The sequence below is a fragment of the Canis lupus genome, chromosome 32 (genome assembly GCF_003254725.2).
Source record: "Canis lupus dingo isolate Sandy chromosome 32, ASM325472v2, whole genome shotgun sequence".
NCBI classification, from domain to species: domain Eukaryota; kingdom Metazoa; phylum Chordata; class Mammalia; order Carnivora; family Canidae; genus Canis; species Canis lupus.
In genome coordinates this window covers 33,637,887-33,774,866 of record NC_064274.1, presented here as the reverse complement: position 1 = coordinate 33,774,866, position 136,980 = coordinate 33,637,887, and the positions used below count along the sequence as shown (strand labels likewise).

General features: G+C 36.8%; 1 protein-coding gene and 1 pseudogene across 5 annotated transcripts; both read left to right on the top strand.

Moving 5' to 3' along the window:
• Positions 1-25,620: 25,620 nt before the first annotated feature.
• Positions 25,621-25,969, top strand: LOC125754213 (60S acidic ribosomal protein P1-like; annotated as a pseudogene).
• Positions 25,970-27,932: 1,963 nt separating this feature from the next.
• Positions 27,933-103,835, top strand: ARSJ (arylsulfatase family member J). Of its 5 annotated transcripts, none has more exons than XR_007407859.1 (3): positions 27,933-29,643; positions 98,951-99,031; positions 101,394-101,518. XR_007407859.1 is itself a non-coding variant. In XM_025465991.3 (2 exons), exons 1-2 carry the CDS (start codon positions 29,252-29,254, stop codon positions 102,796-102,798), a joined length of 1,797 nt encoding a protein of 598 aa, XP_025321776.1. In that variant the 5' UTR covers positions 29,102-29,251; the 3' UTR covers positions 102,799-103,835. The 5 variants fall into 5 exon arrangements, 1 of the variants encoding a protein (XP_025321776.1); XR_007407858.1 differs by lacking the exon at positions 98,951-99,031 and adding an exon at positions 81,750-81,836 and having other exon boundaries at positions 27,934-29,643; positions 101,394-101,528; XR_007407856.1 differs by lacking the exons at positions 98,951-99,031; positions 101,394-101,518 and adding an exon at positions 70,852-70,914 and having other exon boundaries at positions 27,934-29,643.
• Positions 103,836-136,980: the final 33,145 nt, after the last annotated feature.

The following is a 136,980-nucleotide window of genomic DNA, read 5'->3' as shown; positions in this document are numbered from 1 at the left end:
TGTGAGGAGTGTTCCTTAAGCCCTTTCCCTCCCTCAAGCGTGCTCAAATGTCTTGTTTAGGATGCTGGCATTCACCAATGGAAAGAAGGACAAACTCTCCCACCAGCCACCTAAATAGCCTTCGAACTTCCAACTTAGTTAGGGTTGGCATTCGTAACATAAATCGTGCGGCTTGGGGTACAGCTCTTAACAACTTGCTTGGCGCTGGGAGGGCAGGATGTTTGGAGGAGTAGGGTCCTCACCTCACCCAGCCCCACAACTTACCTAGATAATTTTCAAACCATCCTGCGCACCTATAAATTTGACCCGAGATTTTTTTTTATGTTTATTTATTCATGATAGTCACAGAGAGAGAGGGGAGGGGGCAGAGACATAGGCAGAGGGAGAAGCAGGCTCCATGCACCGGGAGCCCGACGTGGGATTCGATCCCGGGTCTCCAGGATCGCGCCCCAGGCCAAAGGCAGGCGCCAAACTGCTGCGCCACCCAGGGATCCCTTGACCCGGGATTTAAAGAGAGAACAGCCAGAAGCTACAGAGAGAAGGGTTTTCGCTTCTAACAAGGTAGGAAGGCGGGAAAAAATTAAATAAAAAATCCAGTGAAGGAGGGACCCCCGCACGGAGCCAGGCTATGGCAGGGTGGCGAGAGCCTCTGGGACAGGAGAGCTCAGCCCCGAAGAAGCAGGAACTTTTACAATCTTCCTGGATGGAAAGGTGCTCACAGGGAACTCGGGCAGGATCCCAAGAGTGGCAGTGGAGCCTCCGGTATCCCAGGTCACTAACAGAGGAAGGACCCCGGGGGGAGAATGCACCGCACACGGTGGGCCGAGCGCGGTAAAGGGCTGACGCGCCTGGAGGGGCCCCGGGGAGAAAACAGGGGGTCAGGTGGGGGCTCCGGCGGAGGGGGCTGCACCCTGCTGCCTTCGGGAGCCGGGGCCCCAGGAGCCGATTCCAGCAGCGTAGGCCCCGGATCCCAGGGCAGCGGGGGACACAGCCCAGGATCCGGTGCTCCCCTCGGGACAGGTGGAGGTGGGGAGGACACAGGACAGCAAGGAAGCTCCTTCCCCCGGCGCGCCCGAACTGTGGTCAGCTCCCCCCGCCCCTGGAGCATCCAGGCCAGTGCAGACTAGAGCTGTGGTAGTTACTGCGGGAGCTGACTCCAGGGCTGGAGAGCTGGCCACTGCCAGTGGGGTTGTTCCTCCTGGTGTTACCCCCTATGCCTGGGAGGGTTGGGGCACCAGGGAGCAGGGGCCTCACAGGATAAACAGCTCCCACTGAGGCGTGCACCTGGCAGTGGGCTGGGGCATCTCCAGTCAGGTGCACACACCTGAGAGTCAGTACAGCAGTCCCCTCCCCCAGAAGACCAGCTGGAAGGACAGGGGAAGGGCAAGTTCTGGACAGAGCATTGCTGGAAAGCTCCAGGGGAAGTCGAGGAATTTACAGTATATAGAACCAGAGGATACCCCTCCTTGTTTTTTTCTTCCTTTTTCCAGTACAACTCGTTTTTGTATCAGACTGTAATTTCCAATATTTTTTCTCCTTTCCCACCTACAATATTTTACCACCTCTTCATTTTTAAGATTCTTCCTTTTTGACTTTCATATTTCTACAATTACATGTCTTAGATATATTTTCCACTTCTAGATCCCCTTCAACATACTCAACTTATTTTTGGGAGACATACAAGATATGTTTTTTTGTTTGTTTGTTTTGTGTTTTTTGTTTCCTCTGCCTCATTTTGTTCTACAATGGTGGAAGTTAATACCTTCTAAACATGACCAGCATGCACCGAGAACCAAGTGGTATACCATGCTGACTTTTTCTGTAAGATTCCTAATTCTCATTCTGCCCCCCTCTTTTATCACATTTATGTTTTGGTGGTAAATGTTGGGGCTCTCTACAAGTATTTCTAGTTTATATAAATTTGGGACTGAGCATCTTCTAACATACAGAGCTTAATATACTCAGAACCAAGAGGATCACCCTCTAGAACCCCTCAGGTAGACTATATTCTCCCTCCACTACAATTTCATCACCACCACCATCTCCCAGTACCCCCATTTTTCTTCTCCTATTTATTTTTATTTTTTCTTTTTTTCTCTCCATTTTTGGGATTCTTGGCCTATTATTTTTTACTACTTTATTTTAAAATTTGTTTTTCACTTTAGTGGTCCTTTTGTTTTATGTGGTTCCGATCTTTATTTTCAATTTCTGGTCTCTGACCTTGCCAGAATCATCTAGGGTGAAATTTACTTACGTCGTGGTTGATATTCTTGACTCAGCCAACTCATATAGTCACTCTGCACTGAGCAAAATGACTAGAAAGAAGAACTCACCACGAAAGAAAGTATCAGAAATAGTACTCTGCCACAGAATTTGGATTACAATTCCATGTCAGAAAGACAATTCAGAAGCACAATTATAAAGCTACTGGTGGCTCTGGAAAAAAAAAAAAAAGCATAAAGGAATCAAGAGGCTTCATGACTGAAGAATTTAGATCTAATCAGGCCAAAATTAAAAACCAATTAAATGAGATGCAATCCAAACTGGAGGTCCTAACAACATGGGTTAATGAGGTAGAACAAAGAGTGAGTGACATAGAAGACAAGTTGATGGCAAGGAAGAAAGCTGAGGAAAAAAGAGAAGACTGATTAAAAGACCATGAGGAAAGGTTAAGGGAAATAAATGATAGCCTCAGATGGAAAAATCTACATATACTTGGGGTTCCAGAGAATGCCAAGAGGGACAGAGGGCCAGATAGCATATTTGAACAAATCATAGCTGAGAACTTCCCTAACTTGGGTAGGAAAACAGGCACTCAGAACCAGGAGATAGAGAGGTCTCCCCCACACAAAATCAATAAAAACCATTCAACACCTCAACATTTAATAGTGAAACTTGCAAATTCCAAAGGTAAAGAGAAAATCTTTAAAGCAATGAGAGACAAGAGATCCCTAACTTATATGAGGAGAAATATTAGATTAACAGCAGACCTCTCCACAGAAACCTGGCAGGCCAGAAAGGGCTGGCAGGTTATTTTCAGGGTCCTAAATGAGAAGAACATGCAGCCAAGAATACTATGTATAGCAAGGCTCTCATTCAGAATAGAAGGAGAGATAAAGAGCTTCCAAGATAGGCAGAAACTGAAAGAAAATGTGACCACGAAACCAGCTCTGCAAGAAAATATTAAAGGGGACCCTGTAAAAGAAAGAGGAAGCCCAAAGGAATAATCCACAAAAACAGGGACTGAATAGGCATTATGATAACACTAAATTCATATCTTTCAATAGTTACTCTGAACACGAATGGGCTTAATGATCCCATCAAAAGGCGCAGGGTTTCAGACTGGATAAAAAAGCAAGACCCATCCATTTGGTGTCTACAAGAGACTAATTTTAGACCTAAGGACACCTCCAGCCTGAAAATGAAAGGTTGGAAAAACATTTAGCATTCAAATGGTCCTCAAAAGAAAGCTGGGGTAGCAATCCTCATATCAGATAAATTAAAGTTTATCCCAAAGACTGAAGTAAGAGATGAAGAGGGACACTATATCATACTTAAAGGGTCTATCCAACAAGAGGACCTAACAATCATGAATATTTATGCCCCTAATGTGGGAGCTGCCAAGTATATCAATCAATTAATAACCAAAGTAAAGACATACTTAGATAATAATACTCTAATAGTAGGAAATTTCAATACAGCACTTACTGCAAATGACAGATTTTCTAAGCACAACATCACCAAAGAAACAAGAGCTTTAAATGATACACTGGACCAGATGGATTTCACAGATATATACAGAACTTTGCAACTGAATGCAACTGAATACACATTTTTCTCAAGTGCACATGGAACTTTCTCCAGAATAGACTAGATACTGGGTCACAAATCAGGTCTCAACCAATACCAAAAGATTGGGATTGTCCCCTGCATATTTTCAGACCACAATGCTTTGAAACTAGAGCTCAAACACAAGAAGAAATTTAGAAGAAACTCAAACATGTGGAGGTTAAAGAGCATCCTGTAAAAGATGAATGGGTCAACCAGGAAATTAGAGAAGAATTCAAAAGATTCATGGAAACTAATGAAAATGAAGATACAACCATTCGAAATCTTTGGGATACAGCAAAAGCAGTCCTAAGAGGGAAATACATCACAATACAAGCATTCCTCAAAAAATTGGAAAAACCTAGCTAACCTCACACCTAAAAAAACTGGAGAAAGAACAGCAAATAAAACCTACATACACCAAGCAGAAGAAGAGAGTTAATAAAGATTCAAGAAGAACTCAATGAAATAGAGACCAGAAGAACTGTAGAACAGATCAACAAAATGGAGTTGGTTCTTTGAAAGAATTAATAAGATAGATAAACCATTAGCCAGCCTTATGAAAAAGAAGAGAGAGAAGACACAAGTTAATAAAATCATGAATGAGAAAGGAGAGATCACTACCAACACCAAGGAAATACAAACTATTTTAAAAACATATTATGAACAGCTACACGCCAATAAATTAGGCAATCTAGAAGAAATGGATGCATTCCTGGAAAGCCACAAACTACCAAAACTGGAACAGGAAGAAATAGAAAACCTGAACAGGCCAATAACCAGGGAGGAAATTGAAGCAGTCATCAAAAACCTCCCAAGACACAAAAGTCCAGGGCCAGATGGCTTCCCAGAGGAATTCTACCAAACATTTAAAGAAGAAGCAATACCTATTCTACTAAAGCTGTTCTGAAAGATAGAAAAGGACTGAATACTTCCAAACTCACTTTATGAGGCCAGCATCACCTTAATTCCAAAACCAGACAAAGACCACACCAAAAAGGAGAATTATAGACTAATATCCCTGATGAACACAGATGCAAAAATTCTCAACAAGATACTAGCCAATAGGATCCAACAGTACATTAAGAAGATTATTCACCATGACCAAGTGGGATTTATCCCCGGGATGCAAGCCTGGTTCAACACTCACAAAGCAATCAATGTGATAGATCATATCAACAAGAGAAAAAACAAGAACCATATGATATCTCAATAGATGCAGAGAAAGCATTTGACAAAATACAGCATCCATTCTTGATCAAAACTCTTCAGAGTGTAGGGTTAGAGGGAACATTCCTCAGCATCTTAAAAGCCATCTATGAAAAACCCACAGCAAATATAATTTTCAATGGGGAAACACTGGGAGCCTTTCCCCTAAGATCAGGAACATGACAGGGATGTCCACTCTCACTACTGCTATTCAACATAGTACTAGAAGTCCTAGCCTCACAGCAAATATAATTTTCAATGGGGAAACACTGGGAGCCTTTCTCCTAAGATCAGGAACATGACAGGGATGTCCACTCTCACTACTGCTATTCAACATAGTACTAGAAGTCCTAGCCTCAGCAATCAGGCAACAAAAAGAAAGGCATTCAAACTGGCAAAGAAGAAGTCAGACTCTCCCTCTTTGCAGATAACATGATACTATACATAGAAAACCCAAAAAACTGCACCCCAAGATTGCTAGAACTCATACAGCAATTCGGCAGTGTGGCAGGATACACAATCAATGCCCAGAAATCATTGGGATTTCTATGCACTAACAATGAGACTGAAGAAAGAGAAAGTAAGGAGTCAATCCCATTCACAATTGCACCCAAAAGCATAAGATACCTAGGAATAAACCTAGCCAAAGAGGTAAAGGATCTCTACACTAAAAACTACAGAACACTTCTGAAAGAAATTGAGGAAGACACAAAGAGATGGAAAAATATTCCATGCTCATGGATTGAGAGAATTAATATTGTGAAAATGTCAATGCTACCTGGGGCAATTTACACGTTTAATGCAATCTCTATCAAAATCCCATGGACTTTCTTCAGAGAGTTGGAACAAATAATCTTAAGATTTGTGTGGAATCAGAAAAGACCCTGAATAGCCAGGGGAATATTGAAAAAGAAAACCAGAGCTGGGGGCATCACAATGCCAGATTTCAGGTTGTACTACAAAGTTGTGGTCATCAAGACAGTGTGGTACTGGCACAAAAACAGACACATAGATCAATGGAACAGAATAGAGAACCCAGAAATGGGCCCTCAACTCTATGGTCAACTAATATTTGACAAAGCATGAAAGACTCCACTGGAAAAAGCACAGTCTCTTCAATAAATGGTGCTGGGAAAATTGGACATCCACATGCAGAAGAATGAAACTAGACCATTCTCTTACACCATACACAAAGATAAACTCAAAATGGATGAAAGATCTAAATGTGAGACAGGAATCCATCAAAATGCTAGAGAACACAGGCAACACCCTTTTTGAACTTGGCCACAGCAACTTCTTGCAAGATACATCTATGAAGGCAAGGGAAACAAAAACAAAAGTAAACTATTGGGACTTAGTCAAGATAAAAAGCTTCTGCACAGCAAAAGAAACAGTCAACAACACTAAAAGACAACCTACAGAATGGGAGAAGATATGCGGAAATGACATATCAGATAAAAGGCTAGTATCCAAGATCTATAAAGAACTTTTAAACTCAACAGCAAAGAAACAAACAATTCAATCATGAAATGGGCAAAAGACATGAACAGAAATTTCACAGAGGAAGACATAGACATGGCCAACAAACACATGAGAAAATGCTCCACATCACTGGCCATCAGGGAAATACAAGTCAAAACCACAATGAGATACCGTCTCACAGCAGTGAAAATTAACAAGACAGGAAACAACAAGTGTTGGAGAGGATGTGGAGAAACAGGAACCCTCTTGCTCTGTTGGTGGGAATGTGAACTGGTGCAGCCACTCTGGAAAACTGTGTGGAGGTTCCTCAAAGAGTTAAAAATAGACCTACCCTACAACCCAGCAATTGCACTGCTGGGGATTTACCCCAAAGACACAAATGCAATGAAACGCCGGGACACCTGCACCCCGATGTTTATAGCAGCAATGGCCACGATAGCCAAACTGTGGAAGGAGCCTCGGTGTCCAACGAAAGATGAATGGATAAAGAAGATGTGGTCTATGTATACAATGGAATATTACTCAGCCATTAGAAATGACAAATACCCACCATTTGCTTCAACGTGGATGAAACTGGAGGGTATTATGCTGAGTGAAGTAAGTCAGTCGGAGAAGGACAAACATTATATGTTCTCATTCATTTGGGGAATATAAATAATAGTGAAAGGGAATATAAGGGAAGGGAGAAGAAATGTGTGGGAAATATCAGAAAGGGAGACAGAACGTAAAGACTGCTAACTCTGGGAAACGAACTAGGGGTGGTAGAAGGGGAGGAGGGCGGGGGGTGGGAGTGAATGGGTGACGGGCACTGGGGGTTATTCTGTATGTTAGTAAATTGAACACCAATAAAAAATAAATTAAAAGAAAAAAAAAAGAAACGACAAATACCCACCGTTTGCTTCGACATGGATGGAACTATAGGGTATTATGCTGAGTGAAGTAAGTCAATTGGAGACGGACAAACATTTTATGGTTTCATTCATATGGGGAATATAAAAAATAGTGTAAGAGATTATAGGGGAAAGGCGGGAAAATGGGTGGGCAATATCAAAAAGGGTGATGGAACAGGAGAGACTCCTAACTCTGAGAAATGAACAAGGGGTGGTGGAAGGGGAGGTGGGCAGGGGATTGGGGTGACTGGGTGATGGGCACTGAGGGGGGCGCTTGACAGGATGAGCACTGGGTGTTATACTGTATGTTGGAAAATCAAATTTCAATAAAAAAATACACAAAAAAAACCCCGATGAACTCTGAATAAAATATGGAGTTCTGTTGATACTATCATGAAAAAAAAAAACTTGTTTGGCTAACTGTGCGATATGAAATTGACATGTACATTGTCTTCTATGTAAGTTGACTTGAACAAGACTTCATTTTAAGTTTCCAAATGGGGATGAATGGGTAGGGATGGCAGGGTTATTTTTCAATGTGGTCTCCATCCCCCTATAGAGGAAAGAATCTCTGATGGGCCAACAAAGCGGCACATTAATTCTTTAACCCATCCTTTCTGGAAAGGAAACTCTTGTCTCAGGTGAGCAAGCCCTTGACTAAGGAAATTGGCCTATGAGTCAATGCACAATTGCATTCGGCCACAATATTGCCAATTGAAAAAGAAGACTTGGCTAAATAGTTAGAACTCCATCACCCTCTCTCTATTCAACTGTTTACCATGATATACTTCTTAAATATTTTTGAGTGGAAATAAAAAAAGTAAATTAATAAATATGAGAGTTAATTTATCCTAGTGTTCCTGTGAAAGAAAACAATTTTTTTTCAGCCAGATATTTGATGGAATTTAGCAGCATCAGAAGCTTCCCAACCAATCTCTCATTTCCAAAGGTGGGGATGGGAGTTTAACTGAGACATTTTTAGAAGCTAAGAAGAAATATCAAATATCCCAGAACTTTGATATTCACTGAAGATAATTAGACATAATACAGGAAGGAACTCTGTTTCATGCAACATCGATTTCTATGGCTCCCCTTTACCTTCCACTAGTATGTAGTAAGTATTTTGTATGGAACAGGCACTGTGGTAAGCCCTGGGCCTAAAGTAGTGAACAAAACCTAAACTAGACCCTAATCCAGTGTAGGGATAGGCATTAACCAAATATGCACAGTGTCTAAATAAGCTGAAATCAACATTCTGGACAGAAAGGAATATGAAGTAAATGGAGGGCAGGACTGGTGTATGATCAGATATGCAATTTTTTTAAACATAATTGCTGAATGCAGAAAATCAGTTGGAGGAAAGCCAAGTGATTACGCTGTAGTAAAATGTTCTGATGTTATTTTGTAAGGGAACTGACTTTTCATATTAGTTAACACAAGTACACAGAGAAGAAACCTCATTTTATGTGCACTTGTCTGGAACTTTGAAAAAGAAACTTTATATTCTATGCGGGAAAACATGTGAGCTGGGTAATGTTCAGGCAAAGCTACTCTATGTTCATGGTACTTTTGATGTTTTCTTGGGTATTCTTTTCATGCATGTTTTAACTGGAGTAGAGTCTGAGTGGGTGGCAGGCAAGCACACTTTGTTAAAACTTGCTCCACTCATTTGCTTCATAAAGTTTCAGATTATGGCTACCAGTGGGACTAGACTCAACTAGTTATTCTTTCTGAATCAAAGTACTAGGTCAACTTGGATACTGAAAATAAACCATAATATAAAATATGCCATTATAACAGATTCCTCTAGTTACTTCCAGAAAATAACAATGACAGGATATTCCGCTAACAAACAGGATATAGAAATATTAAATTAGAAAAGTATAAGAAAATGATAACTGTCTACTGAAAATAATTTAAATAAAATATATTTCAAAATATTTGAGACAACTCCCCCATCTTTATCTTTCCATCTTTATATAATACATATTCGTATATGTACTGTCTCTGAAAATTCCATTATTCTTCCACTACTCCTCTATGACCTTTTCCTATTTAACTTCAAATTATTTGAAACATCACTACTTGCTTGCCACTCCCTCTACAGTGTAAACTTCAGAAAGTCTCTAACATTATATCTACTTCCTTCCCTCTCATTTTGATATTTTCTACTTCACAAGGCATGAACTAGAAATACTCTCATTATAAATGTTATCAAAGTTTACCACACTGAGGGAAAGTATGCTTAACCAAAATCAGAATTATTTTCTACCTATAAATATGAATTTGAAAAGCATTCATCACACTAGCTATACGCATAAAATTATTGGTTATTTTATGTCAATTCAAGTACATGTAAATTAATTGGATAGTTCCACAAATGATTAAATGTACATTTACATGTAAATTTTTACAAAAATTATTATTATTATTTTTAAAGATTTTATTTATTTATTCATAGAGACAGAGAGAGAGAGAGGCAGAGACACAGGCAGAGGGAGAAACAGGCTCCATGCAGGGAGCCCAACGTGGAACTTGATCTAGGGTCTCCAGGATCACGCCCTGGGCTGCAGGCGGCGCTAAACCCCTGGGCCACCGGGGGTGCCCCAAAAATTATTAGCATATTGTGATAAAGTACAGATTCCTTAAAATCATACCAAATTTATGAATGTTACACAACTTATTTTGCTATGGTATTAAACTGGAAGAAACAAAAACATTCAATTTCTTTACAAAGGTTTTTAAGGAGCATGTCAGGTTTTTTTAAGATTTATTTATTTCTTAGTTGAGAGAGTGTGAGCTAGTGGGGGGAGGGGCAGAGGATGAGGAAGTCTCAACATACTTCCCACTGAGCGAGGAACCTGATGTGGGGCTTAGGATCCTGAGATCACAACCTGAGCCAAAATCAAGGGTCGGACAGTTAACCGACTGAAACACCCAGGCGGCCCTAACGGCATATGGTTTATAAAACACTTTGTGGATCAGAATCCTCAATATGCTAATATAAACATCTTCAGAAAATTTTTTTTATTTATTGTGGTAAGTAAACACAAGATAGAGACAAAGGGAAACATGTCTTATAAAACCATTTTATTATGAGCCAGATCTTAGATATTAAAAGGAAATTATATCAATTGCAATAACATTTAAAGCACTGAAAGGCCTTTCTTGTGAGATCATTTTAATATGAAAAGCTGACAAATGACACTGTTTAATAGGGAATGCTGTTTAAAAAGGCATTTCATAAAAATCTTACCAGCAAAATTAGTGCTCCCCATCTTGGACAAGAAATATTGCATTTGTTTTAATATTGCCAAAAGATGGTTTTATTGCTTCAGTTGACCCATTGACTTAAAATCAATGCTTCCTAAGAGGTGAAGTGGAAAGGCTAAGCAGGAGAGAGAAGGAGAGGTTCTCCTCAAGAATCCATCATAATATGAGAGCATATTGTTTGCCAAATCTACTTATTTTCTGAAAATTAAATTCCTTCTGAATAACTGAACATAAGAATTGACCTTACTAATCATATATGTATGGAGTGCTATGTTTTAATTTTTTAAATTAAAATCCTCTGGCCTTTAATTTTATTTTTTTATTTTTTATTTTTAATAATTTTTTTAAAATTTTTATCTATTAATGATAGTCACACAGAGAGAGGAGAGAGGCTGAGACACAGGCAGAGGGAGAAGCAGGCTCCATGCACCAGGAGCCCGATGTGGGATTCAATCCCGGGTCTCCAGGATCGCACCCTGGGCCAAAGGCAGGTGCCAAACCGCTGTGCCACCCAGGGATCCCTAATTTTAAATAAAAAAGAAGACATCTACTTTAAAAAATAATCAAGAGCATGATTAGCAAAAACAGCAGAGACAAGAGGCCTGTACTTTCATTGACTGTTTAGTCACTGATTTGCTATGTAACCTTGAAAAGTCAAGGAACGACTTGAAGCCAGCCTTTCTTTACTCATTTATGAAGTGGATACATGGTAATGATTACCAGCTGTTTCTAGGATTGATGAGTTTGGGTGTGATCCTCCCATGTTACAGAAATACACCCCAGCTAGGCCCCACTGAGCCTATTAACAAAAGGGAGAAGCGATATCACAAAGCATCAGGGCTGAGCCAGGCACCACACAGGATGCCATATGGCTGGAGGTGGTCCAAGATGGTGACTATGAAGATCCTGAACTTGCCTCCTGCAGACATACAAGTCTACAACTACACATGGAACAATTATCTTGGAAAAAGACCTGAAAACTTGCTAAACATTTCTTTCTCAGCTGCAAATGAGAAAAAGGGGAAGAGAGGCTGAGCTATGGTCTTGTCGTATAATCCAGCCCCAGCACAGCAACCCACAATCAGGAGGGAACTTACGAATCCAGAACTTCTCTCTGAAGAGCGAAAAGTTGGTACCCCACATCAGGAACCCTAACTTTTAGGTTCTGCACCTGAGAGATGAAACCCTGAAATATCTGACTTTGAAAACCAATAGGGCTTTTGTCTACAAGACCCAAAGGGCTGTAGCAAACTGAGAAACTGCCCTTAAAGGCCTCATGTGCAGACTCACTTGCCCCAGGATCCCAAGCATAAGTGGAAGTTTGAAAAACACCAGTCTATATGTGAAGGAGATTCATTTGCTAATCTTAAAGTGTCCACCAGATGGGTAGAGGCCTGTGAGGATACTCTCTCAGGACTAAGGTACAGGCAGATGTAACTTTTGAGCTGTCTTTCTTCCTTGTAAAGCCAAGAAATGTCAGGCAACTTTTTTTTTTTAAATCTTTGGGGGTGCTATCTTCATGCTCTCCCTCTGCAATGTTCCACAATGCCAGTACCCCTGGAGTTAGGGGAAGCTTTTATATACACAGCTGATGCCCTGGTTTTTATGTCTGGTGTCCCAGTTTTTGCAGTTGCAGCCCAGGTAGTACCCTTTGATCTCCTGGTTCAAGTGGTGAGGGAGACTTGCATTTCTGGGTCCCATGAAACTGTAACAATCAGAGAGACAGTTCTTAGCAGACTACCACACTCAGGGCACTGCACAGAATAACTAAAACATCCCCCCCCCACTCCCAGTTTTTCTGATAAAGAGACCTATTTGGTTGTCTGAGAGCTATGGCGGGAAGGGCAGGCTTCCGGTTGAACACACAGGAGCCTGCAGATGTGCTCTGAGGGAAGGAGGCCAGTGGATTCAGTCTTTGTGCTTTCCCTCTGCCTTTCTCCTTCTCACTGGTATCTTTCAGGAATGAGCTTATACATTTATATGATGCTCTGATTTTTGTAGCTGCTTCCAGGAGACACCTCTACATCACTTGGTTCTGGTGGCCAGCATGGCTTATGCTCACAGGTCCTACAGGACTATGTATATTTGCATACTTAAAAGTTTGGCTGGCTTCTGGCTTCTAATCAGCCTGAAAGTAGGTGTTGAGATCTCCCCCTTTGGGACACCCTCATAACTGAGAGCTATGAAAAATAAAATAGGCTGCTTAGACAAAGATCCAAGAGACTACCAAGAGCTAGAAAAGGTTGAATGACTGAATAAAAATTACACTAGTGGTGTTCAACAGCAAACTGGATGAAGCAGAGGAAAGGATGCTATCAGACAGCTTGGGTGAGTTTGCAGAGAATGAGGTTGGGGGCACTGGAGATAGGTCCTCTCCCAGTCACTGCAGAACCAGGAGCATAGAGGGCAACAGTGGAAGCAGGGAGAAAAAGATAGAAAAAAAAGGAGAGAAAACTAGCACATCTTGAGCACCTACTATAAAACGCAAATAGCCATAGTACTACTTCAGGGTGAAATTATGAGAATTAAAGAACTAGACTTTTTTTGGAAAGACCTTAGCAAAATTCCTGAAATACAAAAGTGCTAAAAATTTGTTGGTTTTATAGAAGTGGCTTGGGATCCAGACTGACTAGGTTCAGATTATTATTCCAAAATATTATCTATGTATCTAATTAATTAACTTCCCTTTGTCTCAGTTTCCTTAATTATAATATGAAAGTAAAGATATTCCCTGCTCGTAGGGCTGATGCAAGGATAAACATGTTAATAACCACACAGCACAAAGAACAGTGCCTGGCACCTCTAAGCCATTCAATAAGTATTAGAGTAACAGTGTGTTCATCACTTCCTGCCAGGTTCTGCGCATGATGCTTTCACAATATTGTCTCATTTTCCATATCTAATTAACGTTCTCGGAGGCAAAAATGGCGATATGGTAACTTGCATTCTCTTAGAGAAAGATATCATGAGGATGGTATTCTGTTTATGACCCAAAGAAATCTAATATAATTTTTAAAATAGATAGCACTGTATAGCATGCTATTACTGATCTTGAAATACCATAATGCAAAATATCTTCTGTTGTTTTATTTACTCCACAAATATTTACTATTTACTCACTATGTGCCAGACATATGTTGAAACTCTATAAGCAGAATACTAAAGAGATTTCTTTTGAAAAGTTCTTTTTATTGCCTACAAAGGTTAAGATCAGAATAAACTTTCTACCAACTATATTGTATTCATTAATTTTACTCCCCTCTAGTTTTGTGTCTCCTTTCTAAGAAGACATCCAGCTTCCTGTTTTTGTTTCTTTTTGGTCCCTGCAATCAATCCTTGTTAGTTTTTCCATTCCCATTTCGGGATGCTTCTTCTTTAGGAAACCTCCATCAATTCTGATCCTTTCTTGCCCGGCTTTGTATCATGGCCAGAGCACAGATAGGGCCAAATTAAGCATGGCAGGAGGATTGTTGTTGTATAACAAACTATACCCAAACTGAGTAGCCTGAAACCACAGTCACTTAATTTGCTCATAATTCTGTTACTAAACTGGGCAATTCTTATCTGGGCTAGCTTAATGGATCTCTACAGTCAGATGGTAACTCAGCTGGGACTGATGGTCTAGAATGATCTTATTTATAGCTAGGTGGTTCTAGTATGCCTCATCTTTGGGAGAAAGGATAACTTTCTTTGCTTCATATAATTTCCTATCCTTCAGTAGGCTGTTCCTGATTTCTACCCACAAGTTCTGAAAAACAGAAAGAGAAAAGGCAAGTTCCCAGATACAGCCTCTTTTTAAGCCTCTGCTAATATCAAGTTTACTTGTCCTACTGGCCAAAAGAAGTCACACAGTCAGGCCCAGATCCGAGGAGAGGAAAAATAGATTCCTCCTCTTAATTAGAAGCAGTTTTGCAAAGAAGCAGTATACAGAGATGGGAAGAATTTATGACTAGTGTGCACAAGAAGGTAAGCCCTAAAAAAAAAAGGCAAGAGATCACAAATATTTGAGCAAAATAAAATTTTTGATATTTGAAAATTCAAAAAAGCATAAAGTGATTATAATGAAAAAAATTAGTACTGTTAGGTAGCCTTACACTTATAATGATATAAGATCTTGAGTTTTATTTATTTTATTAAGATTTTATTTATTTATTCATGAGAGATACAGAGAGAGAGGCAGAGACATAGGCAGAGGCAGAAGCAGGCTCCCTGTGGTGAGCTGGATACGGGACTGGATCCCAGGATACCGGAATCACAACCTGAGCCAAAGGTAGATGCTCAACAACTGAGCCACTCAGGTGCCCCAAGATCTTGATGTTTTAAATTACATACGAAGCAAACGTGGGCAACAATTTGTTTTCATTACTTAGTGTCTTAGTCTATTTGGGATGCTAAAACAAAATACCACAGACTGGATGGTTGGGGTCCTGATTGCTCCCACACTGGGTTAGGACCTCTATTTTAGATTCTCATAGATATACATCATCTTCATTAGTGCTCATTACAATTGTGACTACTATCAATTCTCCCAGTAAACTGCAATCTCCATGAAGGCATGGATTATGCCTATCTTGTGCCGTATTATATGTGTCTCCAATAACTGACCAATAAATAATGGACCTTTGATGGGGGATAGCTGAATGAATGGCAAAGCAGGAGAGAAGAAAGAATAAAGAGATATGTATACAAACATATCTTTGAAATTGATTGAGAAGATGTAAGGTGAGTAAGGGAATAAATAGTAGAGAGGCCTGCCTGCACAAGTTAACAAAGGAAAGACTATACACTGAGAGAATGATAACAAATAAAGATGTATTTGGTAGGAATTAAAGTAGAAGAGGGCATGAGCAAAGATTTCCCATTTTGATGATTAGAAAGCCCAAAGTGAAACTGAGCCCGGGGGTGGTTACAGTGGAGGTAAGTAGGACATTGGGCAATGAAAGAGTTTGATAAATCAAAAAGCCAGAAACAGTATAGTAGACCTGGACAAGAGGGGCCCCTGCCCTGGGTTTCCACCCTATTCTCTGGCCCCCCTTCAGTCTTGTTCCTTCCCTAAGTCAGGATGCCCACCCAGAGTCCATATACCTCCTTTTAGATCATATCTGGGGCCCGAAAATTTCATGTAGAGATCACTCTACATATCTGTCCTCCTGAGGGTGGATCACATAGCTATCGTATACTCTCTGGATCAAGGGGAGAGCAAGACAGGACTCTTTAAGGGCAGTTTGGCCATGTGGTCTGGAGTGTCTAAACACTTCTACAAGGGTCTTGCGGAGCAGGAGCAGGGGCAGAGAGAAAAAAGAGTGAACATGGTCTGGGGTCCACCTAACCCACCAAATAGTGACACGGGACTCTGACAAGGTCCAGGAATTCTAATCTTGAATCAGGCTTCCAGCTCTCAAGTTGTATCTCTGTTTCCCATGTATATTTCTTTGCTCTCCCTATCGTAAAAGAAAATGCAGGCTTTCTAGGAGAGAAATAAGTTGGACTCCAGCTAAATTGATGAAGTCAGAGTTTCAAATTAGGTTTGACTTATTAGCTTGACTTATAACTATTAAATATTTAAATATATGACACACAGACCTCCATTTTTAATCTTGACACCAGCTCTGCAATGTTAGGGGCAGGTCCAGCCAGGATGTTTATCTTCTACTAGAAAGCTATGATTCTGAAATGATCTTTCACTCTGGGTTGATTTTGGCTGGTTATGGACTTCTTAGTATCCATAACTCTTATTTTTATGTGAAAAGTTAACTAGACTATCCCACAACAATTGCCTTAAGTTTAGAGTTCCACTTACTCTTTTCAGATGGACACTGAGTAATGTATTTGGTTAGGAGTCCCTAGAGGCTAGAGCATCTTCTAAACTCGGAGAAATGAAGAAAATTAGGGAGACATGAATAGCATAAAGGTATGTGGTAGTTGATGATTTCAAAACCCGTTCATGTATATTATCCTAATTTGGTTCTTAGAACCACCCTGTAAAAATAGATAGGGAAGATATTACTTCCTCACTTGACAGTCAAGAAAACAAACTCCAAGAGCTTGCACCATGATGGATAGCAGAATTAGAATTTGAACCCAGGCTTAAAATATCCTTTTATTTTTCAAATTAGGAAGGAGGTGACATATTTACCAAATTTGAGGGTTTTTTCTTAACAAAATAAAACATGTAAACCTGCAGTGAATACATATATGTGATCTCATCATGAGAAGAAGGTGTAGCACTTTTTGAAAAGATACAAAGTCCTCTGGTTGGCTTCAGTTTGAAATCTCTCTGATTTCATCAGTTTGGCAGGTGTCCAACTGGCTTATGCCCTAGAAATCCTGTGCTTTCTTTTATTAAGGGGAAAGAAAAGGAACAAAAAAAGGGAAACAAAGGATATAATTTTAGACCTAGCTTTCGTCTAAGTCTTTATTTTTATCTGAGGTCACTGCAACTCAGAAAAGTTAAGTGAGTTGCCATAAATCTCCGAGAGATAGAAGGAAGAGCTAGACCATGAAACCACATCTGATTCAGATCTCTGAGATTCCCCTCTCTTGGTGTCCTGTGTAATAGTCTTTACTCTCTCCGGTTAATTTTATTCTTTCTTTCTTAATTTCTCATCACCTTCTTTTTAATGTAGTCTCTGCTCAGTTATTCAAACCTACTAGTTTGAAACTATATACAAGATATGCATACATATATCTTGTGTGTTAACATATATATCTTGATTATATAGTTCTGGTGTACAAAATATTTCACATTATTATTTTCACTGTGCATTACATTAGATGCATGTTCTATGTCCTTTAGTATATCCATAATTATCATTTCTAGGGGTCATAGCATTGCATCAGGTTGATGACTCCTAATTTATTTAACCCATTTTCCTATTACTTAACATTAAAACTATTTTAATACTTTCTATTATGGATAGTGCTCCTGTGACCATTTTTATCAACTCTTTTTCTATTCTACTGAATTGTGTTTTTAGGATAAATGTCAAAGAATGGTATTATTGAGCTAATGTGTAGAGATATTTGTGTGGTTTATATATGATACTGTGATATACATTGCCATATTATTTTCTGAAAAATATATATCAACTCAATGCTTTCACAAGAGTACCAGTTTCAATCCAATCTTATAAATATTATATACCATATATTATTCATTTTACTAGTTTAATAGGTATAAAAATTATGATAGTTTGTTTTATTTTATATTCCTTTCATTACAAATAATATAAATATTTTACTCTCTTTTGATCCACTTCTATTTGCATTAATTGTCCAAATTCTTTACATATTTATTATTGGATGTCAAGATATTTTTCTTAAAAATTTGAGTGAACACTTTTCTTGTTATATTACTAATAATATCTTCCCAGATTATTTTCCTTTTTGACTCTAGTTTTATAATTCATTTTCACACAATTAAAATTTCCTATCTAACTGCTACTGTTGAACAAGCAAAACCAGTAGATTCACACAACTTTGTTTTTCTCAATGTCTCTAAATTCTATGGGCCTGGTTTCTCTTGCCCTTCAGACTTCTAGTCAATCCTAAAGAACAGAGAGTCTTGTGATCTCTCTATTTCACAAAATCTGATAGCAATTCAGAATTAGGATGCCCAATAATGTATAATTATGAAAACTCTGAACTTCATTTAACACATGTGTTTTGTCCTTTCCCCAGATCAGAACTACTTCAGCCTGGAAACCTAGAGTATTTCTCTAGTTTACTGCTCCCTGCCTAGTACTTCTACCCTTCCTTCCCTAGTTTGTTAACCTCAACTTCTCCTCCAGGTTGTGTATGCAGGGAGGGAGAAAAGGTGAGAGAGTCGAGTAAGTCCTTAAATGACCACCAGTAGGATGCACTCGGGGCCTGGCAGTTGTTCAAGGGTAACTTTTTCTCAGATGTGCCCCCCGCCAACTTTTGACAATTTCCTAACTGCAGTTCCTTTGACATGAGGACAGGTATGTCTAGGCAGAATCTGGAGAGTCAGCCCTTCAGATTGGACAGCTATCTCTTGATTCTTTTTGTCTGATTGAGACTGCACTCCTGAAATTCCTGAATAGGACCAAAGACAACTCGCTTCTATTCACTCATGGCCCACATCTGATTCCCAGGAAGCCCTGAAGCATCCTTTGTCCTGTCCAACTGTGGGAGACCTAGCCAGTCCCTGTGAGCCCCTCTCTTCCTTTGACTCATTGGCAGACAGTCCTGAGGCTTTCTCAAGCAGCAGCCAGACACCAGACCACTTGAATCTCAGGAGGTTGGCCCCTCCCTCCTCAGGCCCATGTAGGCAAGGTTAGGAGTTCTCAGGGCACACCAACCACTTATGAAAATGTCTCTTCACATATACCCTCCAATCTCCACACACTCTGACCCTTTTAATACCTTTGCATAGGTAAGAATGTTAAGAGTTGTCAAACTGGTTTTTAATAATCTCCTTTTGAAAACTGGCATCTTGCTCTGGCACACCTCTTTGGAAAATCATACCTTTGAATCTTGGTGGCTCAGTTACAACTTCTGATTTAATAGTCTGTTAAAAGTATTTTATAATCATCTGTCATTGAAATTTCTATATCATTTAAAAGTTAGAAATAGAAGAGTTTGGGCGGCCCGGGTGGCTCAGCGGTTTAGCGACGCCTTCAGCCCAGGGCCTGATCCTGGAGACCCGGGATTGAGTCCCATGTCAGGGGTCCCTGCATGGAGCCTGCTTCTCCCTCTGCCTGTGTCTTTGCCTCTCTCTCTCTCTCTCTCTCTCTCTCTCTCTCTCTCCCTGTCTATCTCTCATTAATAAATAGATAAAATCTTTAAAAAAAAAAGAAATAGAAGAGTTTCCCTACATATATAGTAAATTAAATTTTCTGTTGGGCTTTAACTTCTTTTTCATTTAGCTAATTTCAACTAGATATGTTTTTCTCTTGATATGTGCTATAAGATATGGGTTAGTAAATATTTTTATGTGGTTTTATAATTACTCAATTGTTATGTTCATCATTCTAAATGCTTACTTCCTTTTATGTTGAAAAGTTTATTTTCACATATTATTTTCTTATAGCATTGGATCAGATTTTGGCCTCTCCTTTCTTTCACTTTAATCAGTATTAAATTATTGTTGTATAGTAAGTTCTATCTGGTTAGGTAGGACCTATATGTCATTTGTTAAGAGCTGATCATGCATATAAGAATAATTCACAAACTGGGAGCTTTCGAACCAACAGTGGAATGAGTCTCAGAGGTATATTCTTATCAGATAATTTATATAGCGACAGTGCAGAGGCAGTTTGTTCTTTACAATGACTGGTTATAATATTACAGTTTTCTTAGTGACAGGGGATAGGTTAAAAGTGGTTACCTTATGCTAATTTTGGAGAACAACTTGTTTCGTCTATGTTACTCTTCTTATAAATATTATCTCACATGTTGAGTTCTGAATTATCATTAGAATAAGGTTTTATTGGAATGACATTACACTGAAAGTTAATTTAGGACAAATGACAACTTAAAACAAGCCTTAATACTGCTTGCAGTGGACAAAAGCTGTTCTATGTGCTTTCAAATATTAACTCATTTAATTCTCAAAAGGACTGTGGTCGATTTAATTACTGACTCCATTACATCACCTCTTCTGGCATCAACAACTTTTTTACAGCCTCATCCTGAGAGGGATGTATTTCCCACCACTTAACTCTGAGCTTAGTTATAAGATTTGCATCACCCAGCAAGAGGTAAGCAGATAAACAGAGTCTGGAGATGTGGCTGCTTGGTATAGCTTGATTTCTTGTGCTTCAGCTATGCCCTGAGATGAATTTGTGTCCATCCCACTGATCGCAGGAGGAGATGGGAAACAGTTGGAGCAGAGCTAGCCCTGCAAATCCTCAAATCCATGAGAATTGTGGATTTTTGTTGCTTTAAGCCTTTGAATTTTGGGGTAGTTTGTTAAAAGCAACATTGTTTGGTGATAAGTAATACGCCACACCATGAAGTAGGTATTATTATCATCCATATTTTACAGATGAGAAAAATGAGGCAAAGAGAGGCTCAGTAACTTATTAGCTAGCAAGTGGGCAGGCAGTATGATTCCACAGGGCATGTTTTTGATCATCATTACAACACTGAGTTCTTAGTTTGGAAAACAGTTTACTCAAAACTGTGTATTCAAATATTTTCAACTCCCAATCTAAATGTATACTTTTCTTTATAAATACTGCACGTGTCTCATCTAGTTCATCTAACATATGATTTGATGATTATCAGTTTCTATTTTGAGTTAAAACCCTGTTTTATTTTCAAACCTACTTTGTTCATCAATACTTCAATATTATAGAGCTCTATCATTATCTATGTTGGTAAATTCAAAGAAAGAAAAAGTTTTACTCAGGTATTTATGGAGACCTTATTCCAATGAATGAACACTTACTATGTTCCTTATCTCACCATCCTCTTCACTCTTTACTTTATTGACCTTTCTCACTTCCTGTTGTGTTAGTTCTCTGGTTCTTAGCTATTTGATATTCTGTTCTCTTATGATGTCCTTCTCTTGTTTTCCATCTTTTTATATAACCACCTGATGTAACTTAACCTTTATTTCACATATAAAATGATAATTATAGCATCTATCTGCATAAGTTGTGAAGAGCACTGGGACAGTTCACAAAAAAGCACTTAGCACTGGGACAGTTCATGAAAAAGCACTTAGCACATAGCTGGCACCATGCCATGACTGATAATGTTTAATAAAAGTTGCTATCTTGCAGTTATATTTCTCTTGCTATTTCTTGGTTTCCTTATGGGTCCTATTTCATCTTCCCTATCTTTAAATAGTTTTGTCCTAAGCCCCTTTCTCACTTCTTATTCTCCATAGTTCCTTAGGAAATTTTACCCACCTTAACTAGATGTGGATACAATTTTCTCTCCTCCCTTGTTCTCTGAGGTCCGGACCCATATATCCACCTATCTACTGTACTCTCCACTGGGATGTGTTTCACATATCTCAAGTTCAACACCAGAGTAATTTTTTCCACCTAGTCCTCAAACCTGCTAGTCCTTTCATGACTTCTACCATTATAAATTGTCATTCAGGCAATTTCCTCCAAACCAGAAACTAGGTATAACCATTTATTCCCCCCTCATTTTTATTCTCCAATCACCAACTTCTATTGGTTTCATCACTCTGTCTTAAAAATTCATATGATTTTTATTCTTATGATTTACATTATTCTTATAGTCTTTTTGATTCACATGATTTTTATAAATCCGTATAGTCCAAGCTTGGGGATATGCTACTTTCTGAATGCCAGATCAGGCACTTACTCTTACTGAGTAGGCTTGACTCTAGATTTCACAGCTATCGAGCCTCATTGAGACCAGATACTGAAACATTCCTGTCTCAGGAGGTCAGTGCCTTAGACCTTTGGCCCATGCCACAGGAAGAATACTACAAATCCTGCCTAAAGGCACCACTATAGATGAACTGGATTCAGAACTTAACTTTTCCTTCCCGTCCTTCCTTTCCAGTGCATCTGAATCCAGCAGTGCCTGCGTGGGCTGGCTATTGCCCCTGTCACTCACTCGTTTAAGCTTTAATACCTTTCCCTTCTTTTTTTGATCCTGTTGGCCTGGCTATATCTCAACTTTATTCTTCCTGCCATCTTACAGAAACTCACTGTTTAGCCCTCAGCTGTTCTGACTCTAGATTTATCCAACCATTTTTTAGCTGTGTTTCCCATATTGTATTTGATAAATGGCACCAATCTCATCCATTAAGTAATCCTATTAAAACTTGATGCTGCAGCTTCTAAGTCAGTGGTTTTTAAAACCCTATACATGCCAGAATCACCTGGAGAGCTTTTCTTAGCATAGATATTCCCAAATTCTGAAATTTTGATTTAGGTCTTGGGTGGAGCTGGGAATTAAAAAAAAAAAAAAAAAAAAAAAAAGGCCCTAAAGGAATCTGATGAGCAGCCAGGTTTAGAAATTGATATTCTAAACAGAAAACTGCTATGTAAATAATAAAGAATTTTACTTACAATTTAGGCAGTAAGAATGGATTTTAAACTAGTAGAAACTACCAGGTTTTCCCATTGTAAAAATTCTATTTAAAAGTCTGCTTTCAAACATTTGTTTAATGAAAGATCTCTTCTTTGACAGCTCAGACTTTCTGAGTTTCTAATGTCAAAAACCGTGTTACTTTTGGGTAGCTATGTTTACACACTCTTGAAATTTTAGTGTCACTCATATTACTCAAGTTATTACAGCTTATTTCAACAGAGACTTCCCAAGAAAGAGAAGTAATCTTTACTTAACAATTACTAGATCAGCTACTTAACCACCCTAATCAGAGAGCCCTTGTTTCTTCAAACAATAGCTCAAAGCAGTCTTAGTTCTATAGCCTAATAAAGAGTTAGTAATGATGAATACGGAGTTGATTATATAGAATGCATATCAAAATGACTATACTAGGACAAATGTTTCTTTTAGACTGCATGAATATATCCTTGGTGACTATTCCCTCATTTTTAAGTACTTTAATGTACGTATAAATGCAAACAAGCAGCAATGGAGTTTTAAATCTTTTTAATAGTCTATAAATCCCTGGAGTGGCTATTTTCACAACTTTTTAAGCCTACATTTAAAAATTAGAAGTATCTTTTAAGCATCTAAGTACATGTTTTGTTGAAAATAAATGCCTATAAAAGAAAGGAAATAGGGTGGGAGGCATGCTTTCTTACTAAGCAAAAACAAAAACATGCTCTCTTACCAAGCAAAAACAACTTATCTAGGTGTATGCAGTAGTAAGCTAGGGCATTTCTGCCCATGCATACTGGGGGCTATGGAAATGTCTTTATGGTGAGGATTAACATTGATATTTCAAAGAAATATTGTGCAACTATCCATTTTAGTGCTTGTGAATTTCTTAGCTTCTGTATTTACAGATTGGTTGGTTCCTCATATCCACTCCTTCATTCTACCTGCCATCCCTGGGCATCCTCTACCCTTGGTATGTCCCCTAAAGAGCCTCAGGCCACACTGTGGTGCTTTATTCTGATCCTCCTCTCTGATGGTGACCTCCCTGGCAATACATTCTATTATTTCTTTTCTTTTTCCATCACCCAAAGAAGGTCCATATTGGGTCCCTGGTTCCTTTGTCACTTGTTTTCTTCTGAGGTGATTAATTACTCCTTTCCAAACTTTTAACAAATACCCCTATCCCAGAAGATGATGTAATCATAGCATATTTCTTTAACTTAAGGAATATATTGCTGTAGAAATTTCACACCGTGGCAGTTGTGTGATTCTAGTCTTTACTCCCTCAAATCTCTCCCTAAAAATATCCTGGGATATCTTTTCCTATATTTTCATCATGTCTCACTCTTACCAAAAATCTTTAATAGATTCAGTTGCTCTCAGGGTACAATTCAACTCCTCAAATTTTTATGGACTGAAGCCACTTATTTGTAGCTTCTATGTCTATAAATCCATCCCAGAAAGGACCTTAATATGATTTAGTTAAGTACTTTTCCATGTTATGTCCTGTTCAAAGGACCTCACCACTCTTAATGCTCCCCAAATCAGTCCCAGCCCTTCATACCTTTTCAAAGCTTCTCGATATCTGGTATGATCTGAACTTCCTAACATCATTTGTCATACTCTCCCAGTCCAAATTTTTCTCAGCCAATTGGTCTTCTCTTTCCTTTTACCTGAAGTGCCTTTCCTTTAACTTCCTCTCTTCTTTTTTTGTCTTTTAAGATTTTATTTATTTATTCATGAGAGACACACACAGAGAGAGGCAGAGACATAGGCAGAGGGAGAAACAGGCTCCCTATGAGAAGCCCAATGTGGGACTTGATTCCAGGACCCAGGGATCACGACCTGAGCCACAGGCAGAAGCTCAACCACTGAGCCACCCAGATGCCCCAACTTCCTCTCTTCTTTCCCAAATTGTGATTGTCCTTTAAGGTATAGCTTCAGTCCCACCTCCTGATCAAGCCTCACCTGAATAATCAGTCCACACTAATGTTATCCTTAAGCAATTCTATTTCCTCTTTCTCTCTCTTTACTGAATCAAATAGTACCTTTAATTTTTATAATGCCATTCCATAACTAGAAGACTTACATCTAAGCCGAAATAAACCTACAGTGTGGTTCCATAAGTGAAGCTGATGCCTGAACGCCAAAAATGCTGGCTTTAAAGTCAGGAAAAACAGCTAAGTTATAGAGGGTCTTTAACCTGGGATTTCATGAGGACGCTAAAACTACTGCTTACAGTGCATGAAACACAATCCTATAATGAGAAATGCGAAATTTATGTGCTTATAATACCAGTATATGTACAGTAAAGCATAGGGCATTCAACAGCCTCTGATTTCACTCTCAAAGTATTCCTTATGGATGTGGGAATAACCATTATCCATTTCCCACTTTGGCTAGTGTACCCAACCAATGGATTTTCCCTTTGAGTCACATCTCATTTGGTCTGCTGTAGCATGACTATTCTTGTTTCTTGGCTCTTACTACTAATTGCAAATAGTTCTTAGTCTCCCTTAATATTAGTACTGCTTACTCCAGAAATGGCATTTTTCGGGCCAGAATTTTGCCCTTCTGTCCTGAATGTGGAGAACATGCATACCTTCTGTGAAGATTAGAATTCTCTAACTCTGGCAGCTGTGTTGTCTTTCTCTGTGCTGTGTGGCTAGAAAAGATCTTAATGTCCATTTGTAGGAAGATTATCTTTTGAAAAACATGGGGTTTTGAAGACAGACGTATCTGCCACATCTCAGTTTGTTTCCTGTAAAAAAGTGGTAACTGCTTTTACTCAGCAGCCTCTAAGGTGCTCTGTCCTCCCATCTTTCCTCGGAAACTAAGGCCAGGATGGGTGAGGCCCTCACTTCATCCTATGACTTGCACCTTGCCTGGCAGCACCCACTCAGCACTAATCCACACCATGGCCCCCAGCTGGGACCTCACCTGTTTCTACTCAGCCCTCATCCTGCACAACTCAGCCCTCATCCTGCACAACATGGTGACCATCACAGAGAATAAGAGCAATGCCCTCATTAAAGAAGTGGGTGTAAATGTTGAACCTTCTGGTCCAGGCTTGTTTGCCAGGCCCTGGCCAGCGTCAATACCAGGAGAGCCTCATCTACAGTGTAGGAGCAGAAGGACCTGCCCCAGCAGCTGGTACGCCACCAGCAGAAGATCCTGCTCCCTCCACCACTGCTGCCCCAGCTGAGAAGAAAGTGGTAGCAAAGAAAGAAGAATCAGAGGAGTCTGATGATGACATGAGCTTCAGTCTTTTTTTTTTCTTTTATGATTTTATTTATTTATTCATGATAGACACAGAGAGAGAGGCAGAGACACAGGCAGAGGGAGAAGCAGGCTCCATGCAGGGAGCCCGATGCAGGACTTGATCCTGGGTCTCCAGGATCACACCCTGGGCCGAAGGCAGGCGCTAAACCTCTGAGCCACCGAGCGATTCCTGAGCTTCAGTCTTTTTGGCTAAACTTCTTCTGATCTGTTCAATAAAAAGCTAAACTCTTAAAAAAGAGGGGTGGATAACAGAAAATAGCATCTCCCTCAGTTTAAAGGTTACTTCCCTGTGCCACCTCACCCACTAACTGCACCCAGTCTAAGTCAGCTTTCTTCCTTCTAAAATTTCTTTTGATTTTATTCCTTTGCTTCAGAATACTGCAGAATAGTAGAGAACTTTTGGAGTTTGAGATGCTTCATTGATGAGCATATCTATTGCAGTCAACGGTAAGTTCCACAAAAGCAGATGCTGTGGCTGATTTAGTTAACCATTACTTCCCCAGCTACTAGCATTGGCCCAGCTCCCCAGATATTTGTTGAATAGAAGAATACCTCATAAAATTGGAAGAGAAGGAAAAGCAATAAAGTGTGTAAAGCACTATATATATACTATAAGGCAGATGTGGGTGTGCAAGTATTCACTCTTGCTTGAAATCTGAACTGAAAAGGGTCCTCTTTCTTGCAGAGCAACATGGACACTTCCTGTGCTATGTCATTCATTATCCCCAACTAAAGTAGCCCATCTATCTGAATGTCTGTTGACACTCAAGCCCCTTGTTAGGCCTACATAGCTGAGGGCCTTACCACAGTGCTTTCCAAACTCCCAATATTCAGTTCACTCATTACATATTGGTGATTTAACTTACAGAATTGCCAGATCATATTTTCAAGTACGCTCATCTCTCCACAGATTAGTCTCCATAGACTAATCAAAATGGCCTCAGGGAAGAAAATAAACTGGTAGAGGGCTACACATGTTAGCAAAAATAACTGTATGAGGCACACTGCAAATTTCAAAGGTGCTGAGTTTCCATTTTACAAATGTTTTGCCTAGAAACTAAATAGGAACTTTAGCAACAAGAGGAATTAAAAACAAATGGCTAAGTGAAACCTAGATTTATGCATAGGCAATTGGGAGGATCTGGCTTTTTTATGTGCCGGCCCATAGTAGGTGTTCAATAAATAACTTGAATAAATTTTGGGAAAGCAAAAACGTCTCAATGGCTCTTGGCGTTGACTGCCTCCTCTATAGACACCACAAATCCCTTTCCTGACTGAGCAGGGCTTTAAAAACCTGTGACTCTAGTAAAAAGCAGGCATATCTTCACAGTCAGGACAAGCTTTTACAATAGTTTCACTCTACATGGTTAAAAATAATAATAAAACAAAAAAACTGATGCAGTTCCTGGAACTCTTAGATGAGAAATAGTTTCTCTACTGCAAGAGTGCAGACTGGGCTTTCAGTTCTCGAGAATGAAATGCGGAACTCCTCTTCGCCCCTCGTTCTTTGCTGGAGATGCCCGGTGGGTAAATCTGGGGGAGAGGACGGGCGGCCCGGGTGGCGCAGCGGTTTAGCGCCGCCTGCAGCCCAGGGCCTGATCCCGGAGACCTGGGCTCGAGTCCCACGTCGGGCTCCCTGCACGGGGCCTGCTTCTCCCTCTGCCTGTGTCTCTGCCTCTCTCTGTGTGTCTCTATGAATAAATAAATAAAAATCTTTAAAAATTTTCTAAAAAAGAATAAGAGAGGACAACTTCAAGACCTTCACGTAGGGAGAAGCTAACGAGGAAGTCAGCCTGTAAAGGCCAGCAACAGCGAAAGGAGATTCAATTTAAAAACTTGTAGTCGCGACTGTTAAAAAAAAAAAAAAAAAAAAAAGGAGAGAGAGAGAGAGAGAGAGAGGCGGGATAAAAGGAGTAGGAAAAATGGGGGGGGGGGGGAGTGGAGGGAAGAAAGCAGCAAAGGAAAACCAGAAGAGCGTTAGGAAGAGTATGCGCTACGCAGTTGTTTCTCGGCTCTTCCTCTCACTCCCTCCAGAAGCTCGAGGAAGTTTGCAAGCGCAGCGGTCGGGATGGGCGGGAGGGCTCCCGGCTTACGGAGCCGCGAGCACTCGCGCCCGCCCGCCTCGCCCCCGGCGACCCGGCCCGCCTGCGCCCTCGCCCGCCGCGGGAGCGCGGCCGCCGGAGCCCGAGAGCCCGAGAGCAGCGGGCGCGGCGGACGCCCCGGGCCCCGCACCCCGAGCAGGGCGCGCACCTTCGCGCCGCGGGCCCCGCCGAGCCTCCTCTCCCCCCTCCGCGCGGAAAGGAAAAAGGGAAAGGCCGAACCTCTCAGCCAGGACCGCACCCTCCCGCCTTCCTGGACGAGCCAGCGCCGAAAGTACGGGTCTGCGATTCACGGACACAGGAGCGGGAGGCGGCGGCGGCAAGGAACGGCCGGGGCCAAAACCAAGCTCGGTTGCCGGCACCGCGCGCCCGTGCGTCCGCCGGCTCCGCGGGGGCCGAGGGGGCGCGGCGGGGAGCGGCCACCAGGCCGGGCCGCGCTCCGCCCCCCACGCGCTCCCGCGGCCCGGAGGACCCGGCGCTCCCGCCGCACAGGGTGGTTGCCGTGGAGAGAAGTAGGGGACCGCGCTGGTTTGGGTCCCCCCTCACTTCGCCGCCCGGTGTCGGGGAGATTGGCCGACGCCTTGGAGAGGAGCGGGAGAAGTAGAGAGCCCCGGAAAAGTGGAGGAAAGTGGTCAGGAAGTCGGTCCGCCGCGGGCCGCGGGGTGTCTGCCGGGGTGCGAGCGGGGCGCGGCGGCTCGGCCTCGCGGAGCTTTCCCGGCGAGGGGCCCCCGGAGCGCCCCGACGCGCGCGCGCGCCCCCGGCCGCCCCGTCCCCAACCTCCAGGGCGCTCCGGCCACAAAAGCCCCCACCCCCACCCCCTCGGGGATTCCCAATTCCTTACTAGACTTTTCTCCCGAGAACTTTGGGGTGTTGGCATTCACTTTTGGGTGTGCGTGCGCGTGCAAGCTGCTCAGGGGAGCGAGGAGGAGGAAGTGAACTTTGACGGAGAAGAGCGACTGTTTTTCCGACGTCTCGGCGCTCGTGGAAGGCGCAGGCTGTTGCACGTGCAGACAGCCGCGAGCTGGAGCGCAGGACGCCTTTCCGGGTGGAGGCAGCCGCCGCCCGTTCGCTCCCCCCCTCCCGCGTGCATGTGTGCGGCGGCGGCGGCGGCGGCGCGCGGGTCTGCGCGTGGTTCTGCGCGTGGAGCCTCAGCCGCGACCCCAGTGAATGGCCCCCGGGGCCCCTGCGGGGCCTGCGCCTCCGCCGCCAGCCTGGGTCGGGCCGGGAAGGATGCTAGCGATGGGGGCGCTGGCAGCCGTCTGGGTCCTCAGCCTCCTCACCTACGGTTACCTGTCCTGGGGCCAGGGCTTGGAGGAAGAGGAGGAAGGGCCCTTGCGAGCTCAGTCTGGAGAGATCCCGGAGCCCAGCACAAGTGCCACCTCCCAGCCCCATCTCATTTTCATCCTAGCGGATGATCAGGGATTTAGAGATGTGGGTTACCACGGCTCTGAGATAAAGACGCCCACCCTGGACAAGCTCGCGGCCGAAGGAGTTAAACTGGAGAACTACTATGTCCAGCCTATTTGCACACCGTCCAGGAGTCAGTTTATTACTGGAAAGTAAGTGTTACCACTTCCTATGTTTGTTCCTTGGAGAAATGTTAAGCATTTAATTGAGACCCAGCTCCTAATTGAAAGGAGTGACAGACAATATGGGAAACGAGTGGATGAATGAAATGTGGGTATTGAGCTGTGGTGAGTATTAAATGGGATGCCCTCTTCATGATCTTGAACGTCTCCTCTCTGGTCTAGTAGCATTTTGCTTATTCTCAGGAGCCCGCTGTGAAGTGCCTGCCCTCCACGTTTTCGAATGAGATCTGGACTTGTAAAGTCCCACCTACCAACCAGATGTCTCCAGAAGGGGTCTCCTTTTCCAAATCTATTTTGGCTTTTGAGCATGCCCAGATTTCTTTCAGGCGTCACAATACAATTCACAAACACCATCGTTGATAAGAAAGGTGTGCAACTCTTGGTTTGTTCTTAAATCTAGAATTGAGTCATCAAAGTCTTAGGTCTTCGCGGACGTAAAAGGGGCCAAAGAAACAGAGGGAAAGCAATGTAAAATCTGCCTACAAATGACTCTCTCTGGGTCTTTGATAGGTAATTTTATCTAACTGGATCAGTGAAGAGGGCCTTGTGTGATTGATTACCAAGGCAGTTCTCAAGTGCAAGGAAATTCAATGATAAATGTTCAACAGGATTCAAATTTCATCTAAAGTTTTCTGCCATTCCTCACGTCTGTGAATTTTCTGTTTGAGAGAAATCGGGTTATTTGGGTGCTTAAGGAAAGCATTTTTAATATTGTTGCCTTGCTATATAGCTAACCTGTCACTTAAGGCATTCGCTCATTTTCATATTCTAATTCTATCCTATTAGAATATAGGTCACTGTTGCTGATTTGCACGTCCAAAGTTAGCCTGTGGAACAGAGATAGACTGGGAGGTCTGGAGGTCAAGCTACCACTGGACACAGGTAGAAGAGAAGCCTTAGTGGTTCAGCATATATGTCCTGTGATTTCAGTCTCAGAGAACTCTGCTTCAGTGAAGTTGTTCTTGGAATTGGATCCTATAAAAGTAGCCAGTATCCATTGGAAAAATAAAGATTATTTTGTAAGAATCTCTGTCTTAGAGAGACTTTTGCTTACGGCATGATTTCCATTGCTTAGCAAACTGTCAGAACTTAGCATCACTGCCAGAAAGGAAAAGAAAAAAATCCTGTCCTTTCCTTTCTTGAGGAAGAAAGATTAAAAAAAAAAGTCTCCGTGTACTTCAGAATCATTTTAAAGGTTATTTGTGGCATCAGAAAGTCAAGGGCATTTGATATTCATGAAAGAGTGGATTTTTGGCTGGAAAATAAGTCCATCTGGTGGCCTGCAGGTCAAGTTGTTCATGTCTAATCCCAACCACTCTTATTTTGGCTTATGAAATAAATGTGTCATAAAAGCTCACTGAACCTCTTCAACTAGTTGAGAAAGTTTAGATTTACTGGGACAGCCAATGGTAGCTGTAAATATGTACGTGAATTATATGAATTTATCTCTCACAGTAGGGCATATGCTTTAAGGCTTTAGTCTCTGAACATTTAGTTCCTAAACATTATTTTTGCACTAATAAAATGTCTAGGTTTTATCTTTTAATCTTTGTTTACTTAACGACGTGAAACAGAAAATGAAGTTAGAAATAATTCCTAACTTTTGTCTCTTTTAATCGAAGATGATATACAATATTGCATTTGTTTTAGACATACAACATATTGATGCAACAACTCTGTACATTATGGTATGCTCATCACAGTGTAGATAATTTTTCTCTTTTGTCAAACCTTGACCCTCTTGTTCTTTCAATGCAATCAGACATCTAATGAAAAGATTTATTCTCCTATTAAAATTTTCTATTCGTGCAACAAATTGTGTAACTTTTATAGACAGAAATTAAAATAGATGCTATAATTTGATTTAAATTCTTATTTGACTAAACAGTTGAAGACATTTTCAGTGCAGTTCTCTTTTTTTTTTAATTTTTATTTATTTATGATAGGCACACAGTGAGAGAGAGAGAGGCAGAGACACAGGCAGAGGGAGAAGCAGGCTCCATGCACTGGGAGCCCAACGTGGGATTCGATCCCGGGTCTCCAGGATCGCGCCCTGGGCCAAAGGCAGGCGCTAAACCGCTGCGCCACCCAGGGATCCCGCAGTTCTCTTTTTAGACTGAACTTTCCTTTAGATGAATACAAATATAAAAAAGAAAGTAGTTATAGGAGCCTAGTTGTGGACCTAATATTAATTGTGCAGAGCCAGGGATTTTGGTCATTTGTCCTCTCCATGAGCACATGTGTATACTCTCTGGATCTTCTAAACTAAAACAAAACAAAACAAAAACAAAAAGCAATAAAAACCTGACTTATTATGTAAAATATGAAAGGATTCAAATGCTTTCATGTTTATAAAGAAAGTTAAGTGGATTAAAACTGAAGCAATTTTTAGTGCTATTAACAAAACAAGCCTCCTTTTATATTTTGCTGGAGTCAAAATGTAAAAACCTATTCCTTTATACTGCACAAATGTGTAACAAATTCCAGATTTCTCTAATAATTTATTATCATACACGTCTGGCAATGCTGAATATCACACTGTCAGCAAGCATTTACTGTATGCAGATCCCTGTATTGGAGCTCTGAGGAACAAGAGGTAAGCCTTAATCTCTGAATAGTGGCCTTCAAATTCAAGTCTACAAAAATAATCACTCAAAAGCCTAGTTAAAATGCAGATTTCCAGGCCAAACTAGCAATTCAGCTTTAGCAGGTCTGGGGGTGAGCCCAGAAATCAATAGTGATTTAACAAACACCTCATTTCTGATGTTAACATTAATACAAATTAAGGGTATTATTATTAAGTGCTAGCAGCCACTATTCCAGGATAATACATTTTTATCTCATTTCATCTTTATAACACTGTAAGAGATAACTGCTGTTGTTATCTTCATTTTTATAGTTATAGCGAAAAATTTCAAGAGAGGTAGTAAATGCAGGGGTTGCATCCTATGTGTTCAAAGTTGGCGTGGTGATAAAAAGGTAGACTGAGCAAGTGGCTGCCTATGTTTGATTCATTTCAAAGTAATTTTTCTCACTTTTTGTTTTGTTTTTCACAGTTTTAACAAATAAAGACATGGGTAAATGACATCATTTCTTATTAAAAGAGAATATAGTAAAGGCTTCTGGAAGAGAACTAAAAGTTTTCCAAAATTTAGGGGTGCCTGTGTGACTGAGTCAGTTGAGCGTTTCATCCGACTTTTGATTTCCACTCTGGTCATGATCTCAGGGTCATAAAATTGAGCCAGGCATTGGGCTCTGCACTCAGTGTAGAGTCTGCTTGAGGATTCTCTCTCTCTCTCTCTCTCTCTCTCTCTCTCCTTGAGGATTCTCTCTCTCTCTCTCTCTCTTCCCCATCTCCCACACACACTCTCTCTCTCAAATAAATAAATCTTAAAAAAAGAAAAAGGTTTTGCAAATTTAGACATGCATTTTATGCAGACTTTAAAGTAGGAAAAATTGGCAATCTGAACTGCATTTATATTTTTGCAATAATTTTAGTTTTTGACTATTTTGTTATTGATTTTTCTACCTGAAATATCATGCTTTTTTAAAAAAAAATATTTCATTTATTTATTCATGAGAGACCCAAAGAGAGAGAGGCAGACACATAGGCAGAGGGAGAAGCAGGCTCCATCCAGGGAGCCTGATGTGGGACACAATCCGGGGACTCCAGGATCACGCCCTTGGGTGGAAGGCAGACGCTCAACCTCTGAGCCACCCAGGGATCCCCTTTAAATACCATGTTGATCTCCTTGAAATACCTTTATAAAGCAAAGGTAACTCAAATGTGTATTTGTAACAGGATATTTGATAAATTCATTTGTGTTAAAACAACCCCTGCTTCTTGCTGAGGGTAATCACTCTCCCAACTTCTAACACCTCAGGTTAATTTTTGGCTTTTTTTGAACCGTATTTTAATGGAATTATAGAAAATATACTCTTTCATGTCTGACTTCTTTCTCTTAACATGTTTGTAAAACTTTTCCATGTTATTGCCTGTAGATATAATTCATTCATCCTCATTACTGACCAGTGTTCTTCTGTATAAATATAATACAATTAATTTATCCATTCTACCGTTGACAGACATTAGGGTAGTTTCAAGTGTTGGGCCATTATGAATACTGCTGCCATGAATGTATTTGTATGTGCTTGTTGATGAACATATGTATATGTTTCTCTTGGATAACCATCAAGAACTTTGATTGCTGGGTTATGGGAAAGTGTGTTTTCATTTGCTGTAGCTGCTGCCCAACAGTTTCCCAAAGTGATTCCACCAGTTTACACTCTTATCAACACACACTCTTAGCAGTGTATGGAGAGTTGTATTTGTTTCACATCTTTGTCAACATTTGATATTTTCTTCTTCAATTTGCTCATTCTGGTTGTTATGCCCTGGTATACTATCATGGATTAAATTTGCATGTCTCTGATGACTAATGAAGTTGAGTATCTTTTTGTATTTTTATGACTACTTGAATTTTCCCTTTTAAGAGATATTTATTTAAGTCTTTGCCTATTTTCTCATTAGGTGATTGTTCTTCCTTGTTGATTTGTGGTAATTATTTATATGTTCTGTTTCTTTGTCAGATATTTGTACTGCAGATGTCTTCTTCCATTCTGTGGCTTACTTTTTCACTCTTAATAGTGTTTTTTGATGAGCAGAAGGTTTTAATTTTATTGTAGTCAAAATAATTATCTTTTTCTTCTTCTGTCCTACTTAAGATATCTTTGACTAAATCAAGATCATGACAGTGGTCTTTTTTTCCTAAATGTTTTATTGTTTTATTTTTATATTTAGATCTATAATTCATCTGAAATTAATTTTCTCTTATGATATGTCAGGGTTCAAGATTATTTTTTTTCCATGTGTACCTCCATTTGGCCCACACTATTTATTAAAAAGACCATACTCTATCTACACTGTAGTGTCACTTTTTCATAAATCAGAAAAATGTAGATGTTTGGGTCTATTTCTGGACTCTGTTCTGTTCCATTAGTCTCTTTGTCTATCCTTGTGCCAATAATACATTCTTAACTATTAGTTTTATAATATTGATATCTGGAATGTAAGTTCTCGTACTTGTTCTCCTTCAAAATTGCCTTAGCTCTTCTTTAATAGTTCATTCATTTTAATATAAAAGAAGGGAAAATATGGATGTACAAATGCAAATAAGTTGGAAGATTCGGTTTTGGAGTATGGAGTAGTTCTTTTTTGAATTATTCTACTTTCAAAGTGAAATAACAAATGAGGTCATTAGCTGAGAATAAAGATCTGGAGGTTTAAATACAGAAATAGAAAATATTCCTCCAGGAGAATGAGAAAGTGAATTAAGTAGAGAAATGCTATACAAAAACAGGGCATTCAACTGAGCCCACTTGAGATTTGTGGTCATAAATTTAAACAGAGACAAGTCATAATTTGTTTGTTTTTCTTGTGCCATGGCCAGGTGCTGTGCAGAAGAAGCGTCATTGAAGAGGTAGATTCAACTAGATTTGGGGCTTTGCCAAATGAATTAAATAGAACCATGGACTCTAATTTGTCAAGGAAAAGGGGAAGACAATAAGAGGTTTATGTTCTCTAAGAAATTATCAGGGTCAATGAATTGACTATCTGGCTGGGGTTGAAGTGAGGACACTATAATAAACTTGGAATGCTAGATAGATAATGGTAGTTGGAGAAGTGCGTGCTTAGAATCAAAATTGTGTGAGTGGTACAGTTTTGGGCAATTACAGGGGAATGGATGCTAAGGTGAAATAGAAGAAAACATCTTCAGAAATGAGGAAGGCAACATTTTAGAAGGGCAAGGTGTTAGATCACTTCAGTGTACATTAAAATCATTAACAACAATGGGAGAAGCAGTATTGAAGAGGATGGTGAACCAAGTGGTGGAATCATTTATGACTGGGAGGTAAGGGGCAGGGTTTGGAAGTGGGTGGGTAAGGGAGTAAAACAGAAGAAATAGTCTATAGTCTGCTACTTTGCTTTTCAAAAGAGTTAGGCTTTTAAAAAGAGACAAGAGCCAAAAATGCCAAAAGTGCAAGTGAAGAACTAGGAGGACACTCATCCGTGCTTCAGGCTCTGTGATAATGGGGTAGGGGTAAAAGAACAGCCCCAAATTGAGAGGATATCAGGGATGCCCAGCAATCAACTAAAACAAGAAGGTGGGAAGAAAGTCCAAGAAAGAGAGGAGGTCATAGTAAATTTTGCCAATGACAGATTTTCAGTAACAAAAGTCTTCTTGGCAAGGGTTAGGGAGTTAGTAGCAGAGAGGGGTTGATGTAGAGTAGAGATGTACAGAGATATATGGAGATTAGAACCTGAATGAAAGAAGATACATTGGGAAGATTGAAGTTAGAGCGAAAACATAAGTGGCGTTGAAAGGCATGGTACAAGTTTTTTCCAGATGATCTCCAAGGAAATGATGTGTTCAGTTTTAATTATGGTCTCATTCTGGAAATTGACTGAGCTCCTGACCCTTCATCACCAACTACTGCAGCCATACTGTGTACAGTCAGGCATACTGTCAGGAGCCCTGGGACCTCATTTGGTCCAGGAAGAGAGGATCCATATAGGCCTTGTCTGTATCCTGCAATGGGCTGTACAGGCAGGGAAACATGTCTTTTAGGAGTTTACAAACTATTTTTTCTGGATATGAAATTATCAATTAACAATTATTTTAGTGTTGAAAACTCTGAAAAAGTAATTGAATTCTTTTAGCCACTCTCACAGAGAAAGATTCAAGGACACTAAGGGGATTAGGATTTGACTATTCCATTTCATAGGCATGTGGGTACATATACACATTTCCCCTCCACTTCTATCGTAAACATAACATCGTCATGCATGCTTTCTCTTCCATCCACTTCTTTTATCCAAAGCCTGATTTTAAGTAGTGTTCTATACACTGAGAGTACACAATAAATATCAGTTGCTAAGAGTTCACTTATTGCATTTGTAAATATTTAGTTAATGCATAAACATCTAGAGAAATGTTTATGGTTAGAAGTTTAGAAGAAACAATTTTTTTCCAAGGCTCACTTTAGCTTTGGGAAATGAATATAACAACAAATGGAGAGGATGGCTTTAAAGCCTCACATATCCATTTCAAAAAGAACAGCTCTGTTGAGGAGACCATTCAACAAATAGCTTGCCTATTCCTGTTTGACCTCATGGGTTTTTCTGACAGTAGAATCATGGTCAAGTAAGCTATTGGCACACTCTTGTGATCAAAGTCCCTAATTTTAAATGAGTCTTTTAAAAAAGATTCCCTTTGAAATGAACCTCTATTCAGGTAATCCTGGATGAGTTTCCTGAGTGGCTGTTCTGAAAGCTGGAAATTTATCCAGGTGTGGAGAGTTGAGAACATTTTGTTTCATCCAAATGACCTCTCCCAGAGATCAAAGGTGGTAGAAGCAAAAGACTCAGAGCCCCTGCTTCTAATATGAGCTCAGTATGAAAGCCTCTTTTATTTAAAAGTTTGGTTTCATTCAGATTTTGTCTCACAGCAATATTCCAGAATTAATTCCACTGTAATCTTTTTCTGTATTTCACTTTGATATAATTAGAATATGTTGCAATGTTCTTTTATCCTTCTAGATAGTAAATAATCCCGGTAGTGTTACCTCTTTGAGACCATCATTCCCCTGTGTGCTCAATGGCAAAAAAAAGACTTTTTACCTCTAATCATTTACTCCTTCTGTCTTCTAATTTGCCCAGCATATTTGCTTTACTCAGACATGACTCTCATTACATCACCAGCCTTAGTAAACATGCTCCCTGGTTCGCCACTGACTACCACAGAATGGGAAAAGAAATTGTTTACTGACACTTATTGTGCCATTCACTTTTCAAACATCCTGTCATTTGATCTTCGCACCTTCATTGAGGTGAAATATTTTTATTATTTTGGAAAATATTTATGAGATGTTTAATAAATGTCTTCCTTCCATGGACCATATATAAAAGTTATAGAGAAATATCTAAATTGATCACACAGCTTGTAAGCAGCAGAGCCTGTATTTAAACCTGAATTTGTGTGGCTTCAAAAAGACCACTGGTGTTTTCATCCCCTCATTCTGCCCAATACGAAAAGTGTAAGCACCTTTGTCCAGTCTGTAAAAAAGTTTTTAGCTGTGTTTTCTCCTCTCAACCTTCACACTCCCCTCCTGCAAAAAGGATGATTCATTGTTTCTTGAACACATTCCACACTTCACTTTCTTCCTCCTTTTGCCCATACAGTTTCCACTCCTTGGAATTCATGCCCTATCTCTCTTTGCCCAAATGCTAGCTGCTCAGACTCACCTAAAATGCTATCCATCCTGTACAGCTTTCCATGATTCCTTATCCAGAAAGAATTTATTCCAGTGATGACCTTTCATAATTCTTTCTATTACTGTCTTACTACGCATGATTTCCACGTCATTCATAGCTGTCACTGGCCCTCATACCTCCCTTGCCAGTCCTCAGAGCAGACTCTGATTTATAATCTCCCATGAATCTCACAGTGTTTCGTACTAATAGGCAGTAAGTATACATGTGAAGAATGAACGAATGAATGAATGAATAGATGAATGATTATGTATGTCCCTCTGACAGGCAATGTGATAGAGCAGAATAGCATAGAATTTATAGTAAGGAAAATCTCACTATAAATTGATTCAGTGTTGATTCAGTGAACAAATTCCTGACTGTGTTATCCTGAATAAGTAGTTTAATCTAAGACTCCGTGGTTTCACTATGGAATAAGGATATTATTTGTATTACCAACCTTAAATTGAGGAAATTTGTGAAAACAGTCCAAAAATTTTTAAAGATTTTCATAGCTTTTAAGTAAAAATTCTTTTAAATTTAGAGCTACGGCTCCATAATTTTCAACCATATACAAACTTTAAAGGAACTGTTTGTTCTTTTTAAAAGTTTTCTGTGATACAGTCCTATCTCTTTTCCAATTTCAATTGATCAGTGCAAAGAGTTGAAATTAAATCCCATATGTTTTAATTTCTATACACAGATTTTTTTTTCACATGATATTGTTAGTTCTGAGATGTTCAGGAAGGTTATTGGGGCTTTTTTTTTTTTTTTCAATTTCTGTACTTGGAGATTGTGTTATTGTCCTTGTGCTTGGAAGAATCTGAATGAACTCTATAAGCTTGTGACTGCTGAAAGCAAATGCATCTTTAAACAATGACATTAAGAGTATAACATACTAAATGAGAATAAATGAAAATAGGGTAATGAAAAGGCCAGTGATTAATTTCTTCAAATCCTTCAATCAACAATAGCGTTAAAATTTTATTGAATATCATTAACACCTCTCATTCAAATTTGAATATCAGTTCACCCTAGGGACTACCATTCAGCAGGTACTCAATAAATAGTTTTGAATTAAGATGTTGCTCTTGGCTTCATGGGAATTGGAATTTTATATGCTCTATGACCACTATTTCAGTCACACACACACCCCCCCCCCAAGTGATTGTATTGCCTGCAGCATCTGCCTCGAACACTAGGACCTGGTGAAATTTCAACACAGTTGAAATCATATCACTCCCTTGGTCATAATCTTTTAGCAACTGCCTTGACCTGTAGGCTAAAGTCCCATTCTATAAAGAAATCCCTAAGCATTTCTATATTAGAATCTTCAACATAGGGCTTCTGATAAGGTTCTGGTGCAATCTCCTAACACGTTCCGATTTATATCTTTTCTGGATTGTCACCGCCAAGGTACTTGTACTTTCCCACAAGGGCTATGCCCTCAACTTCCCTGTTTCCGTATAAGCAGGTTTCTCTTACTAGAATATCACTTATTCTCTTCATTGCATCTCTCCAGACCCTCTACTACCTTCATCTCCAATCTTTCTCTGACCACTTTCTTACCTCACACCAGGCAGAGTCAACTACAATCTTCTCTGTCCCTACAGCTCTCCTCTTTATGTTTTTATAATATTTGTAATGATTTATGTACCTATTTCCTCTCAATTCCAAAACGTACAAACTTCTGCTTTTTAAAAAAATTTTATTTTATTTATCTAAGAGAGAGAGAAAGAGAGAGAGAGAGCAGGGGAGGGGAAGAGGGAGAGAGAATCTCAAGCAGATTCCACACTGAGCAGAGAGCCCAAAGTGGGGCTCGACATCACAAACCTGAGATCATGACCTGAGCTGAAAGAGTCAGACGCTTAACTGATTGAGCTACTCAGATGCCCCTAAACTGTAAACTTCTTACAACATAGTTTGTTTTTTTGAAAAAACATATCCTATTGATTAAAAGGAAGAATCCTGTAAGACATCAGACACATAACTTAAGTTTTATATGCCTCATTTCCTCATGGGAAAATGGCCATGATAATTATATATAAAACCTTGATCATCTTGGTTATTATCTTCATGCTGGACTTAAACTATCCCACAAATAGTGAATGTTGATAAGCAGACACTCAATAAATATTTCTTCAATGATTGTACTGAATCAAGTGAAAAGGTCTTAATGAGAAGATATTCAAAAATATGTTAAGTGCTTTATGGGTGACGTACATGAGTTTATTCTAAATTTTAGGAGTTTCCATATTTTTCAATGATTAGTACTGTGGCTTAAAATTTTAAAGGAATGTTACAATTTAAAAATTGTCAACATCTGCATCACCATTGCTGATCAACTGAGATTTGATACTATATTTCATAAAGTTAGGTGGACATAAATATTTAGATTGGTAACATTTTAACAATTGTTCAAGTGTAATTTTAAACTTTATCATGTTCACAGAAAGCAGCGATGTTAAGTGGAAGATATTTGAGAAGCAGTGTGCAATGTGGAAAGAACAGTAGGCATAGAGTTGAAGACCTAGGTCTAAATGCCAGTTTTCACCTATGGTGAAACCTTTGGTAGGTTACTTCATCCTGTTGAGTCTCCTCATCAAATGAGAGTATAGGAACTAATTCTCAGGTTTGGTTATCATATTAAATGAGACCATGTTGGTGAAAGCACATAGAATATTGCCTGACATATAATATAGATGCTCAATACATTCTAGTTTTAAGTTGACTGAATTCTACAGGGCATTTATTTTGAACAAAAAAGGAAAAATTTTTTTCTAAAGTCTCAACTACTGTTTTAATTTTTTTTTAAAGTAAAAGATTTTATTTATCTATTCATGAGAGACACAGAGAAAGAGAGGCAGAGACATAGGCAGAGGGAGAAGTAGGCTCCATGCAGGGAGCCCAAGGTGGGACTCCATCCCGGGACTCCAGGATCATGTGCTGAGCCAAAAGCACTCAAACACTGAGCCACCCAGGCATCCCTACTCTTTTAATTTTTTTCCAAAGTAGGGATGTGTACAGCCTTACCAAAAATTGTGACAATACTCACAAACCTTTTGCAAACGTTTACTTTATATAGGCTTTATACACCTTTTCTTGAGTATGATATGATATGACAGCCAACATACAGATAGAATTCTTAGAATTCAAAGGGGTGTCACACATAATTTTTTTCCAACCCCTTCACTTTATGACAATGAATAGGACTCTTCTTTCCACTGACTAAACAAAATCAATAATATCACATCTCTATTATAATACCAACACCAATCTGCCAACCACTTTGGCCTAGTAAGAGACAAGCCAGAAGATATTCACTAGGTCATTGTCCCCTTACTGAGGAGATATATTAATGTGCTTTTCTCAATATTTGGTTGTTCTCAGACTTGATTGGAGAGGTTAAGGGAACCAGATTTGGATGAGAAAGAGGCTAAGGAAACTAACTGGACCCTATGGGAGTTCTGGATTGTTCTGTGCACAGTGTCCAAACAGGCTTTGTGAGCATGGTTTGGCAACATTTTATGTCCAATAAGGTCCACCCAAGAGGTACACATAGCAGAAAGAACATAAGTGGCAATCAATACTTGAGTAAATCCACGACCACAAATCCAAAATAGGCACTCAAAAGTGTCCAGTGATTTTTTTTAACTTCCTCTAGTATGTGTTCCATTCTTTAGAACTACTATTTCAAAATTTCTCATCTCCTCAGACTGACAACATCCTCTAATCAGCTCATTATCTTATTTCAAAATTCCATTGACAGAAGCAATAATGAATAATCTATGCCATAATATTAATGTATACTATAAATTATCTATAATTTTAACATTTTTAACACATCTGTAATTTATCAGAAATTTATAAAAAGATTTGCCATAATCTTGGATCTGAAGACCTCAAAAATTTTTAAATTGTTTTATCAGACATTAAAAAATTATCTTTGGGGTTAAATATTTTAAGATTAAAGACTGTGTTATATCCTTTGAACACAGCAGGTTCTTGCAAAGAATAAGGCTATCATAAAAGAATGTGAACTGAGTGTATCAGACTCATCAGATTAAGTCTTTTTTAGTTTAGGGCACATGGATGGCTTAATTGGATAAGCATGGCTCTTGATTTTGGCTCAAGTCATGATCTCAGGGTTGTGAGATCTAGCCCATGTCAGGCTCCCCACTGGGCATTGAGCTTGCTTAAGATTCTGTTTCCCTCTGCCCCTCCCCACCATAGGGAAAATTTTGTTAGTTTAGAAATTATTTAACACACTTGAAAATATAAGCTCAAATACTTGAAATCAGTTGTCATTTGTTTGTTTATTTATTTTCTGGTTTGGTTCTAGTTTGTCTTTCAGTGCTCTGATGTGTAATTTAATCGTAAATTTTTCTAAATAAAAGATTTAGTTGAAGATAAAATCTTGGGAATAGAGATATATCATTTATTTGACACTAACAATTGTTAAAAAATATATGTATGTATGTATATATATTATACTATAATATACATTCTCTAATTTGTCTATGTATGAATATTTCTCCTTCTCCCAATATGTATATAGGCTTCATAACTCAGGGGTAATTATTATTATCCACATTTTATATATGAAGAAATCAAGCTCATAGAAGTAAAATATTTTGGCCAAGATACCATAATAAGTAATAAGGCTAGAATTCCAACCCTAACACTATGATTGTTCTATTATACTACTCTGATTGTTGACAAGGTGGGGTTTAGTATAGCTGCATACCTACTCTTTAAAGTAGAAATCAATAAATACCTTATTCTTGCAAAGCCACAATAGGCTAAAATAGAGCCTTTCTAAAAAGCAGGAACTAATTTTCAAACTGGCTTTCCCATACAATTTGGGGAAAATTGGAATAAGTTCTTATTATTCATTTGTTTCATATCTAAATTAAGGATGACACTATTAGTTTACCTTTCAAAATTTGTAATACTTATATTATTAATCAAACTACACTTTCTCATATTGAGAGGAAACAAAGAACTTAAATGGTCCACAAGGGATTTAAAATATAATCCCAGCTCTATTTTTGTTACTATGTTTTGAAGCAATAGTGTTTAGTGCCTAGTAAAAGGTTTTGTTTAAATTCAACTTTGAAAAGTTTTAAGGAATTTTTTCATATGTACTGTTGACCCTAACCTCTTAAATATTAACAGTTAGACATTTAGAATTGTAAGATGTACATGATAGTGCAATGCATAAGAATCACCTGGAGAATTTGTTAAAAATTTCATTCCTCTAGGCTCCACCCAGAAATTTTGTTTTAGAAGTTTCTGGGTGGTGCCTGAAATTCTTCATTTTCAGTAAACAGCCTGATGATAATGAAGTTGCTGGTCTGGGGACCACAATGAGTACTGAGTTATACTGCAATACAGTTTTCACCTCTAAAGCTCCATGACTGTTTATTACCATCTTTACTTCTTTATTTTTTAACCACCATTTAACACCCACTCTATGCATAAGACTGTTTAATTTAAATGCCATCCAAGGAGCAAGTGCAGTTAATTCATGTGGCTTTCTTTATATCCTCTACAGTTGAAGGCTTGTTTCAGGTTACATAGATCTGGCTCCTGGAAGAGAGAGAGCTTCTCTATTAAGGTGCTTCTGCTCTCCTACAAAATGAATGATAAAAAGATTCCTATTTTGGGCAAAGTAATTGGCTCAAGACCAAAAGCAACTGAATTTCTGAGAGCTAAATCATGAAATTAAAGGTGTTAAGAAATACAGATATTTTAGTACATTGTTCTCTTTTAGAACCTTTACCACAATGCCGACTTAGAGAAAATGGACATTTATTTCGAGGTCTTGTTTAAATCCATAAATTAAGAATTTGACCTAGTTTGCATCAGTTTCAGGATGAATAAAGATATATCTTGATTTTGTAAAGTGTTGTAGCTGGTCTGAATTAGCTGAGGAATACCTTTAAATGAAATTGGGTCATTTGGTTCAGTAGTCAGATTTGCTAAAATAAAGCAGTGATTTGACTTTAACAATAGAACTTCCCAGATTCTCTTTTCTGATATGGCTCTGAATAACTGCAGATGCCAAAATAACAAAACAAAATAAGTAAATAATTTAAAATCGAGTTTTTTAAAAAAAATTTTTAGGACAATGTTAAGCCTCAGCACAAATCTATGAGGAAGGTAAATGTTAATATTTCTCAGAAGTCTTCCAAGGTTAAATGCATACCCTTAGAAGTTCTGTAGAGGAGAAACCTATACATTGACTAGCTTGTCACACTCATGTGTAAACCTTCATGAAGCTTTCCATTACCAGTTAATGGTTTCTGAGGTTATCACCCTTGATTTCATTGGGTTTTTTATTTTTATTTCTCTGATTTCTCTGAAATTCATTCAGCATTCATTCATTCAACATTGAGCAACTGCTCTTTGCCAGATACTGTTCGAGGCACTGGGAAACGTAGCAGTCAACACAACCTACAAAAATCCCTGTTATCCTGACTTTTATATTTTAGTGCAAGGAGATACAAATAAGTGAAATATAGAGAATACTAGAGGACATCATGCTCTGTGAAGAACAATACAGCAGGAAAGGGGATGAGAGTTAAGAGGGCAATATTATGGAGGTCACAGAAGGCCTCATTAAGAAAGGAAGTGAAAGAGAGAGTCTTGTATATTACTGCTCCAGGCAGGCAGAACAGTAAATGCATTGGCCCTGTGGTAGGAGCACCTTTGATGTGTTCAAGTACCATTAAGAAGGCCGACTAGCTAGACTGATCAGAGGGAGGACAGGGGAGAGTAAGTGGAGGTGGGGTCAAGGTGGTTAAAGAAGCCAGATTCTGTAGTGCCATGCAGGCCTAGGCAGGACACAGACTTTCACTGTGAGCAAAATGGGAGCCATGGAAGGCTTAGAGTGGAGAGGTGACAAGACCTAACTTAGTTTTAACTGAATTGCTTTGGTGCTTGTGTTGAGGCTAGATTGTAGATGTAAGGTTTGCAGCAGGAAGACTTGGCCCTGAAATCATCCATTAACCTAGGGGGAGATTACAGGCTTGGAGAGGAGTGATGGAAAGCAGTAGGCTCTGAGTATATTCCACAGGTAGGCAGACAAAATATTTTTATGGACTATAGATAGGTTGGGAGGAAAAAGAGGAGTTGAGATGTCAGGAGTTGACCCTGACAATGTCAAGGTCATTCATTCTGCTATTAGCAGAAAAAAAAAATGTGCTCATTCAAAAGCAGGTAAAGTTACTACTGATTACAAATCACAGGACCGCTTTCAGCAAATACATTTTATACTTCAAAGCCCACCAATAAATTAGAGCCTTTGTATTTTTTTATTTAGCAATATGGTCCAGGGAAGAGCATAGTAGGTAGGGTTAGAAGATCTGAATTTGAATTCTAGCTCAGCCAGTTAACTACTAACATTTCAACGGAAAGATAAAGCAGCACAGGGGAATGTGGAGGAGGTGGCTATGTCAGGGCAAGAACCGGGGCTTGCATTCTTGTTTGGCCCCAGAGACCCAGAATGACAAATTCGCTATTCCCATCACTTTGCCACCTCAGACTTGCAGACACAAACCCTGCACATTATTAGTACAGTACCCATTATTAGTATTAGAGTTGCTCAGATGGTTGCTGAAAAAAGGAAACCCACAAGCACAGCCAATGTATAAACTGGACATTCCTCTCCATTGTCATTACACTGAAAATGTTGCTACTTGAGACGGATTAAATGTCAAGTGTATACACCACAAACACACATACATACTATGTGCATGTTTCTCCCTTTCTCTTGGATTAATGTCAAAGCCAAAGAGTCTGAGTGACACTTGGTGGTTGATTCTTCACCTGCATTTATGGAGTTATGACTTTTAAGGATTTATTTCTGGTAAGAATTTTTTTTTTTTAATTTGAGGTATGGCTTATTTTGTTTCTTAGTTTAAAAATGGCTAAAAGTAGAACATCTGCTTTTATATTTAGAAAACAGTCGCTTTAAAAAACTTTTCCACATTGACAATCTCTTCTTTTTGTTCTCTGAGTTAATAAAATTGTTCTCTAAACAATTTATGAACCACTCTGGGTAAGTTGTATCACTGCTTCTGTGTTGCTTTCTGGGCCAAAGAGTTAACAGCTGCACAGATACAGAGACAAGCTTTAATGAGATGAATGTTTGTGTCAGTGCATTCATTCATTACCCCCTGGTATTGATATCGAAAGGTCCGCCCTCCATCTGACATGACAGTGAGCCCAAACTTTCTCTTTCTTGGATTTTGAAGGACATGCGTTGTCAACAATTTTATACTGAAGCAAAAGAAATTTTTAAAATTATTTCTTAAAGAACACTGAATCTCAATCTTTTACAATCTCAAATTTCTCCTCAAAATCTCTTCATTTTAAGTATTTGTGGCTAACTTTAGTGAAGCCATGCTGTCCTGTCCTGTAAGTTACCTTACTTCCCGAGTGCTGAGGCTTTTCTGGGTAGGAGTAGGGCAGTAGTGTCACGCCTCCAGATGTCTATGCAGGAGCCACACAGTTCCTGCTTTGTCTCAGGGCTTCCTTTTGACCTGGAGGAGCTAGCCAGTTCACAGATTTTCTGCCACATGTAAATTGATTTATTTCCTTGCTGGACTTGAAACTTGTTCTGTGACTTACAAACTCTTTTTCTACTTGGAACGTTTTATTCAAGTGAGGTCTTTGAGGGAATAGCCCAGTATATAAAACAAATGAAAGTGGATAGTCTGGTAGAGGTTTCTAGCCTCAACCCCTTCCTTCTAAGGCAGGCTCAGGGACCCTCTGCCCAATCTCCAGGGTTCCTGGGTCATGGCTTGAGATACTCAGGCCTATTTTATCTACTCTGAGGATAATTTTCCGACAGGTCAAGAAAGATACATTACTGACTTAATACTACAAATGAGTACTTTGTTGACAATGCAGCCATTCTCAAGAATAGGGAATATAGGCATTTGGTTATAACATGTAAACATTGTGACACAACAGCAGCAACCACAAAAAACCACCTATCTCTTAAATACATCTTTTACAAGTAAATGCTTTGACAACAACCGTTTTTTTGTTTTTTGTTTTTTTTTTCTTTTTACAAAGTATGCTGTTTGTTGTGATACTTTTAAAGAATTGATCATAGGTTTTAAAGATGAGGCAGTTAGTAATAATCTTAAAGTATTGTAATGCTACAATGCAGGGGCATGAAAGACTTTAATATCCAAACAAGGGTACATGGAAATACGAGGAAAATAATAATAAAGCAACAATATCTGTATGGTGGAGAAGACTTTCCAGATAATATCAGACCTTCAAGGGTATTTTTTTCTTGTCATTTCAATAGCCCATTAGACAGGACAAGGAAGTTAGTAACTAAGTTACAGGTAAGCATGTTGCAGAACAATTATTGAGAACTAATACTTAAAGTTTGTCCTCTTTCTATGCATAATCTATAAAATATCTACTATGATTCTACTGCCCATTACTATCTCTCTAATTCTGTATCAAGGAAATCAGTAGGAAATTGTTTAGATGAGAAATGAGAAGCTAGAAAGACATAATAATAAGAATGGAAAAGAGAACAAAACTTCAAGAGATAGTATTAGAATGCACACTGCTGAATCCCCAAATGAACATAGCTTGAAATGAAAAGAGGAAAAACTGGAAGACTTTTGGACAAGTTCTCGTTGGGTGGCTGGTAGAACATATAACATTAAGCAAAGTAGACATTAATCAAAATGTAAGGTGGCAAATATTCTGACTTTTAACTATACTTTTTTTCTTTATATTTGCATTCTGTCTTTCAGAAACCAAATGCCTTTTGACAATGTACAATCATATAAACACATTCTGGTGCAACAATTAATCCCTCATCATTGCCAAATAGTCTAAAAAATCATAGTAAATAAATATAAACTGAAACATAGCAAATGTCTGTAAAATTTTTGCTTAAATGCTACACATGATCATTGTAAATCCTACATAACTAAAAAAAAAATACAGCAAAATGAAGTTCCTCTAGTAAATGTTGAAATTTAGAAAAGATAAAGCATGAAAACAGTAAGATCTTATTTCTCTCTTACCATAGCCTCTCATAAAAGCTAAAAATTCTGTCTCCTTTGAGACTGTGAAATTGTTCACAGGTTCACATATGTCCCTAACATTTTAATAGCTAACTGTCTCGGAAAGCTTTACGACTCTGACTCATGTTTGGCCAGAATGATTCAATATTAGGGAATCAATTCACTAGATCAGAACTAGTCTGTGCATTTGAAACATTAAACAGAAGATTTTTTTTAAAGGAAATGTTATACATATTTAGAAGTAAAGCTGTTAACAGAACAGAACTCTGGACTGAGGGTGAACAGAAATTATTTTCCCCCACAGTGTGCTGTTGGCTTATGAGGTTTATGTTCTGTGTGAGCCACTCAGAAAGATGTCTACAGCAATTTCAGGCAGATTACTTAATTTAACATTTGCCTGAAAAGAAATGTTCTTTTTAGACAGTTCTAGTTATTATTAAAATTTTTATAGTGCTTTTAAGTTGCTATTTTAAGAAGAAAGACATCATTTTTATCACACCTTCCCCAGAAAAAAATTAAAACCACAAATAGCTCTGATTTTGGAAAGGTTACTAAAAAGGGTTGATGGAATAGAAATGGAGAGAGTGGTATAATCTGTGAGAGGAGTTTGAAACAAAGGCAAGAGATAAATATTCTGGTGATTTAAAAAGTAGCAGGTTCAAAGAGGGTATTTTCAAGGTAGAGAGACATGTAGTTGAAGATGTGGGTGAAGGTAGAACAGAAAATAAAGGGGAGCTTAGGGGAAAGTAAATCTTTAAACAAATGGAAGTGGTACATTTTGATCATGATTGCCCTCTTCTTTTGCCGATTTGAAATCTTACTTATCCTTGAAGGCCCCGATTAAAGTCTGTCTTTCTCCAAATCCTCCTCACCTTAAGCTCTGTTATGCATGCATTTGGATATATATATAATAGCTAACAATAAAATACTCAGGTTAACATCCATAGAGAAAAAAAATGTAAAAGCTATGATGTAAGGGCCTGATATTTGTCAAAGTGTGAATGGTTTACAGACCTTCTATGATCATCATAGGTGTCTGGTTTAGGGAACACAGTACAAATAGAAAAATAATTAATGGATTTCTTAATTTCCCTACACACAGGGAGATCTTAGAGCACATTTTATCTTTAGTCAGCGTTGATAACACTGTTTGTACTACTGTTATGCATATAATTTTTTATTTAACACTAATTTTGCCTCTATCACTCTCTCCCTAATTAGACTGGATTTTCATAGAGCAATGCCTTATATACAGGGAGATTCAGTAAGGTGGCTGATTTGTCATCTCCTTTTTCACCAGACCACCTCACTGAACTCAAGTTGCTTCAGGAGCACTGCTGTTCAGTTTCTTTTTCACGGTAGTTTGGAAAGAGCGAGTAAGAGGAAATAGAGGCTCCAGGCAGTGGCAACAGCTGGAAGGCATCTCTAATTAGATTCCAGGCAGACTTCAGCCACATTTATAACTTTCCATATGCTGGCTTATAGTTCCTTTTAAAAAGGTTCCCAAAACAACATGCAAATTTAAAAAGATTTGCTGCACTTGTATGTCATTCACTATGAAGTAGTTTTCCTTGAGCACCTTAGTATAGAACATAGAAATGTAATCACCTAATGCTAACTTAAAAGATGTTATCCAGAAAGGAGTCTTAGGAGGTCTGTGTGCTTGACTGATAAGTTATTTACTCAAAAAGTTTTAACACTTCTGTTACCTCATAAAATCACAAGATATAAGCCTAGCTGCTCAAATTCTATCTAATTTTTACAGTTTTTTTCTCACAGAAATGATTTGGAGTCTCTCTTGTAAGTTACTGTTGCAAAAGAAGCAAACCATTGTGTTCAATATACAAACAAATCAGTGGCCGTGAACTATGAAACATATGTTGTGCATTTGTGATTATAGTGTTGTACTCAACGGTAGAGGGAAGGTTTAGGGTGGTTGGGTTTTATTTTATTTTTTTAGGGTTCTATACTGGAAAGATTGATTTAAAATTTTCCTTCTCAAGGAAATTGAAAGTTACATTTGTTGCAGAAGATCTTTAAAGACCTGTTGCTCTTCTCAAATAAATGATTAGGCCACTTAATTTTAGATTTTAAATTTTCCAATAAAATGTATTGCTTATTACTTTTGTACTTGTGAAGGATTCGTTTTTGTATTTGTTTTTCTCCAGAGAGGTCTCTAAAATTAACTTAAAAAACAAAAGATTTATTTATTTATTTGGGGAGGGGTGGGGAAGAGGGAGAGAAAATCTCAAGCAGATTCCACACTGAGCTCGGAACCCAACATGAGGCTTCGTCTCATGACCTAAGATCACAACCCGAGATCACGACCTGAGACCACAACCTGAACCAAAACCCAGAGTCACATTTTAACTCATTGCACCACCCAGACACCCCTTAACATCTTTAAAAATAGAAGAAACCCCTAATGTTTAAGCATGTTAATAAAGGTATGTAAATGAAATGGTGGTAATACCTTCTGAAAAGCTGAATGTAAAAGAGCTGCCACCATCCCAAGGCATCTGACATCACATTGAAGCCTTTATTGCTATTAACTTACTATGTTATCTTTGAATCTTCTGCAAGACCCTACTCTCCAAACCTTAGCCTTACCTCAAAACATTTCATATTTATGAGCTGCCCACAATTGCTAAAAACATTAATTATTCTAAAACAAAATGATTCTCTAATTTATGACAACATAGATCATTATGTAGTTTCATCTTGCCCATACAATTGCAATCACTTGTAAAATGGTCCACTGCCACCAGTCTCTTCCTTCCACTATTTTCCTCCCATAAGCCACTGCAATCGTCTTTGTAAATCACCCATCAAATAGGTAATGCTCTTGACAATGCAGAGACCACACTTGGGCACAGAAGACCCCTTACAAACCAGCCCCTCACTCTTTCTGGACTCCTTTCTCACTGCTCCTCCAAGTACCCTGTAATCTATGTACACTGGTCATGTCAGCATTTTGAACTTACCTCTTTCACATACCTCTTTGCCTTTCCACAGGCTTTTCCTTTTGAGGTGTTCTTTACCCCTCTCTCATTTTATATGTGATTTATCCTTCAGAACTCAAATCAGGGTGCCTGGGTGACTCAGTTGGTTAAGTGTCTGCCTTGGGCTAAGGTCATAATCCCAGCATCCTGGGATGGAGCCCTGCATCAGGTTTCCTTCTCAGTGCAGAGCCTGTTCCTCCCTCCTACTTATGCTCTCTCTTGCTCGCCCTCAAATAAATAAATAAAATCTTTAAAAAAAAAGAACTCAAATCAAATTTTACTCCCTTCACTTACTCCTATAGATGAGTTTCTTTTTTTTTATTCATAGATTTTATTTATACTTACCAATACTGTAGCACTCATTGCCATATTCTCCATTGCACCCTGAGCTCTTCAAAGGCATAGACCTTGTCTTATAAATTTAAATTCACCCTGTACCTAGCATTACATGTCATAGAGTAAGTAGTCAATAAATATTTATTAAGTGAATGTGTGTTCCCACTGATTTCTAGCATATTTGTAATACTTCTTAGTATTTTTGCTTTCCCCTTAGTATTAAGGGGATCCTTAGATCCCCTTCTCTTTATTTTTTCCATTAGATGACTGATAACCAACTCTTTAGGTTCTAAGGGAACAATACATTACCTATACCCTGTAAGAAGGGGAAGCTCCTCTAATCATGAATAATTTGGATCCTAATTTTTTGTTCTAAATACATGTTTTCATAAAGAAGGCTTTGCCTCACTTTCTTTCAAAATCAGTACAAGCTCTATCCTCAATATTATCCTTATATTTTTATACAAGGAAATTAAATACTGTAATCTTTTTTTCAGCTTGGACATATAGCTGAATGAATATTCAACTTCTCCAGTGCTGGTTTGAAAAATTATTATATTTCAATACAAGTCTGTTTTGTTACCTTGTCCTATCTGCTATTTATCCAGTCTTGGTAGAGAGATGGTGTTCGATGAATACTTGGTTATAGCTTACATCTTGGTTCTAGCAGCTTATGTCAAGTCACATGGGAACATAAAGACAAAGAGAAGAGAAAGGGAAAAGAAAATTATCATCACACTGTAAACCAAACAGCTATCATTTGGGAATAGTTGTCAAAGAAGCATAAATATATGCTATATGTTTTTTAGATATTTTTTAAAAGATTTACTTATTTATTCAGAGAGAGAGAGAGGGAGAGACACAGGCAGAGGGAGAAGCAGGCTCCACGCAGAGAGTCCGATGCAGGACTCGATCCTGGGTTCCCAGGATCACACCCCGGGCTCCAGGCGGTGCTAAACCATGGCGCCACCGGGGTGGCCCTATTTTTTAGATATTTTATATCCATTCAGGTTTGACCATTAATATATCCTGTTGAAAAATAGTTATCCTGGGACACCTGGGTGACTCAGCAGTTGAGCGCCTGCCTTCCGCCCAGGGCATGATCCTGGAGTCCCTCGATCGAGTAGGGCATCAGGCTCCCTGCATGGAGCCTGCTTCTCCCTCTGCCTATGTCTCTCTCTCTCTCTCTCTGTGTCTCTCATGAATAAATAAAATCTTAAAAAAAAAAAAAGTTATCCTATATCTCTACCAGAAATTTCAAATCAAATCTTTCCTTTAAAGTTATAAAATTGTTTTGTTCTTCCTGAATAAAACCGACTAATTTACTTATAAATTATTATGTAAACAGAAATTAAATATTAGAGATTACTTGTTATATTACCTTGATGTATTAATTTTCCAATCAAAATCAGGATATAATAAGCAGAGGTTGAATTATCTTCTTTGTCATCTTTTTTTTTTCTACCAAACTAGATTTTATTTTTTTAAATTTTTTAATTTTTTAATTGGAGTTCAATTTGCCAACAGATAGCATATCACCCATTGCTCATCCGGTCAAGTGCCCCTCTCAGTGCCCATCACCCAGTCACCCCAACCCCTCACCCACTTCCCCTTCCACTACCCCTTGTTCATTTCCCAGAGTTAGGAGTCTCTTGTGGTTTGTCACCCTCACTAATATTTCCCACTCATTTTCTCTCCTTTCCCTTTATTCCTTTTCACTATTTTTTATATTCCCCGAATGAATGAGACCATATAATGTTTGTCCTTTCCTGATTGACTTATTTCACTCAGCATAATACCCACCAGTTCTATCCACGTCGAAGCAAATGGTGGGTGTTTGTCATTTCTAATGGCTGAGGAATATTCCATTGTATACATATATACAGCTTCTTTATCCATTCATCTTTCAATGGGCACCAGGCTTCTTCCACAGTTTGGCTATTGTGGACATTGCTCCTAGAAACATTGGGGTGCAAGTGTTCTGGCATACAAGACAGGAAACAACAAATTTTGGGGAGGATGTGGAGAAAGGGGAACCCTCTTGCACTGTTGGTGGGATTGTGAACTGGTACAGCCACTCTGGAAAACTGTGTGGAGGTTCTTCTTTGTCTTCTTATAAGCAAAATATATTAGTACCCTAGAATAAATAGAAAATAAGTTTTATTTCCTTCTGTAATAGTTTTGGATATAGTCCATTTGCTTATGTTAGGTTGGATTTACATGATAGCTGAACAATCCCCAATTTTCATTCAAAAGTTTTCATTAAAAAAAAAAAAATTCTGGAGAAAAAAATTCCAAAGCCACCTTTTAAAAAGTCATGGTTATTTTCAACCACATAGGCAGGAAAGTTTTCCTTCATAACCAGTTTTAAATTCCAGTTAATGTTCTTCTATCCTTCTTCATATTCAGTGGAATTAGAATACTTATAAGCTATCATTATCATAACTTATAAATACCTTAATTCATTCTTTAGCTTTTATTTCCCTGAGCTTTTGTTTTTGTGGAGTGTTGTTCTGTTTCACATGACTGGATCACACATGTAATGAGATCTTGATGTGAAGTGAATGTTAGCAAAGTACATCTGTTTTCATAAGTTATATAATGCTGAATAAAGATATGCTATAGTTTTTATGTAATAAAGACATTTTTGTGACACACAACATTTTGTGACACCAGCTAATCTCTCAACTTAAATAGGGTAGAATGGAATAGATAAAATAGAATATAATAACCCAACTAGCATTGCATTCCTAATAAAAGTGAATTTACACGAAATTTTTTTACATAGAGGAAAATACATTAATGAAGATAAACAGGTTAAATGTGAATATCTTAGATCAAGTTCCTGATGTTTGTGCTTTTTTTAACCTATAAAAATGGTACTTTTGTACCTGATACTTACATTAATAAAGTGATGATACAGTGCCAAGAAATGGTAGATACTATGAGGAAAAACAAGGCAATTTAAGGAAAAAGAGAGTAAGAGGAATTGGCCTATTTCTATAGGGCATTCAGGAGATGTGTCTGTGAAAAGGAAACAATTGCAACCTGAATGAAATGAAGCAAGAGCTAATATATAATTAGTCTAGGCTGAGGAAGCAACGTGGCAAAGGTCCTGAGATTCGTGCTGGCTTGGCACGTTTGAGGAATGGGTAGTTGGCTGGTGTGGAGAGAATGAGCAGAGCGTGGAAGGAAATGAGAACAGAGACACAATCTGTCTTGCAGTCCCTGGTAAAGACTTTGAAACTTAACCTAAGGGTGAGGAGATGCCACTGAAGGGTTTTGAGAAGTGTGACATGATCTAATTTATATTCCAAAATGATTTTTTGTAGCTCTCAGTACTTCAGTCAGGCTATATGAGGCAGAGGGCTACAGCCTCCTGGATAAGGGATAGTGTGTCTCCCAGGATAGAGTGGAATTTGCTTTATCTACCTGTAGCCACTTGGATTTAGGGCAGGTCAAGAGGAGCTGGTGAATTTTAACTACCAAACTCTACTGTAAAATGTGGACTCCTACACCTGCACAAATGCAGTCTGACTTCCCATGCTTCCAAGGCCAGCTTCCCCATTTCTGCCTGGAGCCCAACCCAAGTGTTCAGAAGCAGGAAACACCACCATGGTTCATCACAGGTTCCAGGAGCCTCCATAGCGTATTCATTTTAACACTGGCCAGCTAGTGAGTGTGGGGCTTTGTCCCTGATGCCAGTGTACTAGAATTTGGTAGAGTTATGGCAACATCATAAAAAGTAGCTATATAGGTCATTCATGGACCTTTCATGGAGGCACCTGCACTGTATCATCCAAGGTTTGGTGAAGACTGAAAGTACATTTATTTTGGCCTTTAGACAAGATCAAAATCTATAAAAAAATAGTTGTTAATTCCATTCTTTGTTTCTGAAAATTACTGAAATGCCATTTGCTAATGTTTAAAAAGTAGCATTCTTATTTTAGCTACTCAAACTTTACAAAAATATTCCCTATTTCAATCAAACATTTTTGCATGTTGTCCCAAACTGGAGTGAATATACTTGGCTTTAAAATTTGAGACAACTGTCTTCAGCTTTTCTTGAATGTTTTTACTATAAGAAGCATTTTTATAATTAAAGACATGGTTATCTATTTTTCCCTCTCCTAAATGAATATGTATCCTTTATCTTAAGTCTAGAAACACTGATAATTGGGACAGCACCTTAATCAAAGGTGATCAAAATTAGTGTGCCTTGAAACTTTATGTCCTTAACACATTGTTTTAAATCACTGCTCTTCGTTCTGAGGCATTACATTGCTTATGAGTTGTTGGCCCGTTTATGTAGAGCACATGGCAGTAACCATGAGGATCCTTGAGAGAGGTTCTAGGGTTTTTCTGTGGCTGCAGTCTACCCAAACTGCAAATTTCAGTACATTAAAAAAAAAAAAAAAAAAAAAAAAAAAAAAAAAAAAAAAAAAAAAAAAGTTTGGTCACAAGTGGAACCAAATTAAAATGTTTAATAAATTTCAATAATATTTTCAAATTTTCAGTTTAAAAATGCTATTTCCATAGTTCAAATGACTTGGAAATATTATATTCATAAATTATTAGACCACAGCCCATATCATTGGAAGATACTAAAAGACAACAATTTCTAAAAATAACATTAAAAAGTATAATCACATCATTACTGTTCTTACAATAAAAATTTGTGAAAATGTTCCAAACAGAGGCAGGACACCACAGTAGAGCTAACAGTAGATTTGGAATTTAAAAAACCTCGTTTTAGAGTAAAAAGTTATGGCTTACTCTGGAAAACTGTGTGGAGGCTCCTCAAAGAGTTAAAATAGATCTGCCCTACAACCCAGTAATTGCACTGCTGGGGATTTACCCCAAAGATACAGATGCAGTGAAACGCCGGGACACCTGCACCCCAATGTTTATAGCAGCAATGTCCACAATAGCCAAATGGTGGAAGGAGCCTCGGTGTCCATCGAAAGATGAATGGATAAAGAAGATGTGGTCTATGTATACAATGGAATATTACTCAGCTATTAGAAACGGCAAATACCCACCTTTTGCTTCGATGTGGATGGACCTGGAGGTAAAATATTTGTTGAGTAAAATAAGTAAATTGGAAAAGGACAAACATTATATGGTCTCATTCATTTGGGGAATATAAAAATTAGTGAAAGGGAATAAAGGGAAAGGAGAGAAAATGAGTGAAAATATCAGTAAGGGAGACAAAACATGAGAGACTCCTAACTCTGGGAAATGAACAAGGGGTAGTGGTAGGGGAGGTGGGTGGGATGGGGGTCACTGGGTGAAAATAAATAAATAAAAATAACCAAATAAAAATAAATAAGTTATGGCTTAAAACATTGTCTTTTGCTATGTGAGCATAATGATTTCATTTTACCACCTTAAGCCTTTGTTGCCTTACCTATAAATGAGGATTATAGGCCAAGCAAAGCAATGTGTAGAGTGGAAAACATTATACAGATGTTAATCATTATTATTTTCATGGTATTTATCATACTGTATCCATATGGATTTGGTGCTTGAAAACAACAAACAAACTACATCCTTGTGTTTTCCGTTCAATACAAACTATGACACTACTCCTCCTGGGCTTCCAGGTAATTCTATAGATTTTTTTTCCCCAAATTTTCTGTTTAATTATGTAATCATTTAGATGACCATGAGTCCATGCAGATTTAGAACCTAAAAGAAGTTGGTTAATTGGTTGAGTTAATATGTAAATAATAACCTGTTTTCCCACTCATGTTGATAGACATTGATGAGAATTTGGGGGACAGGGAGGTGAGTGTAATGTAGCTGCCACAATTGCTCAAAGACGTTCTCAAACTAGATGTATGCAGTGTCACTGGATCTGGCAAGACTTGGAGAAGTGGTTTAGTGTGTTCCTGACAATGAGGGTCTCTGGCTTTCAATTCTACCCTTCCATTATCTCCTTCCTGTGTTAAAAGTACCTTGATCTCCCTTTCCTCAGATTTCTCCAATAATTAATTTTCGTCCATCTGGCATAGACTCAGAAACAGATGCTGTGTGCTCACATATGCTAAAGAAAACAGTTAAGAATTTGAGAGGAGGAATAAAATAGAACACAGCTCTGTTTGTAAGGGTAAAGAATGGGACCAAAATAACAAAAGACAGATAAATGTACAGAGCATAGCAAAGGGGAAACATTACTGCATTAGAACAAATTGGAAATCATTTCTAAGAGGTTCCAGACATCTGGCTCCTGGGGTTTGGGGGTTGAATATCCATAGACCTTTCTTGGAAACAGTGGAAATTTAAAAGGCATGGCTCTATTTTCAGCAAGTGGGCCTTTGGTGGATCGCTGCCCAGTGTGATCTGGCTTCATCTGTCTCACTGCTATGAGATAAATTCCCACCTATTGGCAATACCCATACATCAAAACATGCCTATAACTGGGAATCTTTGTCCCGGGGACATTTTGCACTGTGAGTTATAGAAAGTACATGTGGACTTCTAAAGTACAATCTGTGTTTAACTTTAAATGAAATAAAGGAAGATATTTAGGTTTTGGAAGCTGTGCTTCCTAGGTATTTTGTTTGAGGCAGAATTTGAAATAAACGTTTCATTTATTTTCTTTTACAAGTATTTAAAATCTGTATTTTCACAAAGAATGAAAACATAAACAAGAACATAAATCTAAAATTTTAAGATCAGAGAAAGCAAAAAAAAATAAGATCAGAGAAAGCTATTATGGAAACATTATTAATTTTAATGAAAATTCTGTGTTAATTGCAAAGAATATATATATTGAGAGGGAGGAAGACAAGGAGGAGGGAGACAATGGCTAATAGATTTCTATAAGTTAACATAAGTTCTAGGATGCTTCTAATATATATATTTAGAAATATTGCCTTTTTGAATCTCACATTTCTTGAAACAATTTTATTCAGACTTATGTCATGTATCTTTGATATCAGTGACCTCATCATTGCTCCTGATACCTTTTTTATCTCTTTTTTCCCCACAGCACTTTATCTTTACTTGTATCTTAAGTTATTTAACATTCAGCACTTCTAAAATTCTTTTCTTGTGCTACCACTGATCGTTGCTTTTGATTTTACAGATACTAAAATTGAAAATCTTTTTTTTTTACCCTTTAAAATATTTTCTCCCTTAATTAATGAATTAGCATTTTCACTAGGTTGATCTGGTGCCACATATGTATGGCCAGTATTTGGGGCCAAAAGGTGCACGTCCTGTTTGACATTCAAATTATTATTATTGAGGATTCTCATTGGTTATATTTGGTTAACTCCCTTGTACTAAACAAAAAAGCCATATGTTATTTTACAAAGTATACGTTTGTCACAAGATTTTGAAGAAAATAGAATGTACTAAGAGAAGATATTTTGTTTACATCCTTTTTAAAAAGCAGAATGAAATTCAAACTGAGGGATTGATGAAATACACTGCCAGCAAATAGTAGTATGAGACAAATGAGATATGTCTACACTCCACAGATTCTAAGGGAGATTGCCTAGTCTTTAAAGCTGATTGTCACACCTTTTGCCACGCTGTGTTCCCCAAGTTCTAATTTTCCTAATCAGGAGACCCTACAGTCTTTCAGCATAGAGAACACAAGCTTCAGAGTTCAGCAGGCCTCATTCTAAATCCCAGGTCTTCCACTTTAGTTTCTTAATCCATAATTTTCTTTGTCTGAAGTGGGGATGCTATTACTTTCCAAAGGTTATTCCAAGAGTGAAAGATATTGTTGGTTTAGTGCCAGATGATACAGTATTCAATTGTAGGTATCATTGCTGAATCTGTGCTATTTTGATCTTAGTTTTTAATATAGACTTCAATCATAACACCAAGACTCCTAGTGCCAAAGCTATTTTCTGATATCAAACCTCCTAAAAATGTTGTTATTGTCGTGTCCTCCCACTGAGTGCTGACACAGATCCCTCTTGATCATGTCCCAGTTCCAGGCCAGTTCTTATGTGAACCATATCTAAACTAGAATTTTAGGATAGCCTAAGAGGTTTGCCTTTCCTACAGGGGGCTGGCTTTCTGTAACCTATAGATCTCTTGGTCCTTTTAACCAGCTGTCACTCACTCCGGTCCCTATTTCTCAGCCCTTTATTGCCCTCTAGTGATTACTTTCAGCACTACCTCATTTGGTGGTTTATCCTTGTTCTGAAACTCGTTGACCTGGGTTCAAAGACTGTAAGAACAGTCAGCTGAATTGAGAATCCACAGTGGATTAAATTACATTCCATATTTTAAACATTAACATATGTGTGAAAAAAAATTGAAAAGCAGCCATAACAGACTCCCAAAAAGAGAAAGTATCAAAATATTGAAGATGTGTAGGATCTCAATGTCAAGAGTTGGGATTAGAGGAACAAGACATTAATTGGTTATCATGCCCTGGATAAAAAATTCTACTTGACTGGGAAATGATTGTTATTGAGTAAGTTAGTAAGGAATCAGTGAGTAAATCAGTTAGTAAAGGAATCGTTAGAATCTTAGATTCATTGAGAAGTTATGCCCCCCAAAATATCATTTACTTTTCTTCTGGCATGCATGCCATTAGTAGTGGAAGTTATAGGTATACTATATCTCAGTTTCAACAAAGCCCATAGAAAAGACAATTCGTTTAAAAAAATTAGATTGAGTGGTAAGTGAAAAGTTGAATGAGTCATTCAAAGTGAATTGATTAATAAATCAAAGTTAGCCTGAGGGCAGGTCTCCGGTAACATTTTATAAGGCTTTTATGTGAGTTAGTGTTGTCCCTTCAAAATCTTTAACATGTGATTCAGATGAAGACATATATTGCCAAAATTAGAAGAAGAGGAATAGGTATTGGATGGCAAAAGCACAAGTATCTTCTGGTCTCTAAATGAGCGAAAACATCAAAAAATGGAAAATTCTCTGTGTAAATTAACAAATTAAACTATTCTACAAAATACAGGAAACCTGGCTTAAGGAAATATACAGTAAAAAAAAAAAAATAATGTAGGGCTTTAGCTGCCTGCAAGCTCACCACGTGCCAACAGTGTGATTAACTGCCAAATAAGCTAATGTGAGTCCTAATAAAGTGTAGAGTTCAGATCAAGGAAAGTACTAGTCCCATTGAATTTCTCACTGTTCATACCACATCTGGAGTATTATGTTCAATTTAAAGTGCCAGATTTTAAGAGGGACACTGACAAACTGAAGCTCATGCCAAGGAGATCTGGCAAGCACAGAGCGTGAGGATTGGCTGAAATTGCTGAGATGACTCAGAAACATGGTAGCTGTCTTCACGTATTACAAGAACTGTAATGTAGAAGAGATTCTGTATTTATTAAGATTCCAGACAAGTAGAGCCTGGATCAATCCAAATAAGAACCTTCTATTAGTAAACTCTTCAGAAACAAAATGAGCTGTCTGGTGAGAAATTGAACTCCCTGCCACTCAAAGCGGTCTAGAAAATGCCATAGGACTAAAAACCAAGCATGGCTCTTTATAGCTTTACTGTTTGAGGTGTCTCATGCCTGCCTTATAAATCTTTAACTTTTATGATTATATTTATTTTCCCTCTCTTATATTTGTTTCTTCAAACGTAGAAGCCTTCATTTATTTTCTTTTACTCTCCAAGTCCCGCCTCCCAAACTTGGTGCAAAGTTGGACAAGGCAGTGCCATAAACAGAATTACAACATATCATGGCCAAGGCAGGATGCCAGTGCTTCAACTGTATGCAGATTTCTTGAAGAATAAGATGGTGTCTCAGAACAGAATCCAGAGGAAATAATTCCCATTTCTATCCCCGGTTATGGTATAATCAGAAAAGTGTAGCTTCTTAATGTGTAAGCCTTTATATTTGGTGGCCATAAAAACAAAGAGAACACAATCACTTTAGCATAAGCCTAAGAAGCTTATGTGCAATGTTTTAATATTCATATTACAGAACCAAGTAGGATTTATATAACTTCAGAATTTGCGGGCCTTTCAAAGCAGAATCAATTCTCTCTCCCTCGTTCCTTCTTTCCACTTCTCCTTCTTTTTTTCTGTCTCTTTCTTTCAAAATTTATCTCACAGCTGTTGCATAGTGTTTCTCAGTAGAATGATTGAGTGTCCCGTTCCTATGTTTTTCTTGAGTTGTTTCCTTATTACCAAACCAAACTGACTGCCAGGTCCAGAGCTCATCTGGCTGGTGCCTCCTACATCTGCTGCGCTAGGAATAGCTTCCTCTTCACCAGCTGGCAGTAAAGCAACCATGAGGGTGCAGAGGGAGCAGGTTTGGGGGGAGCATCAAAAGAACGGAGAGGATGTAGAGCAGAAATGTCTTTTCTTCTCTTTGATGGATTTCCTTCAGGGCAGTTCTAGACAGCTGAAATCTCTTCAAAGGAAGGGAAATAGAGAAGCTGTTCTTTCAGAAGCAGGTTTCTCCTTTCAGATGGCCTAATATTACTACTTCTATGTAATTACTTTTCAGTACCTTTTATTAGAAATTATTTTTATTTCCTGAGAAATCATGTAGTTTGCATCTGTATAGCATGCATTTCTGTGGACCCCTAGGGTCTTGGCATTTCCAGTGTCTGATTCCATTCCCAGATGAAAAGTTGGGAAAACCTAGAAAAGAAAATCTCCACACTTTTTTTTTTTTTCCTCCAAGGAGTCTTTAACATCAACTGCAAGAGAGGCTGTGAACATTAATAACAAAGATCTCTTTCTGCTGTGCTGGGGTGCTGGGAAGCATCAGGAACTAATGTTCTACATATGGAATAGAATACAGATTTCAAAAGTATGTTAATAGTGATGAGACTATCAGCATCATCCCTTTATGCCTTCATATCTCCATATTTAAATGACACTAATAGGTCTATCCCATAGGGTAATTAGAGGAGAAAACAGGAAGGAGGTAAAATCCTTAGCCCAGGGACTGGAACAGAGTAAATCCTCAATAACACTCAGCTATTAATTCATTCCTGTCTATTTTTAAGTAGGGCAGTGAAGGAACCATCAGGAAATACCTGTGGAATGAAGGTGGGGGCCATTGAAAACCCGTGTTTCAACCCATTGAAAACACAATGTGTGCAGATCTTGAGCTTCATTCAGAAATGGCAGATTCTAGTGTGTATCCACAACTCCTGTTCATGTGCTTCTTTTTCCACCTTTTAATGAAAGTCAAACAGAAAGGAAAAAGATGGTCTCTGGCATTCTCTGTATCTTCAATTTTAACCAGCAAAAAAAGTGCCATTGGTGAGGTAGCACATTTCTTAAAGGTAGGCTAAGAAACCCTTTGAGCATCTGTTGCAATGAAGTGATAGAGAAAATTCTAAGAGCAAGGGTGCTTGCCTGGCTTAGTCATTAGAGCAATGTGTAACTTGCTCTTGGGGTTGCTAGTTTGAGCCCCATGTTAGGGATAGTGATTGCTTAAAAATAAAATCTTAAAAAAAAGAAAGGAAATTCTAAGAGCAAAGCCAAATACCATGTAAGAAGCATAGAAGAGGATGTGGAATGGCTACATCCAGTTCATTCATGGCACGGGACTGTACTCTTCTCTGTGCTTCTGTAGTAATAGATTTATGTTTGCTGGTATGTGCCTGTATATTTTTTTGTATGTGCTTTAGAATGAAGTTTTAAAATATGATTGCCTAGACATAGATAGAAAAAAAATCCATGAAGTGCAATAAAAAAGCTATAAGGACAACATTAATAATATGCTTGGAGGGCAGCCTGGGTGGCTCAGCAGTTTAGCGCCGCCTTCAGCCTGGAGACCCGGGATTGAGTCCCACATCGGGCTCCCTGCATGGAGACTGTTTCTCCCTCTGCCTGTGTCTCTGCCTCTCTCTGTGTGTCTCACATGAATAAATAAATAAAACCTTTAAAAAAAAACAATATGCTTGGAAAAAATTCTAGAATGCAGCATGCTTGCAAATATTTTCAGTAAATAATAATGTGTGTTTGCTTTTAAAATTAATAAAACTGCCTAGATGTTATAAAATATGACATTTCATATAGCTGTGGTGTTTCAGGGAATGCTCAAATCTTTGTTAACTGTAAGGAATTTTCTGAAGAAAAGAGTAATAATTTTAAAGTTTTTTGCAGTTTAAATTTCTTGGTGATTGTAAGCCTTTTGGATTTACTGATCTATAGTTATGAAAGAATATAAATTTCAACAAGTAATTCCTGAGCAGGGCTCATAGATAAGATAGTAGAATGAAGCCGTAAGTAACTCACAAGCATATTACTTCTGTTAGAAACATTTTTCTCCACCCTCTTTGAGTCTCTGGCTGGGCCTCAGAATTAAGCTGACATAAGACAGATTAAGAGTAAAGCATGCAAATTGTATGGAATTTTCACAGGCACATGGAAACCTTCACAAGATAATGGAGACCCAAAGAAGTAACCAGAGCAGGAAGCTTTTAATACATTTTAAACAGAAATACTACATCTATGAAGAATGATGTGAAGAAATAACCAGGTTTCTTTCCACAGCCTTCTTAGCCCTAAATTCCCCAACTCTGGTGATTAGGATAGGGTGTCTTTCTTCCTCCTGGTACAGGGAGAGAACCTTCCATGTGGGAGGTTTCTCTCCTACTGTTTAAGAAGGGGTGTCAGAATGACCTTCCTACTGCTACTATTGTCTCAAACTCCTTCAACGTAGGATATTCAGTATGTCAAGGTGCTATAATTTAGAGTGGCATGTCCTGAACTTCATCATTTCATAATAAATAAAATATTATATTTTAATATATTTTCATTAGATACAAAATTTAAAGGCTTAGTTTCCAAATGTTCTCATTAAAGAAAATATTCTATATCCAGATATGTTTGTTGATGAGTTTTACCATATTACACTTATCGAAAGAAAGTATAAAGTATCTCAAGCTAGAGGTACTTGGGTGACTCAGTTGGTTAAGTGTCTGCCTTTGGCTCAGGGCATGATCCTGGAGTCCCGGGACTGAGTCCCACATTTGGTTCCCTGCTTGGCAGGTAGTCTGCTTCTCCCTCTGCCCCTCCCCAACTCTCTCTCTCTGTCCCTCGGAAATAAAATCTTTAAAAATAAATAAATAAATATCTCAAGCAAAATGACCAAAAGCAACAAACAAAATTTATTAAGTAACTTATAAAATACAGTTTGTATAATTTCCTTATTTAATTGTCAAGGCAAAAGTCATTCTTCACTTATAAATCACAATTAAAGTACCTAAATATCAGAATTTGAAAATTTTGAATATATATCAATATGTCAAAATACTAATTGATGAAAAGAAAGTCAGATGTTTTCCACATAGTTCATGGAACTACAAAGTGATATTCATCAATTTTTTTTAGTGAATAATCATCAAATGTTAGATAACACTCATTTTGCTGATGCTTCACCTCTAATAAATGAAATTTTAATTATGTTGTTTTAAATTGCATAAATAACTTTTAACTGTTACTACAATATTCTTAAAATGTGTATAATTAAAAAATCATAACTATATTTAGGAAAAGACAATAAGAACCTAGAAACCACTGTATAGGAAAACAAAACAGCTATAATTCAAATCATTAAAATAATTTTAATATTGCATTTGTTTCCTTGAGGGCTCCCCACTGAGCTCAATTTTAATAATGTATGTGAAAATAAATTATATAATTTTTACAAAATATAAAACATGATAAATGAATTATTATTGCTATTATTAAGATCAAGGAGAAATGCAAACTTATGTAAATTAAAATAGAAGTTGGAGAGTTTGGCATATTAAATATATAAATCATATTCACTGGCTTGTTTGTGTGTGCACATATGCATGTGTAGATTTGTGGGGATGTGTTTGTGTACTGTGTGTATATATAATCCAATCTTTCCTGATTTCCTTTTTATTCTGAAAGGAGTAAAAGTGGAGACCATGTGAAAAATTGGGAATGCTGACCCACTGTAAAATATAACATATTTAAATTATCTTTTGTATCTCAACATTCTTTTCTTTCAGATACATTTTTTTTATGCTTCTTAAAAATGCCACTTGATGTGTAAAGGAGTCCTCCCTGTGTGGAACTCCATGTATGTCTGCATCATTGTATTTATGCATAATGATTTGCAAGCCATTAAAAGATAGTAGTTACATATAGGATTTGTTTTCAGTTTAATTTTGGAGCACAGTTCCTATTGTTTCCAGTTCTAAGAAAGTATAAAGAAGACAGATAAGAAATTGGTGAAAAAGACATCCAGAAGAGTGAAGGAGTAAATTCTGGCTCATTTTTCATTTCCTTTTCCCAACATGGGGAACACAGAAGTGATCTACACTTCCTTCATTTTAAGTTACTTTTCACAATAACCACAGGCACATTATTTTTATACCAAGGGAGGAAAGTGATTCTTAGGAGGGAGAAATTTAAAGAGTGGAAGGAAAGTACTTTGTGTGAAATTGTTTTCCTAGATCACTCTACCTGCAACCTACAAACAGATTGATATTTTTAATACCCCAGTATCCTCTGCCAACAACAAGATTATTGGTGCATATCAGAAAAAATAGTGTGTGGAAATTACTAGGGAGAATTGTTTTTATTTTCATTAGAAAGAAAGTAGAAAGAAAACAAAGAATGGGCAAAATTCTAGTACTCAGGGTACTTCTAAACAAGAGTTCTTTTACCTATTTGTATGAATGTCAAATCCATAAAGGTATACTGCATTAAGGATTTTAATATGAAAATGGAGGGGAGCCTGAGTGGCTGAATTCCTTAAGTCTGACTTCAGTTTAGGTCATAATCCCAGGGTCCTGGGATCAAGCCCCTATCAGGCTCCCTACTCAGTGGGGAGCCTGCTTCTCCCTCTCCCTCTGCTGCTCCCCCTGCTTGCGTGCACTCTCTCTCAAATAAATAAATAAAATCTTAAAAATAAATACCTTCCTTTAAAAAATAATAATATGAAAATGGAGAAATGGGATTTATGATGGCAATTAAGCAGGTTTTCTCCTGGTTGTTCATGATGCCTTTCTTGAAAGAATGATGAAAAATATTCTCTTAAAATGTAACTATCTTAGGAACAATTACATATATATTGAATCACAATAATGACATTACCCATATCTTGACTAGTCAATTATAATTCTAACTATTCAAAGTCTACTAATTTCTGTTATCTCCTCTTTAAATAAGAAGTGGACATTTTAGGAGAGACCACCAAAGAACTAATTACAGCAAATAACTTTCTATTCGGAATACAAAATGCCCCTTTGATTTTTAATGCACTATTGTTACTCTTGTTAACATGTGATTTCAAAAGATAAAAATACCACTGTCATTCAAATATAAAATAAACCTGTCAAAGATTTATTTTATTAGATTCATTAAGGAGAGAACCATTAAGATGTCAATATTAATTTAAATCAGAGTTTGAAGAAAATAAATATGCAATCATGAATGCTGAAATGAATTTGTTAATAAGTGCAAAACTAGTTAATATTCCTGGGGCAATAAAATGCAGTGGAGTCAACTTTTCTATAGGGCAGAGATCAGTTGTATCTCTATCAGACAAAATATATTTGCATTGCTGTGGGCAAGAATTATTTGTATTACCCTGAGTTTTCTGATACTTCTACAGTTTTCTAACCCCTACAGTATTGTAACATAGCCTAATCAATAATAAAACTCACATTCCTATAGAATTGATAATCCACAGAGGATCTGTCAGGACACTCTACCTCCCTGCATAGCCCTGAAAGAGCATTCAGAAACCTCTTTCCTATCCTTGGGAAATATTTCCTTCACAGTGTATATAATTTTACCAGACATACTGGTCTTGATTACTGTGATTTTTTAGGTAATGGATCCCTTTTGGTGACTAGACAACTTTAAAATTATGAGGCCATTTTATGAGGCTTCCTCCACCTGATGAGGAACAATGGGATTAATATAATAATCTCAAACTTTTAAGACAGTGTCATTGAATTCTTTTTATGTTCCTCTCCTAGTCTTTCCATTGTCCTCAGTTATTTAATCCCAAATCCTAGGAATCTTCTGTCTATCTGCCTCATCCTAAATCCAAAAGCCACACAAACACACATGCACACACATCCCCTGTCTAGCCCTGTCAGATCTGCAAGCAAATAATTTCCTGAATATTACTTCTCTGAGTCTCCTAGTTCTAAGCCACAAACATCACTTGCCCGGCCTAGTGCAGTAGCATTCATATTGTTTCCTCTTCTGTCACCAAAATTGCATTCTCTACAAGTCAGCAGAGAGATTTTGAAAAACTTAGATCATATTACTTTCCTGCTTAAAGCTTTCCAATGGCGTTACAATTTCAGTTAAAATAAAAAATTTTAGGACATGGCCTACAAGGCCCAACATATTGTGGCCCCTACCTATGTCTTTGGCCTTGTTACCTACCATCTTTGCTACTCCCCTGTGCTCCAGCCACACTGTCTGTCCTTCTGCTCATGGACAGGTCTATCTGATTCCCAGCTCAGGACCCTTACACTTACCATTCCTTCTGCTTGAGTGACTTACCCCATATCTTCACTTGCCTTCACCTTGTCATTCAGGTGTCAGTTCAAAAGCTACAGCCTGAAAGAAGACTTCCCTTCTGATGTACCTTTCTTTGGTCACTCTACCAATTGCTTGTTTTAATTTTTTCCATAGCAGTTATTACTACTTGAACTTTCTTATTTGCAGTTGGTTTGTTTACTATCTGATTCCCCTGAGGGGAGGGCAGAGCTATGGTTCATGTACAACTCTAGTGCCTGTCCTGTAGTGATGTTCAATTAATATTTGTTAAAGCATAGGTAAATCCCAGTAAAATATGTTTGCAATATTCACAGAGGAATTTTGGCTCTATTTAGGAATCTAAACTGCACATGTAATGTGAAAGAACATCAAGGAATCATGCTCAAGACAATAAAAGATCTAGTCCTCCATGATACAGTAGAACATTAGAGGGGCAGAGATTCCCACCTAGGGCTTTGGTAGGTACTTTAGGACTGGGGGGTACAAGTAAGTCCTCAGATACTGAGCTAAGGTGTGAAGCACAGATTCAGGATCATGGAACCCAAGGATAGGAATTAAATAAAGCAGGGAAAGTTGAAATTGGAGTCTATGGAATATGCTGACTTCTCTCTGTTAACTTTTATTTATTTATTTATTTATTTATTTATTTATTTATTTATTTATTTTTAAGATTTTATTTATTTGAGAGAGAGAGAGAGACAGAGTTAGTGGCAGAGAGCTTGAGCAGGGAGAGAGGGAGAAACAGGCTCCCTGCTCAGCACTCGATCCCAGAATGCTGAGATGATGACCGGAGCCAAAGGTAGATGCTTACCCAACTGAGCCATCCAGGTGCCCCTGTCAACTGCTTTTGAAAAGTATGTGAGCAGTTCTGCACCCACAGTGATAAATGTTAGTCAAAAGGAGGTCAGTGGCCTCCAGATAAATCCTGTTTGAGTTTCAAAAGATGTGATAAGATCCACCAAAGAGATTCAAAGCCTAATTTTGTGAACAACTATCTTATGATTCTTAGGAGAAAGATGCTTTGTACTCTTAGTTGTTATTGTTTTTAAGTATCTAGGTGAATTTCTGAAGCATGAGGCAAGATCTTTTCTTTACATATATTTATTAGCTGCACCAGTTAATTATTCTAGGCTATGATTGAACCTATGGCTTGGGTGCTATTTAATTAATGTGGCACTTTTTTTTCATATTTTTATGACTTTTCCATTTTAAGAAAAAGTTCCACAATTCTAGCACAACTGTGCATTGTGTATATGCCAAATTAAAATGAAGATCTGAAAAGATCACTCATATCCACTGCTTGCCAAATCTAAGAACATTCCCTAGTCATTGTTGATGGTGCTTAGTTATGCCTCAGGGGGGAAGAGGAAAGCTCCATGGCAGAGGTGGCATATGAAATGGGCCTTTAAATATGGAAGTGGTTCCAAAACAAAGATTTATATCAAGTTAAGTCTCAGAGCAATGTTGTCTGGGTTTATTTGGAACAGGGGAGAAATGAGCACTAGTTACTTGGGTCTGTGAAAACTTGCAGTAATAATTTCAAGGGCCTTGTTCTGAGACATGTGCACTTCATGTATTTTGCAGGTTACTGATTTTTTAGGAGCAAGCTTATATCACTGGGATATATCTATAAAATACTGAACTGAAAACTTATAAATTAATTTGAACAGAAAGGGATAGGAAAGCAAGGAAAAAAGGGTTTGAAATGTGGATCCATGAGTATTACCATGGTTTGACTGGGTGTTGAGGTAATCCCATGATCTGATTTTTCTTTGCATTTCTTGCTTATTACTCATCCCTTGTGTTCTAGCAAAAGTTAACAGTGCTTGTACTCTTCAAATTCAACACATTTACCTAAAAAGATTCCTTTTAGCTGGCATCCAGTTTTCCCCTTCAGCTTACTCATACTTCCGGGAGGTCATAATCCTTGACTTTCTCTAACCTGCTCTCACCATCATCCTTACAACTCTATTTTTGGGAATCATGACCTACATACATTCCTTACCTCTCTAAACCTCTGACTTCTAACCTGTAATAATATTAATATCCACCTCAGAACTGTGCCAAGGTAAATAATGAAAAAGTTTTGAGCATTCTTATTTTTGAATTGGTGCAGTTTTAACTTGGCAATATAAATTTAGCATTTTCTCTTGCTGTACAGTAATTTATATACATGATTTATTGCTTCACCCAGATTCTAATTTAATTGAAAGTGGAAATTGCATGTTATTTTTGTCTTCACCACCGAGTTTGTTATGGTGTCTTAGACATTAGACATTTATGTTTTAAGTTTGAATTAAGTGCCATTTTATAATTGTTAATAGCACATCTGGCTTGAATTATGATTATTTGGGGCTCTGGACAACACACCAATATCAGACAGTTTAGTTTGTTGAAAGTTGTTTGAAGGCATAAACACCATATCTTCTTATCTTTTTTAAAAAAGATTTTATTTATTTCTTTGAGAGAGAGAAAGAGAGAGAGAGTGTGTGTGTGTGTGTATACAAGCAGCGGGGAGGGGCAGAGGGAGAGAAAGAAAGAGAGAAAGAATCTTAAGCAGACTCCCTGCTGAGCATGGAGCCTGTTCTAGGGCCCAATCCCAGGACCCTGAGATCATGACCTGAGCCAAAGTCAGGTGCTTAACCAACTGAGCCACCCAGGCACCCCCATGCCTTCCCAGCTTTACACTGTCCTATTGTGCTCCTAGTAGATTTCCTTCCTGTCTACCAGAAGCCATATGGTAGGAACCAAGTAAACACTCACTAAATCAAAATATGAACACAAAGAAAGAGACTCCTATATTCTTTAAATTCTCTGAGATGTCAACAAGCAGTGATTTCACTTTCTTATTTATGTAATTGAGAAAGTTTTGCATTATTTTATACTTTTAAAGTTCCTAGAAACTCTTAACTAGTCTATTGTATTTTCAAAATATTGAGTGTGTTCACATGTTTGTATATATCACATTTACATCAGAAAGAAATCATTCATTCTTTCTAGGAATATTTATGAGCCTCCACCCTGTTCCTGGTTCTGTGAGGAGCACAGAAGTTCAGATGTGGATCGAATGGAAAGATCTATTTACTTTCTGGTGATAAGTTCTCAAAAGCTAGAAGGCTATCTTTATCCCTATAACCTGGAAGTTTACTTCAGGAAGACATTGTAGAAACTGGAAGAGAACAAGGAAATCAATTGTGTAAGGAACCCCCAAGAGCCTTACTCCAAGAGTAATCTGCTTTAAGCATATATACCAAGAAGCATGCCATGTGTCAAAATATTAGATTTAACATAAAAATTCTGATATTCAAACATAATCCATTTTGAATGTATTCTTTAATGTCACTCCTTCTGAGAGACTATTCTAGGCCAACTTTTAAAGTGGGTGAAATCAACTTCACTAATTCCACCTCCCTCTCTGGATCTTCTGTCTTCATCTACATTTCCTAGGCATTCAGAGTTTTCCTGTTGCTTTAATTGAGCAAGACCTAATTCTCACTAAGCTTTTAGTGTCCTTTAGATCTATTAATTTTCTTGTGTTCACAGACTTCAGTGCAATATAACTAAAAGTAGTAGTGTGAACATATGAACAGAAGATATTGAAGATGCATTAATATTTTATTTGAAATAATCAAATTCTTAGAAGTGGTTTTTTATTTTGCTTCATTATTATTCTGCTTTTATGAGCTAAAAAATTTTTGGTACTTGAGCTATAATAAAATATCTTCACCTTTATGATTAATGACAGTGCCTCTAATTATTTTTAGATTAAGGAAAGCCTACAGTGAATCTGATTCTGATTCTAAAAGAATCCATTCTAGCTTTTTGAAAAAATTTAATAAAGTATGATGAGCATGAGGTGTTGCATGTAAGTGATGAATCACTAAATTTTACTTCTGTAACTAATATTACACCATATGTTAACTAGCTGGAATTAAAACTTGAAGCTATAATAAATAAATGAACAAAAAATAAATATACAAAAATTATAATAACTACTTTTGTGGTTAAATTGTTTCAATGTGGTATAAAAAGTAAAAGCCAAAGTATTTTTTAATTAGGCCACTATTTCTAATCCTAGCTATTAAAAATGTATCTTTATGTGGTAATATTCCCTAAATAATTCTCTATGTTTAATGAAAACAATGTTATTTTGTGTTTATAGGTTATAGCAGGGAAGACAATGTAATTGTCATTATTTTATAAACAGGGGTTAAAGACACTGTAATTTTTATATTCCTTGTATAATATTTAGTATGTGAATCCTATATAGCATTCTGTCCAATAATAAACTGTGAATATTCAATAAGTATCAGTTAGTGATGGGTCCTTTTTTCATGGTAACTTTCCTTATTTGTAATAGTTTTTATTCTCTTCTCCACTCTACCATGACTCTACATTAAAACATACATACTGTACTATTTCAGTGGTATTATGTATTAGGCACGGTGCTATGCACCAACAATACCGTAATGAAGAAGTCAGCAAAGGCCTTCACCTGCCTGGAACTTAACATACTAGTTCTGGTAAGCAGGGAGAAGGAGACAAATAGGAACCCAGTGAGTAGGATAATTTCAGATTATTCTCAACAGGAAATAAGCAGGTTGATTTGATAGAGAATACTATTTAAGAATCAACCTTTACTCATATATGTATTCATCCTATTTATTTGTTATGTAGCTGGTATGTACACAAGAAATTACAAACTCAAGTGTCTGTGTGTGAAGTGTGTAAAGCAGCAACCTAATGGAAGTTGCAGGCATATTTTCAAATGTTCTTCAAATTTGTTTTCCTGGCTAAACCAGGATCACCTTTTGGAATGCATCTAGTCTACTGCTGTCTACTTCTACATGTAAATATTTTCTTTTTAAGGCAGCAGATACATTATTTTTCTTTGTTTGCCAATCTGATTCATGAACATTCAAGTACACAAAATTCATTCACTTATTTAATTCCCTCAATCATCCAATAACCTTTAAAATGACATCTTTATTTCAGTATGCTTGTACAAAATGGAAAACTAGGATAAGACTCAGACTCTACCTTCCAATAAATTATAAATTATAAACCATGACATATGAACCCTTCCCTTATCTTTCTGTCCACCCAGCCAGAATTAGTTTCCTCTTCTTCAGAACATCCAAAGAATTTCCTATGTTTTGTATATGTTTGTAAATATATATATGTAAACATAGAAAATTTGTATTTGTATATGTTTCTATTTAAGTCTTATACTCCCTACTTATCTATTCCTTATATATCTTGGTATTCTTCATGCCATTAAAAGTTGTTCTTTACCGTCAGATGTTGCTCAATATATGTTTATTATATGAGTGAGGCAACTGAGATATCAAGTCAGAGCTCTTGCTCATATTATCAAAATGTTTTTTATAGGTCAGAGCATCATTTTTGCATTTATTTACATTACAAATTAAGATAAGGATATAATGAACAGCACCTTCTTTAATTATTTGGTTTGATTTGACATTTTATCCCCTTCATTGGTATCCTTAATTAATTACTTAAGCTTAGAAAGAACGTTTAAAATACATTTTAAGTTTTAAGAGAGACTGACCTTCAGAATGAAAAACACTATTAATTACTATATTAAGGAAAGTTTGAGAATCATGTATATGTAGGATAAATAGGAAAGTAGAGGAAAGTTGAGCAAGCTGTCAAAATAAGGACAGAGAATTCCTAAATCAGGTTACAGGAAGGTTTTGTTTGCTTTTACTTTCTTAGACCAATGCCCATTCCAGTGTAGTAAAATATAAACTCCAACTGTATAATACAAAATTTCAAATTATTTATTATTTTGAACCATATAAATACTTCTTTCAAAGAGGAAGGTAAAAAAAAAAAAAAAAAAGCTTAGTTTGGGCCTTATTAAGCATAAGGCACTTTTTAGACAAAGTGAAATTGCCAGGTAAGCATTAAATACAAGAAACTGGGGTTTGGAAAGGAGATTATATCTTAGGATATACATGAAAAAGATTAAATGTCATGAGATTATATGGAATCCAAAGATGAACCTCAACCACTCTAGAGTTAAAAGATCAGTGGATGAGGGGGATTTTCAAAAGCATCCTAAAAAGAAGCAGCCAGTGAGTTAGGAAGAAAACTAAGAGTGTGTTCTGGAAGCCAAGTGAAAAAAATTGTATAAAAGAGAGGGAAATGACCAACTTTGTCAGAAGCTATTTATGGATCAAGTGAGAGGAAGGCTGAATATTGATCACGGCATTTAACAACATGGAGGTCAGTGGTGATCTTATAGTAGAATGGTAAACAGAAAAACTTACTAGAATATGCTCAAAAGAGGATGGGAGAAAACTAGATGGAGATAACAGGTATCAACGAGTATTTCAAGGAGTTTTGATATAAAAGTGAAGAGAAAGACAGGGCAATAGCTGAAAAGGGAAGACAGAGAAGACAAGGTGTTTGTAAGTTGAAATAAATAATAGCAACAGCATATGGTAGCTGATAGGAATGTTTCCGCAGAGAGGCAAAATTTGCAAATGCTGCATATCAGAAGATGTTTTTGAGTAAGCAAGAGATGATGAGATCGAGTGCATGAGGTGAGGGATTGACATGAGTCATGAACATAGAAAGGAAGATAGGGTGTTATGAATACAGAAGCAAGGAGGTTGTAGATTGGACTGGGTAACTTATGGAAGTTAGAATAGAACCTGAGTAATTCCATTTCCTTTGTGAAATAAGTAACTTTACCAGTGAGAGGAAGGATGAAGGAAAGACATTAGAGATCTGAGAAGAGTGTGGTATGAAATATGTATCTAGGAAAGTGAGAGGCAATGAAGGAGGAAATAAAAGTAAGATGAGGGCCAGAATCAGGGCCTACTTGAGATTAGTGATCATGACTCTAAAGTAAGACCAGTACACTTCATTTTAGGTTTTTCTCTGGAATTAGGTTAGGCAGAGAGTTGGATTCAATCAGAATTGAAGTTTCACCAAAAGAGTATGATAAAGTTAGAGGGAAGGAAAGAGAGTAGTACACATGTGTAAGATAATTAAAATGAGAGCGTGTGAAGTTTAAACTAAGGCAATTGGGTATAGGGCTGATGAAAAGGTAGTATAATAAATGGATTACTGGGCAGCCCGGAGGACTCAGTGGTTTAGCGCCACCTTAAGCCCAGGGCGTGATCCTGGAGACCCCCCTCACCCCCTACCCCCATCAAGTCCCACGTAGGGCTCCCTGCATGGAGCCTGCTTCTCTCTCTGCCTGTGTCTCTGCCTCTGTGTGTGTGTGTCTCTCATGAATAAATAAATAAAATCTAAAATCGATAAATAAATGGATTACTAGTCTCAAAAAGGACATATTTTTATTAATTAGAATATTAGAAGGGATTAGCAAGAAAAAGATTGGAAACAGTGATTAGAGAATGAGGTGCTTAAATTTTGGTTAGAGTCAGGTTTCCATAAATGATAGTGAGAAGATCTTCTTGATCACTAGAGTTGGTAGCTGGTTAAAAAGATCATGGGAGGAAAGAAAGTCAAGAAACCAAGAGTCCATAGCATTGAAGAATCATTTGTATGGACATTGAAGTAGCACTGAAGAATGTTTTATAGTAAAGTAAGAGCCAAAATCTTCAAGAACTGAAAGAGAATGATATGGAGAAGGGGTGCTAGAAAAATGAGATACAGTAGATTCTATAGTATGATAAAATGGACTCAACTTTTCAGGCTATAAGGAGAGAAGAAAGAGATTGTTTGGAAGCAGTAAGGAAATCAAATGGGGTATTTACTCCACTTCCAGGCCCAGTGGTGTAAGAGGTGTCACCACTTGAGAAGGTTATAGGTGATGGAGTGTCTCCAGAAGAGAGTCAGTTTTCAGTGGAAACCAGAAGATAAAGATCACATTCAAGAGGAAGGTGTGACAAATTAGGACTAGTGCTGAGCAGGAGAGTGGTGGGGACCTATCAGTGTTGTGGGAGACAGTCAGACAGTCTTGCCTATGGTCTGCAGAACTGAGACTATCGTATATTCCCCATAAGGAAATACATATGTTTAACAAATGATGTTTGATGTGATAACCAAATATGTAGAAAGGTAGAATGTAAATACGAATAGAGACTAACTAAAAGAAAAAAAGAATAGAGTCTACCTTTTTGATAGGAAATTCTGTGTTAGATCATTTATAAGTTGATATATTCTGTAGAAATTAGGCTAAGCTGATTCTTAGTTTATAAAAGGAAAGGTCTTTTAAGGAACGTCTTTTATGAGTATTGTCAGATCTAAGTTGATATTTTGTTCCAAAAATTCACATATGGTTTCACATAATATGATTTATTTTCCCCATATTTCCCTTCAGTTTCCCAGAGTCTAAGCTTCACTAATAATATTTAGCTTTATTGTGGTAAAAGGGACTTAGTTCTTTGAGCACACCAATTTTCTGGTCCATGCATCAGATTTAACTATTTTAAAAGGACATACTATGGGGCACCTGCCTGGCTCAGTTGATGAAGCGTGAAGCTCTGGATCTCAGGGTTGTAGGTTTGAGCCCCACTTTGGGTGTAGAGATTAGTTTAAAACATAAAATCTTAAAAAATATACTTTTATGCTCTTAAACTTCATTTAAGAATAAGATAATTGCCAACTAAATAATAGCAAATTAAGTCTCTGAATTATTTACTTTTCTTTTGTTTCTTGCATACTTTTCAGATTTTTTTTTTAGCAGATTCTCTTCATTGCTATCTTTGAGGCTGTGATGTTCAGTTCCTGTCTCTGTTGGTTTCTTATGAATCTCATCACTTTCCTGATTGGTATTAATAATTTCACTGGCCCATGTTTACATTTCAGTTTGTCTTGATTCAGACATTAAAGTGCATTTTAATTTCTGCTGGATCAAGATATTTTCTGCTTTTCAATATAATTTTTATTTTTATTTGTTCTTGTAATTATTACTTTTTTTCTCGCAAATCTTTTGAGCCTCTTCACATAAATTCTTCCTTGTATGCAAAGCTTCCTCAAAGGAGATATTGCCCTTTCCAAAATAATCTAAAAATTGTTTTTAATTATGACCAGGTGAAAATACTTTCTTGAAGACATTTACAAAAAAAATAAAAAATAAAAGACATTTACTTTAAACAAAGTTCACCAACATAATATAATCCGGTGTGGAGCAGGGGAGAGCACATCTGTTCTTTCTTGAGTGTGGCTGTCCTCTTTTCTAAACAGGTAGAAACAATGGCTACTCCTTTCATAGTGCAATTGGCCTCTTCCTCTATTCTTTTTTGCTTTGGTTATCACAGTAATTCTTTTCCTCTCTTCACTTAATCTTGGATCATGACAGGTCCAAAAGGAGTGTAAATTTGTTAATGAAGAGGAAAAATTCATGCTTATTTTTTTCCACTTGCTCAAAATGTTGAATTTGTGCCAAAGCAGAGGAAACTGAGCCATTAACAGTCCTTTATTTTTACGCATATTTATTTATACTTCTATTGGCTACAGTTAGCAGACTTAGAAACATGTGTGGACCATATTGAAAAATCAAATTAAAAAGCAGTACTTAATTGTTGATATTTAATTGGATGATATTTAACTTTTAAGTTTCCTTGATTCAGGGTATGGTATTTGAGTTTCAGCCACTGTATTGAAAATGAACCTTTTTCTTAAATTATCAGATCATTATTAGATTCTTAATAGCCAGAATCATAAGATAAAGTACTGATATTTTTGCTATAGTGTTGTGCGCGCTGTGGCAACATGATCAGGGTCCTGAGGATAAGGGGATGAGGAAAATAAAAGTAAAGAGATGGGGACAGGAGGGACACAGTGGATGATGTCCAAGCAGTGCCAGATTTATTCAAGGATTTACAAGATTGTATAGCATGAGCAAAACAAAGCTAAGAAGGTGTTTACTTTTAGCAGGTTTGTGAAACCCTCCAAAGTTCCCATTTCTCAGCATGCAAGACAGACTCACAGGTGCCAGAAGACCTTGGTAAATAGATAAGCTTGTTGCTCCAGATGTGCATACTTCAAAGGAATCTTAGATATGGTAAACAGACCAGCAAGGACAGCACAGACCCTTATTTATATTTATGACCAGGCCAGAATAAGTTGTATCTATTGTGTTATGTGGGCGATCACGTACAAGCGAGCCCTGAGAACCATTGCTCAAGCCCTTTCTCAATTGTCAACCAACTATTCACCCTTTAGGCTCCTGAGCCTTTTGAGTGAATGAGGGATGCAAGTCCGGGCCTGGTTTGGTTCAGTTACTCCAGCTAGTCCATGGTGGCCCACACTATAGGGATACACTTGTCTCAGGAACTGGATGGATTGAAGAGTCCAATAAATGAGGCATCACAGAGAAGTCTCAGGAACACAAAAGTAAAGATTGCCCCTCTGATTTTTTTTTTTTGAATGACTTGCAAATCATCAGTCCTCTTTCTGAGTGATACATTTATTCCTCTTTCTATAGGTGCTATGGCCATTGGTCAAACTAAATGCATATCACCACCAAATGACTTATATATGCCACAATTCTTCCCTAACATGTTAATTTTGCAGCTTAATTCTCACAGGGTTCATTTTGTTTTCTTCTGAGTTTGTGAAGATACTGCTGTCACACACCCCTTCACAGCAACCCACATATGTTATATTGTTTGCAGTGAAGCTAGTCCTCATTCCATGGAACTTCCTCTGATTGACCGGGCATTCTGAAAAAGGAGGTATAGGAATTTGGCTTCTAGAACTCCCATTTTCTATATCAGTATTTCCCTTCCCCATAACTGAGCTCCATTGCATCATTGCACAATTCTTTTCTGGTATACCTCGTTGCCTCATCCTGCATTTTATGGCCAGCCCCCATGGCTCTCTTCCTTGTCTCTTCCAGATTCCATTTTTTGAAACTTTATGGTTCTTCATTCCTTAGTAGATATACTATCTTCTTGCTGTGACTTGAAAGCTAGAGCATTTTGAAAACTATAGCGTTCTATTGGCAAAGGCATAGCAGTAGACATCCCAGTTAGCTAGTTTTACCTAAGCTTTTACTGCACAACACCCTTGCCCTCCTCCTCACCCCTGGCACTTGCCTACCATATTGAACTACTTAAAATTCCACCACTGTGTTTGATCAAATCATTTAGCCTCTGTTTGGAAGGTTCTTTCCCACCCTTCTTCACCTTACCATTCTACATTCTGGTCTCTGCTTGAATATTTCCCAGAGAACATTTCCTTGAACTTTCTTGAACTGCAAACATTTGAGTCCCCGTATCACACTGTCATCACCCCTATTTAAGCACTTACCACACTGAATTGAAATCACCTGGTCATTTATCTTTTATTATTTGGCTGTAAACCGCCTAAGATAAAGCACTATGTCTTGTTCACCTTTGTTTAACCAGCACATTGTTGGAGAAGGGAGAGAAGGAATAAGTAAAGAGGGGAGGACAAAGTTAGTTTTACAACTAAAGAAGACTGAAGAGCTATGAGTGAGTGTTTTCTTCTACCTTTATATAGACAAAAGTAAATATTTGCTGGAAAGCCTTTATAATATGAAGGATAGGGACATAAATTTGAAGTTTTATAGTTATGGCATAAAATAAAACAAGTTATCTTTGTACTGAGCTATTCATCTCATTGTCCCTGCCTACTTTACTTCATATGATTCTTTAAGAATTTTGTATCACTTTGATATGCAAATTTTAGACATATGCATTGCTCTGGGAATATATTTCATATTTTATTGATTATAAGATGTCATTAATAGTGGGGAACCCAATATATTATGTAAAACCACATAAAATATATAAGTCAGTTATAAAACACTTCACAATTTGGGAATTGTTCTGAAAAATGTGCATTTTAGGATTAAGGACTATAGTAATAATACAGTAAAATCTAACAATTATTGAATTCTTACAAAATGCCAAGTACTTCACATACATTATAATACTTAATTCTCAAAATAACCCTAGGTGGTAAGTCTACTATTATTATCATATTACATATAAGGAAACTAAATGCATAGAGAGGGGTATGTGGAGGGATGTAGTGTCACCGTGGAGAGAGAGAGAGAGATTTTAAATTGGCGTACATGATTATGGAGGCTGGCAAGTCCAAAATCTGCAAAGGAGGTCATCAGTCTAGAGATCCAATAGGTAGTTGATGCCACAGTTTGAGTCCAAAGGAAGAATTCCCTTTTCTTCAGAGGAGACCAATCTTTTTCTATCAAGGTTTCAGCTGATTGGAATATACTCACCCACATTAAGGAGGGTAATCTGCTTCACTCAAAATCTCCTGATTTAGATGCTGATCTTGTCTAAAAAATATTTTCACAGAAACATCTAGATTAATGTTTGAACAAATATCTGGGTACTATGGCCTAGCCGAGTTGACATATAAAATTAGTGATCCCATAGTTCACTGAACATTTTTGTATGCAGTATAACAAATTACATTGTTCCATGGAGTACACTGGAAAGGAATTTGACTAGTACTAATGTGACTTTAGTAACTCATACAATCAAACAAAAATGACATGTTTAATAAATCACCAGATAGAGCAGTCTAAGTTAATGTTACATTGTTTCAGGTATTCTAAAACACTTTGATGCTATTTAATTATTACCAAATAATACTTTTTTTGTTTTCTGCAACATATGAGTAAAAGTATAAAGACTGCTTTAAATGTTACCATTTTCTCCATAGTGAATATACAACAGTGGTTCATGGAAGCTGAAGCCATTACTTCCATCAAATTACTAGAGAACATATCTAGTATATTTCTATATTTAAAAAAAAGAAGCTTAGCAATAGAGCTGATAGGATATTATGTTATGCATACCATAATTAAACACTGAACAATAGCTAATCATAAACAAATAATTAGAATATTTGTTAATAATCTTCCTATTTCCATTTCAAATTTGAAAATTAAGTGTTAAATTACATTTCTCCACTGGTTGCAAACTCTTAGTAATTGGAGCTATTTAAAATTTAATAACAATATTTGATTTGGTCTGGTTTTTAATTTCACACCAAGGATTTCATCTCATTACTTTCCTAACATAACATTTTTGACTGAGGCATGATGTTTTACTTAAGCAGAGGACTGCCCTTGGAAAGAGAAGTAGAGACAGAATTATTTCCTGTATTTGTTTTTAAATATTTTATTTATTTATCTGAGAGAGAGAGGGCACCTGAGAGAGAGCAGGAGCTGCAGGAAGGGGCAAAAGGAGAGGAAGAAGCAGACTTTCTGCTGAGGGGAGAGGCCAACCCAACCCGGAGCTCCATCCCAGGACCCTGGTATCAGGACCCGAGCCAAAGGCAGACACTTCACTGACTGAGCCACCCAGGCACCCTTATTTCTTGTATTTTTTAAGTGATCTTCCTTGTAGACCTTACTTTCCTCACAAACTGTGGTGTTGATATTGTTCTCTTTCCCACTAGAATAGGGAAGATGAATCACAAGGAAAAAAACCCTGCCTTGTTCATGTTGTTTAAGCATGATGGTTGTTCCTTGGTTTATTCTTAGGACTATTTGAGAATTCATTGATATTTGCGTGTTTGTTTAGACTCTTGTCCACCTAAAGTTTTCACCAACTTACTCCATTCCTGGTATTGTCCACCAGGCTGTCTGCATGTGGTGTTTGAAAGATGAAATTTTAATTGGACTAGAAACTACGGAGTACAGCCTTTATTTTAGTAGTTTGCAAAATACAAATTGACTATAGCAGCTTTCTGACTAAGAAGAGAAGCTATACCATTTGGCAAGTTTAATTAACCCAAGACTGGTGAGATGAGTCCTAGAATTATGGGTTAATAATCACTAAGAATGTGGCTTCATTTATATCCTGGATGAGAAAACCTGTTTAATCAGCTTTATGTTTAACCTAGCTCTTGGTTAAAAGTTACATTCCAGATAGATTAAACAAATTTTGTAGTTTCAGGTGAATAATTCTGAGAGCCTCTTGCCCCTCCTCAACAAACATTAAACAGAAGAACTGTCATTCAAGATAAGAAGAAAAAGAGTATGTATAAACCTAAATCTTTTGCACACACCTCCCACCCTCCAGTCCCCTAACAGCCTGTCTCTTTGTGTTCTTCTGGTGGTGGAATGAGTAATACTCCACACAGTTTATGGAAGTTACAGAGTATGTGTGTCAACAGCATTCTTTTCTCTCAAGGTTTGTCATCAAATACCATGGTTTTCTATAGTTTCTTTTCATTTTAAGCAAAGCTGACTCAAAGTTTAAAGCTTCTAATTTTTCTTTCCATGCTCTGGTTTCCCCCTGGTTTCACAGTTATGGTCATTTAAAATGTGTATCTGTATGTCTATTTCAGAGAATTTTAAGCAATATTCTGCTGTCTTTGATGAATCTCATTGAACTTTGTACAGTGCCTACAGAGTCCAGCCATCCCATTTAATTCCCAGTTAATGCTCCAGTATGTCATTATTGGTGCCATTGCTTTTAATCTAATACCTTCTAAACCTTGTTAGTGTCCTCCATTAAATTGTTGAAGAATGTAAATGTGACTTTTGTAGTTACCTTGGACCTCTGGGTTATTTAAAAATTCTAAAACTTCATTTTTACTCTAAAATGTGATAATGTTTAAATTAAATACTTACCAAGTTGACTTTCCCATAGTAGGCGGTTGAAACAGGCATATTGTCCTAAGTCAGGTCCCTCCACAGGCTTTTATTTAAGTATGGGCTGCTCTTTAGTCAGCCTCTGAAGAGACATCTAGGCCTCTGGATTCTTTATGATTTCTCTCCATAAACAAAAATTTCATTTTAGGAAAATTCCATCCATCTTTCAGCATTTAATTGTGAACAAAGGTTATTGTTCATAGAATGTTAGAACTGAAAGGCCCAGAAGCTCCCTCATTCCAGACTTTTTATTTTATATAAGAAGTCTTACAGTTTTTCCTGACATTGCCTAGTATGTTTCTTTGTGTGTTACCAATAGTTATTCTGACCTGTTTCTGCAAATATATGTATAGTCCACAGTATACAAAGGTGTTGTCAAGTGATCCTGGATAATTTTTATGTTTGCTGCTTGGTGCTATGAGTGTGTGCTTTAAGCCTGCTTACTTGTACCTAGGTTAATGGCCATAGAACACTTTTCTAGAGAATATTTTGATATTTAAACACTCATGCAAACTCAAATATTCTGTAGAAGCCTTTCATCCACACTGAAACTAACCTATTACAAGAAACAAAAATTATATGACTTTTGGCACAATGTTAGTATTAATTTTTCTAACCCTCAGAAGCTAGTTGTTGGCTTTATACAAAGGAATATCAAGCTGCCCTCTCCTTTATTAAAATTCAAAGGAATGTAGAGCACTGTATTCAATATACAAAAGCAAGTGCTTCATTTTAAGAGAAACAGTACATTTCTAGTTCCTACTAGAAATTGCTAACAAATCTTAACCATACTCACTTTACAGAGCATGATTTCCTGTTAAATATTAAACTATTTCAACAACTAGATTATCTTTATGAGAGGGATCTACAGGACTGTCTTGCTTCTTGCTCCTGTTACTTAATAATAACTAAACTTCCATAATATTTCATTCTTCAAAGAGAGAATTTATACATATTATCTTATTTAATTTTCACAACAATATGAAGGGAAAGGCAAGTGTATGATTGTGACCAGATTAAGTGAAAGTCAGGTGTCACATGAAGTAGAGATTTAGTTAACTACATTCCACAGCTTGCTTCCATAGGCAGGGCTTGTGAAAGCCATTCCCATTGTTTCTTTGCCTTTCTCAGTTTACACTCCCTCATCTGCCCATATTCCAGATTCCTCTTTTTGTCACACTGAACCATGAATCTCTGCCTTTCTTCAGGGTCCACAAGATCCCCCCTGCTTTTCTGAAGCATGACTAAATTTTCTGAAAATGCAGGGTCATGTTGCATAGCAACGGGTATCTGCTATTTCTCTGGCTCTCCACCTCACAAACTACTCCTTCCCAAAGTCCACACTTCAGATGTGCACCTCTATCTCATACAGATGGGGAAAGTTAGGCTTAGGAACAGTCAGTGATGAGTCCAAATGACAGAACATGAGTGAAAGGCATGTGTCTCATTACAGATCCAGGGATCCACACATTACTTTATCAATATTAACAGTAATAATTTGTTCGGTGCATTATAGTTTACATAAGCATTTCATTTGCATTAACATGTTTTAAATCTGTTTAATAACCCTGTGAGGGAGGTATTATATTGTTCCATTTTACAGAAGCACATGTGGATACATACAGAATTGACTAACCTAAGGCACTGTTTGTTACCATTCAACTTTACCCTTTTTTTGAGATTTCATTTGCATAAAGTTGATTTAAAACCTTTAACCTTCATCTTATTGAAGTCCAGTAGTCTGCCAAGGGTTTCTCTTTTTTTCTTTTTTTAAAGATTTATTTATTTATTTATTTATTTATTTATTGCACAAACAGGGAGGGACAGAGGGAGAGAGAGAATCTCCGGCAGACTCCATTCTGAGCATGGAGCCCATCTCAGGGCTTAATCCAAGGACCCTGAGATCCTGACCTGAACTGAAACCAAGAGTCAGTGGCTCAACAGACTGAGCCACACAGGCACTCCTCCCAAGGATTTCTGTTAATTACTAGGATCTCACAGTCTCATGGTCACCTCTTTCTATAGCCTTTGATCTCAGCTGAATCTCATGTTCTAGTCTAGATGATATGTCTCTCAGCTTCAGTGCAACCCAAATATGAAAAATAGTCCTTTTATTATTTTTTTTTAACTTTGTATAAAAACCAAAGCCAACTACTCTAGAAGCTGAAGGAAGTGATATGGAAAATTTTCACCACTAATGTGCATTTTGCCAGAGGCAACTTACTAAAAACTATTTGTCTCATATTGCTACAGAGTTAATAATGGATTCAATATTGGAAGTTTTACAGCTAATATCATGTTCTTTTCATTATAAAATATTGTTTCATAAAATTATTGTGTATTTAGCTTTGATAATGACTGATATATCTATTCAGAAAGTTTTAAACATAGTATAATTTAGAGACTGTTATAACATCAATGTTTCTCAAACTTTTTGGCCTCAGGACCTACCTGTGTTCTTAAAAATCACTGAGGATTTCAAAGAACTTTTGTTTATATGGGCTAACGGTTGTTTTAACCATAATAGAAATTAAAACTGAGAATTTTAGAAAAATATTTTCTTATTAATTCATTTAAAAATAATAAACCAACACATGTTAACAAAAATAAGATCTTTTTATGAGTACAACAGTCCCCCCTCATCCACAGAAGATATGTTCCAAGATCTCCCAGTGGATGCCTAAAACTGTAGAAAATATCAAAACCTATATATACTATATTTTTCCTGTGTATACATACATATGATAAACTTTAAAAGTTAGGCTAAGGGATTAACAGTAACTAATAATAAAATAAAATAATTATAGCAATATGCTATAAAAATGTTATGTGAATATGGTCTCTCTCCTTCAAAATATCTTATCCTGGATTTATTCCTCTTGTGATAATGTAAGATGATAAAATGCCTACAAGACAACATGAAGTGAAGTGAATGACATAGGCAGTCTGATGTAGTGTCAGGCTACTTTTGACCTGATAATACATCAGGAAGATCATCTACTTCTGGACCATGGTTGACTCTGAGTAAATGAAACCACAGAGAGTGAAACTGCAGGGAAGGGGGACTACTGTATAACTATATTCTTCCAAAAAACAATAATGAGATTAGCACTGTTTTTTACTTTTTTGCTAATCACTTTAATGGTTAGTTTAATAGAAGATAATTGGATTCTCCTTGCTGTACCTTATTACTATTGAAGTATGTGAAGAAAATTCAGCTTCATGGAGGCAAAAAGTTGGAAAGGGAGATGTATTTGAGCCATGTTTTCAGATAAATGTGGATATTCTTCTTTGATACTACACCAAAAATTTGACAAATGGCAGTTTCTTAGAGAGTTTTAAAACTATGTTAGATGAAATCACACAACCAATAGGTTAGAAAATGTGTTAAGTCTGCCAAAATTCTAAAAACCTCATTACACTCTGTAATTTTTTTTGTATTGTGTTTCTATTTGTTAGACACTCTTCTAAGCATTTTGGATCTACTGACTCATTTAATTGTCAATAACTCAATGAAAAGGTGCTATTTTAAATCTCATTTTATGCAAATAAGGAAACAGAGGCATAGAGAATCTCTGAAATGAACTTTCCCTGTTACTGCTCAGCATTAATGTTTCACAGGATAGTAAATTCAAAATCTAATAAATCTAATGACAAGGATAAGTAATAGAATTTCAAAGTTACGGTAAGCATATGACATATTGAACACTAATAATACTTGGGTAAATTACAAAGGAAGATAACATAACCATCCTGTAGTAGGCCAGAATCACTTATTATTCCCTTAGTTTGCCTCCAATTATATTGTCTATTGAAATAAAATGATCTACTTTTGGTAACTTGTTTCTAATACATTATTTTTCTGAATATGACACATAAGAACTCCATTAATACAGCTTTAGCACACTGTACTTTTGTGTACACTTTTCCTTACATTGCTATAAAAATACCTTATACTAATATTAAGAATCTGTGTTTGGATCCTAGTAAAAAGACAGTTAAAACAGCATAGCTTTTCAGGATTTACATAGCTATCTAGGATTGCAAAATCTCAAGAACATAGGGATAACAGTTTGGGATATTATAACACAAATTTTTAGAGGAGTTGTCAGGCAAAGCATAGCAGGAGGACATGTAATTCCTCTTAATGGCACAAGAAAGGAGTGACGGGCACTAGCAGAAGCAGTACCATAAAGACCAATTTTTGCTGCAGCAAATCTTAATGGTACCTTCTGGGAGATTTCCAGAATAGTCACCTGAGAAATGTGTGCTCAATAATGGATATGCTTTCCCAAGGTCATAAATGCAAAATCTATCTGTACAGTATGAGTAAAGAATAAGAAAAAAAATGGATGGTATATTCCAGCTGAGACTTATCTATCAAATCTTCCCTCCAATAGATAATATAAATATTAATTAATATGAAAGCACTCAAAAGAGAATTGGGGAAATAAATTTATCTCTACTTCTGAAATATTATCAAGATGCATATATTAAATTAATACTGGAAATTATTATTCAGACAACTAACAGATCAGTTGGTTTTTGTTTATAAGTCATTATAACTCAGCACTGGAAATTTTCCTATAGACTCAACACCTATCCTTGTCACAAACTGTCTCCATTCATAAAAATAAGGCTAAGTAATTGGGAAGAACTTGGGTCTCCCTACAGAGCAATATGAATTATATTTTTGCATTCCTTGTAGACATTTAAAGGAATTGACACATTTTTCAAGTAGAAGAGATGGAAAGCAACTCTGTGACTAAAACTTCAGTTTGACAACTGGAAATTCCAGTCTGGTGCCAGGAAGAAAAAGAATGGGCAAAATGCTAGTTCATTAGTTCTAAGCATCTGAATCACGTATTTGCCTTGGTTTGTTTTTGGTTTCATCACTTGCACAAATAGGACAGTGGAGGAAGAGGACATGCAGTTGAAGAGATGATGGATAGGATGGGGACAAGAAAAGACGTTTTAACTAATTATTATTAGTATAACTAGCATTTGTATAAAATTTTACGGTTTACAGTATGTTTTTAAGCATTTTATTTCATTTAATCCTAACCAAAAAGGGAGGGGACAGAGTCCTGTGGAGTTGACACATTGCTATTACTGATATCTCTGTTACAAATGAAGAGATGAAGTTCAGGTTAGTGGCTGGCCCAAGGCTACGTGGCCAGTGAGGAGGAGGATTCAAATCTAGACATTGTGATTCCCAAAACAGTGGGTCTTTCTCAGTACAACCACATATTCTGGATTGTTTCCATACTACATGCTAGAAAACATCCTGTGATGTCAAGTCATTGGGCAGATTGTCCAGAGCTAAAGTATGGCCTCTACTAATCCCTCCTCCAGCCTGATTTCTAACAAATAGAAAGTACACATTTCCCACTTACTACACAAGATATGGGTGGTTGTCCTCTTATGAGACATTGGGCTGTAGAACCAACCCGTCCTGACCACCAGGACAATCCCTTTGGAGAAGATAAAGAGGATTATTGCCTGAGCACATGTGAAATAAACACTGTGAACTTTCCAGTTACTGCCCTTTTTGGCCTGTAAGCAGTGAGCCCTCCCCTGAGGAAAATAATCTGCCTCTATAATGATTACTTTCCACTTTACTTGTAATGTTTGGATAGCTTTAATGGAAGAAAAAAATATATAAGAGGGCTGACCAGCACCTGCAGCGAGAGGGATGAAAGCTCTGTTAAGCCAGAGCAGAGAAGATCTCCTCCCCTCGGGTATGTTTCAAGGCAATAGGTTTTGCCTATTAGAGATCTTCAGGGTATATTTATTTTTCCTTTTATTCCTAGTTTTAAACATTTTTATTATCACTGTAAAACATTTCAAACATACTAAAGCTTTTTGAGAATAATATGACAAATACTCTGGGCATTTTTCTACACAAAGAAGAAAGTTGAGTGAAAAGAATTATTATATAAAATTAAGACAGCTATAACCATCCTTGTTATATATGTGGTAGATGAAAGAGTATCTATAATAATTATTAGGGCAAGGTGTCCATTTTAATTTGCTAATTTTCCTACTCTCATTTAAAGCTACATATAAAGTTCAGCACTTCAGAATATAAAATATCAGTTCCACATCCTTATCTGCCAGCACTAATTGCTTATTAATGCTGCCATTTTAATAATAAATCCTAAGCTATTCAAAATAGTTCAATATCTGTATTCAGGACAGAATCAATAATCATCACTGTTAGAATTTACAGAGAAACCAATAAAAGGGCAAACTCATGGCAGAAGTCCATGAATGCAGCTTTTAGGAAAAAAATTATCTATACATGCCAGTTGATGTCTAAGTCTAATGATGCCTATGTGAAAATGAGTGGCTCTAGCCATGAGAATTTGGTCATACAAATTTATGGAGTTTTGACTGAAAAATCATCTTTTTTCTTTAGTTTAAATTGCTTTGTAGCATAGAATTATAAACATCTTTTAAAAATGATGCTAATCAACTGAAAGTGTTAGTAAACCTATTGGCTTTGAAGAATGTAGGTTCACAACTCTCTCTCTGTAGATTTCCTGGTGTAATCTGAAACTTGTCCCCATCCATAGAAACAGGGACAGACCTAAGAAATAGGCCACTCCAGGTTAGTAGGTGGGGCTTTTTAAATTTTTTTGTATTTTGGTAGCATTTCTGGTGGTAGCAAAAGGAACATACATAAAAGGCTTGTTTTGGGTGGCAGCAAGATGAATGGATCCCTGCACCCTCTCTCCCAATCTTAAAAGCTTATAAAGAGGCCCTAACTGGGCTCAGTCACCTATACTATGCAGGTGCTTTCAACATCACATCACCATCTCAAGGCCCTGTACTTGGAGCAGCATCTAGGACCAGGACAGACCAGTGAAACTCACATTCCCAGGACAGAGAAGAGGGTGATAAGCCTCCTAGTGCCCATGTCCAGCTCAAGGGTCAATTGGCAGTCATGTTTTTTTGGTCACATTTCCCAACAATTATATAACAATTATATATTCCCTGATAAGCCTCTTTACTTTCACTTTATTTTCACCTGGCTTGCAGCTAAGACATTAATGAGTTCCATATGAGTTTGACATGAAATACTTTCACCTATGTGTGGGTAATTTCAGTGCAAAGATACCCAGTTATTTGAAAAATAATTCCTAACTATGGCTAACAAGTAATTATGTTCAAGAATGCAAGAATATTACCACTTTTTCTGTTGAGCTAATTCACAGAGAAGCCATATGGTGAACATAAATGTCAAGCTCTTCATAATTTTTCTTTCTTTTCAAAGTTAGAACTACCAAGAAAATATCAGGCTTAAATATAGCACTCCTGGGACACCTGGGTGGCTCAGTCGGTTAAGTGGTTAAATGTCTGACTTCAGGTCATGATCTCAGGTCTTGGGATCAAGCACAGCATCAGGCTCCCTGCCCAGTGTGTGGAGTCTGCTTCTCCCTCTCCCTCTGCTCCTCCCCTTGCCCAAGCTCTCACTCTCTCAATCTCTCAAATAAATCAATAAAATCCTAAATAAATAAATAAATAAATAAATAAATAAATAAATAATAAATAAAAGGCAGTCCTGTTCTAGGGAAATAACAATGATGGACTAATGCATACAAAGGAAAGTGAGAGATCATATTTTCAAAATATTTGAAAGGATTTTTAATTTTTTCTAAGAAATTTATATCTTAATTTGAGAATTCTAACATCAAAGGATATTACTTAAGGATATTTTCCTTAACACATCTGTCTCTGGGGTAAAGTTGGTAACATGAAATGTGGTTTAATATTTTAAGTAGTCTCTGGTCCATACTTTCAAGTGCATTTTCTGTTTAGAATAGAGGACATTAAAACTTGCACATTTAAAAAAATGATTTAATAATACTCTGATAGTAAAGAGAATAGCAAAAAAAAAAAAAGAAAATTTTATTTTGATGATATGGTTATACTTTGTTTTATGGAATATATGTGACCTTAAAATAATCTCTATAAATTAAATAACTGTAAATATAGCTCTGGAGTTAAATTTTACTCAATAATTTTACAGAAAAGGAACATACTAATTATATAAGTGAATGTTCATTTAGACAGATATTTGGTAATCTCTTGTTTATGTATTAAATCTTTTCTTTTTAATGGAGTAGAAAGTATCAGTCTTCAAAAGGAATAATTCCAAGAAGGAAAGACGACAGAGGAAAAAAAGAGGGAGAAGACCCTCTAGTTGGGAAGCATATTTGCTTTTTAATGGAAACTACCAAGAATTCACACACACCATAAATAAGACTCTAAGTGAACCAAATAAAAGTACATCCACCTGATGTGTGGCAAGCCAATAAAAATTGACACTCAGCTTTTGCAGTAAGGAAAGGCAGGCTATTTATTGGTATAGCGCCACCCAGGAGGATGGGGAGCTAATACTCTAAAGTCCAAAACTCCCTGATGGCTTGCAAGTGAAGGGTTTTGAAGGCAAAATTTGGGTCAGGGGATGCCTTGAAAAAGGGGATACCACTGATTGGAGGCCCAGAAGATTATGCTAGCATGTGCTCTAGTGCCACTTCATCTGATCTCCTAGAGATCTTTTCCATCTCAAGAGACTTAGGATATGAAAAATATCTTTATTCTTTATGCTAGAGATTTCTTTAGGTGCATCTGGTGATTATATCTTTAGGGTAGTGCTGATATATACCTAAAAGCTAGTAGAGTTGCATTCCTACAGGTTCGTTGATCAGTCTAGCCCTGCCTGGGGCAATATGACCTCTAATGTTCATTCTTTCATCTGAACTGACAAGATGGACACGGGTTTCAAGATTAAAAGAAAAATTTCCAGAAAGAAGTCACTTAACATGTGATTTGCAGCCATGTTTCTAATGAGACCAGGAAAACTGTATTCAGTGTAGCAAAAGCTTTGATGTTTATAAATGTTAACATATTGTGGATGAGCAGGGCAATTGTAAGGATGAACAGCAGGTTCTGATGAGGAGGAAAGACCATTTAAAGCCAGGAATTTTAAGTTACTTGACAAGTTATTCTTTCTGTTTGTTAAATGGAGCATTTTTCTCTGGCTTACATGAGATGATTACAGAATTTATTTAGCTCATTCTGTCTGTTTTATTCTGGCCTAAAGTTGGCCTCCTGAATAGATGTTCCTAATAGGAAGCATGTTCCTTGATGAGATGAATGTTTTCATTCACTTGGCATTTACATTCCCTTTTTTATTTTATTTTTTATGTATTTTTTTTCCTTTTTTATTTTAAATTAAAAATTAGTCCCTCTTCTCTCACAGTTACTATTATCTCCCTGGAAATAATCATGTCTAACTATTTGGATCATATCTTTACATTTTTTCTTTCCCTTTCTCTTTCTATGAATACACACTCATTCATTTATCCATTCAACAAATATTTATTGATGTTCTTTTATGAGCCAGGTATTGTTTTAGGCAATGCAGAACAGCAGTGAACAGTCCCTGCCTTCATAGAATATGCATAGTTTTTATTATAAAAATGTAATCATACAATATTCTCCCATAGCCAGATGTTCTTTCACTCAACAATGCACCATAAGCATTTCTCCATATTAGCACTTGGAGCCCCATCATATATTTTTTTCTTTTTCCATTTATACATCTTGAAGAAATAGTTTATACTCACCACTTACACGTTTTGTAAACCTAAAAAAAAAAAAAAAAAAAAAGGAAGCCAATTATCTTACCAGCAAAATGGGTTTATTCAAGAATGGTAGAGAATTACAATTCAGGACCCACAATCTATAGCAAAATGACAAATGCAACAGACAAAGGAGAGGAAGATTATCTTATAGAGAAAAAGGAAGTTGGGAGGGGCTGTTCTGAACTAAGGTCCATTGGAGAAAAGTAAGAGTTCAGGATGATGACAGTTTCTCATTGGCTGAGAAATTGGGGTAGTCAATTTCTTGTAGAAGATTCAGTGTACCTCTTCTCCTGTTGGGGCCTATAATTGATCATTACTTCCTATTGAAGATTCTTTTGTTGGAGCCTGCAATTGAGAATTCTTCCTGTAATTGAGGTTGAGTGGTATGGCTCCTTCTAGCTACCCAATTCCAGTTTACCCAAATGCACTCAGATCAATTCAATTAACATTTTCACAGTTTTCACTTTTCATTCAGGTCTCAACTCACTAAAATCTGGGCTTCTACTAAAATATGTTTTATCACGTTGTCAGGGAGAAAGAATTTCCTCTGTCCTTCATGGTCCTTCTAGCTGGACTAAGAATCGAACTGACATAAAACAGATAAACAGGAGAAAATCAACTTTAGTTTCATATGTATGGAAAATCCACACAGACATGAACTTCCAGAGACAGTCAGGCAATATGAGGTTTATTTGACTTCCTACCTGAGCTAAGGAGAAAGATGAGGGTTTAAGGATACAAAGGGTAGAAGTCTATTAGCAGGAAGGTGAGGGGAGATGTCTGGAAAACAAAGGTTGACCTATTATGCAGTTAACCTTCTTAGGTAAAAAAGAACCTATGTTAATAGCTCTCTTCCTGGTACATCCAGGAAGTTGTGGGGGAGATAAAGAGCTTTTTCTGAATCTGCTGTGTTTAACTCGAAATAATCTTCATGCCAAAGTAGCCTTTTTTGGGCAGCCTGTTCTTGGTCCCTACAAGGTCATACAGGCTTATTCCCAAGTTAAGTTGATGCTTTTTAAATTCTCATGTTTCTTAGCTTCTTTACTGTATGTGATGTAGTCGACTCAAACTGCCCTTTATTACTCTAATTTATGCAGTAGCTGTTTCATCTCAAACTCTTTCACTGGTGCTCCTTGCTTTTCTTCTGCATGATGGCATTCCCTGGGCTCCGTCTTTGGCCCTCAGTCTCGGTCTTGTTTTTAGATGATCTCATGTGCTCCCATAAATTCACCCACCACCTGTATACTAATGAGTCTCAAATCTTAGAGTTATTTTATCCTATACATCTCCAACCAAACAGTGCTTTTGGATATCTTACAGGTGTTTCCAACCAAACACAGAGCAGGATGCATCATCTTCGTATTCATTTCTCTTCTTCTTCCTAGATTTCCTTAGTACAAGAAAACTTCTTTCACCCCACCACTCAACCGAGAAACTTGGGACTCATTTTTAACATCTCCTGTCTCACATTGCCCACAGTATGTAGCCCTCTCAGATATGCCCCATTAAAATCCTCCCCTCATCCTTACTGTCACCAATCTCCGTTTCAACGGTCAGCATTTATTTCTTACACAAACATCCCTGCTTTTGTCTTGTTCCACTCCAATCTACCCTTCATGCTGCAGAGTGATTTTTCTAATACAGACTTTTATGATGTATTATTACTCTTTTTAAAGTATTTTAGTGGTTTTCTGTAAACTTCACATTAAGTACAAAAACCGTTGTACAGCTGTATGCTGTAATACAGCTCTATGTAACTTGGCACCTACTTATCTCTGTAATCTCATCTTCCATCAAGATATGTCTGAATCTCTGTTCTCATATTCTGAACTGTTGATCCACATGAGGCCAAATTCTCTACCTTTGTGCATTTGAAGATTCTGCTCCTCTTACTGAAATACTCTCTTTACCTCCCCTTCCTTCAACTCTTCAAGTGAATGGCACCTCCCCCCTCAAGAATCACCTCAGATTCATGTTCCCTTGTGACTCCATGCTTTTGTCCATATTGTTCCAGGTTTTTCACTATCTGCCTTTTCCCCACATTCACCTAGATAGCCCTACAAATGCACTCAGATCAAACATGGCCTCTTCTGAGAGCATTTTGTGACCCTAATAGGAGTACTCAGAATATGCTGTGGTTGTTTTTCTTGAACTATATATTCCTGTCATGACTATTCTCTAATTTTTGTCAGTCTCTAATAATACTAGACTTGTAACCTAATCATCTATTGTAGCCTCTAATTCTAGAAATGAGGGGAAGCCCTGAAGTGCTGTTGCAACCATCCATCCTGAGGAATCCCAACAAATCAAAAGCATAGCTCCTGGCTGGGTTTGCCAACACTGTTGCCCAACAAACTCAGATAAACTCATCATAAGAGAAGCCAATAATTCAAGAGGGGGGTTGTGGAAAAGAGAAAGAGAAAAATTAATTTTGGGTGCAGGCAGCTGGAGGAGGTGGCAGGCTCAAGCCTTAAAAACCAACATCTCCACCGGCAATATGGACACCTGAAATTTTATAAGGAGAGGATGGAGGGTGGGGATACATGCAAGAGAGCAGGCAGAGAGTGCATGTTCATGCATGGGGGTCGGGATGTGTTCAGACCATTAACATGGGTGGGAAAGGGGATGTGTGGTCTTCTAGGCATTCCATTGCTATCAGGGCTTTTCTGACCTGGCAGTTGGAATGTTCTGGTCATTGCAAAACACCTTTATTAATGCCTCAAAAAAGTGTGAAAAGAAATATGCTCAAGGGGTTTTAGTTAGAGTATGAGTTAAGTGGTCTTATCTGCTTCTGGTTTGGACTGTTGGGGTCTATAATTGAGTAAGAAGTCTTGCTAACTGAGTGCCTTGCAAGCAGGAATCATCCTCTTCAACTTTATGACCCCCAAAGCTAGCAGTGTCTGGCTCATGGTGAGTGAATGAGTTTTAAATAAGTAATTCATTCTAAACTATGACTAGTTTTTCATCTCATGAATGAATACTCAATGAATATCCATTCATTCATGAAAAAAAGCTAGACATTGAGTTGTTATGGTACCTCTCTCCCACTTAACACCCTTTGTTAGAAGATATAATTAATTGAAAGGTGAAATTAAGACCTATAAATAGAATGGCAGTCTTTGAAATAAAAGAGTCTTTTGGAAGGAAGTGATAAAGGAACACCTTTCAGAATATGGAAACTTAGTTACATTTTTCTAATTTATATATAAATACCTGAGTGACATTTGATTCATAAGGTATAGTTTCTTATACCTGGTTCCTTCCCTTCGAAATATCAATTTCTCCTGCACTATTGGCTGATTTTGTATTCTGTAATAATCTTAGACTCTAGAGTCTGCGTGGAACTATAAAGACTCATAATTTTATAAGTATCTCATCATTATAAGGGTACAACTATGTAACTGGATTAAAACAATAATATTGGGCAGCCCGGTGGCTCAACAGTTTTAGTGCCTGCCTTTGGCCCCAGGGCGTGATCCTGGCGTCCCGGGATCAAGTCCCGCGTCGTCGGGCTCCCTGCATGGAGCTTGCTTCTCCCTCTGCCTGTGTCTCTGCCTCTCTCTCTCTCTCTCTCTCTCTCTCTCATGAATGAATAAATAAAATCTTTTTAAAAAAATAAAATAAAACAATAATATTATGTTAGACATTCCTAGGCAAAAGAGAATTCAAAACTACTGCTACTACCAGAACTCAGTGATATAAATTAATATTTAAAAAATTACAGATGTCTTTACATAATCTAATGCCAAGCTGAAAGGCCCACTTAGCTTCTGTCTTTTAAGTTGGCAGGAAAGTGAGAATGATTGCTATTGATTTTAACAGATTTGGCATCAACTCTAGGTTTACTATTGTTCATATGGAATTTTCTTCACATGGTGGCCAGATGGTAACAAAAAAGTAGGCTAAATTTCAAAATTAGTTCATTTTTTAGCCTGATTACTGCCTTCAGAAAATATTATGTGAAAAACCTATTTTTAAGCTAACTTTATATTATTCAAAGAAAGAAATTAAATATATATGGATGCATTGTGGAAACTTCTTTATCAAATACCTGTATGTAATATAAATTTGTTTTTGTAAAACTGCTCTGAGGTTGCATGGCGTTCCTTAGGGAAACATTAACCTATCATCTTTGATCCATGAATTTTTAGTTAGAAGGAACCTTAGAGGTAATCTAATATTCCTTTCCCAATTCAGATTCATTTTTTACAGAATCCCTGGCAGATGATCATGTAGTCTATTTTGTTGTTTTTTGTTTCTTTTCTTTTTTAGTTGTGGGGTTTTTTGTTTGTTTGTTTGTTTGTTTGTTTGTTTGTGCTGTTGTTTTTCAACCTACCATTTTGTAATCTTATCCATTAGGTCTAACTGTATTCTTTGGAACAAAATGGAGATCAGCTGGTCCGTCCACTGTTCACCAAAATATGAAAGCCACAAACCCAAAAGTCCTTGATTTTTCCTTTTCCTTTCCCACTACTCTCCCTTCACTGATTTAGTCTTCTATCAGTCCTAAATTCAAATTATACATCTGATTTATCCCCTTCCTTCCACTTTTACTGCCACTAGGTGGTAGTCCAAGCCACCATCATCTTTGACCTACACTACTGTAATAGCCTCATTAATCTCTGTTTCAATCTCATCACCTTACAATCAACTTTCTGTACCAGCAGTCTCCAAATTGGAATACATACACCCTAGGACAATGCGGGATCATAGGATATAAGAACAAATACCAGAATTCTACTTATATTTATTTTATCCCATTCTTTTTAATTTTTACTTTGTGTGACTTAAAATATTCATAAATTAGCGCAGTAGTGCCTGTATATCACTTTTAAATAAATAAATGTACATATACTTGTGGGAATGTGCTTAAGCATTGAATATACCAGATGTTATCATTAGCCCAGTGTAGCGTTATTACTTCTTAGAATTTACACATCGCCCTTATATAATGTAAGATCTTACTAGCATTTTATCTCTTTTCTGTTTTGCTTTTTTCAAATTCATAGTCTGATATGTCCAATTTCCCAGATCCATAAGAACATGTAAATAAATGTCTTTTAACATGCAGAGCCTTCCATTTATCCCAATTAGATTTTCTTAGACATTTTTGATCTATATTTCATCTTGTTTCAACATTTCAAGTCATTTATAGTACTTTGAGTCTTGATTACACCACTTATAATATCAACTATTCTTCCTAGATAACAAGGATTTCTTCTGTTTCTTTATTCAAGTCATGGATAATAATAGATATGGATTTTTAATGGATTATAATAATAAATGTATGATAATGACCAATGCGTAAAAGCCATGGAAAGAGCTTTGTTGTACTGTTCCAGAGACTACTCTTCAGATCAGCAGTATTCAACTAATTAATCAATCACTATTTTGTAGTGTGTTTTGAAGAATTATCTAATTGATTATCAAGCTTGCTGCTGCCAAGTCAAAGACACTATCAAGCCAAAGATTATTCCCTAGATTCCAACCATCCCCTTCCTAAAAGAAAATAATTTGTTAGCATTCAGTGCTATTCTCCATGACTGAACTCTCTCCATCCCTACCTGATCCCAAGGTTCAGAAAACTCATACATTAATGTCAGTCCCATTGCTAGTAGGATCTTGACTTAGAGCTCACTTAGGGATAGCAAAGCTTTGGGTACCAGGAGGTGGTGGACAAAACAGAACAAATATTTAGACCCTGGCATACATTTTACACTCCATATACTGTTTAACTGAGCAAATGAATAACTACTGAAGGTTAATGTAAATAAATTAACCCAATGTTTAAATGGGTCTAGCTTTTCAATAATCTGTGAGTGCTCCATGGAAAAGACTCTAAAGCCAAAAATCTGGATTCCAGATTTTTTTCAACACTTATAGCTATAAAACTCGACAAATCATTAAATTACTCTGAGTTTCAATGTTTTGGGTTTTTGTTATTAGATGAAAATAATTAATGGAACTCTCCTGCTTCATCCACAGAGTTCTATAAGCCAGAGAAATCATGTAAATAATAATTATCTATATGCCTTGATTGGTATTAATGTGTAATACTATCATTCTTATGATGACCATACTGTTATTTTCCATTATTTTGTAAGAAAAGAATCATGAGCAGATTTTTGAAATGCCAATCATTTTTCAAAGCTGTTTACCTAATACTGATCTTTTTTTTTAAAAAGAGAGTGAAGCTTAAAAATTTATTTTAAATAAAATAAAATATAATAGAAAAGAAAATGAAGCTAACATAGCAAGACTTTTCTTTTTGGTCCCACCTAATTTGTTCTTTTTGAAGTGGTCACAAATCATCTACTTAAAAAATCGTTCTCAAATTTTTCTGGGATCAATATAAACCTCACTATTTGGTTTACAAAAATCTTTCTTTAATTAGAAAGTTAAAACAGATTTGCTTCTCAAGATTGATGGCATTTTTCCCCTGCTCCTTGATTTTTTTTAAGAATACTGATTTTACTTAAAGAGAATAGAGAGAGCATCAGACTTAACTGTTGTCATTCAGAAATCAACTTCACAGCTTGGTGGAGCAGGCTAAGGAGTTGGGGGTCATCTCTATATCTCTATTCTCCTATCTATAAAATTAACATAAAAGTATCCTACCTCTTACTGTTGTAGTAAGAACTAAATGCAATAATGCATGTGACAGAAGGCCTATAAATTATAAAACATTATACATATATGTTAGTAACATGACTCAGAACTCTGAGGTAATAATAGCAAAACCTATCATTTATTGATGTACTCTGTACTCTCCTTATTAAACTCTATGCTCTCTTAATGTTACAGCAATCCAATATGTATTATTATCCCTATTTTACAGATGAGGAAACTGAGGATCAGAGGGGTTAAGTACTGCCCAAAGTCACATAGCTAATAAGCAGTGGAGCAAATTCAATCCCAGGTCTGTCTAACCCCCAAGCTCTATCTATCCTTCACCTATGCCCCAAATTCTAGTCCAAACCTACCAATTTACCCCCAAAGTCTTGAGTTCATTTAATAAGAGCCTGTCCTGAAAAGATCTCTTCTGCTATGAGCTTCCACCAAACCTTTATGTTGTTGTCTGTTCTAAATTTTCCAATATGAAAACTGTTCTAGGTTGTGGGGAAGAAAAAAACCATACAGCTAATGGTTCTGATGTCTCTTACTTATCTGCTAACACTGTTCCCTCTCCTGAAAAACACCGACCTCTTCTTCCCTACTCTTTTTTGTGTGAGCATTTTCTGTATTTCATGCTTTTCAAAAGGCACAATTACTTTTGCTTTTAGTACTAGCTGAGAAAATGCCCAGTTTGATTAAAAAGACTTGAATTGCTTAGCCATTCAATGAATTGAATAGATACTCTGGCCAAGTATATTTTCTGCATAGAATTATTTACTTAATGATTCATTAAAATTCTTACCCATACAGATTTTTCCATTTTTAAATTGAATCAATGCTTACACTGATAGGTATTATCAATTTGTCATGTACTCTTACAAAATCAATGCTTTCACCAGGAAGTGTTTTGGATTCTGAACTGAATCATCAAAAATTATCAAGGGCAGTAACAGTACTTTCTTAATTTGCTGCTAAATAATGCTTATGAAATGCTTATTTTTGAGAGTTTATTACATTTTAAATTATCTCAACTGTGGTAATTGTGAAACTTTGACAGCTTAATGATTAGCAGAGTAGACAGGGCCCATGTTGAATGCTGCTTTGCCTTAGTGACCAAATATCCCTATGGATCCCACAAAACCATCAATGTTAGTTACATCAATGACACTTTAATAAAACTCACAGTTACATTATACTGTCATTTGAAAATTTAAATAAATTGCCCTATTCACCCAAGGTATGTATGACATGTGACCTTTTGAGTTAAATCAATTTTAAAAATGTTTTATTTTGATCTCAATATTACTCTTTGTAACTTGATTCTAAGAATATTTTTGCATCTACCTTAAAACATATTTTTGCATCTACCTTAAATCATATTTTTGCATCTAACTTAAAACCTTCTGCAACCTTCATTTTCTCAGAATTTCTGTATTTTCTATTTTAAAAGTCCTTTTGAACTTATATAATAGTTATAGAATCAATTGCTTTTAAATGTCATGAACTAATAGGCACATCTTGATCCAAATGAAAATTCATACTTAGGTGATGATAACCATTCTCTGAGGAAAAGTCCTTGGCAAAATATCCTTGGGAAAAGAACAAGGCTAGAAACTAACAGTCACTTAATTTTAATATATAGAAAGGGTTGCCTTGTTTTCTTAGAATAGTTGAATGTGATTTTTTTTAAAAAGGAGACACTGTGAAAAAAAAAAAAAAGGAGACACTGTGGAAAAAATATGAAAGGACTTATTTGCTGCTGTTTTGAAGAAGATGTAATCCTTCCTTAGCACCAGCTAAAACCCTTTCCCTAAAGTGGCTTTTCAGTAATGTAAGTAAGACACAGTAATGTCTTGTGTGCCAGAAAAATTCCCTTTCTTTTTACAGAAATCTAACAGGTTGAGGACTAATTATAAGATATTTTTTGACAATCAAATAGCAGATTTTTATATAACTTTTCCTTGTATTTTTAGTGCCTCAGAATTAGTGCTTGAAAAAAAAAATAATCTCAGGAAATGATTTGGGAGCTAATGTGAGGTCCCTAGACTAAAAACTAATTAATCATCATCATCATCATCATCATCATCATCATCATCATCATCTAACATTTCTATACTTTCCCTTACCACATTAGCTTTCTATGTCATATAATTAAGAGATTAAAGTTAATTCAGGTCTATGGCCATACCACCCTGAACGTGCCCGATCTCATCTAAAGTTAATTCAGATTAGTTCCATTAGAAGAACTTTAAAAAGACTTTGAGATAGGGGCACCTGGGTGGCCCAGTGGGTTAAGCGTCTGATTTTTGGCTTAGGTCATAATCTCAGGATGGTGAGATTGAGCCTCACATAGAGCTGCATGTTGAGCGTGGAGCCTGCTTAAGATTTTCTCTCTCCCTCTACCCCTACCCCTTCTCAAAAAAAAAAAAAAAAAGTACTTTAAGTGGTGAAATCTTAGTTTTAAAAGTACTGATTTAGTGTCAAATGTATTTCAGATGTTAAATATGAAGCTAATTAGGGTAAGACTTTTGAGTCGACAGTAGAAATACTGAATTGGTCCTATTTTATTTCAGGTAATGTTTCATTTCATAGGAACATTGTTCAACTTAAAAACCATTATAATATCTCTTTTATTCTGCACTGACAAAACTTTTACTCTCGTCAAGGTATCAGATACACACCGGACTTCAACATTCTATCATAAGACCTACCCAACCCAACTGCTTACCTCTGGACAATGCAACCCTACCTCAGAAGCTAAAGGAGGTTGGATATTCAACACATATGGTTGGAAAATGGCACTTGGGTTTTTATAGAAAAGAATGTATGCCCACCAAGAGAGGATTTGATACATTTTTTGGTTCCCTCTTGGGAAGTGGTGATTACTATACACACTACAAATGTGACAGTCCTGGGATGTGTGGCTACGACTTGTATGAAAATGACAATGCTGCCTGGGACTATGACAATGGCATATACTCCACACAGATGTACACTCAGAGAGTTCAGCAGATCTTAGCTTCCCATGACCCCAGAAAGCCTATATTTTTATATATTGCCTACCAAGCTGTTCACTCACCGCTGCAAGCCCCTGGCAGGTATTTTGAACACTACAGATCCATTATCAACATAAATAGGCGGAGGTATGCAGCCATGCTTTCCTGCTTAGATGAAGCAATCAACAATGTGACTCTGGCTCTGAAGACATATGGTTTCTATAACAATAGCATCATCATATACTCTTCAGATAATGGCGGCCAGCCCACAGCAGGAGGAAGTAACTGGCCTCTCAGAGGTAGCAAAGGAACGTACTGGGAAGGAGGCATTCGGGCTGTTGGCTTTGTGCATAGTCCACTTCTGAAAAACAAGGGCACAGTGTGTAAGGAGCTGGTGCACATCACTGACTGGTACCCCACTCTGATTTCACTGGCTGAAGGACAAATTGATGAGGACATCCAACTGGATGGCTATGATGTCTGGGAAACCATAAGTGAGGGCCTTCGTTCACCCCGGGTGGATATTTTGCACAACATTGACCCCATTTATACCAAGGCGAAAAATGGCTCCTGGGCAGCCGGCTATGGGATCTGGAACACGGCCATCCAGTCAGCCATCAGGGTGCAGCACTGGAAACTGCTTACAGGAAACCCTGGCTACAGTGACTGGGTCCCCCCTCAGTCTTTCAGCAACCTGGGACCCAACCGGTGGCACAACGAGCGAATTACCTTGTCGACTGGCAAGAGCGTCTGGCTCTTCAACATCACAGCTGACCCATATGAGAGAGTGGACCTATCGCACAGGTATCCTGGCATCGTGAAGCAGCTCCTGCGGAGGCTCTCCCAGTTCAACAAAACCGCAGTGCCTGTCAGGTACCCCCCCAAAGACCCCAGAAGTAACCCTCGGCTCAATGGAGGAGTCTGGGGACCATGGTATAAGGAGGAATACAAGAAAAAGAAGCCAAGCAAAAATAAGGCTGAGAAAAAGCAGAAGAAAAGTAAGACAAAGAAGAAACAGCAGAAAGCAGGTTCATTTCCAAATTGCCGTGCAGGTGTTTGCCATTACCGTGGATAAGTACAATCTTTTTCCCGTCTGCTTAAACTTAGATCAGTCTGTGTCTTTTAGCTGTTTTCTAGGTAAACCAGCAAATTCGGTTTAATAAGATCACTGCCATAAGCACCGGAACTATTTTCATGCTGTACCAGTCCCGAGACTCCTGCCACCTGGTCGCCACATGGAAAGCAGTTCCATTCAGTGCCAAAGGTGCTACCCTCGCAAGCCACACTCGGAGGAGAATGGAGATGTTTAATTCTTTTGCTCCTTTATAGAAATGTTCATTAAGGAGTTCAGTGCTTCAGTCAATTGACCAAACACTTGCTTAAAACTGCAGCCAATGAACATTTAACTTGATGCAAGTTACAGGGTAGCAGGACTACAACTACCTGTGATAAAGGACAAAGGTTGCATCACCTCAAAAGGCCTTGAAAAATATTTTTTCTTAGTGAATTATTGTATCTCTATTTTATGACACTTGTTTTTTTTTTTTAATTAATTCCATGTCACGTATCATTTCCTTTCCTGTGAAAATAGGCTGTTTTCTCCCATGTAAACAGCAAGCACCTCATTTTATCACGCATGAGGGAATGGCAAATAAGAATGTTTGAGCACACTGCCAAAACATGAATGTAACTGTTTTCTAAACACTTTAATAGAATGACATTTCAACATAAAATACATAATTTATTTTACAGAAAAAAATATTAACTATTTTGTTTTCATAAAAAGTTATACAAATGACTTTTAATTATCTTATTTTTATTTTCTATATACTGTTAGAAGTTTACTTCATATCTTTAAGATTACCAAGCACTGTAATACTACAAATTACTGTAATTCTGTGTGAATTCATAGAATATAAAAAGAAAATTATTCAGAAAAAATGATCATTGTTCAATTGTTATTTTTGAATGTAAAAAGATGAATATATTCCTTAAAAATTACTCAAATTCAGTGTTGTACAGGGGTGAGAGACGACTTTATTGTTTCTATCATAAACACTTTATTTATATGACTTTATTATTAAAAATGACTTGTTTTACAGCACTAGCAAATTTAGTGTGGCTTTTATGATCTAATTTCTAGATATATTATTCATCTTAATAACAAAAATCTTTACAAATAGTCAATTGAAGGTATGATTTTCTAACAACCATAGTAAATAATATGGATTTTGCAAATAAGAGATGTTTCCATTTGGCTATTTCATAGAGAAAAATGCTCTTTTGTTAGTATGTAACATTTATAATGATCCTACTCTTACACAAAGTGGACATGGTGGGGATATGATTTTAAGTTCTTGATTAATGACCGTAACTTTCTCAATGAAAATAAATTAGCCCACAGTCTTCTATCTGGAAATGGCTTCGCAGATGTTCAATATTTGTAAGAATACCTGCCACCAGCACATGTGCTAGGTAGGCTGTGATTTAAGAGAAATCTGTCTTGCAGGGTGCCCTGGTGGCTCAGCTGGTTAAGCGGTTGCTTTTGGGTTAGGTCATAATCCTGAGGTCCTGGGATTGAGCCCTGCTGCTCAGCAGGGAGTCTGCTTCTCCCTCTCCCTCTGCCCTCCCCTTGCTCCTGTCGTGTTCTCTCTCTCTCCCTCTCTCAAATTAAATATTTTTAAAAGTCTGTCTTGCCCTAAAGAAACTAAAGTCTAAAAAAAAAAAAAAACTAAAGTCTAATATAATATTCATCTATAAATAATGAACAAAAATATTTTCAAAATGTCTGCAATTCACTAGGTATTTCAAGATGTCTGGGAAGGAAAATACTGTACACTTGACTTTAATGCCCTAATAATTAAAACTGTGTTAATACTGGGCATTTAATCTCTGGTGTCAGTTTAAGAGACTAAACTGGGTTTCTCATGCTGTATTTCTAGCTCTTTCAAGACTAGACTGCAACTCTTCAAAACCTCTGATCCTTTTACTAGGAGAACAAAAGAAAATCCTGGACTTAAAGTTTAAAACTAGTTTTGTCAGAAAATAATTTGTGGATTTGGCTACGTGTCTTGGATGCAAAAGGATATAAAACAGTTTATTTGAATAAAAAAGCAACAAATAACAAACAGCAAACTCTAATAGTGCCTTTCCAGTGAAAACATCCACCCCAGGTCTGTCAAGTCTACTAAAGGAGTTGCTTCATCTATATTTATATAGTCTCACCTCACTTTTCAAAATAATTGAGTTAATGTTACAGTTTTCTTGACCAGGCCCTTTTTGAAAATCTTAAGAATAGAGAAAACACTGTGCCTCTGACAGCTGAATAAGTATACAGTTAATACATTTTAGCATTTGATATTCCAAAGTATATGAATTTGGCATCAGGATTAGCCTCTTAAGCATTTTATTTATAGGGTTCTTAAGCACTCAAATTATGAATTTGTCAGTAGCCATCAGAATATGTGTTGGCAGAAAGAAGCTGGCTTGCCAAAAGAACCATGCAAAATTCTTATGTCATAAGCCAATAAATTCATTGTTCCTTCTTAGCAAAAATTACTTATCAAAATTTACATGTTCATTCAACAAATATTTATTAAATCCCCAAATCTGTCAGGTAAAATTCTAGGTGCTTGGGATGTAGCAGTGAACAAAATGAATAAAAATTCTCACCTTTGTGCAGGTTATCCTCTTGCCAAGTTAGGCAGACAATAAATAATGAATGTAACTAATAAGCAAATTCTATATGTAGTCCCCCACCTTAGCCACAATTTTGCTTTCCATGGCTTTACTTACTCTGAATAATTAGTCTACTGCAGTCCAGAAGTAGACGATCCTCCTTCTGTATCCTCAGATGAATCATAGCCATCCCAATGCCTACGTCATTCACCGCACTTCACTTCATCACTTTGGGATTTTTTCATCTCACATCATCACAAGAAGGCTGAGTTCTATACAATAAGATATTTGAGAGAGAGAGAGACCACATTCACACAACTTTTATTACAGTATATTGTTAATAATTTTTATTTTATTATTAGTTATCGCTGTTAATCTCTTACTGTGCTTAATTTATAAATTAAGCTTTATCATAGATGTGTATGTATAGGAATAAAACATAGTATATATAGACTTAGATATTATCTGTGGTTTCAGGCATCCACTGGAGGTCTTGGGACTGCTGTATATAGGTACTATATAAAGTAATATGAAAAGGAAAAAGTAGATCAGAATAAGGGGAGGATTCATTCAATGCCAAGTTTATCTACCCATTCATTCAACATTTGTGAAATGCCACATACAATGATATCCCCTAGGGTCCATTGACAAGTATAATCAAACAGAGTTCTTGTCTTCAGGTCATGTACATTATCCTGGGAGACATACATAAATCAAATAATCAAGCATCCTCATCTCCTCCTCTCCCTTCTTCCCTAAGTGATGTCTCTCCGTAGCACTTCTCATCCTTTAATATATTTCATACTTTACTTACATATTTTCTTTATTCCCTGACTCTTTCCTCTAGAGTATAAGCTTCTTAAAAATCATTTATGTCTGCTCTGTTTATACTTGTATCACCAGTATATAAGGCAATACCTGGCTCATAGTCAGCATTCAATATATATTTTTGAATGAATAAATACAGTTATCACATACATCCATATGTTCAGCTACATTTGCTTGAGTTTCTGATTTCCTTTTTTTTGTTGTTTGCTTTCCATTTCTTGTATCAGGATTTCACTGTTGAAAATAGAACTAATCATCTCTAATACCTTTCCTCATAATAATAGCAATAATGTGAAATGCAGACATTTCTAGCACTGTAAAAAGTAACTCTAATAATGTATAGTTATAAAAATAGAGTGTTAAAGCAAATCCCAAGCAAAGTCACACAAAATTGAGAGCAATTTTTATCTACGTTATTACCTAACAGGACAGAACACTATTATTCTAACACTACTTTGAATATTATAGATCCATTAGCTGAAATGAGAGTTTCCAGAAAGAAGAGGTGGGGGCTTAAATTGTGAATAATTGTCTTAGCAAGTTGTAAAAGGAAAAAAGATAAATAGCAAACGTCTATGTCTTCATAGAATTTTGAAGCCACATGGATTAAACCTCGTTTCCTTGAGTGATTACAAACCTCTCCAATTTGGCAGAACAAGAATTCTTCTTTAAAGATAGGTCTTTCTTAAGCTGGACTGTTAGGATTTCTATGAAGTCTGTTGATTTATTGGCTAGCTATGGCATTATTAAAGCCAGGACACCAAAATGTCCTTGCAAGTTAGGTAGACAAACACATTACCTAACCTTCCATTTTATATCTGTGACTTGAAATTTCCTTTCTCCCAAATTTTTCTACAATCCTATGATATTCTTGGTTCATTGGCTTATGCAATTTTGTGTAAAATTAATCTCAAAAACCATAAAGGAGGAAGAAAATAACATAAGCTCATTAGAAATGTCTACATAGTCACTCTTTGCAAAAATTCTCTAGCTGAAAATTTTTTTTTTTCTAGCTGAAAATTTTAAGTGAGGAGCATCTTATAAATCAAAGAAAAGTAAAATTTATCTTTCACAATAAAAATCCATAAACAAATTTTAAATGACCTATTAATTTCTCTGGAAACGATATTTTAAAGAATTAATGTTCCTTCAGCCTTGAGAGTTGTGAATGACTGGCAGATACTTTCAAAAGAACTTCTAAAGCCTAAACAACTATAAGAAAAAAAAATTTATAACTAAGATTAACAAAAACAAAACCTTGTTTTTGTTTTTGTTTTTTAAAAAAAAACCTTGGTTTTTATATAGCATCTGAAACTGTATTTTCTCATGTCACCATCATCAGAACTTCCAGAGGTTTTTTATCAGCAAAAATGATAGCATAATTCATCAGCCATGGAGACGCATTCTAATACACATCCCACTAACATTTGTAGTTTTTCATGATTGGAGTATCAATTCCCTCTAGCACCTGAGAAATAGAGAATTATAAGCATATAGCATCCACATTACTTTCTACTATACAATCACACTTAAGTCACCAATAAAATGTAGGGATTCAGAGTATATCACCCCAAAATATGCTGCCTTGGTATATTCATTCCTTTGAGTGAGTTACAGTCACCTTAAAAATGGCAGATACAAGAACAGCCTTCCTTTTTCTTCTGGAAGGCAGGAGATAAAACTCTCATATGAAAAGTGTCCTCTCCATAAGGAGGAAGACATTCTTGTCACTAGACAAGGGGAGTGGAGGCTGAGAGAAGCCTGTACAAATTTGTTAATCTGATCCTCACCTCTCTAGTCACTTTTCCACAAGTAATTGTCCTGGCCCAGAACCCTTTGTCACATTCTCACAATTTACTACCCTTTGTCCAACCTGGTACATAGCATTCAACTCTAGCGACTTCTTTGTGTCTTCCTTTTCCACCGAAGATGCCCATGTACGTGTAAAAATAAAATATACAGTCTTTTTTATTAAGCCTGTCTTTTCTTCATGTTTTGCTCAAAGACCTAAGAGTTAACTTAGCCTTTCAAAAATTACAGTGACAACTGCCAAGATAAGCTATTATTTCCCAGCAGGGAGAAGTGGCTGTAGTGATGAACTAGGTAAGCAGGTAAGTGGAGAGGTTTTTCCCTTCTTTCTTTGTCTCCAAGTCTGTGTACTTCCTAGCATCTGGCCTATGGGTAGGCTGTTTCTTTCTGTCCTCTTACATTACAACCATGGCTCCACATTTTACATTTTCAGTGCTTTTATTATCCATTCCTGGGTCCCACACCACTTCCTGCCACAGAACTAGGCACATAGACACCTGTGTCCAACAGATTATTGACATCTTAATTCATCCTCTCCTAAAATTCCCCAACATAAAGAGATGAGTGTGTAAAACTACCCTCACTGCCCCCACCCTGTGACAGGAGGTCCTGAGCCCCACACTAAAACCTTTAGCAGCAGAGATCATGGTAGAAGGGGAGTGGGGAATGGGGAATCAAAGTGTTTCCAAAGGAATAAGTGAGATACATCTCCCCTCAGGTTTGCACAGCTTCCCAGCTGCAATGCCCAAAGCCTTGCCTCAATTTTGGTAACTAATTAACATGTTATCCTCCTGTCTCCTCCTGTCAGGAGAGATCAATAAACAAAGTAATTTCTACTGTTTTGGACCTACCTAAAACCCATCTTTGGGAATTCTGGCTCTTTCTCATCTAGCCTGGAGGAGAAAGCAACAGAGACTTCTAATCTTGTCTACCTACCCACAGCTCAATTTGGGGAATTCCTGGACCTTTACTTCCCTGGCCTGGAAGACAAAACAGAAACCAAAAGCACCGTTTTGGGATGCTACCTCGCAGTCTTCAGCAGACCAAGGTCTTCCCATCCTTTCAACATGGCAGCTACTGGTTTCTGTTGACATCTCTTAGATCCTGTTAGCCTATGAGGTTCTCCTCAAACAGGATCCTATCCTCATTAACAAAATTGATACATTTTTACTATTTATATTTCTTCAGAAAGAAGAATTATCCTGAAAGAAAGTTATCCTGAAAGAAACCATGACTCACTGGAGTAGATATCAGTCATTGTTATTTACCGTGATGACGTCACCAACTTCCCAGAGGTGACCTAATAACTGCCACATGGTTAGGACTCCATGTCCAGGAATTGTACCACAGAAGAGGAACCCAGAGATTAGGAATTAGGGTTTTTTGTTTTTTTTTTTTTTTTTTTTACATACACATATATGTTGGAATTAGGGGTTTTATACAGGAACAGGATGCCTCTTCTTTTCTCCTCCCCTCCAGAGTAAAAAAGAGAAACCTTTGCTCCACAGTCTTTCACAATCCTTTGGAATGTAAATGAATTCTCTCAAGAAGAAAGGGGCAAGTCAACACCATAGAATGTGAAGCATTTGGCTCTGGAAGAGGTAAGTTCTATTACCTTATGAATGGGAGCAGATGGTTCAAGGTCTATCTAATACCCTTTAACTTCCAAGGCTTGTCCTTTAACCCAATTGCCAATAATGTTTCCTCAGAAGGTCCTAACCGTGCAGAACCATGAAAATACCTACTTCTTGACACAGTGGTGGCCTGTGTCACCCTGTGACTGTTGGAGGGGGATTGACAGCAAATAGGTAGGAGGGAATCATCTGGGGTGAGGTAAGTATTTTAAACTGAACTGTGAAGTCTTGGGATCAAAATGGCGAGCAGGTCTCCTGCTGCAACATCAGGCGGCTAGAGGGTATTAAGAAATGGTATTACAATGCTGCAGGGTTCAATAAACTGGATTTAATGCAAGATGATGCAGTGTATGAGAATGATGATGTGAAAGAGGCTATAAGGCTTCCTGAGAACCTTCCTGAGAGCCACAGGATGTTTCACATTACGAGAGCACTGGACCTGACCAGGAGGTAGCATATCTTGCCTAAGGAGTAGTGGACAAAATATGAGGAAGGTAAATTCTACCTTGAACCCTACTTGACAGAAGTTATTTGGGAAAGAAAACAGAAGCATGGGCAAAGAAGTAATCACAGAGTTGAAATCTGTGGTTACAGCTGCCCTCAAATATTTTTAAGAAATTTGAGTAAATCTGAAATGTACAATTGAGAACTATTTGAGCTACAAATGTACTACTTAAATAAACGTCTATTGTAATTTTTTAAATTTAAATTTAAAAATATTTTAATAAAAAACTGAATTGTGAGGATGATTTGACAACTGCATAATATCCTAAATATCCTAAAAATCACTGAACTGTATGCCTGAGATAGGCAACTGAAGGGATCCCATGAAGGACTGCTTTTTTTTTTGCTGTCTCTATCCTTGCTAGAACCTGCACCCTCACCTTACACATGCCTGAAATATATGTCCTCCTTATAAAGATCAAGGAGTTACTGGTTTCTTTGGAGTCTTTCAACACAATAGATAACATTTAAGGAGTTAAATAGGTGAGGTCATTTTTCAAGATCACTGATTCCAGACACCTTGTTGCCAAGACTCCTGGCTTGAGAGCATAAATGACTTACAGAGGACACTTGAGCACTCATCCTTGTTTTGATCAATTGTTGGATACTTGGGAGGACCCGTTTACCAGATACCAAGCAAAGACGACAGACTCTCTCTTTTCTTTCCAGGTCTCCAGGATAATGTCTGTATCTGCATTCTCTCTATTTCTTCAGTAAACTTTGCTCTCACTTCCTCTTAGTTCCCATTAGATTTCTATCCTGCTAGAAGCTAAGAACCCTCTTGGCTGGTCCTATGGGCCCCCTTCTGGGTCCTTGGACCTGACCTGCCTACATCACATTTACAATGGGCAAATTGTGTGGTATGTAAAATATTCCTCAATAAAGCAATTAATATAAGCCATAGATTGGGAGGATTATTTATAACAAATATGATTTAACAAAAGATCAGTTTCCAGAATATATAAATCAATAAGAAAATAAAGGTCCTTCACAAAAAGGACACACCCAAATGACAATAAATATTTGAAAATGTGCTCAAAATCGTTAGGCATTAGAGAAATGAAAATGAAAGTCATAATGGTATACCATTACATGCCTACCAAAAAGGCTAAAATGAAAAAGAAAAAATAAGTGTTGGCAGATATCTTGAACAACCAAGTGAAAGTGTTCATGAGAGTGTAAGTTGGTGCAAATGTGTTAGAAAAATCTTTAGTCTCTCAATGAAAGTTGAACATATGTATCCCTATGACCAAGAAACCTCACTCTTGGGTATATACCCAAAAGAAATGTTTATATATAGTTGCCAAAGTCATACAAAGGGATATAGCATAATCCATAGTATGTCAACACTGAAAAACACCCCAAATATCCATCAACAGTAGAATGAATAAATAAATTATGGTATAATGACAAAAAAAAACACCACTTTTGTTACTCTCACCAATACTTATAATGCCAGATATGGGAGATTTTACACACCAAACAATACCCCACTTCTTGGTAGACACTAACTAGAGATATCCTACAATTTAACTCAATTCTGATACAAACTGCCTGGAGTTAGCCCAGATTCCACAGGTTAAGACTGCCCTTCTGCCACTTCTGACTCCAATCAGAAGTCTAGGCTTCCCATACTCCTGACTGGTGGCAACCAATAAATTGGAGATTCCCAAGACTCCCTCTTAGAGTTTGAGAATTTACTAGAAAAGCTCATAGAGCTCAGAAAAATAGTTTGCTTACTAGATTACTGGTTTACTACAAAAGGAAACAATTCAGGAACAGACAGGCAGAAAAGATACAGAAAGTGTGGGAAGGGCACAAAGGTGGTGTGCTCTCTCCACATGCACCGTATCTCCAAACACCTTCATGAAGGTTCAGCATCTCAGAAACTCTCTGAATCTCTTAGGTTAGGACTTTTTTTTAATGTAGGCATTATTATATAAACATGGTGAATTAAATCATTGGCCGTTAGTGATTAACTAAACTCCAAGCCACTCATCTCTCCCTAGAGGTCAGGAGGGACTGCTGAAAGTTTCACTAGTAATGTGGTTAGGTCCCCTGGCAACCAGTCCTTTTTTTTTTTTTTTTAGATTTTATTTATTTATTCATGAGAGAGAGAGAGAGAGAGAGAGAGAGAGAGAGAGGCAAAGACATAGGCAGAGGAAGAAGCAGGCTCCATGCAGGGAGCCCAACATGGGACTCGATCCTGTGACTCGAGGATCACACCCTGAACTGAAGGTGGCGCTAAACTGCTGAGCCACCCGGCTGCCCCTGGCAACCAGTCCTAATCCCTAGAGGCTTTCCAAAAGCTACCTCATTAACATAAATTCAGGTGTGATTGAAAGGGACCTATTATGAACAACAAACACTGCTCTTTTTACTTTATGGCTCTGGAACTATTTCAGAAGCCAGGAACAAGAACCTAATTTTATAACAGAACATGTTCCTATGGCTCTTATCACTTTGGAAAATACAGGGTTTGAGGAGTTTTTTCAGAAGCTTGGAGGAAGACCAAAACATATTTTTTTCTTATTAAATCACAGTATCAAATCCTTATTGTGGAATGTTATTTCATAGAGAAAGGAGTGTTGGGAGATCACCGGAAGGGACACAAGCGGAGATTTGGGGTTCTGTTAATTTTTTATCTTGCTGCTGCTTATGGGAGTATTTTGACTTTTTTTAAAAAAAGATTTTATTTATTTATTCTTGAGAGACACAGAGAGAGAGAGGCAGAGACATAGGCAGAGGGAGAAGCAGGCTTCCCAAGGGGAATCTGATGTGGGACTTGATCCCAGGGATGACGACCTGAGCCAAAGGCTCAACCACTGACCCACTCAGGTGCACCAGCCGTATGTTCACTTTTTAAAAAATTTTTTTTTAATTTTTATTTATTTATGATAGTCACAGAGAGAGAGAGAGAGAGAGAGGCAGAGACACAGGCAGAGGGAGAAGCAGGTTCCATGAACCGGGAGCCCGACGTGGGATTCGATCCCGGGTCTCCAGGATCCGCCCTGGGCCAAAGGCAGGCGCCAAACCGCTGCGCCACACAGGGATCCCCGTATGTTCACTTTTTACGAATTTATTAAACTACTCATTTCTGGTTTGTGTACTTTTATGTATTTTTGTTATACTTAGCACCAACCCTACCACTATCAGAGTTCACTCTATGTGTAGTCTACTATATATGTTTAATCTGTGTGTATGAATATATATCATATATATAATAGGTGTATATAATAGGCATGTCTACTGTGTCTACCCTATGACACAGCAATACTACTCCCAGATATTGATGCAAATCCAGTGATAAATCTATTAGGTACCTAGCAGAGTATCTTGCACACTATGGCACATAATTAACATTGAACACAGAACAAAAAAAGGCCTAATATACTCACCTAATATTTTAAATTTTTTTTTTACCATATTAACCAGCATGCAGAAATCAGTGGGACCTAAATAAATATCACCCCATCACGTTATAGATGACTGTCACCAGATATCATGCGAACAGGTTTCATTCAACTGATTGACGCTATTGACATTATTAGTTATAACTAATTTTATTATTTTTAATTATTCAAATCCAAATCCTTTAAAATTAAATCATAAAACTAGAGAAATATGAATAATCATCTTGAATGGTAAGTGTAATTATATCTGTATATGCATTTTACTCACAACTGATTCATGTTTAATAATCACAGTTCAAATTCAATTCTAATCAAAATTACTAATAAATATAAATTTGAGGGGTGCCTGAGTGGCTCAGTGGTTGAGTGTCTGCCTTTGGCTCAGGGCGTGATTCCAGAGTTCGGGGTGGGAGTCCTACATCGCGCTCCCTGCAAGGAGCCTGCTTCTCCCTCTGCCTATGTCTCTGCCTTCTCTCTGTGTCTCTCATGAATAAATAAATAAAATCTTTAAAAAAATAAAAGTAATAAACATATATATATATATATATATAAATTTGGAATAAAGAACCATGCATATATGGCTTTCTGATTATATGATATTCTACTGAGAAAATATGAATTCCCCTTGAATCCTCTCTGTTGTTTTCATGTTTTCAATGACTATTTCTCTGTTTCTCTGCCCTGCTCTACTCTATCCCACCACTGTTTCCTCTGCCTATTTGTCCATCTCTCACCCTCTCTGGCTCTGTTTCCTTTCTCATGCTTGCCTTTTCTTCTCCATCTTTCAATAAATATAATCTATTTAAAAACTAAACAAACTTGCTTGTTGAAATTCAACATTAACTCCTGTTAGTTCTGTGCACCTACCTTTAAAAAAAGTCTTTGAGGGAAGTTTCATAATAGGATGCATTGTTCCAAACAGCCATTTATGTTCCACCCTAATCTAAGAGTAAAAAGACTACTGATTGAAAAATCTGTATTTTACCTACAGTCAAAGGTAGTGATCAGATTTCAACAATAGAAAATTTTATTTATAGGGAGGCTGGGTGGCTCAGTCAGTTAAGCATCCAATCAAGAGTCTTGATTTTGGCTCAGGTCATGACTTCAGGGTCCTGAGATCCAGCCCTGGCATTGGGCTCTCCATCACTGGGTGTGGAGTCTGTTTAAGATTCTATCTCTCCCTTTCCTTTTGCCCCTCACTCCACTTTCCCTCTGTCAAAAAAAAAAAAAAAAAAAAAAAAAGGAACTTTATTTACCATTACCAGATTAAGTATCTTTGTGTATTTGTATGTTTAATTATAATAACTTTTGCTTGAACTGTGGTACCGAACTAATTACAGCTGTTATTGGTAATTAAATAAGAAAATGTATTTGTAGCTCAAAATTTGTCTTGTTATATTTCCTGGTGGAAAAAGGCATGTATACTGACAGGATATTAATTAATTTTAAATGGATTCAGATTATTCCCCAGCACAATAAAACAATAAGCAAAACTCTGCTTTGCAGATTGTGAATTATTAGTATTTGTATTATTTTCTGTTTGCCTGCATTTTCAATATTTTTATATATATGATCATTTTGTAAATAAAACTGATGTAAGATTTAATCCTAAATACTTGTGAAGAATGAATTATCATTTTCTCTTAATCTGCATTAACCCATTCAAGCAAGAAAGTTTTTTAAATTAGATTCTACTAACCTTCAGCATATATGTTCTTGTCAAATTACTGAACTTACACTGTTGTAGGATAATTTTAGTAAAATATATCTTGAATTATTCTAAATTCTCTTAAGTAAGATGGCTGATAAATTTTCAAACAATAGCTATTTTATGAGCTACATAATTCAATCTCTAAATTTGATTTCAATTCAAAACAAACAGAGTTATAGTTTCAATAAACTTCAGCTTATTGACACATTATAGTCCTCCTTTTCCCTCTAACGATCATTTGACCTTTTTTTTTTTTTTGACCATGAGTTATTCTGTTCCCTTTATAATTCGTAAATAAATCTTGGGGTTTTTTTCATCAATATGAAAATGCTGTAATTTCCTTATAACTTGTTATTGATGCTAATTTACTCTATAATTTATTTGCCCTTTAAAGCATCTTTCTCTCGACATTTATCTTAAAATTTCTTTGTAAGCAGCCAGTTACTGAGCTGAAGCATTTTATTAGCTGATTTGGATGCTGTACATGTTCATGAAATACTGCCAAGCAGATCCTTGAACATTTTCCCTGTCATTGCTTGTCTTTTCTCTTATACTAAAAAGTATTATGTACCCTATTTACATGCAAAATACACATTTCTGAAATCTGACTTCTGAAGTCCATTTTTTTAATCTGGACTTCAGAGAGTGAAGGAATTTAGGATTTCAACTATGTTCAATGTACTAATAATCTTTTTATCTTAGGAAATGTACTCTTAATATTGTTGCTATTATTATTTAATATCTCTTTGAGAACCTTGAAATATTATTTAAGATAGAAGTGTACCTTGTAAGTAGTGAGCAATAGGGTTAAATTGGCCGACTAAATTCATTCTCTCAATTCTCACCTCACATGTATTGTTTTAAAAATACTCTAGGAGTCAAAAACGAGTGTTGCTGAATGAACTTCCTATAGCTGTATGTGAAAAGAGAGAGAATACCTGTTTTATAAAAACATCAATAACTTTATTTCATTTCTTTTTTGCCTCCTTTCTCTGATTCAGACAGCCAATCTTGATATATAAGTAGAAGAAAATAAGTAGTGAGAGGCTTCACATTACTGGCTATATATCCTCTACAGAGAACATGAGAATTTTATCACTTAAATTCAGATCTTTTATTTCTTTCTTCCAAGATGAGAAACATGAAAACTTTGTAAGAAAATTGCATTCTCTTTGACTAGCCATTTGTACTCATTTTTCTACAAAAAGAAAGTAGGGCTAAATCAAAGCAAGATAGCAAAAGGCAAAATTGATTTTTCAAAAATCATAATGTTTAAAAATAGATGTCACTGATTCCCTTGAGCTTGACACATTACTTGTGAGTCTCACCTGAATTTCACATCATTCTTTGGCTGTAGGTGGTTAACAGAGCAACAAACAATAAAAAGCCTGAAATCAATCAAATAATGAGTTCAACCAATCTGCTCTCAGTTTGTCATACTTATTCTTCAGCCTGGAGAGACTCACAGCCAGGGAAAGTTGCTCTTCCTATTTGTTTATAAAAATATGAAGTGATGTGTGCATAATTGCAAGTGATAATACAATATTCTTATTCTTGCTAGTAATAGGCATATGTTATTATTTATTATGGTTAATAATAGGGGTGCAATGACTAAGAGGCATATTTAAACATATATCATTGCTAAACACATTCTAAGAGGCATTAGCTTAAGTCAATTACAGCTTAGAAATAGATTAAAATGTTTTTGTAAGCTGCCTTCCGTGGCTCTCTAAAGCAAACCTAGGATGAACAGATGAAATTAGGTAAATTTTACATCAGTATAAGCAGAAATTTTCTAGCAATTAATGCTACCTTCAGTGGAATATGGCAGACTCAGAAATCTACATGTGTCTCCCGTTATTGAAGCAACTATAACTGAAGTGCAATCACTAAATGGGAGGGACATATCCAGACTCCATGTGTTAGTAAGAACCAGGAGAGTTGTCCACAGCCCAGACAGCTATAATAGTTTGGGTCCAAAGCCACCTTCCACAAGCATCAGGAGAAATGAGCTCTCACAGTTTCTCCTGTCAAATGTTTCTTCCAGTGCTGATTCTAACTAATATATAGTAGTTGAGATGATGTGAATATATGTGTATATGATTTATTTATTTTCCCCAACTCAACTGAAATCAGTAGAAAAAGGAAGATTTGTGCCATGTTCAGAAGCTCATGAGCATGCAGGCTCAACTCTCTTTAGAACGTCACTCAAATTTTCTATCTCATGACTTGGTCTCTTGTCGATGGCATAAATCTGTGTCCAAGGAAGATAGGACCACTCTGATTATGATTTACTTCACATTCACGTCGTTTTCTCATTATAATGCTTTAGCATAATAAGATACTCCTGTTGCCAGGGCAACCTAAATGCACATTTGTTTCCTTAAAGCCTATACAACCTTGTCAAATTCCCTCTATAATCTTGTCAGGTCTCACTTTTGTGTCATTAAGATGTAAGCATTCTGCAATTTCCCCTCTTCTTATTTTGCCATTTTTCACAAGGATCTGTTTGTCTATATACTCTTTTCCTTTGATTCACTGACATTTTATTTTTATTAACTAGTTCAAATGCATTTCAGCACATTGAAAACAAGATTTATTTCCCATCCCTTGCATATGTTTCTCTCAAATTTTTCATCTCCATTAGAAAAAAATGAAGAAAAATCAACTTGCACATTTAAAAAAACCCTATATTTTGGAAAACTACATGAGTACTACAACCTCTTTTTAACATGTATTTTTGTTTCATCATAGAATCATGTCTTCAAGATACTTAACATGTTCAAATTATCTGTAATCATTTTTTTCCTTTTTTATGTTAAAATTGATATAGTGGGCCCTGAAAGCCCTCTGACAAACTAGCTTTTCTTTTTTTTTTTTAAAGATTTATTTATTTATTCATGAGAGACACACACAGAGAGAAGCGGAGAGACACAGGCAGAGGGAGAAGCAGGCTGCTCGCTGGGAGCCCGATGTGGGACTCGATCCCAGATCACACCCCGAGCGGAAGGCAAGACTCCCAACTGCTGAGCCACCCAGGAGTCCCGCATACTAACTTCTTTAAAGTTTATTCTTATTTTCCTGATGTTAAGTGGATTCAGCTCTACTCCAAGGAGCCCTCGTTACTTTTAGGGAAGAAGAATATTAGAAGCTATATGTTGGTGTTAGATCATACATCAGATTATTCCATATGATTACAAGAGTCAGGAAGAGTGACAGAGAGGACCCAAGAAGTGCTTGCTTGCATTATTAACACACACTGAATATTGGAATAGAAAAGTATATTCACAGATAACATTTAGGTATGATACTGTAGCTTTTTCAGAATTATGGAAATTTAAAAGGGTAAGAATAGTTCATAAAAGTAAAATTTTATAATTTTTCTTAGCATAATGAAACAAGTCAAATGCAGCTACTAGAGTTTGCTGGAAAAGAATGGGCAATTAGTAACAACAGTGTCTGCCAATAAAGAATTCTGTTTTTTCCTCTTATATATTCAAAACTGAAGAATGCAACATGAGGAACTTTAACTGGAGTTAGTTCCTTTCTATGAATGATAGGACTTTCAAATAGATGATTTGGGAAAGAGGCCAGAGGGCCTATACTTTCTTATATTAATCAGTTCATTACTTTAAAATGAAACAGAATTAGTAAATGAAAGAACTAAAATCTCAGATGACAATCTAAAGTTTTGTGGCTGTAATTCATACCTCACAAGAAGGATAAATAAGTCCTGTGTTTTTACCACCTCCTAATGGTTAAAATCTAGACTTCCATCACATCAATTATCTGGCCAAAATATCCAGTGGAAACAAGAAAACTTGAAGTAACTTGAAATGATTTTCATGTATGTTTGAATTTGAATAATATACAAAGTAACAGATATTTTCAAAATGAAATTCTAGAAATGCATCCTGAAGATATATTCCACAAAATAAAAGTTTTAAAAATTATTTCTCCTTTTTTAGGGTGTGGCTTTGTGGATTTATGAAAAGTGTTGCCCTTTGTTTTAACATTATATGGAAACTTTAGGGATAGACTAATTATTGCCAAATTTCCTGCAGCTGGCAGCCACTCAGTATGATGCACATGTTTGTGATCAAATCTCCCCAAAGAGCTTAAGGTGTTTCATCAATAAGAGTTGATTCGTAAAATTTAGCTGTGTTTCCAAGAGCTGTTGTTTTTCTTTTCTTTTTTTAAACATTTATTTTTATTTTTTTAAGATTTTATTTATTTATTCATGAAAGACACACACACAGAGAGAGAGGGAGAGAGGCAGAGAAACAGGCAAGAGGGAGAAGCAAGCTCCATGCAGGGAGCCTGATGTGGGACTTGATCCCGGGTCTCCAGGATCAGCCCTGGGCGGAAGGCAGGTGCTCCACTGAGCCACCCAGGGATCCCTGTTGTTTTTCTTAATTATATCAACTCCAAGTTTGCTAAATACATTCATAGATATATGCTGATCAAGTTCAATCTTCATTTATTATAAATACTCTTTGCTTATTGAGAAATTCATCAATGCATAAGATTAGTATACTTTTAAGGTAGGATTCTTTAAAAAAAATTTTGTTTTCTAAAAAAAATTTTGAAAGATGCTGGAGGTGGGACACCTGGGTGCTCAGCAGTTGAATGTCCACCTTTGGCTCAGAGCGTGATCCCAAGATCTGGCATTGAGTCCCACATCAGGCTCCCTGCATGGAGCCTGCTTCTCCCTCTGCCTATGTCTCTGCTTCTCTCTCTGTCTCTCATGAATAAATAAATAATTTTTTTTTTAAAAAAAGAAAGATGCTGGAGGTGACAGGGATTTGGAGTCATTCAACAATATGTCATTCTTGAAGGACAAAACCTGAAATTAACTGTTAGTATGAAATCAGTAAGAGTTCATAAAGAAATAAACATTAAATAAAAACAAATCCTCCTAATATTTGGTCAACAGGTGAGAAGGCAAGGACTTGAACTGGATTTTTCAATAACTTATACTTTTGGCTGAATATACTGTGTGGCAAGAACTTGCTTTTTTCTTGTACTAATTTATAGAAGACTTATAGGCATAGTCACTCAAAAATTGTTATTATTTTACTAATCTGACCTCTGAGAAATGGAATAGAAGTGAGAATACAAAATGAATTTTCTTCCAAGTCCAATGTAGCATAGGACTCAGAATTAGTCTCAAAATTATGAAATTAAATTTATATAGGAAATTAGCACTCTAAGTTCTCAGGTTGAGTGGCTCTCTGCACTATTCATTCTGGACAACTAATGCAAACTGGAGTGCTTTCTTACCTTTATTTCATGTACTTTACCTGTTTATTTCTAATGCTATTTATAGTTTCATATTATCTCCAACAACCACCATTGTCTATATTTTAAAACCTGATTGTCTTATTACAAACATTAGTTTTTCAATATATTGCAGGGAATTCAATGATCTTCAATGATCTTTGCATAACATTTATGCAGAGGACAACTTTTGTCTTCAATGATAAGTTATGTTATTACAGCATGATATTGTAGATTACCAGTGGAAAACTTTCTTACTATCCCAGAATTAATGTCTAAGGGTCCATAGTCTGATACCAAGTAATGCATGTATATTTTCTTATTTTCCCAATATTGATGCCTAGAATCCACATTGTAATGTCAAGTAATGTCAAATTCTAAAATCAAAAACTAACCACCTGTGGGGCTAACCACTTTGAAAAGAGGATTTCTAAAAGGCACCATTTCAGCACCGCTGGCATCATGCATTATACAACCCATCACTTCTCCACTTCCCCTGCACTATATACAAAGAAGGAAGGCTAGAAGTCATCTTTGATGGGAATGAGAATTTGTGGAGCAGCTTTCCATCCTTCTCCCATAGGTGAGGAAGCACATTCAAAATAGTCTTTCTGATCCCACGTGGTTGAAGATGTCAGAACCACTACCTCTTCCACTAAGTTGTGACTGCTGATCATCCTCATGTAAAATTTTCTAAGCTACAAATCCAGCCGGACACTTTCTGCCCTAAACTTAGAGCTACTGATGAGAAAAGGGAGGGGCAACAGAGATGAGGAGAGACAGCTACAAGGGGGTATTGCCTGTATCCCTACCATATGGTGTGGCAAGAATATGTTTCCCACAAGCACAATGTACCAGTATAGGTTAGAAACTGAGTGATTTTGCTAGTACTCTCCAAGTGAGCTATCAACTAGAACAGGAATCCCCAACTGCAAGAGGCAATAAAGTGAAATCCCCATGGCAGAAATGGGGATAGTAAGTGGTTAAACCTCAGCTGATTCTTTCAAGCCATGGCATGGTAAAGAGTAAGAACCCATTAGGGGCTCTTCGCAGAATCAGGGAACATCTGCCTATTAGAAAACAATCATTTGGATTCCTACCACAGAGAAGTAGCTGGAACTGACAGAAAGGGAGAACAAATTGCCATGGTGGATTTAAGGGACGGAAGAGCATTTCAAATAACAAAATAAACATCAGCCAATTATCCATAGGCAGTTGCATATGGCAACACATTTTGACTGTTCTCCCTCTCTATCTCAACACCAGAGGACTAAGAGCTTGAGAAAGGACAAGGTCATAAGAAAGTTTGCTCTACTTCCACTGTTAACCCAAGTCCTGAACCACTAGGCTGGACTTGGGGGACTAAGGGAGGACTTAAATTGATTACAAGATTTACATTCTAAAATAGACTATTAATAACCAGTAACTTGTATTATTTTTCTTATGTGAAATACCTGCATATATCCCATTTGTGGAAATTCTGTTTAATCTGTAATTCTATGGTAACAGTTATTTTCTTTTAGTCCTTAGATTATGCCACTGCTTTCTGGCTTCAGTTTCTAATGTTGAGAAATCAAATTTTAATCTAATTGTTCTTCCTTTGTGATTAATATGATTTATTCCCTGATGCCTTGATGCTTTTAATAACTCCTCTTTTTTTCATTAATGTTTTACTTTCACTATGTCTAGGTGTGTATTTGTTTTAAACAATTTACCTCCTTAGGATCCATTGAATTTTCCCAATTTGATATTGGTATATTGGTGCTTTCATAACATCTGAAATGGCAATTATCTCTTCAAACATATCCTTTTTCACCATCCTTTCTATTTTATATTATTCTGGAACTATCGTTAGGGGTATCTGAAACTCTTCCCTCTATCCTCTCTTTCATATTTTCATGTCCTTCTCTCTCTTTGTTGATCCTGGATAATTGATTCTTTGCATCAATCTTCCATTGACTAATTCTTTCTTCAACTGTGTAATGTGTTATTTTATCCATCGATCAGGTTTAATATAATTTTATATTTTAATTTTTAGAACTTCTGTTTGGTTCTTTATCGATAGCAAATTGGCCTTTGTTTATAGTTTTGATTCACTCTTAAAGATTTAAAAAATATTCACACATGTTTTTCTGATTATTATATCTATAGGCTTTACAGGTAGGTTCATAATGTTTTGTGTTAATTTTGCTTATGGCTTATTTCTTCATGTTTTTAATGACATTTTATTAAGAGATGATATTGATTGGAATTTGGAGAATTGTTTGAATTTGTTTTTAAAGTTTTTTTCCCCATAGCATATCTATGTTTTCTTTTGTCAGGCTCTTGGTATTACTACCAATACAGAATCATATTAGCTTAGTTTTAAAGTTACATAGTAGTGTGAATTCATGCCCCATATCCACGTATGTTAAAATATTCTGGTTAGGGGCGACTGTGTGGTTCAGTTGGTTGTGTCCCACTCATGGTCTCAGCTCAGGTCTTGATCTCAGCGTTGTGAGTTCAAACCCCCCACTGGGGTCCATGCTGAGTGTGGAGCCTACTTAAAAATAAGAAAAATTCTGATTAGAAACTCTTAGAAGATTTTTGTTCTTTTTATATTTGCTTTTAATTTCATGTTCTGTTCCACCCAAAGCCAATGTGTTTTAATGGGTACTTGGGGTTTGTTTTAATCAATTATGGTAAGATGACAGACATGGAGGCAATTGCCTCAAAGAATGACTTTATTACTCACAATTTCCTAGAGAATGGGGTGCATACCATGCCATACAGAGCCATCTGTTGAATCACCAGGGTTAATAGAAGGCAGACGGAGCAAGAGAAAAGCATGTGCAGAGGCTTTATCACAATTTTTGCAAGAAGGAAGGGGTAGGGGCACCTGGGTGGCTCAATGGTTGAGCGTCTGCCTTTGACTCAGGTCATGATCCCAGGGCCCTGGGATGGTATCCTGCATCAGGCTCCCCACTGGGTGCCTGTTTCTCCCTCTGCTTATGTCTCTGCCTGTCTCTTTCTGTGTCTCTCGTGAATAAATAAATAAAATATTTTTTAAAAAAGAAGAAGAAGGAAGGGGTAAGACTGGGTAGGCAAGCTGAGCAAGCTTAGTATTGCATAGTTTGAATAATTTTTGAGGGCTCTGGACTATAAGGGTGGCCCCTAATTATTGGGTACCTGGTCTTGGGGTGATTTAAGGCAAGGGGAATCTTGGCTTGGTGTGTGAGTTACATAAAAGAGGTGGTTGAGGTTAAGGACTCAGGATTATTTGGTTTGTATATGAAAGGCATGCTCAAAGGAAAGACCTTAACTAGCTGTAGGAGTTAGGTAGCTCTGGGAGAGGCAATCTTTGCAAGATTAGCAAGGGCCCAAGATGACAAAGTATTAAAAAATCTTAAAACAAACAAATAAATAAATATAGTACCCAAGGTGAGATGGGCAAGTATTCTCAACATCTTCCTGTGTGGGTATACGGGCCTTAAGAATCCAAGCTCAAGGTTACTAACAATTAGCAGGTGCTCTCCAGGCAAAAGGCAAACACTGCCTCAAGTGCTCATTTACTGTTCTGAATATGTGGGGAGGGTTTTGTTGTTAATTCTGACTTCTGATGTTTTTTCTAAATTTACTACCACATCAGTAACGATTTTTAAAACATTTTCACGTTTAATTTGTTATTTCACACAAACTCTGCTCCACTAGTCAAGCATTTTGCTAAAATTAAAGTCTTTGGGGAGCTTGGGTGGCTTGGTTGAGCAACCAACTCTTGGTTCTGGCTCAGATCATGATCTCTGATCTCACCTCTGGGCTCTGAAGGTGGAGGCTGCTTCAGATTCTCTTTTCCTCCCCCAATACCCTTCCTCCCCATTCACTCTTGCACATGTGCTTTCTCTCCAAAATAGATAAATAAAATCTTAAAAAAAAAAATCTTTGATTTATCCTTTAATGTCTCTTTGCTTATTAAAGGTTATTCTTAAACTCTACTAAAAGCAAGAAAAAAAAATCCTAAACTAGTATATAATGAAATTTCAATACGATTTTTTTAGGCCTTCAAATAGTTTTGTATATTTTGAGCGACAGCCATAAAATGAAGCTACTTGACTTTTCTGACTAAATGTTTTGTAATTTTTATTTTCTCTAAGAAATTGAAAATCTTCCCTGTGATTTCATGTTGCAATCTGAAATTTAATTTTAAAACGTGAGAACATCTGTCTTCCTTTTTCAATATTGAAATTATTTTTGTAAAAGATGTCAATATTTCTTAACATAGAGATCAGATTCTGCAGTTTGCTCGCCTTAGAACATAGAAGCCATTCAACCTATCATTGAACCTACCTATTCAATATCCTCTAAATGGGCAATAAGAAAACATTTCAAAAGCCAACCAAAGAAGACTCTGTACACATTATATAATAATATAGATGTGTAGTCCATAAAATGTAATTAGAAAACAATTTGAATTACATAAGATATTACCTGCGATTTCAATATCATATTAATTTTAGGTCACTTTGCTTTAATTTCAAGTTCTGATAATACTAAGAAATACAAAAGGTCAATACAATGACTCTATTATCACAAGATAACTGTGCTTGATTGTTTAGCAGAACAGTTTTAGTCTATTGTTTCATTTTTTATTTTAATTAAGCTAACTGAAAGTTCCTAAGAGTCATTTCAGCATTTTTATATTACCAAATAATGTGGGAATTCAGGCAACTATTGTCATTAATTAATCATCATTTCCATTTTCTTAGGAGTCAAGCCAGATCTGAGAACTAACTAGTAAGCAGGAAGCTTGGGAAAGGCTGGTTTAACAAAAGGGACATGAACAAACATGTTTTGTATTTCATGTCTATTCCGGAAGTCATTTGCCAATTAAGTTATCTGCTTTGTGAGAATTAAAGTATTCTAGTCTATTTACATCAGGATTAGTAGACAGAGGAAAGAGGAAGAGGAGAGTACTGAATAAACTTCCATAAGAATCTGGGTCATCACAATAACAATTAAAGATGCACAAGTTAAGAAAAAATATTTTTTGCTTCTCAGATAGCAAAGAAAATAGTGTGATAATACCAGGGTGAGAGAAACTGGAAGTTAAAAGATGTTTTTTAAACTGTTTAATTACAAATTGCTACCAGCCACAGGATAAATTGAAATCATATATCATTAAAACCTTTTAAAATATGTATATTCTTTAGTCAACTAAACTTTCAGAACTTTTTCCCAAACAAAACAAAACAGATGGAGATACACAAATGTTCATAATTGTGAAAGTTTCCAACAGAAGTGAGATCCTTTACTAAAAAGAGGCAAAGGAATTTGTATAGCTCTGCTCTTTGAGGAAAGCTATGTCTACCATGAGTTGATTCTTAAGCCATCTGCAATGAAAACCTTTCTTTATGAGGGACTCCTCCTACTAGCCTACCTTTTGCATTGTTTTCTGCCTTTACTAAAAATTTATTTATGCAGTTCATCGCTTCATCATTGACCTAAAATTTATTAATAATTTATATGTTGTATACTCCCATTTTTATTCTATTTTTTATATTTTAGATTTGCTAGCTTTTATTTTCTTGTAACTAAAACATTTATTTGTTTTTAATACAAAAACTTTATTTTACAGGATCCCTGGGTGGCGCAGCGGTTTAGCACCTACCTTTGGCCCAGGGCACGATCCTGGAGACCCAGGATCGAATCCCACGTCGGGCTCCCTGCATGGAGCCTGCTTCTCCCTCTGCCTGTGTCTCTGCCTCTCTTTCTCTCACTGTGTGCCTATCATAAATAAATAAAAATTTTAAAAAAAACTTTATTTTACATTCTTAAAAGCTACTTTTAGTCTTAATAACCTCTTTCTTAACTGTTTACTTTTTAGACCTAGCTTCTTATCTTGAATCTATTTATTTTCAAGTCTATTCAATTTTTTTAACTTAATTGCTTTTTCTATATTTTAAAAACAATATTTTTTCCTTGGGATAAATTCTCTTACCTTAAAATTATACTCTATTTCTGCTTCTTTTGTTTCTAGACTTCATCCATTTTAATTTTCTGTTTTTCCATTTATTAATTTTAATTTAATTTTTTTTCTGTTTTGTTGAATCCCCTCACTTCATGGCTCATATTCAAGAGGAGAATCCTGGCCCTGCCCACCCCTCAGCCCATTTGTATGAAGAGGTTGGGTGACTCTTGTTCTGGCACTGTCCTTATTCAGCTCTGCTTTCACAAGAGAATGTCTTTCTGCTTGCCAGCTCCATTGAAACTTAACTGGCAATTAACTTGAAATGTAACTGGCAACATGTTGCAATTGCAATCCAGTTCTTAACAAAAGCTTATTTGAAAGAAACATGACTAACTGAAGGCTGTGAAAAAGTTGTGCAATCCTTCCACGTCTAAGTGCTTCAGTGAATCCCTGGATGAAGCCAGATCAACCGAAAGCCTGAACCTGAATTTAGAGTCTTCTGGTACTACTAAGATTAATCATACTAAACTTGGTGTTCTCCGGTTGGTCTATTTTGAAGATTTTTATAAGAAATTGCCCTATGAAAATGTTAATATATATATATCTAGGGTAGAGAAGTTCCCAGGAGCATAGTGTCTCTGGAGCAAACAACCGCTTTGTTTTGGGTTTTGTATGGCTATTGATACGGTCAATGCTATCTTATTGACCCTCTGAATTGTGTAACCCCTTTATTTTCTTTTCCCTTTTGGTTGTCTACTAGAGAGCACAGAGTCAAAATCATGGCTTATGTCTAACAAGCACACAGGATCTCTTGGCAAATATTTTACTACTCACTTCTAGTTTTATTTTTGTTTCTCTTATTTTAAGCATTCTGTCTGCAGTGATTTTTCTTAGTTACATATTTTTATTTTATCTGGATATATTATATGCATTGTTATACTTCACCTTAAAGAATTTTGAAATATGAAACACTCTGAAAGAGAGAGAAACAGAAAAGATCAGCATTATAACCCCATTTTACACATTAAAAAACCAGGACAATGTGATAATAATAGGAAGCCAGTCAGTAGCAGAATTGAAATTAGAACATCCACCTTCAAGTTATGAAATGACTTAAAATTCAAGAATCCAAAGCCATCAGACTCTCTTGTTATAATTGCCAGATTTCCATCAACACTGGGGATCAACCACCAGTCAGAAATAATCAAATTCTTTGTGCTGTTTTCTCTACTTTATTTTGAGTAATATTAAAGTTCCAGAAATATCAGCCCAGGCAAATCCAGTGAGTATAAGTAACTAAAAGTGTTAGCTCCCACCTCTTTGCCATATGTTTAGAAAAATCTCAGACAAGTCCAACCTGATGTTTTGTGAACCACCCATCTAGAAACATTGCAAGCTTTACTGGGTGGGGTTTTGTGGCAACTTTAAAATACATAAGTTTAGTCAAGAATATGCAGAGGAACATAACAGCAAAATCCATTTTGCCATATTCACTTTGCCACTTAATATTAAACAAAATATTTAAATAATACTTACAAATATTTCAGGTGGATGAAATGGTTCTTGCAGACCTGATTTTAAGCCACAAAACTTGGATTCTCAACCTTTGCTTTATAGAACTTTATATTTGTTTTGGAGCTTCATACTGTAGAAATACCATCCAAAGATTTTTCTACAAGACTCCTTCTGCTTTGTTTTGTTCTCTGATTATAAAAGTAACTATTCTTATTGTAGAAAATTAGAGAAGCAAAAAGTATAGAAATAAAAATGAAAACTTAGGGAATCCCTGCTCAGCGGTTTAGCGCCTGCCTTCGGCTCACGGCGAGATCCTGGAGTGCCGGGATTGGGTCCCACATCGGGCTCCTTGCATGGAGCCTGCTTCTCCCTCTGCCTGTGTCTCTGCCTCTCTCTCTCTCCCTGTGTCTTTCATGAATAAATAAATAGAATCTTTTTTAAAAAATGAAAACTTAAAAGAAATCATTCTAGCTAACATTTTTTTCAGCATTAATTTAGTATGAGCATTGATCTAAGCACCTTACACACATTTTCTCTACCTCCCAACAATGCTGCAAAATACACCGCTTCACTCTGTTTTATGGCTGGAGAAAACAACACTCAATGAGTTGCATTAAGTGACTAAGTGAATGAATCACTAATTATAAAAGTTGTAAGTGGTGTTTGATGTTTTGCATTCCAATTTTTATTCATTTGTGATAAATAATGGATGGATAGATATAGACAAAGATAGAAACGGATAGGTAGGTGGATAAGTGGATGATAGATAGATGGATAGGCAGATACAGATACTCTTCTTATTATTAGGACAATCATGTTTGAAACCTAATTCTGTCACACATAATTATATCATAAGCAGTTTTTTATGTGTGTCTTGAAATTTTACCAAAAATCTAAAAGCCTGCTGAGTCAGTTTAAATTACATTCAGCTGGAAGGGACAGCAAACCTAACAGATATGCTTGAAACAGGTAAGTGCTTATCTACCTACAATAATTCTGAGTTCAAAAATACCATCAGCAATCTAGACCTTTCCATCTTTCCCTGTGCTTAGTATACAGACGTTCATCCTCTTACTGGTACCTCATTGTCATATGGTGGGTGACTGCCACATCTGTAGCTGCTGTGTTTCAGATAGGAGAGAAAGGGGAAAAGAAAGAGGGACATGCCCCCAGGTGTTGTGCCTCAAAAGCCCGTCTCACCATTAGCCATATCTGGTTCATACAGTATTTCAGCTTACTACTGCATAACAAATGATCCCAATACATAAAGGCTGAAACATCAAGAAAATGGCAGACAACTGCCAAGTGGACTAGGGAGAGCTAGTCCTTGCTTTGAGTGATAGTAGCTTGGAGGATCCAAGACGGCTCCACCCAGGAATTTGGCAGTCAGTTGGGCTGGCTAGAATGACTGGGGATTCACTGGGCCTCTCTTCTCCTTATAATTCCTCCAGGATTTTTCTCTTTCCACCAGTAAACTTTTTCTAGTTAGACCTTGGAATTCTTTACATGATGGCTGGCTTCCAAGAGAATGAAAGAACAGAAGCTGCAAAGTTTATTGAGACCTAACCCCAGGAGTCAACTGGCCAAAATAAATCATAGGACTAGTCTGGATTCAAGGGTAGAAGACTCATATCTTGATGGAAGGAGGGGGATATATATGAAAGGATGGAAGGAATTGGTGACCATCTTTGCAAATAATCCACCAGATGTAGATACTCCTATTCCAGTTACTGTTTTAAAAAAAACTGTAGTAAGAGCACCAGACTGGCTTAGTTGGAAGAGCACATGACTCCTGATCTCAGGGTTTCAGGTTGTGAATTCAAGCCCCACATTGAATGTAGAGATTACTTAAATAAAATAAACTTAAGAAAAAAAAAAAAGCTATAGGAGCTCAAAGGACGTTCAGACAATTAGTCTACCTTAATTATTTTTTTTTCTGCAAGGAATTCTATTCTATCTCTTCCACCACACCTCCCCTTTTAGGTTTCTCATTCTCTCTAGCTCTCACTCTTGCTTCCTCTGCAACATTCACATACACACATAATCACCTAGAATAAAATAATTTAAAAAAAAGACTCATTAAAAATTAAATATACAGCCCCTCTAAACGTTTCTCTCTCTCTCTCTCTCTCTCTCTCTCTCTCACAAAAAGGGACAACTGGGTGCCTCAGTAGATTAATAATTCAACTCTTGGTTTCAACTCAGGTCATGATCTCAGAGTCTTGAGATCAAGCCCCACTTTAGGCTCTGAGCTGGGTGTGGAGCCTATTTAAGATTCTTTCTCCCTTTCCTCCTACCCCTCCCCACCTGAAAAATTAAATATACAGTTATATGCAGTTTAATCTTAACTAAAGATAGAAAAAAATCACACACAAAGTTTTGGGTGTAGTTGGGCTACCAGTACACCTTTTTGTTTGTTTATTTTTTCAGTATTTTCTGATTCTCCATAATAATATTGTTACTTCTATATCAGAAAATAATAATAAATGCTCTTTTCTAAAAGCTGTCTTTTTTTACTAATGGTATAATATTCTATTACATAGATGCAAAAAATGATATACACATTCCCTTATAATTGGATATTTAGGCTATTTATTTTTTTCCCATTAAATCATGCAAAGATAACTGTATTTGAATAAATATAAATGTCTTTTCCTAGAAACTATTTTCCAAGAAATGTTACTTTCATTTAGACTTTGACAAGCAGGGTATAAAATAGTCTAAGCATATCTTCAGCACCATTGGGTATTTCAGCATTTTAAAAACTTATGGCACCTTATTTTTACTTGCCTTTTTTATTATTAGTGAATTTGAAATTTTATAAGGTATATTTTTGGCCATTTGTATATTTTCAGGTCCAAATTGTCTGCATCCTTCCCAGTTTTTCTGATGGAACTAAAATGTTTTTTCATTTTTGTTAAGTCTTCATACAAGGAAGCATATTAACTTCTTGATATAACTTATTATATTTTCTGAGTTTCTCATTTACCTTTTTGATGTTTTTCTCATACAATAACATTACAACTTTTTACTCTTGAAATCTATCAATTATTTTATTGTATTTTCTCTTGCATATATCCTTAGATATTCCTCCCCCCCATCTTGAATTAAATATTCCATTAAATTTTCTTCATGTATAATTTAGAACTTTTTATGCTTAACTATTAGATTCACTTGGGTTTTATTTTGGTACATGATGCAATGAGAAAATTTAAATTAATACATCCCCCAAATAAAGGCCATCTCTCAAGACCATTTATTGAAGAATTTATCCATTCATAACCATATGTTTATATAAATTCTAAAATATATTATTGTGTGTACAGATACACACACCATCTATCAATTCTTACAGAAATGATTGACATTCCTTCTAGTTTTATAATGTATTTTAAAAACCTATTAATTATTAGACAAATCCCAGTCCAATTTTTCCTCTCAGTTTTTTTTATCATTCCAAGTAAATATTTAAATCTTTATTTCAAGGTCTAAAATGATCCTGGTGTTATTTTCACTTAGAGCAGAAGTGTATAAATTAATTTGGGAAGGGCAGCCCGGGTGGCTTAGCAGTTTAGTGCCTGCTTTCAGCCCAGGGCCTGATCCTGGAGACCTCGGATCAAGTCCCACGTCAGGCTCCTTGCATGGAGCCTGCTTCTCTCTCTGCCTGTGCCTCTGCTTCTCTGTCTCTGTCCCTCATGAGTAAATAAATAAAAAATCTTAAAGAAATTAATTTGGGAAGAACTATCATCTTTAAAATATTCTTAAAAGGAAAATTTTATGTCTGTACATATCAGAACTTATTTCCAAATATGTTTTTATAATTATTTAATGTGAATTATGATTTTTTCTTAAGAAATGTCTCTTGATAGAATTTCATTACTATTTGTAATGAAATATTTTTCTTTCATAATATCTTCTAAGTGATCATTATTAAACTGGAAAGCTATGAATTTTCATATCTTTCACATTTTTTTTTTAAGATTTTATTTATTTATTCATGAGAGTCACAGAGAGAGAGAGGCAGAGACGTAGGCAGAGATGTAGGTAGAGATGTAGGCAGAGGGAGAAGCAGGCTCCATGCAGGGAGCCCGATGTAGCATTCCCGGGACTCCAGGATCAAGCCCTGGGCCGGAGGCAGGTGCTAAACCGCTGAGCCACCCCTCTTTCACATTTTCTTAATCAGTTATTTTGTGTATATCAGAGGTTTTCAAATTATTTTCTTGAGTATGCTTGGTTTATACTATGTTGCCAGCAAATAAACATTATTGTCTCAGTCACTGCAAAGTAAAAACCTTATTTTTTTCTACTTTAGTGTCCCATATATTGGTTAGAATTCCAGAACAATAGCATGAGACATTTATTCATTCAACTAATATTTAATGAGTGGCCCTTTTCTGGCTGCTAACATGTGCTGCAATTAGGTTATTGTTCAACCTCAGAATCCCATGTTTGATTGAAGTTCTAATTGCATTTTTGCATTTTTGTAATTATGCCTCCCCCACCACTATTCAGAATTTTCACAAGGAAGATCTTCCCATTCACCTCCTTTTTTTTTTTGTTTGTTTTTTTTGTTTAGTCTTTGTAATCTCAGCAGAGAGCAGAGTCTCAAAGATTAGGTAATTATTAGATGTTCAATGAATGGAGGAATGAACCACACAATGTGTAGTCAGAGACATGCTTATGGAGAATGAGCTAAGAACACATTCATTTATTCATTTCCATCCACTGAACTTGAGCAACCTCCAACCAAAGTACTGTGATTTTGTACAAAAACATAAGCAATATAGCTGAATCAAAAGGACTCTTATTCTAGGGAATGACTGGGCAGTGAAAAAGCAGCAGGAAGCATGGAGGCTTTATCAATAACTCTTATTTTTAAAAAATATTTTATTTATTTATTTATTCCTGAGAAACACAGAGAGAGACTCAGAGACATAGGAAGAAGGAGAAGTAGGCTCCCCAAGGGAACCTGATGCAGAACTGGATCCCAGGACCTCAGGATTAAGACCTGAGCCAAAGGCAGATGCTTAACCATTGAGCCACCAGGTGCCCCAAGAACTCTTATTTTTATACTGCTTATATGCAGGATGATCATACCTCTCTTATCACTGAGGAATTTCTTTTTTATTAAATCCATTTATTTGACAGAAAGAGAGAGTACACACAAGCAGGGGAAGTGGCAGGCAGAGGGAGAGGGAGAAGCAGGCTCTCGTTGGAGCTCAATCCCAGGACCCTGGGATCATGACCTGAGCAGAAGGCAGATGCTTAGCTGACTGAGCCACCCAGGCGCCCCCACTGAGGAGATTCTTAAAAACAAATTCAGAACAACCTCTCTTTGTTATGTTCAATAATAGGTTAATTGTGGGAATGGAAAACCAAACAGCTAAATAAATGAAACTAAGGCAAAGTTCAAATCGATCAATGTTAGGGTTAATCAATACAGAGAATAACAGGCAGAAACTTTCATTTATTTTGCCCTAGTCATCAAATAACATCTAGGGTTGTATAGGTGCACTCATCATTTAAAATCTTAATTTCAAAATGTAGTTTAGAGATTGAAGAATATGGACAGCAATTTACAGTTTTTTACATCTGTAGTTTTTTTTTCTTTTTCTTTTTAAGATTTTATTTATTTATTTGAGGGAGAGAGAGAGAGAGAACAGGAGCAGGGGTAGGGGCAGAGAGAGAGAGGGAGAAGCAGGCTCCCCACTGAGCAGGGAGCCCGCCCAATGCAAGGCTCCATTCCAGGACCCCTGGATCAGGATCTAAGCTAAAGGCAGATGCTTAACTACCTGAGCCACCCAGGTGGCCCACATGTGTTGTTTTCAATATGCACAAAATATGTATGATAGCTCTAGGTATCAATTTGTATATAAAGTAATCTGGGGAAAGAAAAAAATGGATTCTCTAGTCTATACCACTGGTTTTCAAATCAGTTGTGTGTGTGCTCGGGTCAGGAAGACAGGGCTTAAATGAACCAGGCTTTGAAAATCCCATGAATATTACTGCTGTAGATTAATTTTCTAACAAAGAAATTTTAGTCTATGAATAATTCTTAGACTTGTGCTTGTTATCATTGCTCATTATATTCAAGCTGAAAGCAATATTACATAGGAGGTCTCTTTTTAATGAATCTTTTGCAAGGTTGTTAAAGGGGAGCCAGGAATAAAACATTGTTTTCTAAAAATAGTGACATTTACTTATGAAATTGTGGAATTCTGAGCAAGTACACTCTGGGTAACTTAAGGGCTCAAATCCAATAGTTTGGTTTTTTAAAAATCTGCTTTATTTAACATTAAAAAGTGTGTTAAACAGAAAAGTCAGGTTATTCCTTCTTAGCTAGTGCTCAAAAATAAGGAGATGATACAATTAAATTAATCGTATTATTTTATTCCTTACAATGGGAAAAAATATACCCTATGTATTCATAAAGAAAGATTCTGACATGCCCATGACTTGAGCATAAAATTGCCTCATGAGCATAAAAAACTTTTTGTTATTGCCATTAATATGGACAATTAACACATAGTTAATTATGTTATCATGTGTTTAGCCTTCAAAAATTACAATGGGGATATTCTATATTGGAACAATACATGGAACATGATAGAATGTATCACTCAGGTGCAGAATTTTAGATTAGTGGTGTACAGTATTACTGTATTGGGTATTCAGGGCCTAGAAGAGAATAAAAGGTAAATAAATGGAAAATTTTCTTATGTAATATTATCCACCAGAGGGAGCATAGACAGTCAAAAAGAATATAAATCATAACTAAGGTCGACCATTAAGCTAAATAGATTTTCCCCTGGGCTTCAGTATTAAAAAAAAAAAAAAGAAAGAAAGAAAAAAGTAAAAGAAGATTTCTTAAATGACACCAGCCCTCTTTTAAGGAATCAAAATGTCATAAAAAATCAGATATCATTTTTGATTTTTGAACAGTGGTTATATTTGTATTTTGAATCAGGCCTTTCATCACAACAAATAATACATAAAATATGAAACCTTTGCTTCACACATTAATAGCCAAATGCATATATAATGCATGCTTAAATTATTTTCACTTTACACAGTGAATCCAAACCAGACAAGAAGAAAGGACCTATTTTTAAAGTCTATAGCCTCATTTAATCTAGGCAAATGTGAATAGGAGAGAAGTAGTTGCTAAAAGATGGCAAAGTTCACCGAAACCAATGAAATTTTAAAACATCTCAAAGTGAACAAAGCCAAAGACTCCATCAGCTGATGCTGCCTTCTAAGCTTACCTGCATAGGAAGTCATCCCAATGCTATAGAACTGCCTTTCAGAATTGCTTCTGTTCTGAAAAGAAATGTAAACCCTATTGTGGTTTTACAAGGTCAATATTGAAAGTATTTCTGAGCACATTTCAGTTTTATCTTTTTCTTATGCATTATCTCAAAATTTCTGGTTTTCATCTTTTTCTATTACTCAGTAAAGGTTGATATTGTCTTCAACAGTGGCCATTATAACTAAACTAAAATCACTAAAAGGCATTATTAAACATAATTACTACATTATTATGGCAGTTGCTGACCCCCTTTCTATATGTTTATGGAGCTGCCCATGATTATGCAGATGATAGAATTGAAGCCTGTGTTTGCATTCTGTAGGGTAACTGGACCTGACTAATAATACATGAGATTATCCTAAGCAATTCTCCATCTTGGCTTTCAACAATTAAGATCTGAGTCTCTCTGCAATCAGTAACTGTTTTCCCTTTGTACTTCACAGGGATCAAGAGCTCACATTCTTCACTTTTTAGATAGTTGTGAAGGAATATATTTTGCTAAAGAAATTTGCTTGAATTTGCAAACATTCTGAAGGAAATTCTTGCAATACAGAAAGGGCTAACCAAATAAATAAATAAATAAAATTTAAAAAACAAACAAACAAACAAACAAAAACAGAAAGTGCTAACCTATCTAGGACTACTTAGTCTATACAATATATGTATATGATATTATGAATATATCTATCTACAGTCTCCATCTGATACTAATACTCGTTGTAGCTATAAGTAGAGTTTTATACTGATAATCAGTGTAAGATTGGTTGTGTACTTTTGTAAATAACCAAGAGATATTTAATTAATTTTTGACAGATGAGTGAATTAATAAATGATATTGAAGTTTTGGCCTTGAAACTATACTGATTATGAGATGACTTATTACTGGGTTAATAACTAATGAATTGTCTAACATAAAAGGTAATTATCTTATTTTACCTTATTGGAGCACTACTAAAATATCTAAATTCTGACCAGTGGTATTAAACATTTCTCAGTTTATTTTATCAGCTCCAAAACACAGCTAAATGTACTAAAGGAAGTATTTCAAAACCACGTTTAGGAATAACCAAAAAAGCTAAACCAAAAAGGTATTCACTACAACGAAAAAAGCAAGTAAAAAGTGTACTTAGGGTATACACTAAAATCAGAAAGTAATTAGAAAATATGTAAAATAGTGATTTAATTTATAACAGGCATTTGAATGTGAAATTTTGTTCTTTTTTATGTGATATTATTTCTTCTCATTATTTTATACCCAACAGCCTGAGCTTCAATAAGTACCAGCTGACCCTCAGACAAGAAAGGCAGTACAGCACAGTAATTTGTAATGTAAAGCTAATTTTTGGTGAATCATCCAAGGAATTCACTGCTTCTCAACATTTCAGATTAACCTTTCCATGTCACAAATTATTAGAAATAAATCCAATTAAATTACATAGCTTCTGTGAAATAATTTCCCCTCAAGATGCCATTTCCATCTCTCCAGGGAAAAGGACATTTTAAAAACCTAAAACTAAACTAGAGAAATTATTATTTTAAACTTTGTGTAATTCAAATATATGTGTTGCATTGAACACTATTGCTTTCTTGTATGTCTATAATGCATATAGCTCATCCAAGCAAAAATTCCCA

Bases quoted from the DNA above. Each gene is read 5' to 3' on its own strand.
- ARSJ (XM_025465991.3), top strand. From the start codon at position 29,252: ATGGCCCCCGGGGCCCCTGCGGGGCCTGCGCCTCCGCCGCCAGCCTGG. The intron at 29,644-101,393 runs GTAAGTGTTACC...ACTCTCGTCAAG, and splicing joins AGTCAGTTTATTACTGGAAA to GTATCAGATACACACCGGAC.